General features: G+C 37.5%; 2 protein-coding genes across 28 annotated transcripts; one reads left to right on the forward strand and one right to left on the reverse strand.

The window, feature by feature from the left end:
* Window positions 1-3,594: 3,594 nt before the first annotated feature.
* On the reverse strand, window positions 3,595-13,644 carry LOC141567178 (uncharacterized). Of its 5 annotated transcripts, none has more exons than XR_012489620.1 (3): window positions 12,453-13,644; window positions 8,483-10,117; window positions 3,595-8,388 (listed from the first exon to the last, which is right to left on the reverse strand). XR_012489620.1 is itself a non-coding variant. In XM_074312631.1 (2 exons), the coding sequence occupies exon 1, from the start codon at window positions 13,346-13,348 to the stop codon at window positions 12,476-12,478; it is 873 nt and encodes a 290-aa protein (XP_074168732.1). In that variant the 5' UTR covers window positions 13,349-13,643; the 3' UTR covers window positions 11,475-12,249; window positions 12,453-12,475. The 5 variants fall into 5 exon arrangements, 2 of the variants coding, with proteins under 2 accessions (XP_074168732.1, XP_074168731.1); XR_012489619.1 differs by lacking the exon at window positions 8,483-10,117 and adding an exon at window positions 12,131-12,240 and having other exon boundaries at window positions 3,599-8,388; window positions 12,453-13,640; XR_012489618.1 differs by lacking the exons at window positions 3,595-8,388; window positions 8,483-10,117 and adding exons at window positions 11,475-11,687; window positions 12,131-12,240 and having other exon boundaries at window positions 12,453-13,640.
* Window positions 12,994-115,409, forward strand: LRRFIP2 (LRR binding FLII interacting protein 2). Of its 23 annotated transcripts, none has more exons than XM_019727639.2 (29): window positions 12,994-13,131; window positions 28,603-28,748; window positions 47,618-47,704; window positions 48,934-48,984; window positions 53,772-53,828; window positions 53,921-53,965; window positions 56,565-56,633; window positions 59,394-59,435; window positions 60,888-60,953; window positions 62,574-62,648; window positions 64,050-64,100; window positions 64,182-64,226; window positions 65,081-65,128; window positions 65,583-65,639; window positions 68,035-68,103; window positions 71,003-71,092; window positions 77,236-77,280; window positions 78,720-78,836; window positions 81,724-81,795; window positions 86,344-86,514; window positions 95,032-95,124; window positions 97,627-97,719; window positions 102,690-102,791; window positions 103,066-103,198; window positions 105,510-105,559; window positions 110,295-110,415; window positions 112,895-112,974; window positions 113,556-113,660; window positions 114,094-115,409. In XM_019727639.2, the coding sequence occupies exons 2-29, from the start codon at window positions 28,659-28,661 to the stop codon at window positions 114,202-114,204; spliced, it is 2,235 nt and encodes a 744-aa protein (XP_019583198.2). In that variant the 5' UTR covers window positions 12,994-13,131; window positions 28,603-28,658; the 3' UTR covers window positions 114,205-115,409. The 23 variants fall into 23 exon arrangements, with proteins under 23 accessions (XP_019583198.2, XP_019583200.2, XP_019583205.2 ...); XM_019727641.2 differs by having other exon boundaries at window positions 64,053-64,100; XM_019727646.2 differs by lacking the exon at window positions 97,627-97,719.
* Window positions 115,410-118,982: the final 3,573 nt, after the last annotated feature.

Below are 118,982 nucleotides of genomic sequence, written 5' to 3' on the forward strand. Positions count from 1 at the left end.
AGAATGGCCATCATCAACAAGACAAATAGTAACAAGTGTCGGAGAGGCTGTGGAGAAAAAGGAACCCTCATACACTGTTGGTGGGAATGCAGACTGGTGCAGCCGCTATGGAAGGCAGTGTGGAGGTTCCTCAAAAAATTATGAATAGAATTATCATATGACCCAGCAATACCTCTCCTGGGTATCTACCCAAAAACTCTGAAAACATTTATACATAAAGACACGTCTGCTCCAATGTTCATTGCAGCTTTATTTACGGTGGCCAAGACATGGAAACAACCAAAATATCCTTCGATAGATGAATGGATAAAGAAGTTGTGATATAGATACACAATGGAATACTACTCGGTGGTAAGAAAAGATGAAATAGGACCATTTGTGACAACATGGATGGATCTTGAGATTATAATGCTATGCAAAATAAGTCAGACAGAAAAAGCAGAGAACCGTATGATTTCACTGATATGTGGTATATAAACCAAAAACAACAAAAGAACAAGACAAACAAAAACTCATAGACACAGACAATAGTTAGTGGTTACCAGAGGGTAAGGGGGAGAGGAGTGGTAGATGAGGGTTAAGGGGATCAAATATATGGTGATAGAAGGAGAACTGACTCTGGGTGGTGAACACAAAATGTGATTTTTAGATGATGTAATACAGAATTGTACATCTGAAATCTATGTAACTTTACTAGCAATTGTCACCCCAATAAACTTTAATAATAAAAAAAGTCTTCTGAGATTTTCATTGGGATTGCATTAATCTATACTTAATTTGAGGAAATTGGCTGCACATTTTTCATTACATTTATTTCTACATATTTAATGTTTTTTGATATTATAAATAGTGAAAAATTAAAAATTTTTCATTGTATTTGTTATTATTGTGTTGATGGTATAGAAATAAAATTTTCAATATTGACCCTCACCTAGTAACATAGCTGAATTCACTCATTAATTGTAACAGTTTATAGAGTCTTTTGAATGTTATATGTATACAATCACACCATCTGCAAAAAACGGTAACTTTTTTCTTCCTTTATAATCAATCATATGTCTTTTATTTCTCTTGTCTTATTGTGCTGGCTGAAAACTCTAGTGCAATGTTGAAAAGAAGTGGTGATAGTGGTCACACAATATTTGATCCTTTTCAAGACATTGTTCTTTAACTTTAAAAAAGTGTTCCGAGGATAAGAGTTTTATGTACTCTGGCCAATAAGTAGCTTCATGGCAGGTGGGTCTCACTGTATCCCTACCTTTTTATACTAACATGTACTCCAAGTACCCCTAACTGAAGCCGAATGAGGTGGCTTACTACGTTCATGTGGTGCTGAAGTTAGGATTAAAGTCCATATTTCCTGACAAGCTCCCTGGGAGCACATCTATTGGTTTTTGTCTGCCTGGCATCCCTTCCCCCTTTTTACTTTCCCTTTGTCCTTTCTCCATTCCAACTATGGGATTCCAGTGAGGCTCCCAATCACATTACTCCATCCTCTTAGCCCTTCCAGAAGTCGTGATCTCCAGCTCTTCCCTCAACTCCGGAACTGCTAAAGAATCCTCTTTCCAGGAGACTTCCTTTTTCCCTTAGCCAGAGTCAGATTCTATTGTATGCTAATCAGAGAGTAATTATACTCCCTGTTCTCTTTACTCTGCCACCAACATTGAGCAAAATGGGAACATATTTTTAAGAATTTAATTGTATTCTATTTATATTTTCTAAATAAATTTTCCTTAACTCACTCAAAACTAGTTACTGCATATTAAAACTGTTAACTGTGAATTTCTCTTATTGCATATGCATAATTTGAGTCCACATATTCCAGGTTGATTTATTCTAAGAGATAGCTAACAACCTAGGAAAAAAAGTTTGTTTTTTGTTTTATTTCTGTCCCTTTTGAATCGTCTATTCTAGGAATAGGCAAACTTTTCTGTAAAAGGCCAGAGAGCAAATATTTCAGGCTTTGTGGACCATATGGTTTCTCTCACAAGTACTCAACTGCCGTTGCAGCCTTAGATAGTACATAAACAAATGGGTGTGGCTGTGTTCCAATAAATAGACACTGAAATTTGAATTTCATATACTATTCATGTCATAAAATACTGTTCTTTTGAGTTTTTTAAAAAACTATTTCAAAATGTCAAAATAATTCTTAGTTGGTAGGTCATACAAAAATAGGTGGTGGCTAGATTTGTTCCATAGGCCACGGATTGCCAACTCGTACTCTAGTAGTTCCCTAATTAATTACACATCGTTAAATAGAAGAAACATTGACTTATGAGATTATAAAATAGTAATAGGCATTATTTATGGAATACATAGTAAGTTATTTGTCTCCTAAATTGATGAGCATATATTCAAAGATATAACTATATTAACTGGATACGATTTTCTTATTCCCAGGAATTCCTGCGTAACATAGGAGAACGCAGGAAGATCATACTATATGCTAAACTTCTCTGTAGATGTTTCTTACTATCCAATTTTATAATATACTAATTAAACACTTATTATTAACATAGAATCAAAGAAAATAAGGGGCTTTCAGATATAAATCGCCTCGTCCTTTACAGGATAATAATGATGCCTAACATTTAGAGAGCATGTGATAGTTCACAAAAACTATAGTTCCATATATCCTCTCTTAAGATCCTCACGATAACCCTGGAGGTAGAGAGGCAAGGTATTTATTATCCTAATGTAAAGAAGAGCAACCTGCCCAAGATTACACAAGGGACAAGGGAGTGGGAGGAATACTGTGGTCACACCTCTGAATCATGTCACAGTGGTTTCCATAAACTATAATGATACAATTGTGCAATTCAAAAACTGGGTAATGAGTAAACCCTGCTTCACCAACTGAAGAATGCAAGTGTCACCACTGAGGTGTCGGTTTTGTCAACACAAGCCCTACATGCCTAGATCAGTGGGAAACCGAGACCTGTTCTCTCCTCGCTCCACCTCTTTCCCCCGTGTGTCTAGGAACCACAGTGCTCACAACCACAGCTGATGGCTCTGCCAGGTGTCACCCTAGCTGCTGTGGCACCTGGGAGACTGGTGTCACTACTGACTCCAAAACATTCCAAAGCTCTGCCCTTGGAAAGCAAGGCCCCTGTCAATTTCCATTGCCGCCCACAGGATTTCAGCACAGTGTCCTCATACCTAATGAAGCCCTGGTTGAGATAATTACACCTTAATTCAGACCAAAGCTCCAGGTTTCATCGAGAGCGTCAGCTACCTCTACTTCGGCCATCTGAGAGAAGTGACCTGGATTGAACTTCCTTTCCTCTTATGGTGGCTGTTACCGGTGCACTTCCCCTCAGTGGTTCCACAAAAAAGAAAGGGGAATTCTCCTTTCCTCAGGATTACATATTTAGACCAGTGCAACCCACACCAACTGGCTTAGGAATCCCGATGTTAAAATTCTTGGTATTCACTCAGTCTCTTCCCCAGGGCACAAGTCAGGTGTAGAAATAAGGTGCCCTAAAGCCTTTAAGTATGTCTGTACTTATTGATTTAATTTTTAACTTTCCGTTATGGAAAATTTAAAACACACACACAAAATAGACAATATGGTATTATACCCACCCCCCTCCCTCTTACCTTTCACTCAGCTTTCACACATTAATCCTTGCCTAATCTTGTTTCATCTGTCCTGCCATTTCCCCCCTTCCCTCTGAAGTAGTTTAGAAGAAATCCTGGAGATTACAGAATTTCACCCTTAAATTATAGAGTGTATATGTCTCTCTAATAGACAAAAGACGTTTCAAAAACCTAACCATAGTATCATTATGACACTGACAAATTATTAACCCTTAATTAATAACAATTCCTTAATATAATTTAATATCCAGTCTGTGGTCAAATTTCCCCATTGTCTCAAAAATGTCTCTTTATAATTGGTTTATCAAAGCGGGATCCACATACTATGTTTGGTTGTTAGATCTCTTAAATATCTTAATTTACTAATTTATTTGTTGAAGAAATCTTATCATTTGTCCTATAGAACTTTCCATATTCTGGGTTTAGTTGTTTGCATCTTGGTGTTGTTTAACACTTTCCTCTATTGTTCATTCTCCCTTTTCCTCATAAATCGATAGTTATATTTAGAGGCTTGATAGGATTCAAATTCAAAATACTTTGGGAAGTGGCAAAAATAATTCATTGGTGATTTACTATATTTTTTTATTGCACCACATCAGGATGCATATGATATATGGTTCTTCGACTTTTAGTGATGTTAAAATTGATCCAGGTGTTATTAGCCTGATCCAGCCGTTATAAATCCTACCCATCAATCATTCATTTAATGGTTTTAGTAGCCATTGATGACTGTTATTTAAATCTGTTATTTTATGAGGAATTAAAAATGATGATTTTTTAATTTTATCATTCCTTTTACATTTGTTAGGTGGAAATATTTTATACAAAAGGACTTTTCCTTAACAACTCTGGCTACTCTAAAATATAATTTGTACAAGAAAGGCAGAATAAATGTTTAAATAATTTACCAATTACCATTACCATATTATTTAGCAACTTCTATAGATAACCTATAACTTCTTTTTCTCAGTATCATTATAAACTTGTGAATTTTAACATCATTGATGTGATAAATGAGTCCGAACATATTCTATAGGCAATAGTAAGCCACCGCAGGCAGTTCCCAACTTTCAAACATAGAGCACACTTAAAAATGTACCTAAAAATCAGACAACAAACTTATATGTTTTAGGAGGAATCTTTCCCTGGAGAAAAAGTAAGATCCAAGTCTCTAAACATACCTAGACTTTTAGGTATAACCTTTAGCAGTAAACATTTCCGGGATTCTGTTTTTGTTCTGATCTTTTTCCTTCACTCAGTTTACTGGCTTTCATTTCATGAATGTCTGGTTGTCTTAGGCTAAAGTTACACTGCTTCTAGCACACCTAATGATTTCTATCTTTACACCATTCAAATTACATTTATAAGACCTATGTTCCTGTAACTGGTATTTGTACTTTTATTTACACACTCAAATAATTGACTACTACTCTAATAACTGAACCCTACTACGGGGACCAAGATGGGGATGTGACTCAGCAAGTGGCACTGTGCGAGAGCTCAACGCCCTTGTCAGCTGAGGTACCAAAGCCAGATTTGGGAAAGGAGGGTTAGATGTTCTCACGGAGAAGGCACAAAACTGTTATCAACAGGGACATGATTCTGTCAGCTCACTTGCTAAACTCCACAAGATGGTGAGTTACTTTTAGGAGGGCAGGAGCCATACCTGGATTGTTCATTTACTCCCAGCATCCAGTAATAGTGTTTTGTTTTGTTTTTAAATGAAAGAACAACTGATGTAGCAAGAGGAAAAATCTCTAATGATTCTGAGCAGTGAAAATCATAATTAGATCTACTTTTTAGTTATATCTCTTGCATACTTTGACTGGGGTGTTGGTATCGTAAACTATTTTTCTTTAAAAATTAATTTACCTGAGTACATCAGTAACACATTTCATCTAGAAATATTTTGAAAAGCAAACAATGAAATTAAAGCAAATCATTGAAAATTCCATTTCCTAAGGTTAACATTTGGTGTCTTTTTTAGTATTTCCCTATGTCTGTATAATACCAAGCAATATTGGAATCATCTAGAACATACTGTTTAGCAAACCTTTTTACATTTGAATACATGGTTAACACAATCCCATGTCATTTGCTCTTACAATAGAAATTTTAAGGGCTATACTCCATTATCATACCTATTTTTAAAATAACCAGACTCAAATCCAATTTCCAAACTTGAAATTCTGAGGCACAGGACCACGGGCCAGTGATTCTGATTAGAACTGTGCTGAACAAAGCAGGCTATTCCACAGCATGCACAGCTCCAGGATGCGAGATTAACTTCAACAACTATTCATTTAGTTTGGTTTGATTTCCTGCCAGTCTTATGACCAACTTGAAGCAGGTCCTAGAACAGAGAATGTTATGTTTGGTGTCCAGGGAAGCAGCAAACTAGAGGAGCCATCCCAAATTCCAGAATAATAGATAGAACCAACATTCTCTTTACACCAAAGTTATCCATTTTCTGCAGTAAAATTTGAACTAAAAGGTTAAAAAGGCCATATAAGTTAGGTCAAACATCTTATGGGGAAAGTCACCTGTTAGTGTAGAAAGGAATGCAAATGGTGAAGCTGAAAAGAAGCCGAAAACATACATATGCGCAGATACATTTTGCTTTCAAGATTCCACACTGTGTATATGTCCTAAAGATGAACTTAAGCAAAAGCGTTGCTTGCTTCTGCAGTGGTTTCCCAGGTACCTCAGCTAGCAGCCACCCTGCCCCCAGGGTATTGAGGGCAAATAAAAATGTTTTGGGCAGACTGACAATAGGAAAGAATTGTAGGACAAGAAACTACCTGCAATACCCAGGTGGGAGTATCCTGGAAAGTGATGTGCTGAAATACTGACCCTTCCAGCTTGTTAAGTTCTGTACTCACACACTTATTTTTTGTGACGTGCACTCATCAATGACAAGTGAATATATGACAGTCTAATGATTCAGGGGAAAATGCAGTATTGTGTATGGAATTGGAAGAGATTCAAAGTGAGTGCCATGGCATTACTAACTTCTTTTAAAAGCTTAAGGGAGGAACAACACCTAGGTCTTTGAGTTACTTGGCGGCGTATGTATTGCTTTTTGACCATCAGTATCCATTTCCTCATTGTGGTGACAGTACATATCTTCTTCTGGCCAACCACTCCTCTCGTACAGTCTATGTTCCCTGGGTGAACCAGAGGTGGAGCACATGACTCATACCTGGCCAGTCACAGCACAGAATTTCCCCAGCTACAGTTATTTCTTAAGGGATGGACAGGTTACCTATTTTGGTTCAATTAGTGAATTCAGGGTCTACTAGGAAGGCTGTCCTTTCTGCTGGACTGAAGTATTGCAAGACATGAAGTCTGAGTATAAAGACAGTTTGGAGGAGGAGAGCTGAGCCATTTTTTTTTAAAAAAAGGTCTCTGTCTGACCTTAAAATGGGCACAAGTGGCAAAAGATAAAAAATTCTAACTCTACGCTTATTTTCACAAGATAGCTAGAAGTGTCTAAATTAAAGATTTATAAGAAAATTGATGCTTATGACAATAGAAGAAATGAAAAACTACATTAGAATAGTTTATTATATGAGCATTGCAAAATGTCTTCTAGGAATATGGCATTGTACAGATTATTTTTTAAGAAATGTATATTCTGCTTGGGAAGATAAGACCAACATTAAACATTTACGCTCTTTAGAACACAAGTAAACTGCAGACAGTAACACACACAGATATTCTGAAAGGCAGTATAAAGTAACTGATAACTATCTACAAACAAAGTCAGCCTAGAATGAAAGCATGAGTCAGAGGCTTTATGCTGAACTTTAGGCTGAACTTGAATACTTGCATTTTATTCTCAAGGTATTTGTACTTGTATGTATTCTTAATTTTCAGGTGGATTCATATATTTGTATTTCCTACCTGGATATTTCCTCTGACTTACTGGCTTGTATATTCAATTGCCTCTTTAATATCTCCACCTAGATGTCCAACAGGTATCCCAAACTTACTTTGTCCCAAAAAGTCTTTTCCTCCAAAACTGCTTGACCTAGATAGACTGCCTTCCGAATTTCAGTAGAGGGCAACCCCACCCTTTCAGCTGTTCAGGTCTAAAACCTGACATGTTATCTTTTATCTTTCGGTTTCTCACCTCTCAAATCCGTTCCATAAACAGATCTTATTGGCTCTATCTCAACACTTATTCAGAATCTACTCACTTCTTACTGTCTTCACTGCTAGCTGAATTACTGCAATAGCCTAACTGGTCTACCGATCTCACCCTTGCCTCCCAGTCTATTCACAACACAGCAGCTGAAACAGTCTCCTCATTTTATTAGGAAATATTTCAAACATACAGCAAAGTTGAAAGGATTTTAAGTGATCCTTTTTTATACCCACCCCCTAAATTCTACTAATGACAGATTATGTAGCTTCTCTGGTCAAAAATCTCCAATAGCTGAACTCATTCAAAGAGGAAAAGCCAATTTCTTACCACAGTCTACAAAACCCAGCAAGATCTGGTCCCTACTACCACTCTTCGCTCCTGCGCATTACTCTTCAGCCACACTGACCTCCTTGTTACTCAAAGATGGCCAAGTACATTCTTACTTTAGGGACTTTACACTTGCTGTCCCTTTGCTTGAGATGTTCTTCCCCCAGGTATTTGCATGACTTACCTCTCTCTCTTTGTATCACCTCCTTCAGAGGTCTTCTCTGACTCTTCCAAGTATTAGATTGAACAATATATTAATAACTCTAATGTCATCCAACCAGGTTGACCCACATGATTCTAATGTCATTCTGAGGTTTAAAAAAGAATGATGTAAAAAGATCAGTCATTTCATATGGTTCAAGCTAATCAAATAACAACACCACCCTACCCTTTTATTCTTACCTGGGTTCTTTGTAGCACTTCTCATCATCTTATGTACTATTGGTGTATTGTAAGACCCTCAGAAAATAGGGACTCTGTCCGTTTTGTCCACTGCTGTGTACTCAGCGCACAAACTAGTAGTCGGCCTATAGTGGGCACTCAGGACATATACATTCAAAGAATGAATTCTTCTCACTGAAGCTAGACAATCTTTTGAAACACAAATCTGATCATGTTATTCCCAATAAAAACTCTTCAATTGGTTTGCATTGCTTTGCAAAGAATCCTTTCCAAGCCTGTAAGACCCTGCATGGTGAGCCCGTACTTAATTCTCTAGACTCGTCTCACACCCTCTCCCTCATTTCTTTTCAGTCTCTGGTTCCCTCACGAGGTTTTCAATGTTCTTCCTTGCTTTCCCTCTATTCGACATCAAGTTCACTCTTTGGCAGTTTTAAACTTTGGCTCAGTGCACCTCTTGCTATGAGAAGCCATTTATGATGCCCCAGATTAGGTTGCGTTCCACTTTAATGCTCTCATGCGTCACACACCTACCCTTAGTAATACCCATTAGGCATATAAATTTACTTTTGTGTGATAATTTGTCTCCCTTACCAGACAGTTAAGTTTCATGAGAGAAGGAAAGCTTTCTTTTTACTTCTTATTAGATCCATAGCTTCTAGGAAGTACCTGGCGCATAGGAAGCACTTAATACTCATTTTAAAAACAGATCCTATTGTGTGTTACTAGTGCCTAACTGGGTGCCTGGTACACAGCAGATGAATAAGTTTGCTAAATGAGCCATAATATGAAGGATGTTTGACTACTCATTTATAATGAGTATATAATGCATAAAAGTCATTACTTGATTACTTGTGATTATGCATTGATACGTAATTGATACCTACGCAAAATCCCAAATTCTCCCCTCTCATCAACCTATCCTCACCACTAAAACTAAAGAAAGTAAGTTCCACATCTTTTCTTTCATTTCCTTTGTTTACTCAATGGTGGAGAAAAGCATGAGTTGCGCTGGTTAGGAAAAGCCATACAGAGACAGAATTAGCCATAAATGAGATCTGGCTTCCGAACTAATAGACCATGGCACTCTTATTTGGATAGTTAGATGTTTAAAAACGTTTAAAAAATCAAATGAAGAGCTTTGCATTCATTTTCCTTTTACTTTAATAGCAATCTCTTTGAAAACATTTCAGTGGTCAGAGGATGTATTAAAACACACATACACAAGTTGTATAAATTTATAGCTTTATTAGGGCAGAATGACATGGAATAGTATAAGCAGGAAAAAAACCCAAAAATCTTACAAATGATTCATTTTTAAGTGTGTTGACCCACAGAATTTTTTTAGTAAACTTGTAATTCCACACGAGCACCATGAACACTTACTGACGTTGCCATCTGCTAATTTAGGAAAAGGAAAGGAGCCAAATCAAATACAATAGAAATGAATTGTTACAAAATGGTTAATTTTTTGATATAATGAAACAAAAAGAAACTACACAAACCTAAGGAAGATAGCCAGATGTCAATTTCCTAGTTTTAACGATGTATTATAGGTATGTAAGATGCTACCCAATGGAGGAAGCTGGGTGAAGGGTACACAGGATCTCTCTACTATTTTTGCAACTTCTTGTGAGTCTACAATTATTTTCAAGAAAATATAGTAAATAGCAAGTAAAAATAGTAAGTCTAGATAAGAAGAAATTTTTGGAAAGAGGGTATGTTATATTTAAAACAAATATACACAGTTGAAGACTGTTGCTTTGCCAGGTTTCCATAGGTTTGTAAGGACTTAATTAAAATTTAAAAAATGCTTCCAACACACACACACACACACACACACACACACACACACACACTCTACTATAATAATAAAAATATTAGCCTCTGAAAAGTGGCATCTTCTTTGTAATGTTTGAACTAACGATGTTTTCCAGAGATACGTATAGGGTGAACATAGTATTGTATTTGCAAAGGACAATTTAATTTTGTGAAAAGCACAAAAATAAATGTTTCCTCTTGAGAAAGGAAAATTTTTGTTTTTTGACATCATCAAAGAAAAATGTGAAGGATCTGATACGAAAGGAACAAAAATGTACAAATCCTACTACCTCATTCCTCGAAACTGTATAAACACTTGCAAACTTTTTCTTCATCTGTTCATTTGTCCCTAGAGCCCACTCAGACCTGGGGGCATTCACATGTCAAACTATTCCATAAAGAACAGGGAACATGTATTTTTGGTATAAAGATCACTTACTGTGCAGGGAAACACTGTCTGTGAAATAATTCAGAGTGTCCCATTTAGTCAGGACCCCCTTGCAATGACAAAACATTTAGCATCATACTTTATAACATTCTTGTAAGTGTTCAAAGGACACATGGCAGTAGGAACTCTTAAAACAAGTAGAGTAGTTTTTTGGGTGCCAAATAGATGGCAAATATCCTATAGCGGGAGAAGAAAAAACCAGAGAGCTTCCAAAATTGCCTCATTTACACTCTACCTTAAAGTACATTTGCATAATAAAATTCTAAAAGCAAAACAGAAATAGGCTTGGCTGGACACTTCACTTATATTTTCCTCTTAAATATTCAAGTACAAAAACATGGTGTAAAGGGAATCAGGGCCAGAAAGTTCTGAGTTCAAACTTTGGCTCTTCCAGCTACCAGTTTTGTTACCTTAGGCAAGTTGCAATCTCTCTGAATCTCAATGTCTGTGTAACTAAAATGGGCATAATAATCCCCATATATCAAGGTTGGTTCTAGTACTGAAAGGGATAATATATTTACGTGCCAGCACAATGCTGTGCAAACAGTAGTCACTCAATCAGTGTGAGATCCCTTCCAGTTTTCCCAGAAGACACAACAAAATATTTTTCTGTTAGTTTAGTATAAGCCAAAATAAGTGATTAAAGAGTAAAATAAAAAGAGGGAAATCTCATCCTAATATTATCCAAACAATCTTCAATTAACTGTGCAGTTATATAAACTAATATCTAATAAACATCATTGAGTTTATTGGTGTTATTCAGGTAATGCTTTATTACATGAATAGGCCATCTCTCTTCCAAGTTGGCTTTTTTTTTTTGTCTTTCACTGATTTAGCAAAATATATCATCAATCCTTTATTCAGATCATAACATAGTATGATCTTTTGGGAAGATTCAGTTCCTCTTGATCCCAGGTAAAAGTCATTTTATTCATGCGTCTGAGAAAAATAGTGACACGGAAAGCAAAAAAGTTAAAGGTTAAAGAAACTGTCTTTCAAGACAGATGGTCTAATTCCCTCTGCGATCAGCATCTGTTGCTGTCTCACTATCTCTAAAGCTCCCTAATTCATGCCTTGAACCTCTTCTATCAGTGCCCCCGTGAACCCTAAAGGGAGAACAAGCCTCCTGAAAATGCAGAAGCACAGAAACAGCCTTTAGAAGGCTTAGCGACAGGTTCTTAACGTGGAATCCGTGGGCTTATTCAGGGGATTCCGCAACCTATAAAGTTGCGTCTAAGTGTATTTTGTGCCTTTTTCTCAGGAGGCTGCTCAACTGTCACTTTCGTTGTTCTTCTCTCGCCATCCTATCCTGCCAGGGAGGACGTAACGTCTCTCATCACTCTTGTGTGTTTCTTGCAGAGCCTCACACAATCTGTCATTACCTCGTTTGTTTGCTTAATTCCGTCTACCTCACCACCAGGTAAGCTTCCCAAAGAGCAGGATACTGGTGTTTCTCTAGTGCCTCGGACGGGGTGGATCTCGCGAGATAATTCTGGAATGAATGACAGGTCCGTGTCGATCAGAGATAGCTGACGGACCCCATAACCACCCCTCACCCCACCGCCGGGCATTCTTCTCCAGAAATAATTTTTTAAACCATGCGTTTTCATTTTGAAAATAAGGCTTTTCAAGCATTTCAACCACACCCACTCACCCTCGCACACTCGTTTCCTACAGTCGCAACTGCCACCCCGGGCCACTTACCCAAGCCTGCTAGGCCAGAAAGGTTAGCGACGACCAGGACAGGTGCAGCCTTGAACCGGTACACGCATCAGTTCACATTCCTGGCCTCGGTCCTGGGGGCGGAGGCGCTGGGCAGGCACCGCGGGCCCGGAGGAGCCACCTCTAGGCCGCCCCGGGCCTCCGCCCCACCCGCGGTCGCGCCCCGCAGCGCTCCCTCCGGCGCAGCCCCAGCAGCAGCTCGCAGTGGCGGAGCCGGGTGGCAGGAGCACTGCGCCCGGGGCGACGAGCAGGTCACCGCGGGAGAGCCTGGAGCACCCCGGCAGGCCGGTATCAAGCTGCCGCCGCATCGCGCGCCGCTGAGGCCACAACTGCTTCCGGGTGAGCGGGTCGCCGACCCTGTGGCCCCGCCCCTGCTTCGCCTCCGTACCCAGCCGCTCGGGTTGCGGCTCCTCCCGGGGCCGGTTCCCGCTGTCTCTGCGGCGGCGCCGAGGGGACACCGGCGTGACGGACTGATCGGCCACTGGCGCCTGGAGCCGCTGCGTCCAGCCGGGCCCGCTTGGCCGGCACCAGGGACCGAGTGCGCCGTCCGCGCCCCTCGCCCTTTGCTCCTCGCTCTTCGCCCCGGCGGGTTCCCGGCCGGCGAGCCGCGCTCCGGCCCTTCCCGGGCTGCGCCGCAGCCACAGCCCGTGCCCAGAGACAGGTAAGGGCCGCTCCTCCCGCCGGCCCGGAGGAGAGCGCGGACGGGGGCCCCCTTCCTGGCCTCTGCAGCCCGGGGAGGTCCGCGTCACCGCTGACCCCTGCTGGGGGCCAGGCTTCCCGGGAGCTGGCCGCGTCCCTCGGCGGGCTCCGGGGTCGGGGTCGCCCCCTGCCTGCCGCGCTCTCTGCATCACGCCTGATTCCTGACTTGCACCCTCCATCCGCGCGAGGGGAAGCTGTTACTCCCATTGTAGGAGACATTACATCGGGCTGCTGTCCTGCTTCGGGTGCCCCGGGCGCCTTCTCCTTCCCAGACGCGGCACTCCCTCGTTCTGTCCCCAGGCAGTCACCCCAGGGAACGGTGTCAGGCCGGTGGAGGGCGTAGCATTTTTATGACATTTGTTTCTTCTTCCTCCTTGACCCGAGCTGAAGCGCGGGTGTAACAGACGCTTGCTAGGAGTGTCAGGGTTAATGCTTGACTAATAAGAGGTGTTCTTCACACCCAGATTGCTAAGGTATACAGTCCAGTCAGTCCTGCTTCTCTTGCCTGTGGATATCCAGCACAGGAAACCCACCTCTTTTCTTTCTTACGGGAGAAAAAAGTTCAAGTGTGTGCTCCCACTTTTTTTTTTTTTTACCCGTGGGAGATACAAAGATCAGGCTGCTGAGATATGGCCAGGGAATTATTGTATCCTAAACTTGAGCTCGTTTGTAGCTCATTTTCTTTGAGTTGCCATTTAATGACTCAGCATTTCTGCTGTAAACCGAACTGTAGCGTAGGTTAATTGACTAAAAGATACGTAGGGATAAAAAGTGGCCATTTTTATGTTATCACAATGGGAAGAGAATGTGGATACAGTAACGATATTAGAGGGATGGAGAGCAAGGTATGGACGGATGAGTTCTTCATCAATGTTTAAAATAACATTTGTCCAAGATAACGTTTTATTTTGGGGATAAATCTGTTTTTGGAGAATGTGAAGTGTTACAGATAAGAGTTAGTTGGCAGGGACTTGAGGTTTGCTGTGGTTTGCAAGTCTGCAGAATTAACCCTGTTTTACCAACATCGTGTTCTGTTTAACAAATATAGAGATGATGACCTAGTCTTATGCACAATAAGAATTTTGGTAAGTGTGATTCATTTAGGAAGTTAGGTCACTACTTTGTGAATCACTGATATGGATCTTAAGATTGGAGTAGAGGAAAGCTAGGAGTTTGTTACTGCCTGTTTAATTAGATACCTTCACTCATTTTATACGAGTATTGTATTACACTTGGTTAGGTTTGTTGCTGGATATTTATTATTATGAAGTATAGTAAGGAAATAAAAATTGAACCTCTGTAGAATGTTTGGATTTAGAATTGTTAGTTCCTGAATGGATTGTTGTGATTTTTACCCATATTTTGCCCGAGTGGGACAATAAAGAAATGAAGGGATCTAGAAACAAAATAAACATCAGTAAAAAGGAGAGCTACGCCACCATTGTTAAGGTAGGGAAAAGTTCACTGAAAGAATCTGCAATATACAAAATAGTCTTTTGAGGGAAAGGTTTCACCTATTATGCCAAATCTATCCTTAAAAATGTGGAATGAGACTATGTATACTGAGTTCTTATTTAAGTTCTGGTATAGAAGAAAGTGTGTGTTAAAGTTGTTATTTATTATTGGAATGAATTCGCTTAAAACTAGAAATAACTTTTTATTGCTGAAATGTAACATGATCATTTTGACTTTTAAAATGTTGTTGAGCAAAATAACTTTGAATCCGAGTTCTTGATACTCTTAGCCTTGTTTTCTTTTTCTTGTTTCTGGAATTCAGCTTATTTTACCTTGATTTTCATTTATAAAGGAACTTTAATTAGTTATCAGTTTTAAAGTAATAGTAAGTTTACCCTGTTGGTCTTGCTCACCAAATTCCTTTATCTTTGATTTGACTAAATTTTGGCATCTTATTTCCTTGGATATCCATTCTTATATTTAGAGTGTTCCCTTAATGCTGCTTTTGATTTTTGTCCAGCATTTAATAGTGACATAAGAGTTTCAGTTCCCAGGGAACAGAGAATCCCTTTTGGGAAATCCCTTGTGGAAACCACCATCACTGACTGTCTTGATAGGTAGATATGCAAGAGAAACCTTCTTAGGTCAGAATTCAAGCATCTCCGTAACGAAAGAAAAAAGTGATAGAATATATTTGGCAAAGTAGATTCTTTCTCAAAACAAAAACAAAAACAGATCTCTATTAGAAATGAGAAGTTTCTTTAGAGCAGTTTCTTGCAAAGCTCTTTGTGAATTGTTTACTCTGCTCCTAATGTGAAAAGGAACAGAATTGATGATGGACAGAAAAAAAGAAAAAGAATTCACCCTGCAGTGTGCTGTGACTGCTGATGAGGGTCACTTAAGAGGAAATAAAATTCTTCTGTCCTCACCATAAGATCATTGCGCCTATTCGCTTTTTCCTTTTAGGTAGTTGCTTTCTCTCTGGAGAATCTGAGAGAAGGTCCTTTAACTGGGAAGTCTAACTACCTTGTTCAGTTTGCAAATAAAGAATAGACTTTATGACCATCATTCAAAACTCAACTTTTAAAATTCAGAAGGAAGGAATTGAGTAAAATTTACCCTGTGGGTAAAATAATTTTATCTTTTTCTCCATTTTTCCCTTTAAAATAATAGATAGGACACCTTTGGAAATGATGTTTTTTGTATTGCACATTGCACTTTCACTGTTAATACTTTGGGGCCTACAATAAATTGGGCCAGACAATGGGCTGAACACTGGGTTTATCATATATTATACTTTTTTCATTTGTTCTACTATTTCTTTATTTTGGTGGGGGGATGGAGAGAGAATTCTATTTCTTAGAGAATCTCTGAGATTCGCTGCATGTGTACGCTTTTGTTTTGGTGGTGGGGCCAGCAATAAAGAGTAGAAATGGTTAAGAAGAGGGAAGAAATGGCATACATGGAAGGAGAATGCTCACTTCATGCGTTCAGTTGATGTTTGTGGGACTTTTCAAAATTGACAAAACGTTTTAAAATAAATGTCATAGGGTGAAAAGGAAGTCTCCTTTGCACAATAAACTTTTAGCCTTTTCTCACTCTCCAACCCACTAATCCAAGCAGCCACTGTTAACAGTTTCTTTCATAACCCTCTCCAAATGTTCTATTACATATGTAATCACATGTTTAGGAGAAACGTCCTGTACCTTTCATTCTTAGCGATCTTTCTATGTTAGCACGTATACCCATCTGATTTTTTAAAAAGACTGGATGCCCTGTCTAGTGTAGCTGAACCATGATTTATTAATTTTTCATAATTTATGTTACCATTTCCTATTAATAGACATTTAGGTTGTTTTTAGCTTTCTACAAACACTGCTGTAATGAACAACTCATATGTAAGCCTATGTACTACGTAGTCCATAAGTATGTATATGGAATGTATTTCTAAAGTGTGATTGCAAGGTTGGGACTTAAGTTGTGAAAATCTGAAAGTGTATTTCAATCCTATATTGGGCTTTATTTTATAGTAGAAGTTAATGTCTTTCTTAACCTCATAGAAGGAGGAAGGAGCTCTTAATTACTTTGTATTCTTTATCCTCCTCTCCATTTAAAAAATAGTGCAATAATATTTTTAAGGCAATTTAAAACATTGTAGTGACAGGTGGTTAATTTTATTTGTACTGGTAAGGGTCAAAATACTGTAGCTTGAATACTGGTGCTGTTATAGATAAACCATTTACATTTGGTAATAGTTAAATGAATACCTTTTGTAGTAGGTTGGTAGTTTTAGGATTTTATGACCAATATCAATGAAAAACATTGTATATAGTTAAACTTCTTGCATTGCCAAAGTCTGCTACTATATTATTAGACACAAGAGAAATAAATAACCCACCTCTCTTTTTCCTTATCTTCCTCATCCTAGTCTATTTATAATAAAATAAACCTCTGGAGTTTGAGATCCAAAAATCCTTTTGCAAACCAGAGTGCTATTGATGGGTTGATTTCCCATGGCAGGAGGTAGGTACAGGTTCAGTCTGTAGTCTGCAAAGCATTTGCGAGCTGAATAAGGGAGGTTTATAATTTGAATTTCTGTTATACAGCTCATTCATGACCAGGAGGAGGGTCAGGAATCTTTGCCCTTTTAAAATAAGAAAGGCTAGGGGAAAAAAGTGCTGAGGGGCTAACATGTTATGATGAAGTTGGAACTTGTGAGTGGCAGTTTCCCTGGCTGGTGCCCAAGGTCTATTTTGAGGCCTTGTCAAAGCTCGCCTGACAGAACCTACCACATAACTGTAATCTGTCCTGGCCCTGCTGCACGTCAGGAAGGCCTGTGGTTTAGAAAAAGTGGCAACCGCAGAAGAGGGAGCTTATAAAGGACGTTTGCCTTCAGAAGATTAGGGCTCAGTTTGGGATGAAAATCTGCTTAGCATGCATATCCTAGGATCCAGTTTTTTGTCTTCCTTTTTAAAGGAAAGAGCACGATTAAGGAAAACTATTGAGGGAAGTGTTTTAGAAAAATGTGCACATGAAAGAGCGCAGGATTGTGCCAGTATTGATGCTATGTTCTGGTTTTGAGCATGTTTGCCAAGAATCAGTCACATGTTTCACAACAGGAGAAAAACATTACTGTGAACTGGCATTGGGAGGCCACGCCCCTGGTTGGAATCCTCTAATTCAGAGACCTTCACACTTGTCATTGGGATCGCAAGGACCCTGGGAATGATGGGCTCTGTCGTTTTACAGAATTATTTTGAGTTCATACAGAGAAAATTAGCTTCTTCCCAAATTCGCCTTCCCTTCATATAGAACTGTCACAGTATCGTGTACAATATCATGAAGTTACCTCTTTAAACTCTTGGTGATTACCAGATGCTGTCTCCCTAGTTTCCTATACCATGTGCTTTCCCATGAAAACCTTGGTGTTTTCTATACTTAGTGAACAATGCACTTGAGTTTAAAGTTCTTTAACTGATCTCACTTCTCAGGCTAGACAGCTTAGTGCTCCACCCTTTGGACCAAGGTTCATGTCACCATAAATTGCAGCCTGTGTTCCAGTTAAGGTTGTTTAAAGAATTCAACATGCAGGGGCAGCCCGATGGCCCAGTTGGTTAGAGCGCGAGCTCTCAACAAGGTTGCCAGGTTCAATTCCCGCATGGGATGATGGGCTCCCTGCAACTACAGACTGAAAATGGTGACTGGATTTGGAGCTGAGCTGCGCTCTCCACAACTAGATTGAAGGACAACGACTTGGAGCTGATGGGCCCTGGAGAAACACACTGTTCCCCAATATTCCCCAGTAAAATTAAAAAAAAAACACAACAACATTAAAAGAATTCGACAGGCAGACTTAATTTACAGATGCAAAGCCTGCATTCTTTCTTTTGCTTTAGATTAGGTTGTGACTCCAGGAAATTTAGCTTTTCCCTGCCCTCTGAAATTTGGATTGTTAGCATTTGATGATGATGATGTATTTAGTATTCAAGTGAGGACAAAAAAATAAATTGTCTTTCTTCATTGCTATATCTGGTTTATTCCTGTTATTTCCCTTCCCGGTCTCAACCTTCCACTTCTCCTCCTCCTCCTAAAAAAAAAAAAAAAAAGGTTAGAACAGAGCAGAGGTGAGAGAGTGGTGGAAAAGAAGTTGGAAAGCCTTGGGGTACAAGTGCATATAAGGGTGGTTTTATTTTCTCAGAAGTGGTATATTAAAACACTTCTTAAAGAATCATAGTTCATCTTTTTCCATTGTTTTCACTTTGAGCCCTGTGTATCTTAGTTTTTCCTTCATTATGAACACCACAATTTTAACTGGTTTTGATGTAACACATTTTTACTGCTTTAGGAAACAAATTTAATTTTTAAGTTACTTGTTCTGATTGCTTTGTTATTCTTTCATCATCCCCCACTTTCCTAAGTAGAAACATTTTAACAGCTAGGAGCAATCTTTTGGCTCTGTTCTAAGTTAAATAGAGGACAGTATACTGTATGCAGAGGATTAGGATGTTAAAATGTTTATTTCCCTGTTAAATGGTTTAAATCACTTATAACAACAAACAGTATAATTAGTAAACATACATGTTGCTATTTTTTTCAAAAAGTATTTCAGTTAAGTGACTCAGGAATTATAGGATAAAATGAGAAAAAAATTCAGTTTGAGATTAGATATTTCTTCCCCTGTTATGGATATGTTATATCTAAGGGGACAGTCAAGGGAATGAGAGGGTCACTGTTCCCCCGTCTTACCAAGCTCACCCTTTGCTATCCATCCAAAGTTTCTCTTTTTAATTGTGGTAAAATATACATAACATAAAATTGACCACTTTTACCATTTGTAAGTGTACAATTCAGTGACATTAGGTACATTTGCACTGTTGTGCAACCATCACCACCATCAAGCTCCAGAATTTTTCATTATCCCAAACTGAAATCTGTGCCCATTAAACAATAACTCCCCATTCCCCACTCTTCTTTCTGTCTCTGAATTTGACTCCCCTAGGTACCTCATGGAAGTGGAATCATATAGTATTTCTCTTTTGTGTCTGGATTATTTCATTTCACACAATGTCTTCAAGGTTCACCCATTGTAGCATGTATGAGAATTTCACTCCTTTCAAGTCTGAATAATATAGCACCATGTATATATCACATTTTGTTTGTCCATATGTGTTGATGGACACTTGATCTGCTTTCACCTTTTGGCTATTGTGAAGAATGCTGCTTTGCACACAAGCATATAACTATTCAAGTTTCTGCTTTCATTTCTTTTGAGTATATAAGTGGAATTATTGGATTATACAGCAATTTGTTTAATTTTTTGAGGAATTGCCATACCATTTTCCACAACAGTTGCACCATTTTACAGTCCTATCAGCAGTGGACAAGGGTTCCAGTTTCTCTACATTTTTGACATACTTGTTATTTTCTGTTTTTCTGTTTTTTGTTTTTAAAATAATAGCCATTTTTGAGAGCTGGAGGTGGTATCTTATTATAGCTTTGATCTTCATTTCCTTAATGATTAGTGATGTTGAGCATCTTTTCATGTGCTTTGCTTATTGGCCATTAGTACATCTATTTGGAGAAATATCTATTCAAGTCTTTTGTCTTTGAATTGAGTTATTTGTTTTATTGGGTTGTTAAGTTTTATGGGTTCTCTATATGTTCTGGATATTAATCACTTATCAGATACATGATTTGCAAGTATTTTCTCCCATTCTGTGGGTTGCTTTTTTACTGCTGATAGTGTCCTTTGATGCACAAAACTGTTTGATGAAGTTCGTTTTATCTTTTTCTTCTGTTGTCTGGGCTTTTGGTGTCAGATCCAAGAAATTATTACTAAATCCAAGGAAGTTTTCTGCATGTGTTTTCTAAGAGTCTTATAGTTGTGGTACTCACGTTTATTTTTTTGATTCACTATGAATTAATTTTTGTATGTGGTGTAAGGTAAGGGTCCAACTTTATTCTTTTGTATGTGGATATCTAGTTTTCCCAGCACCATTTGTTGAAAAGACTGTCCATTTTCCATTGACTGATCTTGGCACCCTTGTTGAAAATCACTTGACTCTATATGCCGGGGTTTATTTCTGTGCCCTCTGTCATATTCTTTATGTCTTTATGCCAGTAACACACTCTTTTGGTTACTGTAGCTTTCTAGTAAGTTGTGAAATCAGGAAATGTGATGCCTCCAACTTTGTTCTTTTTCAAGATTTTGTCTGTTTGGGGTCCCTTGAGATTCCATATGAATTTTAATTTTAGGATGGGTTTTTCTATTTCTGCAAAAAATGGCATTGGGATTTGATAGAGATTGCATTGAATCTGTAGATTTATTTGGGTAGTATTGACCTTTTAATAATATTAAGTCTTCTAATCTATGAACAGGGGGTTGGGGTGGCTTTTCATTTATTTGTGTCTCCTTTAATTTCTTTCAACATGTTTTATACTTTTCAGTGTACAGGTCTTTTGCTTCCTTGGCTAAATTTATTCCTAAGTATTTTATTCTTTTTGATGCTATTGTAAATGGAATTGTTTTCTTAAATTTCTTTTTTGATTGTTCATCATTAGTGTATAGAAATGTAACTGATTTTTTTTTTGAGTTTATTGTGTATCCCCTACACTTTGCTAAATTCATTCATCCTACGTTTTAAAAGCTGTTGTGTTCATTCTTTTTAATGTTGTATAACATATTACACAGATTTATCAGCTTAAAACAACACACGTTTATTATCCCTGAGTTTCTGTGGAGCAGAAGTCTGAACATGACTGAGCTGGTCCTCTACATAGGGTCTCATGAAGCTGCAATTGGGGCCTTAGCTGGGCTGAATTCTCATCTGGAGATATAACTGATAAATTTCTGCTTCCAAGCTCACTTAAGTTTTTGGCAGAATTAATTTCTTTGTGATTTTAGGACTGAGACTTCTTGCTCACTGGAAGTTACTTGGTCATCCAGAGGCTGTCCACAAGCTCCTAAAGGCTGCTTTCAGCTCTCAGAGGCAACCTGAAGTTTCTGGCCCGTGGTATTTGCAGATATGGCCACTTCGTCAAGCCATCAAAGAGAGTCTAGAGCAAGTCTGCTGGCTAGACAGTCTTATATAATGTAACATAATCATGGGAATGACATGTGTCATAGTCTTTTGGTTAGAAGCAAATTAGAAGTCCTACCCACATTCTTGGGCAGGTGTTTACACAAAGGTGTGAACAGCAGGAGGGGGGATAATGGGTGGGAGCCACCTTAGAATCTGTCTGTCATGGCTGGTTACAAAGTAGCACATAGTTTATAAACTCATTTATGTTTAAAAAGTAAACTCATTTATGTAAAAGTATCTTCAGATGGTGGAAATGACTGGTGGTTTTTATTGTAATTTTGTATTTCTTCATTATTTTCTTCCATTTCCCCTCTGTACAACATTACAATTTTACAATTTTAAATCACTAGTTGGTATTTTTATTATAACTAAATAAATCTTGTTTATTCCTCAGCCAAGTATTGTTTCGTAAGTTTCAGTTTCAGAGGGGAAGAGTTACTTTGTTTTTATTTTATTTACTTATTTAGCTTAGTTTTCTATTCACCTTATTTTTCCCAAGTGCTCCAACAGATTTTTCAAGCGTCTATCCTATTTATCTAATTTATTTTGAGCAAAATAGTTTATTTGTGAAGTATAGAGAAATATAAAACAAAAATACAGTTTCAGTAGGAATAAAATTAGCACCTGTGGTCTCATTACTTGGGTCAAGAAATGAATCATAACAATTATCCTAGGAGTACCCTGTATGCATTTTTTAGTGGTATTCCTTCCTCTCCAGGTAGTCACAATCCCATTTTACATGTTAATCATTCTTTTGGGACCATCCACCTGCCCCCCCCAACCCTGCAGTCCAGCCCACCTTCCGTATGTGTATTTCTGATCCATATGTTCTTTAATTTTGAAAAACTGAATAGCTCTGCTCTACCACCTTTTTGTGTCTTTCGGTCAGAGTAGACTAACCTACTTTAACAAACAACCCCCAATTTTCAGTGGTTTAACACCAAATTTATTTCTCACATCTCCGTCTGCTGTATGTTGGAAATAATGGCAAAGGAGTAGTTTGTTCCTGAGTCACCCAGGGGTTCAGTCACCTTTCAGTTAGTGATTCTGCTGTCCCCTGGGGCCTCAGTGACTTTCACTGAGTTCTCTGCATCTGGATGGAAGATTTGAGGGCAAAGAGAGGGAGTGTAGTATATTGTATGGAAAGTTTGAGGGACAGTCTTGGGCATGGCGTACATCACTTTTGCTTGCATTCCCTTGGCCAGAACTCAATCAAATGGCTGCTCATAATGGCGAGGATGTCCAGGAAATGTAACATAGCTGAAAAGGGAAATGGCTTGGTGAGCAATAAGCCAATCTCTGCCATAGTTTGTATCCCTAAGCTGCATATTGTTTCGTTTTGAAAAACTGAATAACAAGTGTAAACATAGGAAATGTCCGTGTTGCCACTATTAAGTGCAGGCTCCCAGGAGAAGATAAGCTGGGCAGAGTCTTCCTCAAGCCCCTTTTGGTAAGTCATTGGGAAAGTTTGTTAGTCCTGGCGAACCATAAGACTCACCACAATCAGGGCATCTGGCAGAGCTGGAGTCTTTACAAGGCACTGAATACCTAGAGGAAGTATGGCTGGAGGAAGTTTGCTTCTAAGCTCATTATGCTCTAGCTCTCAGGAATAGGTAAAAGCAAAACACTTCTGTGGTGTGAAGTCTTCAGCCATTCTAGGCACCAGGGGAAGGGACAGCAGGAACTTCGTCAACATGGGGTCCAGACAAACGAAATTCAGATAGAAAGCTGGACAAGGCTCACCTCAGATGAACAAGTGTCTAAGGCTGTGGAGATTTTGGTGACGACAGTCCTCCAATGTGTCTCTTGAATCACGTTGCTTCTATCTGTAGCTTTCTCCCTGGGATGTCCATCGTCCTGCTGGGGCTCAATCCCCTTCGCTCCTCTTCTATGTTGGATTTTTTTCCTGGATGCTAAGCTTTCTCTCTTGATTTTCTCTTTCATTTGATGAAGTATATCTTCTAGTAGCTGATTGACAAAGAGGATAAAAGAAGTAAAATATTTAAGACCATGCATATCTGAAAATGTCTTTAATTATCAAGTATGAGAATGGGATGGTTTGATTGGGTACTGCTGAAAGGTTGTCTATAGTTTTCCTTCAGAAGTTTGAAGGAATTACTCTATTGCATTCTTGTTTCCGGAATTACTTTTGGAAATCTGAAGCCATTCTAATTGTTAATCCTTTATACATGAACTGATTTCCCCACCCTGGGAAGTTTGTAAAGTCATCCTGGTCCCCACTGTTTGAAATTCATTCTGATAATTCGTTATAACATACCTTGGTGTGGACTCAGGACTTGCGTGAGCATTGTTTTGAGCAATACGTTTTTCATGTACTTAGAATTTCATTATGTCTCTTAAGGGTGATGGTTAATGTTAAACCTGATAGAAAATTACGGTTTCACTGCAGATGACCAACATACATTTTTATAACCCTACTGTTTTTTGAAAGCCTCAAAACATTGTGGAATGAAATTAAGAAAATAAGATTTTTTAATTGCAATTCCCAGTTCCTGTGTCATTTGTTCCCTTAGTCATCTACCCTTCCCAATCAGTTACTTTTTATCTAACACTTTATTATAAAAATGTTCAAACATACAGAAAAATTGAAAGTGTCCTACTGTGAGCATTTATGTACCTGCTGCCACTTGGATTCTCCTGTGAATGGTGTATGATACGTGATTACCTATCTATCCCCTTTATCCACTCCTCTATCCATTATTTCACTTTTTTGAGGGATACATTTCAAAATAAGCAGCAGATATCAGTATACTTCAACCCTAAACATTTCAGTCTGTCATCATTGATTAGAGTTCAATATTAGTTTAGAAAACTTGTTCTTTTGAGGTACAAATTGCGTAGAAAGGTATGCATAGATCTTCAGTGCACCATTTAATGACCGCTGTCTTTTGTCTCCTTCTAAGTCAAGTGTTCTAATTAGGGGACTGACACCCATTATAAGGCCATATTCCCAAAACTTGTATGTTCATTTAGACTTTCAAACATAGACTTTGAAGAACACAAAGTACCTTAAAAATTTCTTCTTTGTTTTTATTGTGTAGATGTGTTGTATAGTATAATGATTATAGTTAAAGGCATTTTTATTTTTTCAGATTGTTCCATGCTTCAGCAAAAATTCTTAGCGTGCTGATGATACCACATAATGCATGCTAGAGGAAATAACTTGAGGATATTTTTCTTTAATTAAATGAATAAAATTGTAAAGAAAGGCAAGGATTGCCCTTTTGTCAACTCATTAGCTAAATATGTAAAAGAGGTAGTTAATTCAAGACACTAAACATTTATGGAGTGCTTTATAAATATATTAGGTGGTTGTATTGAGCTTAACCCCTTTCAGCCTCACATCAACCATGTTAAATAGTTGGGACAGTTGTTTCTACTCTACAGATGCAGAAACCACGGCTTAGGCAGTGAGCAGGGCAATTGGTTGTGCAGCTAGTCCTCTCACTTGAAATTTTGTGCAGTGGCAACAGCTGCAGTCACACTGAGTCTTCAGTTCAGGTGTCATTCCAGATACTGCGATTTGCTTATGAATAACTACCCAGTGTTTCATTGTGCAGACCGATGTTAACTGAAATGACAGCTCTGATGCAAAGCCTTACCACGCCAGTGGTTTGGTTCTCCACAATGAACTACTTGGATATAAAGATACTGTAACCATCTGTACTCAGACAGAACTAAGTGTGCTGTATTTATTATACAACATGACACATTGTTTTGTCACAAAAGGGAACAGTATCGTGATTGAAGTGCCGCTTAATGTGGCAAAATCCCTGTTTTTCAGAAACGTGTTCCATGAGAAGCTCATTGGGAAGAGAAAGCCTTATTGATGTACCTGTCTGTTTTGGAAGGTTTATATTCCACACCATCCTGAAGGTGCTTCCCCCTCTTTCCCTTAGATGGACAGATACTTAAAGACAAAACCATCTGGAGAAAGTCAGCTTGACAATATCTCGGTAAAGGACTTTCCAAAAATGCAGGCAGTTCTGTTCTTCTCAGTGGACGTGGAGCTTTAGCCCTTGGTTTGGCGATACCACTAAGGAAAAACTGGAAGAGAGGATATGGCCCCCGAAGAAAAGTGTTCTTGAGGAAATCTCCTTGGGATAGAAACTTACTGAAAGTCCTTTTAGGATCAGACACTGGAAATAACCTACACCCTTATTTTTGTCATTTTGTTAAAAAGCAGTTTTCCATTGACTATGCCAGGGATCTTATTTCTTTTAAGGTTTCCCCCTATCGCTGATAGCATGTTTCGGAGTTATTAGAAGATAGATTGCAGAGAAGCTGAAAACCTTGAAGGATGCCTGCCTACAGAGTACAAATAATACAATTCTTTCAAAAGTGCTAGATTGATTTTTTGAAATAGGTAATGGTTGATCTGCCTCTTGTACAGTTGAAAAAGGTGACAGGACCTGGCCAGTCACATAAACACCTACGTACCCTCTGTACATAGGACAAGAATTACCAAGGAAGACAGACAGGAAGTTGTTTCCATTTCCTATGTAACCATTGCCTCTGTCCCTTTTCATGTCATTTTTCTCTCAGGACTGATTAGCCTGGAGCTTGTTGACACAGTTTTGAAGCACTTTTTAAGAAGAGATAATTCTTTGTGTAAATCTGTGTGCTGGGAATATCCTAGCAGGTGTAAGGTCTAAGGTATTGTTAGTTGAGAAAGAAGCAAAATGGATTATGAGAAAAGAGGAGAAAGAAATACATTCACAAGTACCACCAGCCATGGCTTCAGATAGTGTGTCTCAGCTGTATAGCATATTGTACCTAATTCAGGTACGATCCGATTTGGGGCCAGTTTATTCTTTGAGTCTTGGATCTGAATGCTTTTATATTTTTAAAATGCATCTTTCCCCAATGCTGTTGAAATTTTAGAGAATCAAGAAGAAAAAACTGCATCCATAATCCTATCCTTCTAATGAAACCACTGTTAGTTACATATATAATACTTCCAGCCAAATCTTTCTTTTTCTTCTGTGATTATTTTTATGTGTCTAGAATTAGAAAATGCCTGTTTTTGTCTCCTGCTTCTGTGAAATGTCTTTCAGTGTGTCCTTAGAAAGCTGGCTGAAGGACAAATATTGGGTGGTAAATACTGCAGTGCATTAGCTAAATTGTCACTCCTGTCTGAAAAGGAACTTTGTGCTGCATGCTGCTTTTTTCTCAGTTGGTGGTTAATATTTGTGTACTATTACTATTAAGTGACGAATGGTCTTTAAAATTATGCTGAGGTTGAGGAGGATGGAAGACTTCTGAGAAAATCCTCTGTGCTTTTCAGAAATATCCTGACCTGTGGCTTGTATTTTTCAGCTGCTGCTTTCAGACGTTCCCTTATTTTTTAGTTCGTTTCCATTTAAGTGAGTCTTTTCTGACGTATAGCCAGATGTATTTTCTATGGCAGAGTAATCAGCTATCATCAGTCTTCATTCTGATTGACAAACATAGCAAGCTAGCTCTGTGGGTATAAGAAATGGTATCAGGTAAGATGAGAACAGCCTGAATTTTCATTGGAGAAACTTTTTTGGAAGAGTGGATTGATGGAGTGGTTCGGTTTTATTTTGCCTGAATCAAGTAAATTCTAGTACCATTATAGTCACTTATAGTTTTAATATGGTTCATCCTATCAAGACAGAATTATTTGAGAATTTCTTCGTGACTCACAGTGTAATGAAATTTCACCAGTTTATTTTGTTGAAGGTAGGAATTTTTTTTTTTAAGTTGGTGGGTGTTTAGCTAAATGAACTGGCTTCTTAGGAATGTTTATAGGACAGAGGAGGGTCATGCAAATTGGGATGCATTCTTTCATGAGAATCTTTAATTTCAAATATGTACCATCTGTTGGAAAGGTTAGATGGCCTGTATCATGCTTGTTATTTAATCCTGAAAGATTAATGTGTTCCGCTCTTTTATAAACATAGGCCTATTTCATAATAATAACAATAACAGTTTCATAGATATAGTCTTAATATTGCCTATGTCAGTTTTGTTCATCACTGTCTATTCAGAACCTCCTATAGTACCTGGCAATAGCAGGCACGCAGATATTTGTTGCATGGACAGTGTTGGTTATTGTTAAATGCAGATTGTTGTTTTCATTGTTATTGCTATTGTTAATTTCATTTGTTATATTATGTGGTGATGGTTTACTTGAAATTTTTTATTTAAAAAAAATTTTTTTTTTAAATGGGGAATATTGGGGAACAGTGTGTTTTTCTAGAGCCCATCAGCTCCAAGTCGTTGTCCTTCAATCTAGTTGTAGAGGGCACAGCTCAGCTTCAAGTCCAGTTGCCATTTTCAATCTTTAGTTGCAGGGGCCACAGCCCACCATCCCATGCGGGAATTGAACCGGCAACCTTGTTGTTGAGAGCTCGCGCTCTAACCAACTGATCCATCCAGCCGCCCCTGGAATTGTTTCTTAAATTACTCTAAAAAGCCAAGTTGCTTTTATAACTTTAAGGTTCTATGTTAAAATTTCTTGAATATGTTCTCTCAAAGCTTTAGCCTGAATGACTTTTCTGAAATGTTTTTTTGTTCTAGAATGACAATAGACTTCAGAAACAGTTATAATTTTAAACAAGTAGAATCACTGTTGACTGCAGTTTTCTGGGGCTAATATTATATCATCCTCATAGGTTGCCATGGGTAGCATGGTAAAAAGTTGGGAGGTTCAGTAATTAGTATAAATTTAAATATTCTAAATTTTATTGGAATAATTTGATAATGAGAAAAAGTATTTGATTACTAATTAATTTCTATGTTAATACATAAATATAATTTCTCTTTGTTAAAAGTAAATGTATAATCAATGAGCATTAAAAGTGCACAAAGAGAAATATCTTAAATTATTCTGTTTCTGTTTATTTCAGGGCTGAAAACAGAGTGAAATCGCCTTTCAGAATTAAAAGACGATCAAGAAGACAAGATGGGGACTCCTGGTTCTGGAAGGAAAAGAACACCTGTGAAAGACCGATTTTCTGCAGAAGATGAAGCTTTGAGTAACATTGCCAGAGAGGTGTGTCTGGAAAACCCCCTCTCAACACTGACATGCACAAATGAATATGTTGTAAAAATGCTGGGGTGACAGAGATAGTTTCAGAATGCTTACTGTGAATAAAATGTTTTATCTGGCCTCTGAAATACTATATTAGAATAAAATATAGTTACTATTTCTTTACTTGGATATATAGTCGACTCATCTAAAACTAATTTTTCATTCAATTTTTGTGGATTATTTGAGTTCCAGGTACTTGTCCTAATGTACTGAAATTTATAATTGATCTTCAGCATTGAAACTTAAGTAATTAGAACCTTGAAGATATGATAACTATATTATAGAAATGCCCATTGGGCTACGTACAGTTAATATATTCCAGGAGGCACTGTATAAATGTTGACAATCCTTATTTGGTATCTGCTAGATTCAGTGTCTTAGCTGTTTTTTTAAATCTTTCAGTGGAATTTTTATGTTTAATGTTTAGCTACCCTGTTTCCCTGAAAATAAGACCCAGCCGGACAATCAGCTCTAATGCATCTTTTGGAATAAAAATTAATATAAGACCAGGTCTTATATATTATGTTATATTATACAAGACCCAGTTTTATATTATAGTAAAATAAGACCGGGTCTTATATTATGTTCTATTATGTAAGACCTAGTCTTATATTATCGTAAAATATAGTAATTTTACTATAATTTTAGAGCAAAATATAGTAATGCTCCAAAAGAAGCATTAGAGCTAATTGTCCGGCTATGTCTTATTTTCGGGGAAACATGGTAGTAACTGGGCTTCTGGAGCATTTTTTTTTTTTTTTTTGGTTTGTTGACAACTCAGAAAAAAGAAAAAAAGGGGAAGGGTTGTCACCTATTGAATCACTGGCAACATTTCCTGTTGCATATTGGAAATTTAAGATAACTCCCAGCTGTGATTTCTTAGTGAGATGCCAACTTTGTTTCAGACTCTAACTCCATCTGCAGCTGTAGACCTGACCATAAACTAATCTGATATAAGAACTGCTTAGAGTATCATATTATTAAATTGTATTCTTTTGGTGAGAATTATTCCCTCATCACTTCCTCTTTGTTACTCTTAGTAAATAACTAATTTAGGACTAGGGCTGTTTCCTTTTGACATATTACACAGTATTTTTTTGACCCAGCTTTTTGTTATATTTTTTTCTGTGGTAAGCTACTCAGCTTTTGAATTAGAAGTTAAATTCCATAGGAGGATATTTGAAGCCAAGAAAAGTTATCTAAAAACTGACGACAAAATTTCAACAAAATGTATATTACGTTAACAAAATTACTTTGAAAAAATCAGGAGCTATTTTTAGATAAAAAGGTAAAAGGTTTCTAAAAATTAGGTAAATGATACTTCACAACAATCTTAAGTATTTGCATGAATGAAGTATTTTGGAAGTCACATGGTTTTAGTTGAAAATTGAAACTACTCAAAATGTTTACTTCCAAAATTGGAGGGATATGTCCCGATTTCCGTAAGGGGAGAAAATACCAGTATCTTCTAGGCTCAGTTTGTACTGTCATTAAGTATTTGAACTCTTATTGGGTATGACCCTTCATTTATAAAATTGAATAACATTCTAACATCTAACACTTGAGTGCTTACTATGTAACAAACACTATTCTAAGTATTTAAAATGCATTAATTAATTTAATCTTCACAAAATTCTGAGATTAGTTTTATTATTATCTTCCTTTTACAGATGAAGAAACAATTGCACAAAAAAGTTAAGTAACTTCCCTAAGGTCACATAGCTAGGAAATAGAGGAGCTTGGATTCAAACACATGAACTCTGGCTCCAAAGTCTGAGCATTTAACCACATACTCTGCTATATTATTTCTGAATCTTCTCCAACTCCTTCATTAATAGCTTGTTTTTCTTTAACTTCATGATTTTGAAAGCACTTTCACATTTGGGTTCTCACAATGCCTTATGAGATAGATAGGATAGGTATTATTCTTAGCCTTAATATTTACAGACGTGGAAACAGATGAAGCGGAGAGATAAATGTCAAAAGGTCTCAGAATGGGCTCAAATTCAGCAATGTAAAGCCATTGTTCATTTTACTATACCATACTTTCAGAAGATGTGGGCTTTGGAGATGTATAAGTGTGCCTTTAATTCTTAACTCTGTTGCTTTCTGGTTGAATAGTTTTGTTAGACTTCAGTTTCCACATCTATGACATGGGAATAATACTGTGTTCCTGTCTCACTGGGTTGTTGTCATGATTAAAGGAAATGATGCCTGTAAACCTTTAGCACAGTGTGAGGCTTGCAATAGGCTATTTTGTTGCTTATTAATAAGTTGAAATAGAAAGTGAGAATAAGATAAAATGGTCTCCTTTTATAAAAATAAATTTATTGAGATAGGGATTCTAAAACATGGTTGATCCTCTAGAATCTCCCAAGGAGCTTTTTCAGTGTACAGATTCCCAGTCTGTACCCCATACTTCTAAATCTGAATCTTTGAGGTTCATCTCAGAAATCTATAATTAAATACACACACACACACACACACACACTCCACACTCCTTAGGGGATTCTGATGGCCCATCAGGTTTGGGAACCATGTACCAAAATACACAGAAGATCCTATCCTGGAGGGTCATTTTTAAAAAATTGAGGTATAATTGACATATAACATTAGTTTCTGTTATATAACATAATGATTCTATGTTGGTATATATTGTAAAATGATCACCACAATAAGCCCAGTTAATATCCAACACTGCACATAATTACAATTTTTTTTTCTTGTAATGAGAATTTTAAGATCTCTCCAAGCAATGTTCAAATATACAATACAGTCACTGTGCTGTGCATGACATTCCCAGGACTTGTTTATTTTATAACAGGGAGTTTGTACCTTTGGACCACCGTCACCCATTTTGTTGACCCCTCCACCCCCCACCACTCTGGCAACCACCATCTGTTCTCTATGAGTTCTGGGGTTTTTTTGTTTTGGTTTTTTTTAAATATGATTTCACAGTTGTTTTCCTCCCAGGACATTGCTATTTTGCTATGAAATAACAGTTTACCAGTTTAATCCAGTTACTATTATTATAAAAGGATGTAAAAAGTCAGTAATTCTAGTTTTCGTTTCTGTCTTCAGAGCTCTGACTATGAACACACCAACTTTAGTAACCTGGTCAAAAGGCTCAGCTTTCCTCTGAAATGTGAAAGGGCCAGCTTGTACTATTAAGATTGAAGACTTTATTTACACAATAAGTTCCTAATGTGGGATGCAGTGCTTTTAAAACTTTAGAGGACATATGGTTAGAAGTTTTAAGAATTCTTTCATATGTTCCTTGTGAATCTTTCTCTTTAAAGTTTTCATAACCAGTTGTTTTTTTTCCTTTAATTAATTGTTTAATTGAGGTATACTTGACATACAACATTACATTAGTATCAGGTCTACTACATAATGATTCAATATTTGTGTATATTGTGAAATGATCACCAAAATAAGTCGAGTTAACATCTGTCACCATACATAGTTACAGAATTTTTTTTTCTTGTGATGAGGGCTTTTAAGATCTACTCTCTTAGCAACTTTCAAATATGCCGTACATTATTATTAACTGTAGTCACCCTGCTGTACATTACATCCCTATTTTATAACTGGAGATTTATACCTTGTGACGCCCTTCGTCTATATGACCTACCCTCCACCCCTGCCTCTGGCAGCCTCTTCTCTGTATCTGTGAGCTTGGGTTGGTTTTGTTTTTGTTTTTGTTTTTAGATTCCACGTGTAAGTGAGATCATATGGTATTTGTATTTCTCTAACTTATTTCACTTATCTTAATGTCATTAAGGCCTTCCATGTTGTCGCAAATGGCAAGATTCCATTCTTTTTATGGCTGCATAATATTCTGCGTGTGTGTACACACACACACCGCATTTTCTTTCTTCATGCCTTCATTGATAGACACTTAGGTTGTTTCCATATCTTGGCTATTGTAAATAATGCTGCAATGAACATGGGGGTGCATTTATCTCCTCGAGGTAGTGTTTTTATTTTCTTTGAATAAATACACAGAAATGGAAATGCTGGATTATATGGTAGTTCTATTTTTACTTCTTTGAGGAACCTCTGTACTATTTTCCATAGTAGCTGCACCAATTGATATTTCCACAAACAATGCACAAGGGTTCCCTTTTCTCCACATATTTGCCAACACTTATTTCTTGTCCTTTTGATTACAGCCATTCTAACAGGTGTGAGGTGATAGCTCATTGTGGTTTGGATTTGCATTTTCCTGATGATTAGTGATGTTGACACCTTTTCATGTATCTTTTGGCCATCAGTATGTCTTTGGGAAAATGTCTATTCAGATCCTCTACCCATTTTTAAAAATCAGGTTGTTTTTTGAGTTGTATGAATTCTTTATATATTTTGGATATTAACCCCGTTTCAGATACATGATTGGCAAATATTTTCTCCCTTTTTGTAGGTTCCCTTTTTATTTTGTTGATGGTTTCCTTTGCAGTGTGGAGGCTTTTTAGTTTGATGTAGTCCACTTGTTTATTTTTGCTTTTGTTGCCTTTTCTTTTGGTGTCAAATCCAAAAAATCATCACCAAGTTTGATGTTAAGGAGGTTACTGCTTATATTTTCTTTTATGAGTTTTATGGTTTTGGGTCTCATGTTCAAGTCTTTAATCCATTTTGAGTTAATTTCTGTGTATTGTGTAAGATAGTGGTTGCGTTATTTTCTTTTGCATGTGGCTGTCCAATTTTCCCAGCACCATTTATTGAAGAGACCGTCCTTTCCTTGTTGTATATTCTTGGCTTTTTTGTTGTAAATTAGTTAACTATATATGCATGGGTTTATTTCTGGGCTGTCTATTGTGTGCCACTGATTTATATCTGTATTTATGCCAGTACCGTACTGTTTTAATTACTATAGCTTTGTAATATAGTTTGAAATCAGGGAATGTGGTGTCCCCAACTTTGTTCTTCTTTCTCAAGATTGCTTTGGGTATTTGGGTTCTTTTGTGGTTCCAAACAGATTTTAGAATGGTTTGTTTTATTTCTGTGAAAAATGCCATTGGAATTCTCGTAGAGATTGCATAGAATCTGTAGATTGCTTTGGGTAGTATGGCCATTTAAACAACGTTAATTCTCTTAATCCATGATCATGGAATATCTTTCCATTTACTTGTGTCTTCTTTCATCAGTGTCATAATTTTAAGTGTACAGGTCTTTCACCTTCTTGGTTAATTTTATTCTAGGTATTTTATTCTTTTTGATGCAATTGTAAATGGAATTGTTTTCTTATTTCTCTTTCTGATAGTTTGTTATTAGTGTGTAGAAACTCACTTAATTGTCCATTCATACATTGGATGGTTGGCATTCACAGAAAGTCCCTAATTCATATTTTCTCCAGTAGGATCATCCCTTTTGCACACACACACACAAAATTACCTTACATTAGAAACAAACAAAAACTGATACCCTTTTTACAATTTAAAAGGACAAATAGCTTAATCTTTTTCTGTTTTAGTTAAATCTTGAGTTTAATTTATCTTTCCTTATTTCAGATTGCCTTTTGAAGTAATCAGGGAATGCCATAAATAAAGAGAAATAACCCTTTTCTCCTGCTTACTATCTGTTCAAGTTTCCACGCTCCTCAATTGGCCCCAAATCAGGCAATGAAGAGGAGGGAATGAGGAGGAAAAGAAACAAAAGGCATGAATATATTCCTCAAACTCTATAATTTGCATGTGAAAATATGGAACTGTGTGCATTTTACAAAACTGATACAATACACATAACATAAATTTACTATTAATCATTTCTAAGCATACAATTCTGTGGCCTTATGTACACTCACATTGCTGTGCAGCCATCTTCACCATGATCTCTAGAATGCTTTTCATTTTGTACAACCTGAGTGCATTTTAAAAAGATGTTGAAAGGTTTGAAGACTGCTCCATAAAAGCAGGAATGTGGATGGATTTAGAAGTCACGTGACGTCTGTATTAGGCGAGTTGCTGCTTTGCTGGGGAAGCATGGGCTGTCCTAGGCATCAGAAGAGCTCAGCGGAGAAGGTGTGGGAAGGGATCGCCAGCAAACTCTCTAGAGCATGAGCAGACCAATCTGGATCTTTCTTGTTCGCTTAGCTGTGATTGTTCCACACGTTTGGGGCAAATGTAATTAGACAGTTGGCTTTCAGTGAAAATTACCCGAAAGCACAAAGTGTATCAAACTGGGAGCCTTAGTCAGCCAGCCTAAAAGTTGGACAGTAAAGAAGGCCAATAGGAAAAATATTGACTCATTTGAAATATGGTGTTGGAGGAGAGCTTGCTGGGTACCCTGGACTGCCAGAAAGATAAACAAGTGGATTCCAGAGCAAATTAAGCCTGAAACATCACTGGAGGCAAAAAATAACAAAACTTGAAGCCATTTTACTTCAGGTACATAATGAGAAGGACATGTTCTTTGGAAAAGAAATTAATGCTGGGGAAAAGAAAAGGCAGCAGGAAAAGGAGACCAAATATGAGATGGATTGGCTCCATATGAGAAGCCATAGACATGAGATTACAGGAGCTGAGCAGGGCTGTTGAGGACAGGACATCAAGGACGTCACTCATTCATAGGGTCGCCAGGAGTCAGAGCCAACTCAACAGTAGCTAGCCTTTCAAAAGGAGAAAGATGAAGGTAGGATGAAAGCCATCCTATGCGGCCTTACCATAGCTAGTTCGGTGAAGGTTATGGTGTGTGTTTTATGAAGAGAAATTGAAGCCTCTTAAAGGGTTTGCAAAACAGTCTTTTTAAGGCATCACCAAAGCCTGGAATAGTACTGTTTTTTTTTTGTTTGTTTTAGAGCTGAAATTATGAAGAAAACATCTCTTCAAATGGAAGTCATCAGAGTGATGCTTATTTTTTTGACTTAATGATCTGAGAGTCCTTCCAGCTCTAAAATGCTGTGATTTCTTTCAACGTCTAGGACTTGAAGAAAATTCATGCTCATCATGCACAGTTCTCTTAAACTTAAAGAATCACTAACAGGCATAGAAACTGATCATCTTTTATAGAAGTTGGACTCTAGCAAACAGAGTGTTCAGAGACTTTATGTTGAGAGCAGAATTTACATGTATACATATTCGGTACTCAAGCCTACTTGTAACAAGAAGGAAGAAAGGAAACTATGGCTGTTGAACATTTGTGGCTGTTAGAACTTTTGGATTTCATTTTTTTTAAATAGCTTTATTGAGATATGATTCATATAACATAATTCACCCATTTGAAGTGTATATAACTCAGTGGTTTGGGTATATTACATTATTAATTTTTTAGATTGTTAAAATACATATAACAAAATTTGCCATTTTGACCATTTTTAAGTCTACAATTTTGTGGCATTCATTACATTCACTATGTTGTGTAACCATCACCACTATCTATTTCTAAAATCTTTTCATCACCACACACAGAAATTCTGTAACCATTACGCAGTAACTTCCCACTTCCCCCCTCCCAGCCCCTGGTAACGTCTAATCTACTTTATACCTCTTGAATATGTCTATTCTAGATATTTCATATAAGTGGGACTATACAGTATTTGCCCTTTTGTGTTTAGCTTATTTCACTCATTTCTTCAAGATTCGTTGACATTATGGCATGTAGCAGAACTTCACTGCTTCCCTCCTTTGTAAATATCTGCATTCCTTTATATGACTGACTAATATTTCATTGTATGTATAAACTATATCTTGTTTACCCATTTATTTGTTAATGGATATACTTTATTGGATTTCATTTTGCTGCCTAAGGAGTAATAGCTATTCTAAGCATCTGTTAGTGAGAACCAAAAATTTGTGGGTTTTGATTCTGGATTAGCAACCTGAGAAGACGTATACAAAGGGAAGAAGTGTGTTCAGTTTGGAAGTATAGTCCAGTGTTCTTGTGTTATGGAATGATAACCATAATTGCTCGATAGATCTTCTCATAGTTATTTCGCCATTTTATTTGAGTAATTTATTCATTTTTAGGCCGTGGCAAATTAAGGATAAACTTTTGGCAAGGACAGCAGCTTTTAAAAATGCAAAGAATTACCATAATCAGAAATAATTATGAGCATGAATGTCATCTTTTATTTAAGAAACTTTTTTTTTAAAAAAAGAACAAATTTTGAATGTCATTCATTCAGCAAATATCTGTTGAGCATCTTCTTGCAGATGCTGTGTTAGGTATGGAGGATATGGAATGGACAAGACCAACACTGTCATTCCTCTTACGGAGCCCAGCTTCTAGAAAAGAAAACAGTTACATAATGGACTAGTTCCTCAATTTTCAGCTACTTTTTTTTCCCCCTCAAAATTAATGTTTACATTTAGTATGGTAATTTCGTGTCTGAAATTGAAAGCTGTGATTGTCAATGTATGTCACACCCAGTGGCATTCTTAGACTTGAAGAAACACAGTAATATATTTATTTACAACTATGTTAAGTGCTTTGAGTGAGCAGTAAATGGTTTCCTTCGTATGTGTGACGGGGATTTGACAGGCGTTGGGAAGGCTTCCCTGAGGAAGCGCCCTTTCATCTTGAGTTTTGAAGGATGGATGGAATTCTTTGGGAGAAAGGGAGTTGTCAGCTATTGTGGAGAGCTTTCCAGTCAGAGGGATGCATGTGTGACAAGCTTTTAGGGCTGAAAGAGTATTGAGAATCAAGGATTAAGAATAACAGCAGCTACATTACTGAGGTCTTGTTATATACCGGGCGCTGTTCTGAGTGCTTCAAATGAATTTCATCCTCATGACAACTCTGTGAGATGGCCTACTATTCTCATTTTATCGATGATGAATCCGAGGCATGGAGAAGTGAAGCGACTTGCCCAACAGTTACCTGAAAGGGGCAGAGCTGATATTTGCACTTAGGCTCCTCCGCTCGTAGTTGTTGTGCCTCCCATGAGATCGCCGTGACGGTAACCTGCACAGCAAAGAGGAGAACAGCCAGACAGTATAGGCCAGTGGTTCTGAACGAGGGTGATTGTGTCCCCCCGGGGTTATTTGGCAGTGTGTGGAGGTGTTTTTGCCTGTCACAGCTGGGGGAGGGGTGTGCTGCCGGCGTTGTGGGTAGAGGCCAGGGATACTGCTAAAACATCCCACGGTGCATGGGACAGCCCTGCACCACGGAGAATTATCCGGCCCAAATGTCAATAGGGCCGAGGTTGAGAACCTTGATATAAATTCTTATAGAATGTATTTAGGATTTGGTCTGTGTCCTAAGAGCAACGGAAAAATTGAAATGTTTTGTGTAGGGATATGACATGATCAGATTTGTGCCTTAAAGGATGACTTTACTGCGGATGGATATTATGTCAGAAAGAGGCATCAGTGGATGCAGGGAGACGAGTCATAAGTTTTGCAGAGGTGGCCTGGCCTAGAGTGATGACAGTGGGGATGGTGAGAGGTGGTTGGAATGGAGAGGTGAGCAGTAGATGCTCAGTGTGTGGCTCTGGGTGGGTAGCAGGGCGGGGAAGTTTGGGCGTGTGCATCAGGGTGGATAGTGGGGAACAGTAGAGTGGGGAGGAGGTTTGCGGAGGGAAGATCATGAATTTATGCTGGCCCGTGTTAAGTTAAGGTGCTTGTGAGGCATCTAAGTGGAGATTTTGAAGAGGCAGTTTTGGGGAGGGATATAGATCAAGAGCTCAAAGGAGCGGTCTGGGCTTCAGATAACAAACACTTGAAACTTGTGAGCATGTAGAAGGTTATCGAAATTAAGAGTGTGGGGAGCGGCTGAATAGCTCAGTTGGTTAGAGCGTGGTGCTCTTAACAAGGTTGCTGGTTCATCCCCACATGGGCCACTGTGAGCTGCGCCCTCCACAACTAGACTGAAACAACTACTTGACTTGGAGCTGATGGGTCCTGGAAAAACACACTTTAATAAATAAAGGTTAAAAAAAAAAAGAAATTAAGAGTGTGGATGAGATTGTCTAGGGAGAAAGTATAGAGTTGAAGATAGTCAGCCCTCAGGGTAAGCCCTAAAGAACTCCAAGGTTTCAAAGTCAAGTCTCTAGTCTGCCTTAATTCAGTACCGTTAAGTGTTCTCAGTGGTGGTGCACAAATTTCTAAAAGATTATGAAATGCGACTTCTTTTTTCATAGTTATAAAAAGTGAGTGTTTTTCTTTCCATTTTTACCCTGTTAAAAAAATCAAAATTCTCTCCTTTTGTACTTACTGCTTTTATTAGACAAATCCTTTGGAAGAGTAAATCTAAGTTGTTGTTTTTAGTCATATAGGATTCCTTCTCTTGGCATTTGTACTGATTAAGGGAGAATTATTGAAGACTTAGTTGTGTATTAATGTGACTGAAAAATATTTGGTGTACTGTTCACTGACATAATTTTCGTCATTCCTGTCACTGACAGGAATATTGGGGAAAACATTCAAATAGCACAATGTCATTAACTTAAATGTGAAGACAAAACTGGCAACACCTTTTTTCCCCCAAAAAAGGACTGTGATTCACATTTTCTTTTTTGGTTAGCTGTGTCATTGCAAATCCAAAGCTTCACTTTTCCTGTGCTATCTATCCATTTATTAGGTTGTATTCAGACCTCAGTAATAAAGTCCGTCATCTTAAATTCCCTCTCTTATAATGTTTTACTGTCAAAAGGTCTCCAAATAAAAGAAAGATATAGTTTGCGATCGGAAGAAAATGAGTTGAACTCCCTGGATTTTGTCTAATACATACTGGTGTGGATGCCCAGAAAAATTCAAATATTCGGTATTTAACTTCATAAATATCTGGTATTTAAGCTTCATAAAAGGTGGTTAAACATAATTACATTGTAAGGTCTAAGAAAAATGGTATGTACCTAAGATTTTCTACTAAAGGGAAGTTGCTAGGAAATTGAGTAATGATTTTTATTTGTTAATATGGAAACCATAGCAACACAAATATTATGTCTCTTAATTTGTCTTTCAGGGTTCTTTTAGCATGAGTGTCATGGAAGAATAAACAAAATTAAACACAGTCAACTCTGAAACTCTGAATCTTAGCAACCTGAATTAGTCATTTTCCTTGACTATTTCACTTTGTAGAATTTTCTATTTCAAATTTATTGAAATTAAAGCATAGTCTGTAAAGGTTCAGATTATACCCTATGTCTCTTACTGATGCTAGTTGCTTGGGTTTTATATTATGGATATACATGCAGGCTGGAAATTCCAGACTTGGCTCAGTTTAGCACATTTCTGTCAAATTATGAAAATTTAATTTGCCTCCCTTTAAAACTGTCACATGATCACAGTAGGATAAAAGTTTTAAAACTAGAGGTTTTCCTTTTTTAAAAGGCATTTGAGTGTGCATTTTCATGTACTATTTTTCTTTTGAAAAATACTAAATGCTGAAAGGTTTTGATAATAATGTAGGTATCCATAAGTCCACCACCTAACATTAATTGGTGTCAACATTTTGTGATAATTGTCTCAGATATTTCCTTTTAAAAAGATAGGCAGGAGGGAGAAGGAAGACATAAACCATATTTAATGTCAACAGGGCCAGCTTTCCCCCACCAACAGGGAACCACTGTCATAAAATAATAAGATAGGCTTCCTGTCCATGTTCTAAAAGTTCTAATGTCTGTATTGTTTTATGAGTTTTTGTGTGTTACTTCCTAAGCGCTCTATAGGCACAGGTGTGTGAACCATCTAGAACCTTGTGGGAAACTGCCAGAATAATGGCTCAGTATGGCCAGAGAGAGGGTGGGGAAAGGGAGCAGATGATGCTGGAGAGGAAGTAGGGGCCAATCATGAAGGGATTTGTGTGCTGTGCAGTTTAAATTAGATTTTGGAAGTTGTGGTGAGCCATCGAAGGGTAAAACGCTTTCAGATTTGAATTATACTATGATAGGAAGTATAAAAAGCTAGTTAGGAAGTTGCCGTAGTCATCTTGGAGTGAGATGAGGAGAGCGTGAATTAAGGCAGTGAGAGTGGGAATGGAGAGGGAAGTTTGGATAGAAGAAATAGTAAAGGGACGATCTTGATGCGAGCAAGCCAGGTAGTTGAGATTTTAGTGACTGAATGTGGACGTCATGTAAGACTAGGGAGGAGCATATGATACTTCATTTCAGTTTTTGGGTAATGGGACAGCAGATGGGAAGGAAAAAGAGAAAGAGGAAGTTTATGGGAAAGATAACTTCAATTTGTGGTATATTGAGTCTGAGGTTCCAGTGGGACTGTTGGATTAGGACTGGGGGAGAAAAATCTGGATTGGCCATGAAGATTTGCAGGCTATCAATATCACCTAGGGAGGGAGCATAGAATGAAAAGAGTGAGATCAAGCCTGGAAGCTTTGGTTATATTAAAATATAAGGAGCTAGTAGAGAAAAACAAGCCCACGAATGATTCTGAGGGAGAGAGCTCAGAGAGTCAAGAGAAAAACCAGTAAGATTCGCGAGTGGTTAGTGATGTTGGAAATCCAGAAAGGACAAGTGAGATAAGAATAGAAAAAGTTACTGGGCTTGGTAGTTAGAGGTTATTAGTGACTTTTGCATGAACAATTTTGTTTTCTTTCTTTTCTCCCTTTTTTCCTTCCTTCTGTCCTCCCTTCCTTCCTTCCTTCCTTCCTTTCTTTCTTTTTTTTTTTTTCATGAGCAATTTCAGTAAAGAGATTTGGGCAGAAGCCAGGCTGTCGTCATTGGAATATAGTGGGAAGTGAGAAGGGAAGTGTGAGAAAAGTTGGCTATAAAGAGAAGACAGGGCAGAATTGAACCAGGAAGGATTTGTCTGTTTGTTTTTAAAAGATGGGAGAGACTTTGAACCTACTTATGATGAGAAGAACAAACCAATAGAGGGAGAGAGTGAAGACAGAAGAGAGGTCAGATAGTTGGGCAAAGTCCCTGGGGAGGATGGAGCTTACATCAGAGTGTGGAGCACGTGTGTGTATGGATGTATCAGGAGGGACGTATGTATAACATAATTCTCTTGCCTTTCAATCTTTGAATGATGCATTCAAACTAAAAAAAAAACCAAAAAAAAACATAACCTTTGTTTTCCCCCCAAACCGTAGTCCCAAATGAAATTTGACTTGTGCGTTATATTCCAAGGAAACAGTAAGCATGTCCTGTGCATTGGATAGACCCTGCCTTACTTGTAGACCCACTAGACAGATGGAAGATTGATAGTAAGATTGGCCTCAGTTGAGTTTCTGATTTGGAATGCCACTGGGAGCTGCAGCAAATTTATGTTAGCCTGTTCTCCTGTGTTTATTTAACCAAAGCAGTAACAGAATCCAAATTTAAAATTCAGAAAGTATAAGGATACTTTTGTGTTTTGGGCATCATGAAATATATCATGGCTAATCATATTTAGGATGTTTCCTCTCGCTTGTTCCTTAATGTTTCAGACAGATTAATTCAACAGTCTGGAATAGAAAGGATGGGAGGAGAGTTGAAATGAAGAAAGTGAAGTTAGAAATAGGTAACAAAGTATTCTAGGTGAAAGTGGTAAGAGGCTGCTCCAAGAGGGGGAGTCTGTGGGAATGGAAATTAAATGTTGGATTCAAGAGATATTGTAAAGGAAGATTTGGTTAGGAAGTAGGAGGCCCTGAGACCTTGGGTTTTAAACAAGTGTGACAAGGGTTTCATTTCTGGAGCCTATTCACTGGGGGAAGATGAGGTTGCTTTTATTCACTCTAAGTTTGTAACAAGAGACCCACTAGACAGAAAAGTAGGTTTTGATTTTGGTTAGAGCCTCAAGCTAGCTTTGAGTCATTCTCCTTGGCTAATAGTTGAAAATGTGGAGTTAAAAGATGGAAGGAAAGGCTGTGTACAGTAAAGGAATATCTGCATTTGGGGTAGTCTTGGTCAAGGAAATAAGAACAAGAATGAAGGGTACAGTTTCACAGAAAAGAGAAGAGAGAATCTATGTTAAGTTGAAAATCTTAGGCTAATTTGTCCAAAGTAAACTTTCATTATTTGTCTAAGGATATGCTCTTATACTTGGGGTTTAAAGATATGTTGTGGCGACATGATTAGGAGTGTTAAATTGAGTCAGATTCTTAGGATGTGGACCTCAGCTCCAGTGCTTGCTGCCCAGGGCATGTTGGGCAAGTTACTGGACCTTTCTATACCTCAAGGGGTTACTTTGTGGATTAGAGGAAAATAAGCACCTAGCTTTGCTACGTAAGTGCTCAAATGATGGTAATTATATTAGTGCGAGGTCTCATCTTCCCCATTCTTTTGAAAGGTTGAGTTTTGATTGTAAAAGATTATTCATTCTGATAACATTATTTAATTTTATAAATATTAACATCAGAGGTAAGGTTCCCCCTTAACAGAATTAGTAGTTTGAACTGGATCCTGATATAGTGCCATATGTTTGATCATTGTTTCCCAAGTTTGTGCCATGGAGCATCGTCCTTGAAGAATCACTTAGAGTTTATTTAGTAGTATGGTCACGTTAAGTCTGAGAAATGCTTTTTTATTTTATCTTTTTTTTGGAGATTCATAATATACATTACTAAAAACTGATTTAAAAAAAAGTTTAACCTGACATTTTCCAAACTTACTAGATCATAGAATTCCTTTTCTTGTTTTACATGTTGAATTTTATATATTGGAATTTCACATATTTTACTATTAGTTCATGTTAGGCATTACATTTTTTATGTACTCTGTGTCATCTATTAAAATTTTTTTCAATTGGGATAAAATTCACATAACAATAAAATTCATTATTTCAAAGTATACAATTTCAGTGGTGTTTAGTATATTTACAAGGATTTGCAACCATCGCCACTTTTTAATTGCAGAGCATTTCGTCTGCACAAAAAGAAACTCCATAACAATTAGCAGTCACTTTCCATCTCCCTGTTGCCCCAACCTCTGGATTTGCCTACTTGACTTCACAGGTAACTTTTGAACCTGAATTTCTGGTTCCTGGATTTTCATATTAACTTTAAGAGTGTGGGTCATATCAGCCTAAAGACCTTACAAGTACTTAAATGATTTAGGCTCCTGAATACTTCTGATTTCATGGCTTATGCTAACTTCAAATTAACTTTTTTTTTTTTGTGGTAAAATACACATAACAAAATTTACCATTTTAATCATCTTTAAGTGTACAGTTCAGTGACATTAAGTACATTTGTATTGTTGTGCAGCCATCATCTCTATCCATCTCTAGAACTTTATCATCGTCTTATACTGAAACTCCAGCTATTTAATGACAACTCCCCGTTTCCTTCTCCCCCCAGCTCCTGGCAACCACTGTTGTACTTTGTATTCCCATGGCATTTGACTGTTTTTAGGTACTTTATATAAGCAGAATCATACAATATTGGTCCTTTTGTGTCTCTGGCTTATTTCACTTAATGTCTTTCAAGTTCTTACATGTTGTAACACGTCAAAATTTCCTTTTTTGTAAAGCTGAATAATATCCCTTTGTGTGTATGTGCTGATGTACAAAACATCCAAACCTGTAGAGAATTTTTGTAAGAGTTTATTTGAGCCAAAATTGATGACATATGCCAGGGAGCAAGATCTCAAATGCTCTGGAGAATAACAGTTTTGCAGTTTCTTTTATGCGTTTGAAATTAAGGAGGGAAGGAAGGAAGATTACATGGAAGTGGGAGAAAGCAAAGTGAGGGTTGGATTACAGGTTAGTTAACAAGATTAAGTGCCCTCTTGAGGGTGGTCACGCCTTTGAGAGAGATTCTGGCATTTCAACGGTGTGTTAACCTACATGCACAAGAACAATGGACAGGGTTTGCTTAAAAACCTTTCACTAAAGAAGTTATAGGCCTGGAGCATGACTACCCACCATGACCTGCCCAGTTAGGAATTCATGATTTATTACAGCACCGCTTTTTTGTCCACATACATAACACATTTTGTTTATCCATTCAGCCACTGATTGACATTTGGATTGTTTCCACCTTTTGACTATTGTGAATAATGCTGCTTATGAACATGGGTGTACAGATATCTATTCAAGTCTGTGCTTTAGTGTATGTACCCGGAGGTGGAATTATTGGATCAAATGGTAATTCTCTGTTTAATTTTTTAACCAACTTTTTTTTGAACTTAGTTAAATCTTTGTGGTCCTTTAGTATTATGTCCCATTCATTTCATATGTGTGAGCTGGGTGTTACATCCGTAGCGGCGATTGTATTCTGAGGGGAATATGCAAGTGTTACTACCTAGCAGCATGCTTTTTGTAGCTATAATTTGTTTAAAACTACATGAGTGTAAGTATAGAGCACGTGTTTTGTCTATTTGATTGGAATCACATCAGCTCCTCACTGCTCCTAGCAGTGTTTCCTCAGGGCTCTGGTAGCAGTGTAGCCAAAGAACCAGACGAAGTCGTTTTAAATCCTGTTTATCTCTTTTAAGCTTGTTTTAGTGGCCTTCATGACCATCTCCAAGGAAAGGAACCTCTGCGTGTGGATAAAGTGGGCTAAGTCACAAAGGGAAGAGTGTTTGTGTGACTCTGACGGCCATGTTCTTTCTGTTACATAGCGGTCAGGTTCCCGTCCCTTTGGTTGTGGAAGAAGTTTTATTTGAGAATAGATTTCAATTATCTGTGATTTCTGTTTAGTGAGGGAAGTCCCATTTTAGTATTGATTGTGCAGAATTGGCCACAGATACTACAAGGATGAAATTGGCATTTTTTGATAAATTTCAAAGACAGGCTACAAGTACAAAGCTAATATACATGGAAATGAAAATTACTACACATTGCTATGGCTTTCTTAAAGTAAAAGAGAAGTTTGAAAAATTTTCCCAGAACAATGATACTTTGCCATTAAAAAATGTATTTGCTATCTGCTGAAGGTTAATAGTCTCGTAGTCCTTTTTTGTAAAATACACTCTAGTAAGAAAGTGGTACCCACTCATAGAGGGATAAAGAAGGTAGAGAGGAGGGTTTTTTGGTTCTGTTTTTTTAAAGAAGGTGGGGTATAGGATTTTTAAAGATGGAGTTCAGTGTAAAATTCATATGAGAAGACTAGTTACTCTGTTCATGTCAGTGTGTAGAGGTTGACATTGGTAGATTGCAGTTACTGGGCAGGGTTTTTGCTACTGAAAGGCCAGTTAAGCAGACTGGGAAATTGCCAAAAGTGGGGTGGTTGAATACGTGTTAACTATTAAACTGTCTCCTCTCCTTCGAAGTTTGCTGTGACCTTGCCAGGCAAAACTAATTGCTCCCTCCAGCGTGCTTCCTTCCCTGTAAGCATTGTGTTTCTGTCTCCCTCAACTAGATTGTGAACTTCTTTAAGAGCTGTCGTATCTTATTCTGTATTTTCAGCATCTAGCATAATTGCTTACACGCAATAGACCCTTTTAAACATTGGCTGAGTCACTTCTTAGTATGAGATTTGGGCACAAATATAACAACATGAGAAGAAGCAGCTAGTGCAGTTTTCTGAGGAGAATATCAAAATCAGAGCAGGATGTGGCCAAGAACAGAGGAAAGCACTGCAAGAGAGAAACCAGAGAGAAGATTTTTGTTTCATGTGGTACATCAAGCTATTTCCTTGTCTCATTTCCTTGGTACTTTGGCCCATGACCCGAAACTCTTGTTTATTTAGCAGACATTGAAGCATAAAAGTTGTGGGGTGACAGGAGCATGTAATTTTAATGCAATGTAATAAAGCCACAATAGAGGCATGTGCATAGAGTATTACTCTATGAAAGTGGGGGAAATCTTCATAGAAGGTGGTATTGTAGCTGAATGAGAGAAGGGAGAATACCTCCTGCCAGGCAAACAGTCTCTGAAGGAGGCTCAATAGAGCACGTAGAGTCCAGGAATGGCGGCAGTTGGAAGCAACTGGTACGCGTGGGGCAAGTACTGGAAAATAAGGCGGAGATCTGACTGGGAGAAACCTTGTTTCTGTTTTCACTTTTCTTCTCTCCTCTATTCTCTTTGTGCTAGTCCACAGAATTTTCGCTTTAACCAAAGTAATGGGGAGCCACTGGGGAATTTTACGGAGCAGAATGCCATGATCAGAAATGTGTTTTGAAAGGCAGATTGGCAGTCTTGTAACCATGTAGAAGATGAACTGTAGGGCAGATTCTGGAGGCAAGTCGATGGATTTGGAGGCAGTTGTAGTATTCAAGCAAGAGAGGAAGAGTTCCTATTGTATAATTCCATTTGTATGAAATGTTCAGAACAGGCAAATGCATAGAGACAGGAATAGATTAGTGGTTACCAAGAGCTGGGAGGAGGGGGAATGAGGAGTGACTACTAATGGGTGTGGGATTTCTTTTTGGGGTGATATGAATATCCTGGAATTAGACAGTAGTGATAGTTGTGCAACCGTGTGAATATACTAAAAACCCACTGAACTGTGTATTTTTAAGTGGTGAATTTGGTGGTATATGAATTATATCACTTTTGAGAGAGAGAGAGAGAGAGAGAGAGAGAGAGAGAGAGAGAGAGAGAGAGTTCCTGAAACAAACAGAAACAGTGAAAATGAAAAAGGCCAAGGTGTACTTGAGAGAAACTCAGGGGTAGAGAATTGACAGCACTTGGAGACTGAATATTGGCAATGTCCTAAATGAAACAGAGGCTGGTTCTGAAGTTTCTAATTTGTATGATTGAATTGATAGGGAAAGAAATTCTGGAAAAAGCAAGTTCGGAGAGACATACAATGAATTGTGTGAAATGTTTTGAATGTGAAGTCAAGGCAAGCAGTTAAAGGTAAAGGTCCAAATTTCAGGAGAGACTCTGGGATTAGAGAATGAAATGAGTGTATAGGAGTTGACTAAAGAAGTCAGTTAAACTGCTGACAGGTGATATCTTGTCAGCAATGGAAGGTAATATCCCATTTGCTCCTTACCCTCCAAGCTAGTGTAGGGGTGGTGGTGGTGGCTGTTTTAAATAAAGCTGAATCTTCATATTACTTTTCAGGCAGAGGCAAGGCTGGCAGCAAAACGAGCTGCCCGGGCAGAAGCAAGAGATATACGCATGAGAGAACTGGAACGACAACAAAAAGAGGTAATTTGGGGGGAATAACCCTAACTTCATGCTAGTCTCAAAAAAATCAATACTTGGCTAGCTTACTTCTGAAGTAAATCTGGTTCCATTTGAAACATTGGGAATAGTATAACCTGATATGTGTGTTTTAATAATCCATTCTACATCAGCAAGTCAAATGCAATATTTGTTTTAAATAATAACAGCAAACACATATAGCTCTTTCTGTGTACATTATGTTATAGTGTTATAAGTGCTTTACTTATATTAGCTAACATAGTCTTGACAGAGTTGACAAAGTTATTTACTGTCGTCCTAACTGCCCTAGAATTTCAATTAGTGTGATATCTACATAGTATAACACTGTGAAATCATTCAGCCTACATTTTTCAAGCATAGTTAATAATGGCAGAAAATATTCATGCAAGAAAATGAAAAAGAAACTGAAAGACTGGTAGGATTCCAATTTTGTATTACAAAACCTAGTACCCATGTATAGGGTCAAAAACTACTAAAAAGAAGTGGTTATTCTCAATACTTTGGTTTGTTTACGGTGGGATTATGATTGATTTTATTTTCTTCTTATGCTTTTCTGTAGTTCATAAAATTCAGTATGCTTTTCTCATCAGAAAGAAGAGCAAAAACAAAAAAAATTTAAAGAGGTATATAGAAAATAGGCTGCTTGAAAATAAAACAACTACTCTTTTTTAAACCTTTCTTTCTGACGTTACACTGGCTCTGAAAATTCCAATAAAAAATATTTCTGATGGTGTATTAGTACAAAGGGAAAAAAACCTGCAGGATTACACACTTTATTTTGATATTGGTGGTGGATCTTCTGCTAATGAATTAAAGAGAAGTGTGTAGATTCCATATCGTCACAGCTCAAAAACAGAACCAGAAACAGCTGATATGTTGGTAATTTTTTTTTTTTTAACTTCTTGTATAGTTTCAAGTATTGAATGCAGTTCTTGGTTTGGAATGAAAATGTTGCAATGCATTGTCTTTTATACTCCTAAAATTATAGTAAATTATAAGGAGACAATTATTAACTATAAGTTCTGTTGTGGTCCTCTAAAGTACTATATCTTATTGAACATATTTAGCTAGGTAATTTTCTGTATTTTGAATGTGTAAGTTTCTTTGAATCAACGATCATTGCTCTTCAAGGCAAATGTATATGATTAAGACTTTTCAAAGAATGCAGTGATTTGGAAACTGTTCAGTTTATGAAACTTTTGCATTTGTAGCATTCTCATCATTCCTTTGATCGGAAATGGGGACAGATTCACAAGTGGCTGGTAGGCCAGGATTGCCTGTACTGCATGTTGTGATCATTGCTGAAATAATGCAATCTGGAAGTAAAACATTGACTAACAGTTTGCAATGTAGGAGTGTTTGGCATGTTTGATCCTAAAAGGTTAGAGAGTGTCTGCTGTCTATAGTGGACCAGATGTGTACTTGGAGTCCAACCATTTCTGTGGTAGTCTACAGCCTCAAACTCATTTCAGGAATGCTCCTGACCAAGAAAGATTGAGTAAATGAATGTGTTTTCTTCCTACGGGTTTGTTCTTCTCTCCCTTGAATTTGTCCCTCCCTTTTTCCTTCCCTCCTTCCCTCTCCCTTCATCCTTTCTCTCTCTCTCTCTTTTTAATAAACTGTGTCAGCAGGGTCTTTATTGAGAGATGATCCGAGTCATTCGACAGCAACTCTGAAAATTAGTCTTATTTTTTCACTTCACTCAGTTGCTCTGTAAGTCTTCTGCCACCACTCCCAAATTGGTTAGCTACAAGAGCAAATTGTGAAGAATATTAGTTAATGTGAATCAGTCCTAAATTTGAACTTTTTCTCAGTGTTGATAAGTTCCCCAACGGTCTCCTATTGTAGGGGTTCTTAATTTGGTATGTGAACAGGTTTGGGGGATGGGGCATGAAGCCTGTGTGTGTGTGTGTATATGTGTGCTTGTATGTGTATATATATATATATATATATATATATATATATATATATATATATATAATATGAAGTGCCCACAGGTATTTTTATCATCAAATACTCAAAGGAGTCTGTGATCCCTAAAGGGTTAAGAACCACTGTCTAATTGCTAATAAACAAGCAACTTTCATAAGCAGATCCCTTCTATGGCAACATTTTAAGGTAAAACCAGAATTAAAATATTTATGACTGTATTGACCTACAAAATTTAAACTTTACCATATTGTCATTGTGATATTTTAGAAAGAGAAAAAATGTGTTTGGTTACCTAAAATTAAGGGACTCCTTATGTCTGTGTTTGTTACTTTGGAGTGGAATTTGTCTCTTCTTGTTACTAAAGCTAGCCTAATTAGTTTTACTTGAAGTATCTTCAGCATGTAACTGGATTAATATTACTAATGATACATTAAGAATGTATTGTATGAATAAAACAAATCACTTTTGCTTGCAAATTTTCCAATGAAATATTAGTTTTCTTCTTTTAATTATGGATTATAGTTCTAAAATTAAATTGCCTAAGATTTTAATATCTTACAACAGACCGACACAGTAAATAAAGAGAAAAGCCTATATTAAAAGTCTAACATTTGATTCCTGTATTCAAAGGCCATGAAGATAAACATACTTTCATCTCTGAAATGTGTGTGGTTCAGGCAATGAGTGTGATAGATTTTCACGGGAGAGGGAGCATCTTGGGTTAGAGGCTTAAAATGTAGGTGGTGACTAACCCAAGTCTTGACTGATATCTAGGACTTGGACATGCAGAGAAGGTGGGGTTTAGTTTCAGATGGGATTAATGATCACTTCTAACCCCTTCTGACATTTGCTTTTACTCCTTTCAAACTGATATTTCATCTCACTTTTTTATCTTATTTTTGCTTCTCTGCTGCTTTCTGTCTGTGAGCCTGTGGTAGAAGTTGGCATGTGATGGTCACAATATAAAATATATATTATTCATAAATTTATAATAAAATAAATAACGCATATACAAACAATAGGATTGCCAATTATTAGAAGAAAGAATCTTCTCATATTAAAAATTTCTCCTAATTTTAATACTTTTTTGTGTGGGGTTGGGCTGTTGAGATGTGACTAGGGAAAGCAAGGGTACCAGGTCAGGCATGAAGCTGACTGAGTGCTCTGTATGCCAGCTCTGTGCTATGCGCCTGACATGTTTTCATTTCACCTTATAAAATAGGCACCACCAACTCCATTTTATAGATACGTTGATAAAGACTTACTTAGTCATTGGCAGAGCCAGAATTTGAAGCTATGAGAGAGTACCACCTCTGCTCATGGATTGGAAGGTGAAAGGGCCAACAAGAAAAGGGCCACCTCAGTCTTCTGGGCCTTCAAACAAATAGTCTTAGTTTAGCCAACGATTCTGTTTGTAAACTGGACATCTTAATCAGTAGCATGTTGATGACCCGAAAGAGTACATGTAATTTCTGCAGTTTCCTCATTTGAAACCAAGGGAATGGCTCCAGCCTCTACTGAAGTATTATTATTTGACCAAGAAGATGTCCAGGTATTCATGGGGCTTTTAAAAAATAAAACCACTTTATTCTCACTTCAAGTGAACTTTTAAAAACAGAGTATGTTTCATTTCCATTAATTTAAATGTATCAAAACATAATTTTTCCGAAAGCCCTTAACAAATATACATCCATCTTTTAAGGCATTGTCCTGTTTGTTTAGCCTTGGATTCTTTATCCTAATGAGTTCTCCCAGGACAATGAACATGTATTGTTTCCTGACTGTGGAAGAGAGCGATACTCTGCCTTGAAATTGGCACCTGAAAAACACAGTTTGCTGGATTTTTTTCTATTGGACCCTGGTACTGTTAATTCAAGAAAAGCCAATTGGCAATTTAGATACTACTCCAGAAATACTTGGGAAATGAAGCTCTTTGTTCTTCCAGACAAGGAGAAATCTCTGAGAAAACGAGAATACCTTGCTATTTTATTCATATTCTTTCTATGTATTCAGTGTAGATTTAGCTAGTGTAGGATGGAATCTCTATGGTTTACTTGTCTGGTGAGTCAAAAGATCTGAATGCTGGTCTCAGCTTCATAACTTTGTAGAGTCTTACTTAATCTTTTTGTGTTGCAATTTTATTTACTGTGCAGACTGAAGGAGCTCTCAGGACCCTTCTGGCTCTTAAACATGATTCTAGGGTTGGTGCAAGGGTCTTTTCTTTTATACGAGGTTTCCTTCTATTTCCCTCATATTTACCTCTATGCAAAAGTATTCAAGGTAGGGGGAGTAATTAAAAACTACCTAAATGCCTACCTTTTTAGATAAGAGTGCTGCTGTGTGGCAGACTCTTAGTAAAATATGTGTTTTGAGTCTTTTTGGTGTAATAAGAAGTTTCTTTGAGCTTGTTACTGTTTGTACAGTAGTCCATTAGCCATATGTGGGTACTTAGATTTAGATTTAAATGGATTCAAATTAAAAATTCAGCTCCTCAGTTGTACTTCTAGCATTTCAAGAGTTTAGTCTGTGTCCATGTTATAATAGGCATAATGAAAAGAAATATGAATTCATTTGTCTTTGCTGCATCTTTAATGGGATGTGCTCTTGAGAGGTAGGTTTTTAAGACGTGCCTTGTGTGGTAGTTGGAATGAAAAGAAAGGATAGACTAAAAGGTAGATTGAGCATTAAATCATGTATGTCACTCAAGTACCACAAATAATACTGGGAGGGGGCATGTAAAGTTAACCTGCCTTTGTAGCACAAGTCGCTTTCAACTAACTGAGCTAACTAGCCTAGAACTGGTTACCACTTAAGAAACTGTACCTACTGTGCTAGGTTAATGCACATGCCCCCAAAACTTTTGTGGTATCACCTGGTAGTCGAAGAAAGGGAAGAAATTTGCTTGGCTTCTTGCATATTGCATGTGTCTATTATATAACAATAATGTAAACCAGTGATGAATTCCTAATGATTAGAACACCTTATTGGATGTTGACTCATTGAATCATACCGGTACTTATAAGTAGACTTCTGAGCAGATTTGATCAAATGCATCTATGTACACAGCAGATGACAAACAGGAGTTTTGGGAATTATACTCAAAGGTCATGACCAAATAAGGCATTAAATGTGGTGTTTCAGTTGAAATGAATCATCAGGCATAACCACATCTATTTGTTCCACCTGTGTAATGATCATACTGTATGGCCATGGGGTGTTTGAGGTATTGATTCATTATTGTCATCAGTTGTGACCCCAGTTGGACCAATTGTGTGTAGATTCTTAGTCAGTGCAAATCACTTTAACACTTTGGACTTTGAGATTCTGAAAGATCAGAAGTTTCTTACTGTTTCAGTTGATTAGGTTCTAGAGACTAGTCATTTGATTTCACATGACTTAGGACTCAATGCTCTAGTGCTAATAGCTAAACGTGGAAAAGTTTAGAATTGCATTTAATTTAGTCATCTGTTAGGTTGTGGTCAGTTTTGTTTGCAGCCTTCATAAGGCATAACTCTTGAGATTACCAACTTTAAAATATTTATCCAATTTCTTCTAATTATCAGTAGTTTTTTCATATCAACAACACACAGTCGGGCTATTTCATTTAATTGTTCTTTTCCAGATAATGTAGTGAAAGAAAAAAAGAAATTCTTCGCAATGAACAGAAAATTATAACTGAAATCTTTTTAAAGCAATACACTGTCTCCTTAACACATCTGTGGTAAACATTTCTTCTTGCCTTGCATAAACTACCATTCACACACACACACACACACACACACACACACACAGATAAAAATCTACTTTGAGTGCCGAACTCAATTTCTGTGATGTATACTTGCTTATTTTTGTCTTGGTATACTGAGCTCTCTTTGTCATATATAGATTGCATTCTACAAATGGTCAGACATGCATATACTTGTTAAAATAAAAAACATTGCCAAGATTATTTCTACTTTTCTTTTCAACTGAAGCATGTGGCTGCCCCAAACCTGAGTTGTTCACACCTGCTTGCTGTGAGGAAGATTTGGCCGTGCTCTTAACTGACTGTTCTTCGGTTCTGATAGCCAGTCCTCTGTTCAGTGATTAACTCTCCATGTACTTTCTTCTTTCCCAGGAAGACTCGGATAGGGCTAAGTATTCCCACCGGTCCAGTCATCATCGTCTTTACCTGGTTTGTGATAACCTATAATAAACTTGCCTCTAATTCTTTTCCTCATTAACTTAAAGTAGTCACTCACAAATTTCTGTTTTTATTTTTATCAGGGAGTTGAGGATGCATTGCCCATGAGAAGTCTTGGCAGTCACAGGGTTAGTATTTTAAGTTGTTCACACCACAATAGCAAAGCTTATATGTATGTCTGAGCTTTCTGCAGCACCATTGCCTAAGCAATCTGACAGTGTTCATATATTCCTTTGCCTTTTTAAAAAAAAATAGAAAATATTGGCAAAGTCCTTTCATTGAAAAATGAAGCTTTCTCTCAAATTATTGCTGTAAGTAAATCAATTCTAAAATCATGAATATTTTCATCTATTATCATATGTGAATGTATTCTTTTTCTAGGACTTTTGATTTTGGAAAATGATCACAAAATAATAAGCTTGATTTTATAGACTAACATCAGCATGGCTCTTTCAGATTTTTTCCTTTTGTATTTTTTAAAATAACAAGTGGGATATATTTTGAGGCTTGAATGACTAATTATAGTTTTATCACATGGAAAAATTGAGCTACTGATTTGAAAAATTCCCTGCTTTTCATACTTATAGGCATAATCATGCTTCAACCTTTTGATTACGTTTTCTAGGTATGTCTCAGATTTTTAGCATACATTGTTGTAAATCAAGATAAATGAGAAGTTGCTCCTTAAAGGTTTGCATATTGTGTCAAGACACTAATCTCTCTCTGCTTAAAGAATTGTACTTTAAACTTTAAAGCAGTGCTTTTAATTTGCACATTGATAATAATATTGTGTATATACTCACATTCAGATTTTTCATCGATAAAATGATCTTTCATGTTAAGGTCTATATGTGTTAATTTCTCCACAAGTCTAGTTTTCTTTCCGTTTTGTATAATGTATTAAAATGCACTATAATGAATTGAGTATGTTCTGTTATACTAGTTACTGATGTGTCTGTATTCTTAAATAGTTCTTTACTCTGGTTATATTTCTTATTGGTAAATATAATCTGTCTTTTTAGAGTAAGTTAATAAACTAGTTTTTGAATCATAAATATTTTGGTTAATTACAAAAGTTTAGATTTATAAGAATATTGAGAAGCCTTTATAGAAACCTAATCAGCACCTTCAGAATGGTTTTACTGGAGAAAAACTTTAAGACAGTAGATTTGTCATGCTTCTCTCTGGAGATATATTTTTTTCTCTTTAAATACTTTGAAAAGAATCATACAGGGAGTTAGTCAACAAAAGCTTTGGAAGTTGAGTATCTTTGAGGGCTTTGAAAATAATCCCCTTTCCCCCCTCCCTTTTAAAAATGTATGGCTTTTTCCTTTGCTTCCCTTTATAATGTTCATAGTATGAAGTTTCACACCGTTATCATCATAAGCCAGTTGTTTGTAAATTTGTATGTGGCCTGAGGGGAACTTGATTATAGTATATCAGTTTAACCTATGGTAACACCATCCACGTTCTACCTAATTCAAGAATCTTTAAAACAAATCTGCAAACAACCAAAAAGGAAATTTTGTAAGTAAACTAGTGAACAATTGTTACACAGAGTGTCTATAAAGCAATGAGCTGATTTTCTTTTTATGGAAATTATATCATTAAGTACATTTAAGTTATGAGTAGAACTCTAACAGTATTTTATTTCATTGTGATAATTATGAAAATTTGTTACTATGGGAAAAAGAGTAAAGCTCCCAATATTTTTAAAAAAATCAGTGTGTAAATTTAAATATTAATAAAAACTTTACACTCTAGAGGATACTCTAGTACTTTTTGTATGGCACATTTTGTATCTAGCACATTTTAAATATTTAGACTTTCCTGGAAATAAGTCTGAAAGTTCACTAATGACATTGTTTAAAAGAAATATAATTGAGATTAGTTTTTCTTTTAACTAGATAATATTGGGAGTTCTAAGTTTTCATCAGATTCTTTACTTTTAAAAATAACTTTATCATCTACATTAAACTGAATATGTAGACATCTTTTGTTTTCTGTAAAAGTAAATGCGGTGGCCTAAAACACTGACCCAGATTTTATTGGGGTTTGCTGTGTAATTTGGGGGTTTTGGTATTTCTCTGCCAATTTATCTTTTAAAGTTTTATTTTTACTTTTGAGCTGTGCACTTAAGTCTAGTACTTTTGGGCCTCATATTTGATGTATGAATGTTAGCAGTACCTGGATGTGAAACAGATTTATTTATGATTTTATGCTGCATTCTTGGGACTTTGATCTTTCCTTTTGTCTAGTTAACTTTCAGGCACTACCTTCTTGCAAGGTAGCCTACTAGAAGCTGTTTGGGCTGGAAATGGCATCAATGCTTTAGACATTCTGCACAAAAATAAAAAGAGCAAAAATAGTTTAAGACTGAATAGTAAGTTTGGGGGAGGGAGGATTAAATCAAAGCCCTAAGTTTAGAATTGAAACAATTTGTTGTTTTAAAAAACAATCTACATAAAAAAATCTTACAAACGCTTGGTCACCGCTTTATATGCTGAAATACAAGAAGACTATAAGATAGACACCCAAAATTAGAAAATGAGGTGATCTTGAATCAGTGGATGCATTGCTATTTCTCACTGGTGGAGATTTTTACTGTAGTATATACTAGTTCCTGTTTTTATGTTAAAGGCCTATGTATAATTTTAGTGAATTCAGTTTTAATATGCTTGATATTTGTTTTGTCATTTACTGCTGCACTGTTTAATTCTGTTGAAGAACCCATCGAAGGACATAACTGGGACACATTGGAGCAGAGCCAGTACTCCCAAAAGGAAAGACATCATGGTGTGTAGTCCAGAAAAATGTGCAGTGTTAGTATTATGCATTCATTGTTGACTCTCAGAGTCCTGGGGGCTTAAGTCATGGATACATTCTAATAGAAATGGACACTTACCGAACTTTGTTTTTACAACCTGTTTGCTGTACTTTTGATTTTATTTCCAAATGAAAACCTTCAGGTGAATTTCTCTGAGAGTTAAAAAAATAATGTTTTAGCTGGAGCCCTTCATATTTTCAATTCTCCCTCCTTTGATGAATTATTATGTTTTTAAACAACATAAATACCAACTGTCACTTATTGGGGGGAGTTCTTTTTGTTTATCCAATTGTTCTAGTAGCAGTTGGGGTTATCCAAGTTATGGATTTCCCTACCAGGTAGATCAATAATCTTTTTAAACCACCTTAACTCCGCATTATATTTTGGAAAGGGAAAATTGGAATAGGTTCATTTCCTATGGCTTTGTAAAATGCCACTGGTGCTACAGAGAGGATGATAAGATATGACTGTTCTCCTCGATGAACTTGTCCGGTTGGGAGGATGGAATAGTTTATATGCTAGAATGTGGGGCCTGAGTAGTGCATGTTTTGGTTGTGGTATTTTTTTAAAAACAAAAAAGATAATTTTGTTAACTGATAGAAGAAGTGAATGAAATTTTTTTAGAGAAGGAACTTTATTTTCAGGAAAATGTCACTCATCGTACAGTGACATTTACCATTGCACATCATTTACCAAATGCATACCTTTAGACATTTTAGAAAATTTTGTATAAACAAGATTTATCTTTTTACACACATAGTAACACTCTGTATTGCTTGCCCTTTCTGTTAGTTTCAGGATAATATAAGAAAAGCATGCAAATGCAGACATTTTGCTCCAATACTTTTTGGTATTTATTACAATATCATTTTCACGGAATTGATACCAGTGGTAAAATTGTACCAGTTAGGCTTATACTATCGAAATATATATTGGGGGGTTTCTTCAATATCTTTTGTAAATGGTCATCTCATTGGGCATTAACAGAAGGCCTTTGTTCTGCTTGAACTCTTATTTTAATATTTTATTAGAAGTAGATTATATAATTTGGTTTTCTAGTGTATTTTAAGCTTTTTAAAATTGCAGCCTCTACACCAGGAAATACATTTTACACTGTGATCCAGTATACACGTGGAGATATGTGCCTGTGTTTATGTTTCCTAAGTATATAAAATACATTATTGAAACGAAGTTTCATGAAATAATATTTACTCTTACTGTGCCTGATACACTCTAATATTTTCTTTTCTATTTCATTTTTTGTTTTTAATGCTGGTTGAAATCATAAATTAATTTTATGAACTACTAATGAGTTTCAATGCAACCTGCACTTAAGAAACCATTACCTTAGGTGAGGTTTTGAATAGTGCTCCCCAAAATCCTAACTGGGTGTAAGAGTTGCAAAAGATATATTTACCAAACTACCTGAGGAACTTATTTATTGCTTTTATTTGTTTTATATATTGTTCTTCTGGGTAGGATTCCTTTCAAAATATAAGCTAGAATGCTTAGAAAACAAAGTTAGGAAACGGCAAGTCTAAGTAGTTACTATTTAATTCACTTTTTTGGATTTGAAATGTAGTGGTCCATGTATTACCTTATTATCTTATTTTCTTAAAGACCCTACATGAAATGTGATTTGCTGGTCTTATCATAAATTTTATATATTTTTCTTTTATATTTCATGACACACTTATGTATACTGTGCCTTCCGCACTGTGCTCTGACCAACTTTCTAGTTTTGTTCAGCTCTTTTAATAGGGAAGGTTCTTGAGGAGGGTTTTCAGGTGTGTGTCCACGAGCAACTCCAAGGGAATTCCTCCCATTTTGATGCTGCAGTTGTTTCTTGTAAGCTTGATTAGTTATGCGCTCTCACCTCATTGCCTGTTTCTGCCTTGCCTTTGCCATGTTCAAATGATGGGAAATGATGGTAGCAGTCAAAATAATAAAAAGTGAAACATCTTTGACTTCTTATTAATTCCTGCATTTAAAGACTTCCTTAGGGTGTTTTGTGCTAGTTTACTGAGACTGAATGTCGTGGGGGGCATCCGGCGGGGTCTCCGCCCCCGCTCCCCACAAGAGAACGCAGGGTATGGTGAGGCCAAAAAGCAACACCCGCGGAGCCATAGGTAGGGGAGTCATACCACTATATTCTTGCTGGCGGCACTATAGTCTCACTGGAGGCTGGATCCACACTGTCCGCAACCAGCCATCCTAACTGCAATCCGCGCTTGCCAGCCCAGCCACCATCTTCTTGCTAGCCCCCATTTTTCCTGCTAGCATAGCCACAGCAGTTATATTAGTGGCCAATGGCTCACTGGTTACAGCTGACCACCAGCTAGCCACAGCTGATGGCCATCCAATCACAGTTGATGGCCATTTACTACCTGAGCCAGCACCTGTCTATGTGAGGCCGAGAGCCTGGAAACTACTTTCTATGGCTCTGTCCCATCACTGAATCATCTCACCATCACTGATTATTAATTCTGTATTTGAAAGAGAACATGCAGTTTTACATATAGTTTAGCAATAACTTATGAGTATACTAGGGAAGAGTGGGGGGGAGAATATTCTTTAATTCACATAGACTAATAGCCTTTTTGTGTTTAATAATTTTGGGCTTTTAAAATAGTGCTAGATTTTTAATAACTTTGCAAATGTTACTTTTTCCTTCTTTATATTTCTGATTTTGGAAATACAACCAACCGTCATCTTTTTCTGAAATCCAGTATGATCCTCTCAAGGACAGATCGTCAAGACTTTCATCATTAGTACGTAGTGCATGACTGTGTTAAATGTAGTTTTACTTTATAAACAACTGATGATGCTAATCACAGGTTATGACTAACTTTCATAGGTTGGTTATGATGTTTGGGGGAAAACATGACTAACAAAGTAAAAACTGTTGGTTTGCAGTTGTGACATAATTAACATTTGAATAATTATTTCTTCTAGAGTTTTAGGATCAGATATAAATTATTTGCTTCTGTATTCAGGACTAAGATTGGTAGTAATATCTTTTCTTGAAATGATGAACCACCCCGCTGACACATTGCCCTGGAAGGCATGTTTCTAGCAGGTTTTTGATACATGCTGAACTATAGTAGCACCAGCTGTGTTTCATGTTAGGTATCACAGGTGTGAAGTTTCTAAACAGAAAACAGCCAGCAGTGACAGATGAAACACCAGTGTGTCCACTCATTTTTGCTTGGTTTGGTTTGTTTTTTATGGTATGTCATTTTTGTCAAGGAAGTTACGCTATAGCATGTTTTTCTTAGGTTTATATTATGTCAACAGTTGCCTGAGCTTCTTGACTATATAGATGTCTCTTACAATGTTCAGGGTAATATATGAAAGTAAAGATATGTATATTCAGGAAAAGGAAAAATGAGTTTATAATCATTGATTTGGGATCTAGCTGTGTGTACGCATATGTCAGTAGATCCGCCCAAAGCTGACTCCATAGGTAGGACACTTGTAGCTGCACCTCCTTATTTCAGGGGAGCAGTACATACCTAGATTGGATTTCTTGTCTACCAGTTGGTCAGTTTAGTAGTATTCTGCCCTTTATCCCATCATACACACTTGGCTCTGTACTCCTGGGAGAAGTTATGTATGGAGACAGTACGATCTTCAAAGGACGCACATGTAAGGTTATTGTCTAATACGCTGCTGCTACACGGGGCACCTTACCATCTTTGCTCTTTTCCTCCTGAGCAGGGCATGGTGTGGGACCGCTAACAGGCTATGCATGCCGTCTGGGGCAGTGCAATATCCTGTTCTTTGTTATCTCATCCTTGCTTTTGTTGACCCAAAGGGTTGCTTTTAGGCCTTTAGATAAGGAAGACTGTAGAAAGAGGTGGATTTTCTTGTCCACCCATACCTTTATAAAGAAGATAAAGGGACTCAAATGAGGTGTGGGGTGAAGTTCCCCACAAATGTCCTGCTGAGCTGAGTTCTGATTAAGTTTTTTTTTTCTTTTTAGCTGGCTAGACACTGAGCTGGAAGGCACAGGAGTAGGCGAGGAGAAATACAGATGTGTAGAGAAGCATCATGTCTTAGCTGGTGAAGTGCAATGAATCATTTACTGACAGATGGGATATAGGTTGCATGTAGACTGCTCTGTGTCTCATGGATCTTTTATGTATAATTTTATTAAATTATTCTTACACTTCACTATACAATCATTAATCTTCAAATTAACTTCAAATATTTACTTCCAGAATCATTCTTACAGTCACTCTTATGGAATGAAGAAGAGATCATCTGGTTCTCGTAAAGACCCACTGGTTAGTTTTGTTGTGTCTCATAGCACAGTATCTTGTGCTGCTGTCAAATTCACTGATTACTGTTAGGGAACTTAAGAATTATGACTGCTTTGGTGTGCTCCTAAGGCATTATTGAAATTTGATAATATACCAAAACATGATTTATCAGAATGTATTTTACAATAATTTTGTTTTCATTTATAAGGTTCAATATTAATATATACTCACCCAGGGGCTAGAGTTAGGAAAGTGTCATAAGAAGTTCATTAACAATGTATTTTCATTTATGAACTGTCCTTTTGTATATACATACCTCAAGAATAGGTTTAGTGAGATAATTATCTTTATTTTAGAAATTAAAATCGAGTTAGTTGTGGTATTATAGGTAGTACCAAACTCACAAATAGTTTTCATTCTGATGGTTTGTTAATAGGTCGCATTTTGGGAACTTGGAATGAATTATCTGGTAGAAACATTAAGGTATGCAGTGGCAGCGTTCCCGTGCTGTCTTGCAGAAAACTCTTTAACTTATAATGTAATTACACTGCGGAATTAATACCTAGTGCTTTTCAATCTAGCCACCTTGCTAAACAACATTTCTATGGGGGAAAATGTGTGCAGAACGCTCATTTGGGGTACCAGGGACACCTCTTTCCTGTTAGTCTACCACCATACTGGCAGAAGAAGTGCAGTCCCGAGCTCCCTGCTAATTCAGGGTTCTCATGGTAGGTCTCTGACCATTGCTGGGGTGGAAAGGGTTAGGAGACTTTGGCTGGTAGAGGAGAAGGGAGGAGAGAATATAATGGAGAAGACGTTAGTGAGAAGCCCTGGAGGGTCTACTCTTGGGAGCTCTGGGGAGAGGTGAGCCATGGTGCCTCCCTGAGGGAGTTGTGCAGAAAGGCAGGGTCAGGAGTGGCAGGGGTGGGCTAGGAGCAGGGTGTCCCTGCTACAGTGTCAGCAGTGGGGAAGGAGTCTTTCAGTCAGGGATTGCCTAAATTTCCTTAGCCTTGAATAAAAAAGATGGCTGGAGACGTTAGGAAGGAAATCCCCTCCTTTCCCTCCGCCCAAGTAATCACAGTATATAAAAGTATTGTTTTGTGAGTGTATTGAAAATGAACTGCCGTAGATGTTTTAGACCAAACCATATTTAGTGTGTTCTCACTTTCTCTCTCTTTGGTAATTTTATTTGATCAGTGTATTTTGACAAATAATGGGGCTTGGAGAAGTTTGGAAAAAATGACTGTTTAATAATATCTGTGGCATTGCCAAATGGATTATAAAAGTATAAAAGTGGTAATTATTCAGTTGTCCTGGATTTTTCAAGGACGTTCCTAAGTATGACATTAGAATAAATCACTTATTATTTCTAGCCCATTTTGCCTGAGGGTTTATACTTTGTTTTTAAAGTAAAAAAAAAATAATAATAAATGAAAAATTAGTAATTGGTTTGAAAACAGTTAACCTTAAAAATTAATCTTTTTTGAGAAACTGAAATTATTATTTTGACTTCTGGTCAATATGATTCAATACTTCAAAGTCTTTGTTTTGTTCAGAAAGGGGTTTGACACATTTTGTCTTTGTGTTCTGTTAGTTTAACAACATTTAACCTAAGAAAAATGTGTTTAATTTTGCTTTTTACAGAGTGGCCTCTACTTTGACCAGAGAAACTATAGCAGTCTTATTCATAGCAAACCCACCTCTGCCTACTATACTCGGGTTTGTCTCAAGCTTTTTGGCTTCGTGTGTTTTATCCAACTTTAACAGATTTCTAATCTCCTTTTTTGCATTTTGAGTAGTTAGAACTAATCTTGACTGGCGGTATACACTATACTACTAGTTTGCGGTAATTGAATTCATACAGTCTGCATATGTGTAAGTTTAAACAGTGAGAATTATTGAATCACCATGTTTGTAAATGAGTACTATTTTTTCAAGTTTTTCTAATGATAAATATTTAATATACAAAAATTCAAAACATTGAATTAACATCTAATTCAATGAATCATTAACATCTAATGATAAATATTTAATATACAAATATTCAAAACATTGCATGGTAACCACCCAGCACCTACCACTCAGATTCTACAATTAACATTTTACTGTATTTCCTTTATAATATGATTATGTCTGTCGGTCCCTCTATCCATCCATCAATCCATCTTTTTTGGGGGGATGCATATCAGAATAAGTTGTGGGCATTGGTACATGTCATGTGGATGCCCTTTTAATAAAAACTTACATGTGAAAATTCAAACTATAAGTAGGCTGAGAATAATGTAATTACTTGTTCAGTGTTCGAACCCTTGTTTTTTCCTGAGGCATTTGGCACATCTTACATCTCAAACACATTAAATAGATGGCACACAGTACATTTAAAATAATTCAGTTGTCAAAACCTGCACACACAATTTAGGTGCTCCTATAGTCCATGTCTGATTAGGCTTGATTAAAAGGAACTGTGTCTTTAAATGATGTCAGGAAAAGAAAGATTTCATTCCTTTCTTAAAAATGCCATGCCTTGGTGGTGCATGGGTTCACTGACCAGTACAATTTATTTGATTAAACTAAGGCACTTTGTCCATGGCTTGTTTGGAAATACAGGTTGTTTTTCCCTAATCTTTTCCAAATCTTGGAAAAGAGTGTTTAGAGCAGTAACTCAGAGCTCGTTTACCTGGTTCCCCACTAATCAGGCTAATGCCCTTTGGAGTCTCTCGTGGGATCATTGAAAATATCACGGGAGCTGCTGGTGACGGGACGTGGCCATGGTTTGCCAGACTCTCCGCACCATGGTCCTCTTTTCCTGACTGTGTTCTGTGGTTGCTATCTCGTCTCTTGACGTTAATGTTCAAAGACCAATAGGACTTAAACACAGAACTGTTCCAAGTGGTTTTCTTTCTTATCACTGAAAATTGGTATTTAAAAAAAAAATTCTAATGATTAAGTTTTTCTTCACTTTATATGTTACTTAAGTACCTTAAGCACTCAGGAATTACTAATGAATTATGGAGTATAAAATAAACATAAGTCTTCTGGTCTCATGATGGTGAGACCAATTCACATTCATACTCTTTCTGTGGCTTAATTATTTTGTTTTGTTTTGTTTTTGTTTCTTAGCAGTCTTCTTCCCTGTACAGTGACCCTCTGGCAACATCTAAGAGTAACAGGGTTAGTACTTTCTGAGGAGTCTGTTGCCTTCTAAGCTACCCATTGCTTTCCTTTGTGTTAAATCATGCGCTTTTTTCATAGGCCTCCCTTACAGCAAGTTCTGGTCTGCTGAGAAGTACCAGTCTGGTTTGTAGTTTCTTCTTCCAACGTGTGTACTCCTGGTGGGGTCCCTGTCGTGGTGCTGGCTCTGGCTTGACAACTTTCCTCCAAATGATCTAGGATACGTGGCTTTAACCCTATGTATACTGCAGGATGTGCTGCTTGTGCTTAAAATACAAAACTTAAGGGGAGTGAAAAGAAGTGAATTCTCTTCCTGGTGGTAGATATGGCTGGCTGTTGGTCTGTTGGTAGGCCCTTGCTTAGAGCGGGTGTCCTATAGAGAAGATTGATGTGCATGGGTCCCGCTATACTTGCATACTTTTGTGAGATGGCTGCCCGTGCTTGGGATGTTATATTTTTCTTTGGGAGAGCTGTGGCCTTGGCCACATTAATAGTAATAAAGCAAGCTGACTAGAAAGCAAAACAATAGCTCTTTGCAATGTGCAAGTTAAGAGTTGGTTGCTTTCAAGCTGTTTGTGTGTTGTGGTCTGTTTGAGTGGACTGGGCTCTGAGGCTTTGTAACTTAATTTTACCCTGACAGTGGGCAAAATGCTGTGTACTTCACTTACCTGTTCTGCTATATTTTTTCTTTTGAGAAAAAATTAATAAATGTTAGTTTCCTGGTTTCATAATGTGATGAGTAAAGGAAGTACTATAACCAACATGCTTTTTAAATGAAGTGTGAGCTTGAAGTTTTAATGAAACTGATGTAGGAATGTATGCATATAAATGAGTGTTGCCACCTTTAGAGTCTTCACCTTGGCAGGATGTACACTTACACCATTCTTCAAAACTTTTGGAACTGACTACTGCAAAGAAGTTATGATACTCAAAATGACTGTGATGCTGAGTAGATAAATGGTATTTCCTTTGTTCTTTAGGTATCATTGTATGATGGTGGATTATATAACCCTTATGGTTCTCGAACTGTAAGTCTGACCAGGTGGAGGTGGTGAGGAGGGTGATGTGTAGGTTGGCACAGTTTACATAGAAAGAAAAAGTCATTTAATCTGACCTATAATTACTTTCCAAGCTGTGATCCATCAGCTAGCCAGTTGTGACTCACCCAAACTGTGAGAAAGTGCATGCTGGAAATCGTGGCTTAAAGTACGAGGGGATTTAAATAGAGAAACCTCTGGTTCATTAGTTCCTCAGCAAGAGGGTGAGAGAGAGTAGACCTTCTCAGGGCATCTGCCCCTCTCCCTCCTGCCCTGGGCTGCTGGATTTTGAGAGTGGGAGTGTGGTGGAATCCTAGGCCAGGAGTAACACCTCCCTTCACCCTGGGGGGCCAGGGGCGAATTAGGTCCATGGCCACTTACATATTCCCAGCCGGACAAGGAGCTGATCATTATTGTAAAACCTTTCTTCTTGGAACCTTTATAGCCATCTGAATACAGTTATTACTCATCAAGAGCAAGTTCAGGCCGAAGCAGTCCTGTGGTGAGCAGCCTAGTGTCTTTGCATGCTTTATGGACACTTTTGGTTGTTTCATTAATCTGTACTCACAGTTTAGAATATTGAGAATATGGTGTGTTTTACTCTCTTGTGCATGGATTACTGTTTTCCTTAAGTACACAAACTCAAGTACTAATTTGTCCTAAATTGGTGGTTTCTGTATGAATGGGAGTTAGCATGTAATTTCCTAAATGAGCCTAGAACTAGTGTCATTAGAATTTTTAAAAACTATATTGTCATTGATGTGGAACTTCTTGTCTCTTCAGCCGTCATAATTCAGTGTATGAGTTGGCTACCCTCTGTTTTTCCTTGCCGTCTTTGTTTCCTTCTTCCATTTCACTTGCTTGGAAGAAGAAATAAAACCAGTCAACTTCTAAAAGTTGTTACATAAAAGACAAAACTGGGATAATTCTAATCACTTAATCGTTCTGGAGTATTAATTTTTTTAATTTATAAAAGTAATATTAGCTTAAGGAAAGTCCAAAGTAAAAGTCTTCTGACCTTTTCCATCTGTTTCCATTTCTCAAATGCAACCTCTGTACTTAATACATTTTTTCAGATACTTTTATGTACATATGAACAGTATGTATATGGATTCATACATACTGCTCCTCACTTGTTTTCTTTATTTAAAGTATCTTTTTGTATTAATGCATAAGGATTTATTTCATTCTTTTTTTGACATTTAAGAGATTTTTAAAAAAGTAAACCATGTCCCTACTTTTTCCACTGACTGCCTCTTGGAGTTAGTTTTATGTCTGCACATTCTTTTTTTTTTTTTTTGTACACTCTTTCTAATGGCAATATATTATTCTATTAGTGTATGGACTGTACATTTCAAAAAATACTCCCTTAATGGTGGACATTTAGCGTCTCAAATTTTTGTTACTACAGACACTTGTAAAATGAACATTCTTATACAAGTAAATTTTTGTGTACTTTTATGAGTAGATCTGCAAGGTAAATTTCTAATCATGAAATGTGGGGGTGTCAATATGCATTTAAATTATTGTGTATATTGCTATATTGTACACCAAAAAGACTACTAATTTACATTCCAATAGCAAATTATGACTTTAAGAGCTACCTTATTATTCTTGACAATGTCAAAATTGGAGAAATTATTAAAGTGTCTTAATGGTCAACACAGGTTACTTTGTGCTGTGGACTAGGTGAGCTGTATGGTCTTTCTTTTACATACATGTTTGGCTCAGTCCTCCTGCAGTTTCCAAGTGGCACTTCTCAAGAATTCCACTCCTATAGTTAGTAAAAAATTACTCAGGGATGTTTAAAGAAATAAAAACTTTTTCACATAAGGAGGAAGTTTACTTTTAACCCACCCACTAATAAAATTCTACTTGGCAGATCTTCAGCCTGGTAGCATTTTTAATATCCCAAGTGTGATGGCCTCTTGCAAACAAAATTATTATAATATATTTTCAGTCAAGTACAGAATCTTGTACTTGTGTGCTGGCTAGAAGCTATTTCATTTGCAAGTTGAATTCAGAGTTATTATCTTAGTGATTCCAGAATGGTTTCTTAGTGATGTCAGAATGGAGATAACCTATACATACTGAAGATGAGTCTGCTACTGCTGGTGAAAAAGGAAGAAAACTGTAGGGTTATGTTAGAAATTCTCAACTAGTTGCATAAGAATGAATAAAGGAAAATAAGAATCATCATTTCAGTAGACTTGATGGTAGGAAATTCTGTCTTTGACTTATATTATTTCACTTTAAAATATTTTATTTTTTTCTCCCAAACTGAAACAGTAAATATACTTACCATGTTTCCCCGAAAATATGACCTAGCCAGACAATCAGCTCTAATGCGTCTTTTGGAGCAAAAATTAATATAAGACCTGGTATCATATCATATCATATCATATATCATATCACATCACATCAGACCCAGTCTTATAGTAAAATAAGACCGGGTCTTATATTAATTTTTGCTCCAAAAGATGCATTAGAGCTGATTGCCGGCTAGGTCTTATTTTTGGGGAAACACGGTATTTACCCGCTAATGGGATCCCAAAGGGCCTAGAGGTTTAAAAATCTTGAAATCCCTAGCTGGTTTTGGCTGGTTTACTCATGAAACCCCCCCGCCCCCCACCTTCTTTAATTTAACTTAAAATAAAAGATATAGTTCTATTTTATTCTTTGTGCTTTTTGGAAATATCTTTTGATTTTTGATGATAGTTCTTTATACCTTGAAACATTTTTTGTATTTAATGGTGCACAATAGATGGTGCCCATTATAACGTTCATACAGAGTATTTATTTGCATGTTTCCTGAAAGCTTACCTAATGTGCTCATAGTCACATAAGATCTATCGTGAAATTGCATCTTTTTCATTATCTGCTTTTAATATCTTTAGTTTATCGATGATGACACTGCAAGTGTTGCGTCTTCTGGTCATTCCAGCCGTGGGCGAAGAGAGAGTGTGGTGAGCGTTGTTTACATGCAGACACATACAATAAGTTCTAAAATTGCACATGAAATCTGTTGGAAAGTGAAATTTGCATTTGGCAAAATGAGTATATTCCTCAAATTTAACTTTTATGAATAATTTGCCTTAAAAAATGTGTTCCTGAGAATATATATTCTCTGTGGGCTATGTAAGCTTCATTAAATACTTGCCTTTTCACACCTCTTATGTGTTAGTCATTGTGTATTTGAAAGATTTTCACTTTTTATCCTTTGTTGGCTGTTTTATCCACACGTATTTATGTGTACAGTTCACTGAAAAACAGTTTCTCAAGCAAAATTAATGCTTCCACATTGTGTAAAACTCATAACTTTGGATTACAAGTCATGTTGCTATCAGTAGCTTTCTTTTCTGTGAATTTAAGTTTAACCATTGTTTATACAATGGTTTTAAGACCTGTGAACTTTTAAAGAGTTTTTGATGGCAAAATTTAAGAATTCTAATCTTAGAATTCAACTGGAGTAATAATTATAGATGCAACAAGTAGCTATGTTAAAGTACAAATTATATAACATCAGGTTGTTCTTTTGATGAAGCTGGATTTTGCAGAGAGCTGATGACATTTTTGCTGTATTTAAGAATTGATTTGAAAATTACATCGGCAAGGATGGTGTGTCAGCTTAGAGCTAGAAAAGAGAGCCCAATAACTAAGAGGCTACAATTCCTTTAAGAAAAATAGAAGGCCGTTTAATATAAGTCATGTTTTCTGAAAGACTGAAAGCCTGAAGTTTCAGAGAGAAGGGGAATACCAAGTGTTGTGAGATTTGTTGCCCAAACCTACTAATCTAAGGCAGTTGTGGTCCATTGGCTAGTGAATGCTCATACTTAACAGCTGAAGGAGAACGAACAAACCACTACACATGAAAGCACCTTACTTAGAAAGCGATGGAATGGAAAGGCAGAGACTTTAAAGTAATGGTGCCTGGGCTTGAACCACTTCTACACCTATTAGTGTGTTAATGGCATTTTTTTTTTTTTACAATGAGGATGTTACTGACTATCTTTGTAGGCGGGCTTAATATAGGGATTAAATGAATTACTATATAGAAAATAACTATCAAAATTCTGAGCCACCAGGTACCAATAAAATATAAGGTACGTGTAAATCTAAATTGTAGTACTGTTACTGTGAATAAAAATACTACTGTATTAGCCTTAGTGAAAATTTATAGTTGGAAGCCTTATTTGTCTCTGTGGGTGTGCTTCCATATTCTTTTTTAAGCAAGATAATCAGACAGAGCTGAGGTGAGGAATAGCTGATGAGCGAGGTAAAGAATAGTTATTATTTATTAATTCAACAAATGTTTATGGGGTGCTTATTATATGCGAGGCACTGTGTTAAGTGCTGAAAATAACATGGTAAACCAGACAGAACAGATTTCTGACTTATGTCCTAAGGAAAGAAATAGAAAATAAACTAGTAAAGAAAGAAAAGAAAAGAACCCTGGGATTGTGAAGAGAAAAAGCAGTTGATAAGATAGGCAACATTGAGGAGTGTGTGTGTGTGTGTGTGTGTGTGTGTGTGTGTGTGTGTGTATGTGTATGTGTGTGTGTGTGTGTCTCCCTTTGGATGGAGTGGTCAGAAAACGGTTCTCCAAGGAAAGTAATTTTCGAGCTGAGACTTGAAATGTCAAGGAACCAGCTGCTTGAAGAGCTGGGAGAAAGCTTTCTAGGCCAGCACTAAAGTCTAAGATGGGAAAAGACTGGGTGTGTTTGGGAAACCAGAAAGAGGCCAGTGTAGTTTTTCATTATTTTGTCCTGCAGTTTCCTGGTCTTGAGGAATGTGAAAAAGAGGATACTGTGGAAATTGGGTAAAAAGTGCAGTGGATATCCTACAAATAACTCTGCATTCAGCACATATGCACTTACAGAGTTGACAGCTATAATGAATGATAAATTTTGGGAAATGTAGTAGAAGCTTTAGGTAGATATTATTCTAGAAACCCTGCTGGTGAGAGGGATGCATGTCTTAAACGTGGGAGACTGCTGGCCCTCAGGCAGTAAACGATCCCTATAGAACTCTAGTTAGGATGAATCAAAGCTTATTTGACAGAGCTGTGATTTCATTCTGGAAGGAACCCCTTCACATTTCTGTTTTACTGTTTGGTTGTTTGTTTTTTACATTTGTGTTAGACATTTATTTTATCACATACCACAAGAGCTGATACATGTCAGTTTTTACTTTCTTTGCTAAACCAAGTATAATCTGAGCTGATCTCCATCAGACAGGAAATTCTTTCTAGATCCTTTGGTTGGGTGGTGCAAGCCCTGGAAGGCAGGGGCCCTGCTCTTTGCTCCACAGCAGTCACTCACATGCAGGGTTCTCAGAGGGCCTCTGCAGGGTAGCATTTCGGCCCCCCAGCCACGTTTGGGAATGGGAAGGGCCTTTTTGCCCACACAGGTAGCCCTTAGACCTAAAGGCCAATGCCCTGGGCATTCTGCATCCGTGGGACATGACACTGTTCTCACTGGAGACACCAGTATGTCCATCTCCTCCCAAAAGCCCCAGAAATTTCTACCTTCTTCCTCGGGCTGCTTCCGCCTTGTCCCCTTTTCCATGTTTTCTTGAATTCTCTCCATACCCCAGAGTCCAGTAAAATTCCCTTTAGGTCTGTAGACTTTCAAAACCTACAGGATGGCAACTGCTTTATGAGGCAAGTGGACCCAAAATCCAGGGAAGGGAGAGTGTGTCTCTTTTATTGTTGAAGTAGCTGTAGTGCAGTAGGTTCTTCATTTCATTTCATGATACTTTATGACACACCAAAAGAAATTTTTCCCCCTTATATGCCAATGTTCTTATCTTTTCCTTCTCTCTTTTCTTAACTTTTAAAGTCTCTCGTTTTTTTCTGACTGAAAGGTTTCTGCCGCTGATTATTTCAGTCGCTCCAGTCGTAGGAGGAGCGTGGTCTCTGAGGTGGATGATGTCAGTGTCCCAGATTTGACCAGCGTGAGTTATTGCATGGGACGGTGCTGTTGTCTCAGGCTTGTGACTAACAGCTAATACATTAGCGATTTTAAAATTAGGAACTTAATTTACTGCCTAGGAAATATTTATTTAAACACATGAGCATAAAATATAGTTATGTTTTGTTTTAGAATGTATATATTGATATACAGTCTAATTTTTAAATAAACTTTTTTTCTGTGGAAATTTTCCCTCAGAGGACTCATCAACAGCTGTAACAGTTGCAATATTTTGCAAATTTTATTTAATTTATTTCGTCCCCTTGCCATCCCTTTTCCTCCTGAATTATTTTAAAGCAAATCCTGTATATCACGTCATTTCCCAATAAATAGTTCAGTGTGTATCTCTAATTGAGAATTTTTCCATACTCACTATACCATTATCTTACCGAATGAAATTAAAAATAATTTCTTAAAACCATCTAGTATCTAGCCCATATTTAGGTATTCGTGATCGGTCTTAAAAATTTTGTTCCCCTTTTATTTTGGTGAGTTTGTAAAGTTCAAGGTAGAATTTGAAGATTGAACAACAAAATATATTACTTAGTAAAGCGTCACTAATTTATAGTAACTGGGAAGAATCCGAATAGATCTTAAACATTTGGATTATGGCGTTCTTTGAAGAAATGCCTGCCTATTCCTTTCACATTCATCAGCGACTGAATTTAGGAAACACTGTCCAGTAGATGCCTAGAGGCATTTGTCCGAATGAAGGAACCCCACCAACAGATCTCTACCTGCCTGATTTCTCTCACAGCTTGATTTTATCTCTGTGACATCTCCTCTTTGTTGCTGGCATTCGTGTTTTGCTCGTGGACCAACACTGTATGATTACCAAGCAGGCCAGTGGATGAGAGGCAGCATTTCTTACCAGGAAATTTAGAGTTTTTACTGAAGAGATAATTATTTATGTTTGTCACGTCACTGATTGTATTTAAATAGCTATTTCTGAATGATTTTAATCCTATAAAGTAATTTTAAGTGTGGTCCATAAGTATTCTGGATTGGTGGCTCAAACCTGGCTATGCAACAGCCCCATCTAACCCTTCCTTGGTCAGACCAAGGAATCTCTCTGCACACAAAGTTAGCAGGTAGGCTCGCACGTCTTTCCCCTGAAATATTGCTTCTTTTGTAATTTGCGTAGTACCCTGTTTTTTATAGACATAAACAATTTTAATTTATTGTGTATAACTTTTCTCTTAAAAACTTTGAATTCTATTAGCCTCTAATTTGTGATGTCCGAATTAGTGATTATGTCCTCCTTACATGAATTTCTTGGCAATTTATTTTAGTAACTGCACAAAAGTAAAAAGGTTGACAATTTTTAAAAAATCTCTCCCGGCTTCTACTAATTAAAAATAACTTTTCTTTTCCCAGGTAGTTATTTTGAATAAGTTACATGTTTTTAAATCAAATCATACATATTTAAGGTATATAACATGATGATTTGCTATACATACACACAATGTACATAGCATATATATATATATATATATATATATATCAAATCATCATGCTGTATATCTTATTATATAAACAAGATTATCTAGAGCAAGTTGGCAAATCTGGTCAGCCCTCTGTTACTTTATAGCTTGTGAGTCAGTGGTTTTCACATATATATATATATATATGTATAATATATGTATATATATGTGTGTATATATATGTATACACACACACACACACTTTTTTTTTCATCCACCACAACTGAAATGCTGTTTCCATTCAAAAATTTTCAATATACTGGGGATGTCAAAAAAATGTATACAAGCAGACCCTTTGGTCAACATTGCTCACGCAGTAGTTTGCCATAATCAGAAGTGTCTGGAAGCTGATGGTAACCACTTTGAGCACCTCTTATAATTGTAGAAATCAAACGTGACTTGTATTCATCTTTTGTTATCGGTATATATTGAGTATCACAATTTTAATACAGTTTTTCTTTCTTAAGATGTGTATACAACTTTTTTGGTACCCTCTGTATTTTGGTCTTTATATTTTTCAATGATTATCTAAGAAACCTATATAATATCCTTAATTTTGCCTTTTGGCAATGCTTAAAATATATGCTGGTCCCTTTTCTACATCAAAATTTTTTCTCTAATATTATTTCTTTTAAAGGGTATACTATAATTCAGCTCATTATGGACAAATTAGAAAGTGAACTTGATCTTGGTAAGATTTCTTCCCTCACTAACACTTTTTTAAAAGATAAGCTGGAAATTTGTACTTTTATGTGAAATATCCAGATTTTAAAATGCTCACCATAAGTTCAAAAATTTATACGATACTTTCTGGCTTCCCCATTGTGGATCAAATATATGTATGTAGTCTGCTAGTTTATAACTTCTGAGCTTGGAGGCACTGTAAAAGGGTGCCAGCCTTGATTTGGCAACATTCATTATATGGTATTTATTCTTGCTGTAACCTCTTGTCTTTTCTTCTGCACTGTTTTCCTTTCTGCCCCATGGATCAGGCTAGAGTAAAGGAAATGAATATATTAACTTCACTTTTACTGATTGCTAATAATTAGACCATTTCTGAATGGAATCCTCAACAAATTTTGCTTTGGGAGATTATTAAAATTAATTGTTCCCTTCCCTTTTGTCTTTGGAGAATCAGATCTTCTTTTTTCTGGTTGTTTTTTTCCAAACAATTTTTGAATAGCATTATCATGTCAGTATGTAGTAAATTAGAAGTTAATAAGGGATTATAATTTAATGACTACATTAAACAAACTATACTATAAACACTTTAAAATTACCTGTCAAACTAAGTATCTATTTGCTGAAACAATTTTAAAGGCCCTCTTAATAAGAGAATAATAAATATCTTTCTTTTAAGAAGAAACAGAAGTTTCAAAGATTGACAAAGTATGTATTCTAAGAAATACTTCTGGCATGTGATAATTTCAACAAATGATCAAGGAGTTTAGATTTCAAGAGAAACAATCTGTAATGTCAAGAGCAAAGCATTTTCAGATGTCCCAGACATAAATAAGGCAAAGGTATTTATCACTGATATATGGGAAAGATTATATTTAAGAGTTTGTTTACCAGTTGGTAATTTGAAATTCTTTAAGAAAATATTACTTTTGAACTTTAAACATTCAAATGGGAATATAAAGTTTGCTATCATGTACTCTTTTTTGAACATTAATACTAATACAAAATATTACAAGCTTGTTAGCTAACTTTCTATTTACAACTATTAAGGAAAAATACCCTTTTTTTGATTGGCAAATTACCTGTTTAATTATTTAGGAGTACAATGGCATAATATTACTTAGAATTTTTGGAGAATAGTAAACTATAGTCAAAAGTAATGAGCAAGTTCTGATGGGCCTCACTAGGGGAAAATAAAAGCTTTGCTTACTGTTTTTGTTTGTTTGTTTGTTTTAATTTCAATCTACCATTCATTATCCACTTTCTTTCTTTCTTTTTTTAGCAATTTGATGATTTATTTTCATTATTTTTCTCTATTGAAGTTTGTTTTATAGAATTGTGATCATATAGTACATACCGCCTTTATTTTCTGATTTTTCACTTACTAATCTTATAGTCATTTTTCATATCAGTGCATGTTCATCTTTTCCATGTTATTTACATGTGATTTTTTAAATCAGCTATATTTACCATGTTTTACATTAGGTCTTCAGACCTTATTCATCTTACAGTTGAAGGTTTGTACCCGTTTCAACTTGTCCCTATTTTATACCTTAATATATATTAAACATGATTACATTTTATTATATTTAAAAAGTCATTTCAGGATCTGGCAGACTCTTTGGGTCATCATTACGAACATTAGCTTATAGTTGCAATGTATCAATGTAGACCCCCTGGCTTTTAGAGCACTGGGGCTTTTAGAATACCAGGTTTCAACTAGTTTTTTGTCTCAGTGGAAAATAGCACATAATGTAACACAAAGGCTCAGAAGTGAGAACTGAAGAGTCTCTGGCCAAGTCACTGCAGCCAAAATAACTGGACTGCGGCATGGCTGCTCTAGGCATTTTTTTTGCTGGCGTAACAATCCCTGAGGCTTGGCACATGGACAGTTTGGGTTGCGACAATCGGGATCTGTCAGAAGAGAGAGAAAGCAGTAGAGTCAACATTGCCATGGACTAGTTCAGTGATGCAACCTCTGAAATGTAAGATTATTCCAAGCTGACTGTCTATCAAAAAATGGGTAGGTTCGGGGGTCATTTTTGTGGGAGGGGGACATGAGACAGAATTTCAAATAGACCTAGAAGAATGTTTCTGAATGCTGTTTTTCTCTTTAACTCATTAGTAGAAGAGAGTTGGAAGATACTCTGAGGAAAATAAGGCAGTTTATTCAGATGTAGTATTTCTTTAACTCTGAAGAATAACACATTAAATATGAGGTAATGTATTTTAGTAGTATAGATGCAATGGAAGATTATTCCTTTTTATGGCAAAAATTGCCAATATAGAAACTACTTTCATTGCCTGATTGTTACAAAACATTTCATATATGGTTTAAGAAAATCAGTGTGAACTAAAATCAATACCTTTTTTAGAGCATTACAGCAAGATGTAGCAAAAAGAGTTCAAAGTCTAATATAGTATACTTATGTTACCGATATAGTGGCTCATAGTGTAAGTTATTTACGAGAACATGAATGTGATAAATATGAATAATGAAAAAGAACAGAAAAACTTTCAAATATGAGGAAGTTAGAGTGATCTGAATAGAGCCAGAGATAATGACGTTTTGTGTTTTAATAATTAACTGAGGAAGGTTTTCAAATCTCTAGAGGGTTGGTCTAGTAATTGGAGTCTGGGTATATTTTCATTTAGTTAAATCTCTGTGTGACTTTTTTCCCTAATGGTAATTGGGACAGTATATACAGATGAATAATATGAATACTAGGGCATAAATTCATAAAACTGAGATATGGTTCCAGCTCTGACATTTAGTAGTCGTTCAACCTTCAGCAAAATCTCTCACCTTCAAATTTCTCTTTCCTTAGCTAAAGTCAGGGTTTTGGACTAGACCTTTAAGGAACCTCTGTTTTTGAAACATTGTTTAACTAAAAGAACCTTAAGGCCTATCAGCAGAAGCTAGGATAACTCAGTTATGGTATGTCCAGATAATAGGAGATATATGCAGCTGTTAAAATAGAGGTCAGTCTATAGGTACAGATGGGGTATGAGTCATTTATTCCTTAATCCAACAAATTTTGAGTCCTATATACCAGGTGCTTTTGATGTTAGGAATACAGAAAAGAACACAGACATAGGGTTTAAATTAAAGAGAGAGATCAGACAGTAAGTCAGTTAAATATATCATGGGGTCCGGGAGTGACAGTTGGCCATGAAGAAAAATGAAGTACTTTTTCTAATCACTGACACTTGATAAGGGAAAAAAGATATAGAATATATTTGAGACACTATTAGAATTCTTTAAAGACTTGGGAGTTGGTTGCCCTTGCAGTAAACATTGAAGGTCAGGATATGATGTGGTAGGGAGAGAAGCTTATTTCTCATAATCTTGTGCTGTTTCATGTTTTTTGTTTTTTCTTCTTTGATACGTGTGCATGTATTACTTAAAAAAAAAAAAAAACCCAACAAAACAAAAAAGACAAACAACGGAATCCTTAATGATGTGGGGGAAAATTGATGATATATTTAACATACCAATCTGAATTTTTTGTGGCTAAGTATACTAGTCTTATCTACATGTCCTGTGTCTTAAAAATGTTTAGATAACAAAATTTTTTTGGCTTTAGGTTTTATCAGACTTTTCTTTTTGAAGTGTACAAGTCTTTTTTAAGTGCTAACATTTGCAATGCTAAAACTTAAGTTTATGTATAGTTTGTTTTCCTTAATATGTTCAAATACCAAGAAAAGAAAATCTCTCTAAAAGCTCGAAACTTTTGTTAAAGGACAGCTTGGTTATTACTTCATGTCTTCCTTAGGGTAAGAATTAAAATTCTTGACATTTTGTCTTACGTATTTTAACTTTTATTCAGCTTTAGTATGTTTACTTCTAGGTTCAAAACATCAATTGAATTTGGAGAACTGAAATGAGGTCACTCTTTCCCCCTAAAAAAATCAACATGCCTAAGCATCTTTCCTGATTTTTATCTCTGTTCTTTTCTAGTTGGATGAAAAATCTGACAAACAGTATGCCGAAATTTATACAAGAGTGAGTATATAAAGTCCTAAGGGAATTAAATTCTCAAGGTCAATTAAGCTTACTTTCCACTACTATTTCATTCTTTGTTTTACTGCAATTGAACTGATGGAGATATTCTTCCTCTCCTCATCCATTTCCTGTCCTTGACCCCCCAAATTCTTCGGAGGTTGAATCATGTGAAGCACTGGGAAGAGAGGAGACACTGCATTTTATTTCCCTGAATGTCACCTCTTAAGCTTTTGGCTGTTGTTTTGATTTTCATTTCTTTAGAATTTGATCCTGAGAAGAAGCCATAAACATTGTAAATGAAGTGTCTTTAAGAATAGTGGTGACAAACTCTTATATTTTTCCCCTTAAGATATATATGTGTGTGTGTGTGTGTGTGTGTGTGTGTGTGTGTGTGTGTGTGTGTTTTGGTTTTTTTTTTTAAGCAAAATAACTCCTTTCTGGGAGTTGCTTTGTGTCAAAGTCTCTAACTTTCTTCTAGAATTGTTTTTGGAAACTCCTCTTAGAGAGATTATCAGGATTAATTTTATGCTATACCCAAAAAAGATATACCAGTTCTGTCCAATAGAAATATAGTGCAAGCCACAAATGTAAGCTACATAACATAATTTAAAATTTTCTAGTAGCCACATTAAAACAGTAGAAAGAAACAAGTAAAATTAATTTAAAGAATATATTTTATTTAACCCAAATATCCAAAATATTTCAGCATAATCAATATGAAAATTTATTGAGATATTTTACATTCTTTTTTTCTGCACTAAACCTTCGAAATCTGGTGTGTATTTTACACATAAAAAAAAAAAATCTCAACTTGGACTAATTACATGACAAGTACTCAGTGCCAGGAGCTATTATTGGACAGCTCAGATCTATGCCATTTATTAATCCAATAGCACAAGCTCCCATTTAAATCAATTACAGGAAGAGCTGTCTAAATTCATAGTGATACAGGGTGTTGTTGCTCTCAGCTGCAAATAGTATCTCTAACTTTATCAACAAAGTATTAGAAAAAGAAAAGATCCTAAAGAAGCAGCTTCAGGAACTAAATAGGGGGTCTGCTAATTAGCATATCAATTACAAAGTTCTAAAACTTTTTAAATTAATCTGATGTACTCACCCCAGTGTTGTTTACAGTACAGCAAAGATAAACTTAGAAAACAAATAACTCTCACACAAAACTACTTCCTTCTTCATTCTTACGAATTCTAGGTTCCAATAAAGCGTTTGAGTGAACGAAGTCATGCTTCTAGTGCCTGAGCCCTTCTCTGGGTACCCCCTCCCCAAAGCCAATCTGAATTGCCTGCAGGTTGCACTTGGTAACTTCTCATCTACACTGTATTATTAGATCTCCTTCACCGCCCTGCCCCATTGTTAGTTTCCATAGCGAACATATTTTTAAAGAAACAAGACTTAGGAGTGTTATGTTTTTTTTCCTCTAGCCTTCATCTCGAAATTCTGCCTCAGCAACAACACCTCTAAGTGGAAACTCATCTAGACGAGGAAGCGGAGACACCAGCAGCTTAGTAGATCCAGACACCTCATTAAGTGAATTGCGGGTAAACTGAAATTTTTGGTGTGCTTTTTAAAAAACAATGTTTTGGCTTCTTGGTAGTGTAGTAGTCTCCTGGAACTATTTAACATTTAATGTGACGCAGTAGAAAGAAAAGGAGTATGAATTCTTTAAAAAAAAAAATTGTGATTACAGTTCAAGAATGTGACTTCGGTCTGAAAGGAAGGCGATTAGTTAATTCTGTTTTCTATTCTCTTTCCTGAACTTTTGATGATATTGGAATGAGTTCTGCTAATTTAAAAATGGCAAAAAAACAAAACGAAACGAAAAAAAGCCTTTTGAATGTGTATAAAAGTAATTCTCTCAGAAATAATTGGTCATATTTTAAATGGAAAATATGTGGATGAACAAGGAAACAGACTGGGAATTATTAGTCTTGTGAGCCATTATGGTATTATTTGGCTGCTTGAGTACAGTTATCTCTCAATTTTTCATGGTAAGACAAATAAAATAATATTTGGGATAACAGAAATACCTGAGTAATGAAAAGTTTATTTTACCATTAGTTGTGTCTCCATTCTTATCAACCCTTTTATTTGAAAGATGGGGATTTTAAAAATGTATTTATTTAAATGTCTGTTTGCTGAACCTACTATTTGTGAGCAATGGGAGAAGGGCAGTAATAAAAATTTCATTCATTCATTCATTCATTCATTCATTCATTCATTCAACATTTACTGAACCTTTGGTCCTAGAGATTTAGGCAGTAAAACACACTTTGGACTTCAGGAGTTCATTGTTTCATAGGGAAGATCAGCTGATACAAACTAGTAAAACCAAGTGGTATGATATAATGGTAGTAGCAAGACCAGGGCTGTTAAGGGAGTTCAGAGAAGCATCATCTAAATTGGACTAGGAGACGAGATAACCAAAGGCTTTTCAAAGGAGAAAAACTGTGAGCTAAGGTTTGAAGGAAGAACAAAACTTAACCAGGAAGAGAAGTTGAAGGGGGAAGGCTTTCTTCCCCCTGAGAGAAATTCATTCAGAGAACCAGAAAGTTATCTGTATAGTGCACTTGCCAGAGGATGGGATGAGAAGTGAGTAGTGGTGGGTGACAGGGACGGCTGGAGAAGTAGTGATTGGCCCAATCGCCAAGCATCTTGTTTGGCAACCTAAAATGAATTCAGTTTTACCCTGACTCAATTGTGGGGTGTGAAATAGGGGAAGACATACTTTCTGAGTTGCATTCCTAAAGGACCACAGTTTGGAGGAAGCACTGGAGGCGAGGACAGTAACTCTGTGATTGACCAATGAGGATGAGATGAGCAAGTCAAAACTGTGATGGGAGAAGAAAATGTAAAAAACGTGCCCTGAAGAGAATACTGGAGGATAGGAAGTTGGTTTGTCAGTAGCGGAGAGAGATAGAGGGTTAAGAGAAGGTTTTTGTTTTCTTCTAAAGGCAGGATTATTATTTTCATTGGTTGGATTGAGCCAGTAGAGAGAGAATATGAAGGCTGAGGAACGAGAGGGGCAACAGACAGAGCAAAATCCCCGAGTGAGTGAGAGGATGAGCTAAGATGGATGGGGTGGCCTGATTTGGAGGTTCCCTCTCACTGGCTGAGTAGAGGAGGAGGTCGGAGCAGGTGGTGACAGAGCACGAGTGTAGGCAGGGTGGAGCCGGAGTCTGACTTGTGCAATGGGGAGCCAGTGAAAGTGGGTTGGGGGTTAGGACAGGGTGGAGAGGTTTGGAACAGTGGCAGTGGTGGCAGAGGAGAGCTGCCCCAGGTCAGCATGGCCATGACTTGGACGGTGTCAGTATTTACTCTTACTAAGTACCAGGCATAAGTGCTGGGAGTACAAAGTTGGGTAACAAAACTCGTACCTCTAGGTGCTGTTTTCTAGGGGGGACAAAAGGCAGGAGGACATAGCCTCAGACTTAGCTTGTGCTTGCCCTGTATTTCTTCTCTGAGAGAATGACTTCCTTTAGCGAAAGGAGATTTTTGTATCCTGGCATCTGGCTCCTCGTAGGTCCTCAACAAATGTCTGTTGAATGAATCAATGAGTAAAAGACAGACAAACCTACCAAAGAGGGAATGAAGGGGGCAAGGGAAATGTAATACAGAAATTGTGTACAATCGGCTTTGGATGATTGATCTGCCTGTTATTGCAGAATTGTATTTAGGGCCTTGTGGCAGTTATTTCCCACATAAATCAAACATCCAGAATAGACCTTATGTAGCAGGGAAACAATATTTTACATTTAAAATTTGACCGGCTTTACTTTTTAAACAAGGATTATGGTAACATTTGGAACAAATGCTTTTCTCATTATTTAAATGGTGTTCTCAGGGTAGTCTCTCGTTTGACTTTGTGTTTAAAATGTTTGGGTTTAACTTCCCTCCCTTTACATCCTTTCTCGCAAATTAATTGTGGTCAGTAACCAAATTATTGAAAGACAACTTTGTCCATATCCATTTATTATATTTTTTAAAACTTCTGCATGAGTCAGTAAAATTTGCTGCCTATAATTATTTTACTACATATTTTACTAGTTCTAGGTGAAGCCTTGTGCTCAATTATTTAAATGATTTATAAAATTTTAAAAGTTGTGTGTTAAAAATGTTATAATTTATGTAGCTTTTTTTCATATACAGTCCCGCCCCCATTTGCTAATGCTGTTTCAACAGGAGTTAATGCCAAGAAAATATTTAACACGTTAGTTTGATTACTCCAGACCTTCCCCAGTCCCGCTATCAGCTGATCGGTTTGCCCCTTTTAGTGGTTGGGAGTGGCAGTTACATATGTGTACTTTGATTTTTCTGCCTTTGGTCTAGAATATACAAAAGCAAGGTCACATTTTCATCTGACTCTTTTGACACTGAAGCTATGTTTATGTGTGGTTTTATGCAATGGTTCATTCCTATGTCCCGCAGGATATCTATGACCTTAAGGACCAGATACAGGATGTAGAAGGGAGATACATGCAGGGGCTTAAAGAACTCAAGGTATCAGGGCCCATTCCTCAGCCCAAGCATGCTGTCTGTACGCAGAAGTGCTGGTAATGGTGGCTTCACGAGTTCTGTTAACCCCACTGCACATAGCTTCACTAACAGTGTTTGTCTTTCAAGCATGTGCTTAACCTGCAATGCATAGGGAAGGCGAACTTTCGATCTCTGCTTATGTTTAAATGTTTAGTATATCGCTTTTGGAATATTTGGTAAAATATTTTATACCTTACAGTTTTTAAACCTTGTAAAATACTTGAATGTCTCTTGTGTCTTAGCCATATAAAATTGAATTGGGCAAACACCTAAAAAAGTATTCTAAGGATACTTTTTAATTGAGAATCAGACCTTAAAATTCTTCCAAGGTAAATAAGAGAGTATTGCCTATTTCTGTCACCAAATTCAATCAATATTAAAGACAGGAGGAAGAAGCATCTAAGAGAGCTTTATTACAAATATTCCCTCTGGAAGAAGGACCCTGAAGCCTGTGTTTTCTTTTTCTTTTTTTTTTTAACCTTTCGTTAAAAAGGGTTACACAGATTCAGTGCCTTAAAGAATTTGGCGATACATTTAAATGGGCCTTATCTTTTCTGAGCAAGGATGACTACCAGTTTTAATACAGGTCTCCATGTGAGGTAGACATTTTGGTTACAAATGGCACTTGGCTATCACACTCTTCTCCATGTTTTTATTACGAAATTCAAGCCTAATATGAGGAAACTAAAAGTTCCTCTGGACACACACATGTCCCTATTTGAAATAGAAATACTATCAGGCCTCTGAAAACGCATAAGCAAAACATTCAGAAAGGTGACTCAGGCTGTACCCAATGAAGCTAATGGGCATCCCTTTCATCAGCCTCCTTGGTGCGATTTGAAGTCGCCCAGCTCCCAGCCAAACCTCCAGGCAGGTGATTGTTGTCCATGAGAAACTTACAGGTGAGACTCAGGACCAAAAAAGGTAGGAAGTCCTATGGAGAGTGCCTGTGAGGGAAGCCTGGAAGCTTCTGAGTGGCAGTGTGAGATTGTCAGGAAACATCACGAGAATTACAGAGTTAGGATGCTATGTGCTCGTTTAGTCTTACTGCTCTAATCTTCAGAACTTAATCCCCCTTTTAAGGTTTTAGAGATGTGACTTTGGGAAATATCTTTGATCAAGGGACTGAATCCAATACATTAAATACACTCATATTAAAGTCTCATGTATCAGGAAAGCAAGCGATTCAGGGGCATTCTTACTTGCTTTTTATTTTATTTATTTTATTTTTATTCTCACCTTTTAGATCTACCATTTATTACATTCTTTGAAGGATACAAAAGAACAGATTAAATCTATTTGAGACTTTGAACAGATAAGATCCTTTTTCTTAATTCATGGTCAGTGTATAACTGAACCTGACTTCGGGTTAATATTTATCCTTGAAATGATTTTTAAATGGGAGAAAAATCATTTTTTAAAAAAAGATCTGATTGATTATAAAGCATGGTGGTGTGATGTATCTGTATCCTATTTAAAAAGGATGCTGGGTCATTGTTTATGACATTATTTTTGATTAAGTATGTCTGCCTTTTGGTGATTTTCCCCACTCTTGTTAAAACACAGATTGCTGGACCCACAGATTGTGGGTCTGGGATGGGGTTGAAAATTTGCATTTTTACCTGGTTCCCAATAATGCTGTTGCTGTTAGTTCAGACCCCACACTTTGAAAACCACTGCCCTAGACGGACTTAAGTACAACTAATTCCTAATGGGTATCACTATATAAGCTAGATTAAAATCACTAAAACTGCCTTGATACTTAAATTTAAAACAGTCGTCTGTGGTCTGTTGTTTAAAGGGCGAGTGCATTACATAAACTTTATGTCAAGTTTATTGTGTTATATATTATGTCTTTGCAGCTACTGCTTGCACTAGGTTTGATTCTCGTGTTCATGCAGTTATGCTCCATTTTATATGGGACTGAGTTGTGAGGAGGATTTTTTTAATGCTATTAGCTTCTAAGATGGATCGAATTCATTCTACATTTTGCATTGTGTTACGATACTACTATTTAAAATCATTATACAATTGACTTTGCTTATATTCTTTCTTTGGGTTGTATTTGTTCCCAATTCTAGTATAAACGTTGCTTGTTAATACAATCCTAGTTTGTGAAACATTATGAAGTGTATGCAAATGTGTGTATCTTTATTGACATAATTTGCGTACCATAAAATTTACAGTGTACAAAATTCAATGATTTTTAGCATAGCTACACAGTAGTATAACCGTCACCACAACCCAATTTTAGAACATTTCCATTATCCCCAAAAGAAACCCCATAAAATTAGCAGTCATTCCCCATTCGTCTCTCACTCCCACACTCAGCCCTGGATAACCGCTAATCTACTTTCTGTCTCTGTGGATTTGCCTATTCTGGACATTTCATATAAATGGAATCGTACAGTATGTTGTCGTTTGTGACTGAGCTTTCACTTAACATAATGGTTTCAACATTCATCCATGTTGTGACGTGTACCTCTTTCTCTCTCTCTCTCTCTCTCTCTCTCTCTCTCTCTCTCTCTCTCTGTCTCTCTGTCTCTCTCTCTCTCTCTCTCTCTCTCTCTCTCTCTCTGTATTTTATGTCTAGGTAATATTCCATCAGAAGGATTTACCACATTTTGTTTATCCATTTGTCAGTTGATAGACATTTGGGTTGTTTCCAATTTTTGGCTATTATGAATAATGCTGCTATGAACACTTGTGTACAAGTCTGTGTATAGACATAACTTTTCATTGGGTCATATGGTAATTCTGTGTTTAACATTTTGAGGAGTTACCTGTTTTCCAATGTAGCTGCACTATATTACATTCTTACCAGCAATGTATGAGGGTTCTAGTTTTTCCACATCCTCACCGACACTTTGTTTCTTTTCCCTTTTTTTTATAGATTATAGCTATCCTAGTAGGTCTGAAGTGGTATCTCACTGTGGTTTCGATGTGCACTTCCCTAATTACTAATGATGAGCATATTTTCCTGTGTGTATTGGCCGTTTGTATATTCTCTTTAGAGAAATATTTATTCAAGTCCTTGTCAGTTTTAAATTGAATTATGTGTCTTTTTTATTATTGAGTTGTAGGAGTTCTTTATATGTTCTGGATACAAGCTCCTTATGAGATAGAAGATTTACAAATATTTTCTCCCATTCTCTGAGTTGTCGTTTCAATTTCTTGATGGTATTGCTTGTAGCACAAAATTTTTTTATTTTGATGAAGTCTGTTTTTCCTTTTGTTGATAGTGCTTTCGGTTTTGTATGTAAGAAACCATTTCCTACTCCAAGCACATGAAGATTTACTGCTATGTTTTCTTTGAAGACTTTTATAGTTTTAAATCTTACATTTGGGTCTCTGGTCCATTTTGAATTAATTTTTGTGTATGGTGTGAGAAAAGGATCCAACTTCATCCTTTTGCATGTGTATATTCAGTTGTCCCAACACCATTTGTTGAAAAAAAATTGTTCTTTTCCCACTGAGTTGTCTGGGGCACCCTTGTCAAAAATCAAGTGATCATAAATGTAACTGCTCTGGCCTCTCATTTCTATATCAGTGATCTTGGTTTGATAAATATTTGTATTAATATTTTAAAAATTTATTTCCAGCATTGATGACTTTTTTCTACCGTGTTTCCCCGAAAATAAGACCTAACCGGGAAATAAGCCATAGCATGATTTTTCAGGATGCTTGTAATATAAAATAAGCCCTAATGCGTCTTTTGGAGCAAAAGTTAATGTAAGACCCGGTCTTATTTTCAGGGAACTATGGTATGTGAAATGTCTTTCCTTTTAGCTTTAAAAAAAGTTAGTCGTTAAAAAAAAAAAAAAAAAAAAAAAAAAGTCGTTAGTAGTAAGCTATCAAACTAGATATTGTTACTAAAAAACAGACTTGTAAGCTCTTTTAGGCAGAAAACATAGAAGTAGATAAAATTTCAGGCATTTTGTGGTAGCTCTTTTTTAAATAATCATTTTGTATTGCTTATTTAAAAATGACTAAATTTGAATAATTGCTAGAAAAACATGTTTATACATTTACATTAGACCAGGAAAGTACTGAAAACAAACATCCAGGAAGTAGCAAAATTCAAATGAGTAGGAAGTTTATTTGTGTAAAGTGAGGCTGTATTCTGTTGTCTCGTTGCATTCTGAATACCAAACAAATTATTAAAAACTACAGGAGTAACATTTCTGAAAATGTTGATGATGCATCATTTTATGACTCTTAAAAATACATGTCGTCTGCTCACCTTTTCATCGTTCAGAGGCTACCATGCTGCTTGATTTTGTTCCCTTGGATAGCAGACAGCACATAAAGTTCTTATAATGCATTATTGGCTTATTACCATCTTTCTGTCTTATGTGCATGTTACTAAACAAGGAGTTCCCCAAACTGCTTGTATTTTGCAAAAGTGCATCTTCATGTGTTTGTGCCAGTGCTGTAGTTTCCTATTACATGTTGTATATAGGCAATGAACATATCTTAGATATCAGGCTGATGACTTTGACTTTCATTTAGGAATCTTTGTCTGAAGTGGAAGAAAAATACAAGAAAGCCATGGTTTCCAATGCACAGTTAGACAATGAGAAGAACAATTTGATCTACCAGGTAGACACCCTCAAGGATGTTATTGAAGAACAGGAGGAGCAGATGGCGGAATTTTATAGAGAAAATGCAGAAAAATCAAAGGTAAATTGTTCACCTTGTATCACGCCTTTCTCTTGGGTCAGAAAATTAAAGCTTCCCATTTAAAAAGTACTGGACTTAATGGAAGAATGCAGCATACCTGGATGTTTTAGTTAAAACCAATTGGTAGGAAGTTGGCAAAACATAAGATTAAACAGGTCCTAAAATATTTTTCTTTTAAAATTTTTATCGTTTATTAAGGAAAAGTTGTGACCTCTTAGTTTCTGAAAATAGAATACAATTCAAGTTTTATCTTTATTTTGTATCTCTTAATTGGAACACTTAATAAGTGAATTACTTATTTCTTCCTGTTTTAACTGGCTGGAACTCCACAAAGCTCCAAAGACTTTCAGTGTGATGATTAATTTTTCTTTTTTTTTTTTCTTTTTTACACTCCCTTCCACCCCCATTTCTCAAGAGAAAGTGTTTTCTAAATGATTGGAGAGAAGTTTTTAATCAGTAATTTAGAAACAGCAGTTTGGAGATGTGGGTCAGAAATCAACAGATGTTTTCTTTAGAGGTTTGTAAACTATATTATTAAAATGTGCAGATGGAAAATTAAAGCCGCTGCCCAAGGTCCAGATTTGCTCTTTGACAACTGCAAAAAACAAATTGGGTTCTCTTAAAAGCTTATTGGATTCGGACTTCTTAAAAAAGGTTTATTGGGGAATATTGGGGAACAGTGTTTTTCTCCAGGGTCCATCAGCTCCAAGTCGTTGTCCTTCAATCTAGTTGTGGAGGGCGCAGCTCAGCTCCAAGTCCAGTCACCATTTTCAATCTGTAGTTGCAGGGGGCACAGCCCACCATGCCATGTGGGAATTGAACAGGCAACCTTGTTATTAAGAGCTCGCACTCTAACCAACTGAGCCATTGGGCCGCCCTCTTTTTAAAGGGTTGATATCAGTCCAAACAGAGGATAAATGATTATTACTGCCGAAAAATGAGTTGCCACTACATTGCAAAAATAAAGAACCCAGAAAATAATTTAGGAACTGTGCATTGGTGAATTGTTAGAAACAATAACAATCTGAGTTTGTACATAATAATGGGGAGAGGAACTGTTAATACAACCTCTAAGGGACCAGCGTTAATACTGTAGACTCTATAGGGCTTTCTTTCTTTGAGGACTGAAAATGCTCATTCCAGTCTGTTTTAGTAATATTTAAAAAGTGTTAGGAAGTGTTTGCCAAGAGTTTGTGGGAAGGAGGGAGTGCATAGGTGGAGTGCAGAGGATTTTTAGGGCAGTGATACTATTTTGTACAATACTGTAATGGTGGACTCGTAATACATTTATCAAAGCCCATAGAATGTACAGCACTAAGAATGAACCCTAATGTAAACTATGGACTTTGGGTGATAATGATGTGACAGTATAGGTACACTGATTGTAACCAATGTACCACTCTGGCTCTGGGCTGGGGTGTTGAGTGGGGATGGCTGTTCCTATGTGGGGGCAGGGGTTATTTTCAAACTCTGTGCTTGCCACTTACCTTTGCTGTGAACCTAAAACTACTCTAAAAATAGCCTTTTCAAAAAGAAAGTTAGGATAAGAAGACTTGTATGTAGATAGGTGAAAAAGAAGCTTCCGGGTGTTTTCATTTTGGATGACAGTAGCCAGTTGAAGAGTATGATTTAATGGCAATAAGTGGTGGCCTCTTTGAGTCTTTCCTCGGGCAAATTTTGGCTATTCTGAGCCATCATACTTTACCTAGAGTCCTTGGACTCCTTTTTTGCTTTCCCACACATTTTTCATATCGATTTCTGGTCCTTCTAGCAGATTAGAAGAAAGTCTCATGCTACGTATTTAATGATCAGAACTAAAATGAGTTCTTACCTTTCCATCTTCTAAAATGTCCTTGAGCATTTTTAAAATAAAATAAAAAAATAAAAAACCCGCATAACTATTTTAACCATTTTTTTCTTCTATCATTTTCTAAGGTACAGAGATGTCTTAGTATATATAGAGTTGTGTTATTTTTATTTTCGTTTTTTTAAATCTTGTGCTTTTGAAATTTGAAAAATCTGTAAGCTTCAAATACCCTGTCAATCTGTTTAAGGTACTCTGATGCCGAAGACTTTGTGATGGTGTCTCTCAGTAACATACCTTCACCCTGAGCTCTTCTTCTAGATACGAGTACGTACTGCCTCATGCAGTAGAATGCTCATGGTCACAGCCATACAAAGAGGTCAGGCACTCTGTATGTTTCATTATAGCAGCAGATGGTGAAGGTAGAGAAGGATCATTCAATTAAAATAATGATGATACTAATGCAGTTTTTCAAAATGTCTTTAGTGCTTCCTGTTGGGATTATAATTGTATCTTCTATACCTACCTTAGGGACAAAAATGCCTGATTAGTAGTGTCTCAAGTATATTCTTCTTTTCTTAATAGCTATTCATTTTATTAGCAAATTCTGCTCTTTTTTAAGATTATGTGATTAAAAAAAGTTTTATTACAGATTTTAAACATATGAAAAAATAGAAGAGTATAATGAGCTTCCTAAACCCATCACCTACTCCCAACAAACATCAACCCATGGCCAATTTTGCACTTCCTCCACTCATTTGAAGCAAGTCCTCACCATCTCATATTTTAATGTGAATTTAGGTATAACTCTATAAACAACATGGAATCTTATCTCTCTAAAATGTAACCATAAGACCATTTCACATCTGAAAAATGAAGAATAATTCCTTTATACTACAGCTCCAATCATTGTTAAATTTTTAATTGTCTCATATGTTACAAAAGATTTTTTTAAAAACAAACAGACAAACAAAATATTTTTCTTTTTTATACTTAATAAAAACGGGGATCCAGGTAAGTTCCACACATTGGAATTAGTTTTCATGTCTTTTAACTCTGTTTATTTATAGGTTTCCTTTCATCTCTTTTTTTTTTCTTTCTTTCAATTTATGTGTTGACGAAACTGGATATCTAAGCAAAATAAGTCAGGCAGAAAAAGTCAAGAACCATATGACTTTACTTATATGTGGGATGTAAAACTGAAAACAACGAAGGAACAAGACAAAGAAACAAAAACTCATAGACACAGACAACAGTTTAGTGGTTACCAGAGGGTAAAGGTAGAGGGAGGTGGTAGAAGAGGAGAAAGGGGATCAAATATATGGTGATGGAAGGAGAACTGACTCTGGGTAGTGAACACCCAATGTGATATATAAATGATATATTATAGAATTGTACACTTGAAACCTATGTAATTTTACTAACCCATTTTACCCCAATACTTAATAAAAAAAGAAAGAAAGAAGAAACTGGATTGCCTGTCTTACCAGTTTCTGGCAGTCTTAGGGATTTTGCTGTTTTATTCCCATGGACTCTTTAACGTATTCTTTTTTCCTTTATATTTCCTTTAAATAGGTAGTTAGGTTTAGAGGCTAAATCAAATATAGATTTAGTATTTTTGGCAAATCTACGTCATAAGTTATTTTCTTTCAGGAGGCCCAGATGTATGGCTGTCTCTCACTGACGTTGTAGCTGGATGCTTAGATCTGTTAGTTGATTAGGGGTTGCAAAGTGGGATAGTCTAATTTTGTTATTACTGCTCTATTTTCTTTTCTTTTATTATTTTAAAACAGCTTTATTGAGATAATTTACATATCATGCGATTCATCTGTTTAAAGTGTATAATTCGGTGGGATTTTTTGTATATTCACTGATATGTGTAACCATCACCACAGCCAATTTTAGACTATTTTCACCATGTCAAGAAGCAACCCTACACCCTTTAGCTGTCATTTCTCTGTCTCCTGCCACCTGCAGCCCTAAGTAACCACTAATCTACAGTACTTTCTGTCTGTATAGATTTTCCTAATTTAGACTTTCATTTCAGCGAAATGGTATAAAATGTGGGCTTTTGTGATTGGCTTCTTTCTCTTATATTTTCAAGGTTCATCCATGTTGTACTATGAAGCAGTAGTATTTCATTCCTTTTTATGGCCTAATAATATTCCATTTAATGCATTCACCACATTTTGTTTATTCATTTGTGCATTGATGGGCATTGGTTTTTATTCTTTTCTCCAGAAAGGCATAAAGTTTAACATCTAAAAAAAACAAGATGGAACAGCCAACAGCCACTGAATATGGGATAGTTCCTCATTTATAAATTTTACTGCATGGAGGCACATTTTAATCAGCATTTCAAATAATCAAAAGACTACAGTTTTTCTAGGAATGTCAGGGTTTCACTCTTCAAGGAAAAGATTACTGAAAACATTAAGTGACTTCCAATTAGAAACAAACGAATACCTCAGAAACATATAAAAAAGTTGGTAACTACTACTTAAATATGAAATTTCACAAAATTATTTTTGTGGCTAATTCAATTTACTCAGAAAAACTGGCAAAAAAAAAAAAAAAGCCACACATGAATATGTCTTCATTTAAGTACATACTGTCAAGCTAGTTTAAAAAGAGAAAGGTTGAATTAGGGTTTCCAGAGTTTTAGGAGTCCATCGTCACTGTAGGTAGCAATTAGGTTCTGATGAGGAAGATGTGTGGTACCAATCACATCCTTCTCATGCACTTTTTCTACTTTTTGTCTATGTTGACTAATGCTAAGATAAACGTCTGTGTATAAGTTTTTGTGTGGACATACATTGTTGTTTCTAGGAGTAGAATTGCTGGGTCATATGGCAACTCTATGTTTAACCATTTTGGAATGCCAGACCTTTTCTGGCTGCACCATTTCATATTCCCACTGGCAGTGTATGCAAGTTCTGATTTCTCCACAGCTTCATCAACACTTGTTATATTCTGACTTTTCCTCTAGTCTGTTATAGCAGGTGTGGTTTTGATTTGCATTTTTCTGATGACTAATGATTTTGAGTACATGTTTTCATATGCTTATTGACTATTTGAATATCTTTCTTGGAGAAATATCTATTTAAGTCCTTTGCCAATTTTTAAATTGGATTGTCTTTTTATTACTGAGTTATAAGAGTTTATATAGTTTAGATATAAGTCTCTTATCAGACAGATGATTTGCAAATATCTTTTCCCATTCCATAGTTTGTCTTTCCACTTTCTTGTGCTTTATTTATTAGCACAAGACCATCTTTAAAGATAAATGTCCCCTCATCTCTTATTACTCAGATGAGACACTTTACATAAGAAAGGGGAGATAAAGGCTTGATTCTTTATTTACAAGTTTTCAAAATAAAGAATTGGTTGTTTAGGATCTTACCATAGTCATCCATTATTTGGTTTTTAAAAAATACCATTATGAAGTCAAGAATTCAAGCAGTTGATGATTTCAATCCATTACAGCTTTTTTTCTTACTGATTTTATTGTCCAACCTTTAAGTAATGTGAACCTTTTAGGTTGGTTCCCAAGTAATTTTGACATGAGTCTAGTTGTTTTTGATATCTTCTTAGCTCTTTAGCGCAGGAAGATGTTCCATGCTCATCTGGTACATTTCCTCATCCAGACCTGGAATCAGCCATTTGTCCAAGGAACCCTGGTTCTTTTTTGGTGGAGCAGTGTGGGTGCTAGGGGTGGTCTGGCCACCAAGTTCATCACTTTATAGGCCTTTTTAGTGGATGTATCAGGGAAACATGTATGTGGAATATTTAAAAAATAATTTAAAAACAAAAGTTTTTAAAGTCAAAATGTCATGAGTTTATGCTCATGATAGTTCTAGCTTTTTACTTAACCTCATCTGTCTTATATATGTATATATCCTTTTTCCCACACTACCATTCCCAGTTCTCAAAGTCACTGGAGATGATAGTAATTATGTTATGTTCTATTCTCGTTGCTTTATACCACAGTATCCAGAATAGCAATACCAATGTTACCACCAACAATATAATTACTGAAAATAGTTGAACATTTTTTGTTGTGTTCTGTTTGGTTGTTATTTTGCTGCTAGGCTATGTATAGTCCAACCATTGTTTTTAAAAGTAACAAAAGTTTTTAAAGTCAAAATGTCTTAAGAGTTTATGCTGATGATAGTTCTAGTTCATGTTCATGACTCTAGAGTTTTTACTTTTGTTTTACAATTATGGAAAATATTTACATATGTCTGAAGTCTAATCAACAACAAAAATATATATTCAAAGAACTCAATCTTTCTTTTACCACTGTCTCTTCATTCCTATTTCCTCCTTCCTTAAGGGAATTTTTAAATTAACTGGTTTATTCTTCCAATTTTTAGCCTAAGAAGTATAGATGGATAGATGGATATAGATATGTAGATATAGATATAGTATAGATATATCTTGCCATTCAAAAAATATATGCAAATATCTGTATTTGTATTCTTCCTTTCTTAGAAAATGGTAGCATACTGTAAATACTCTTACGCACCTTGATTTAATCACCATATGATTGTAGTATGTAGAGATCTGCCTCATTCTTTTTTATCACTGTATATTTATTCCATCGTGTGGATGTACTATAGATTATTCCACCAGTTCCCTATTAGTGGACAATTTGAGTTGTTTGCAGTCTTTTGCTGTTAAAAGTAGTCCTGCAGAAATGACGTACTACATATGCATAGGTCTTTTTGCGTTTTCATATCTTTGGGAGTTATTAAAGTGGGTTTGCTGAGCCAAAAGGTGTAGCAATTCTGCTAGATACTGCTGAATTCCCTTTGTAGGGGTTATATAATTTTGTATTCCTACCAAAATACATGGTAGGACCTGTTTTCTTCCCCATAGTACTTTCCCAAAAATGTTGTCAAGTTTTTGGACTTTTACTAGTGTTTTAATGAGAAATACAGTTTTAATTTATATTTCTTTTAGTATGATCATCTTTTCATAGTTATAGATATTTCTCGTTTTCTTTTTCTCTTCTGTGAACTGTCCTTTTCTTTAGCAACTTTTTCTATATGGAGTGTTGTTTTTTTCCTTTCTAATTTTAGAGGATCTCTGTAATGGAGAGATGGTAATTTTTTGTCTGATATAAGTTGTGAATTTTTTTTTTTCAGTTTGTCATTTGTCTTTTTACTTTGTTTACAGTGTCTTTTGCCATTCAAAAGTTTTTATTTTTATTTAGTCTAATTTATTACCCCCTTCTCTTTCTTGCTTGTAGATTTTTGAGTCACTTTTAGTAATGTTTTCCCCCCATTCCTTGGTTATAAGAATTCACTCACCTTTTCTCTAGTACTATTAACAGTTTCCTTCCACCCACCCTCCCTCTCTCCACTTCCCTTTCTCTCTCTTTTCTTTCTGAACACTTCTGATCCATTTGGAAATTGTCCTGGTATATGGTATGAAGTTTGGTTCCAATTTTATTTTTCTGTATGGATATCCAGGTATCCCATCATCACTAATTTAAAAGTATTTTTTCTTATTGATTTGAGATGCCCTTTTTGTTATGTCATTGTTTAATATATTTGTATATGAATTGGGTCTATCTTTGGATGTTCTGTTCTGCTCCCTTGGTCTGTATTCATGAGTCATTACAACATTGTTTTCATCATATAGGCCTAATATGTTTTAATATCTAGTAAGGCTTTCTTCTTTTTGAGTATGTTTTCCGTCTCTTTTTTTTTCTTATGTTTTTCTATAAACTTTATAACCAACTTGTCTTACCCTGATGAGAAAAAAAACAACCTGATGGTATTTTTATTTGGTCTGCAGTAACGGTATGGATTAATTTTGGGGAGAACTGACGCTCTTGTGGTATTAAATCTTTTTATCCAAGAAGATTACCATCTTGGTAATGGATTTGTATACCTTCCCATTTGTTGTCTCCTACTTCTCTGTCTTCCAGGAATATTTTACATAATTTTCCTCATACAGATTTTGGATATATCTTATAAGTTTACATGTGTGTTTTTTTTATTTTTTGATATTGTGTTTATATTTTCTCTCGATTTTGTTTATATCTATGAAAATTGCTGAATTTTGTATGTTAATTTTATAATCTGTAACTTTGCTAAGTCATCTCATTGTTCCTAGTAATTTTGCCTTTGATAAATTTGGGTTTTCTAGATACATATAATTTTTTTAAAGTGTTTAAAAAAATTTTTATTGGGGGTATATTGGGGAACAGTGTGCTTCTCCAGGGCCCATCAGCTCCAAGTCATTGTCCTTCAATCTAATTGTGGAGGGCGCAGCTCAGCTCCAAGTCCAGTTGCCATTTTCAATCTTTAGTTGAACTGGCAACCTTGTTGAGAGCTCGCTCTCTAACCAACTAAACCATCTGGCCGCCCCTTTGGAAGCTCAGCAGCAGCTCATTGTCTTCAATCTAGTTGTGGAGGGCACATCTCAGTGACCCATGTGGGAATCGAACCGGCAACTCTGTTGTTCAGAGCTCGTGCTCTAACCAACTGAGCCATCCGGCCACCCGATACATATAATCTTATGAGATGAAAAATTTGAATTTTTTGAACCCTTCCATAAACTACTGAATTTTTCTAAATTGCTATGCATTGACAGTTCAGGTGTGTTTCTGGCGGTCACACTCTGCCTTTTTATTATGAGACTGTATTCCCGTTTGTTGTGTGCCATTGTGTGTGTAAACCCTCTCATTTGTTTAATAACAGGAGCTAGAAAGGCAGAAACATATGTGTAGTGTGCTGCAGCATAAAATGAATGAACTTAAAGAAGGCCTTCGACAAAGAGATGAGCTTATTGAGGTATGTACATGAACTGGGGGAATACTTAGCTTTGGAAAAAAATGCATTAAGGGATAAGAGCGGGTATGTATTGGGAGCAAAAGGAGTTAAAATACCACGAAGAGTTTACTTGTCTCTTTATATTTGACTGTACCCTAAAGTTTTACAAACATGAAACATAAAGGCAGTCTTAATTAATACCATGTATTGTATAAGCATTTCCCCTTTTAAGTACAGAAGCTTTTGTATTATCTTTTATTCCTAAACACATTCTTTCCTAAAGATATGTTAAGAAATGGGCAAAAATTACAAAGTACCATTATTCTTTGCAATGTAATGAACGCTGTCTCTGGGACATGATTCTTGCGGAATAAGAAGCTTGAGCTTCACTCAGGTAGATACAATTCTGAGGTGGCTAAATGAAAATGAGAAATTGTCAAGACACCTTATAGAGAAACAGGTGAAGGTTGGCTGGTGCTGAGTTGAGATTCCTTCTGGTGGAGGGACTCTGAGTTGCCAATGTTGGCAGCGTTTTAGGAATGGGAAGCAGTGGGGGCCACCAAGAAATCTTTAAAAGCATTTATCATTCTTCTGTGCCTGCCACCTTGCATGCCATTTCTGTTTTTCTTTTCTTTTCTTTTTTAAATTTTTACAAAAAAATTTTTTTAATTGGGGAATATTGGAGAACAGTGTGTTTCTCCAGAGCCCATGAGCTCCAAATCGTTGTCCTTCAATCTAGTTGTGGAGGGCGCAGCTCACTGGCCCATGTGGGAATCAAACCAGCAACCCTGTTGTTAAGAGCTCACGCTCTAACCAACTGAGCCATTCGGCCACCCCTCTGTTTTTCTTTAAATGTGGTTTTTCCTCTTGAGGTTCTCATTTTTTATTATAAGTATGGAGTTAAGTTTGTTGAGAAGGGATCCTACCCACTGTTTTGGTGTGTTTATCAAAGGCGTCTAATGTTAATTTTGTGTTGATGACATGAGAGTTATCAGGAAGGCCATCTCTTAGTGATCCCCAGGGCACTCACTCATCCACATCCCTGGGAGCTCAGAACCCACACTCACCCCTCACCTCTCTTTGGCTCTTCTTCTCTTCTCCCATGGACCTGCCTCACTTAACTCTCACTCTCTGTAAATGACTTAAAAAACCATTTAATAGAGGAAAATAAATTACTTTTTCTTTTTGTGGATTTATGTTACTTGTCTTCATTTTTGAGAGTAATTGAATTGAAACTAGCCTGGTGAAAGCAGGTAGAATTTGTGAATTCTAAATGCAGATACATAACCTTTTGAAATACCAAATTACATGTGAAGTTAGTTGTCTTAGTTTTTCCATTTATGGCAAGAAGCATATTATCCAAATTCTGTTTTCCTCCTGGCATTTTAAAATAATGGGAATCCTCTCCCTTTTTGTTCTTTTGTGTTTTTGTGTGTCGATGTCCCAGCCACTTGTTATTTCTTTTTCTTATTAAGATACATACTTTTCCCCTTCTGTGATTTCAGCAGAATAATAAAACTGCTTTGGGAGGTGCTTTTCAAATTCAGTAGCTTCAGTTAGAATTGGTTAAATGTTTTAGTTTTTAATTTGATGATTGCATTTAAGAGGAATTATAATGCTTGATTTCTATAATTTGTCATTGTAGTTTCTTTTAAAGCCCAGGGGGCTGAAAATACAAACTTTGAAAACATTAAATTAGTTTTAGATATTTTTTATGACTACAATTAACATCTCTTAGATGTTAATATCCATGTTTATGTATAAAAAACTTGAATATGATAAAATAATGCTTTTTGGTCTTTAGAAATGCATGGTAAAGTAGATAAGTGATGTTTGACTAGGGAAAGTAGGAAATCTGTTAAACATAAGAGGATATAAATTGAGCATCATTGCGCAATCAGTAGAGTTGTTTGAGAATTACTAAATACTAAATTCTAGTTTTTCTAAACACTGATGTGTGAGTATTCATTTGTAACTCATGATGTTCCTGCTATCATAGATTCTGCTAAAGAAATTCAAAACGGTGAAGCTGAGAGATATGTCACGTTTGTATTTTTTTAGATCTACTTAAAAAAAAACAAAAAACTAAAATTCAAAATCTATTGCTTGTTTTCTATGATAAGGATCCTTTGTTCATCAGCAAATCTCCATTTCCCTCCCTAGAAATGTACGTTTTTCCATGTTTGGAAAACAGGCAGTTATCACAGGAAGAGTATACATGTGGAGCTGTATGTACACAGAAACCCGAGCTGGCTTGCTGCCACATAACTGTGGTTGGAGCAGTTCCTCCCAGTCTCCTTGCCTACTGTCACAGCACCACGCCAGTGAGACTCATATCGCAAAGACACTGGGTGCCATCTCTCCTTGTAGCAAGCAGCTCTTGCTTTTCCTGTTCATCACAGACGTTCCTTTTCTGTTCATTTTCGCTATCAGCTTTATTTTTGTTCTGTTTCCCTCCCTCAAACTCCCTCCCTTTTTTTCTTTCTGCTCTTTTATTATTTCTCTTCCCTTCTTCCTCTGCAGGACAATCAACGTATGCAGCAGAAAATAGACACCATGTCAAAAGAGGTGTTTGACCTCCAGGAGACACTTCTTTGGAAAGATAAAAGCATTAGGGTATGGGGAGAAATTGGGCTTTGGTCCTCAGCTCATTCATTGATGAGGAATAGACCAACATAATTTAACTTAGAGATTCCTAAAGATCTGTCCTTTTGATTGTTGTTAAGCATTTATACAGTGTGAAATATGAATAAGCAGAAGACAGAAACTTCTGTGGGAAAATGTGATATTATGTATAGAAAGTCTTTCCAGCCAACTCTGGGCTTGTGAAACCTACAAGTAGGAACTTAGTAAGGAAGTTGTCCTTTATTTCCCTGTGATTCTTATCCAGAAGCAGCCACAGGCATTTAATTCAAGCTCTGTGGCTAACTTGGTATCCTTACATTGCAATAATTTGGATAAGAAGCAAGAGGATAGGGAGTAGGGGTGGAGGAAAGGTTATAAGCATTCCATAAATCCTTGGTGAGTAAAATAGGAAGAGATTAAAATCAATTTAATTACGGAAGTGGATAGGAATGTAAGATTTACCAGAGCTGCCAAACTGTGACGTCATCTCTAATTATAACCCCATAACTCCCCAGAGCGGGCCCAGAGAAGGAAAAAGCCCTCAGTGCTTTTTCGCTAAGCCTTTCAGGTAGTTTCCAAGTACACAGGAGGGTGAAAAATTCCCACCAGTTCATCCCTGTGGCCTTCGAGTGACAGCCCCATCTCATGGCACAAGCTCTCGCTTCTGCAGTGGGGGTGCCGTGCAGCCATAGCTGCCAGAGGCTTACCTTGTCAGGGAAGGACTAAGGTGGAGGAACAGACAGAAGGAAACCCTAGGCCTAAGGACATAGTGAGAAAGGTATGGTGGGTAGGAAAATATGGCCAAGATCCCCAAGAGCACCTGTGATAGACATGCCTGCCTGTGTGTGAAATCCTCTGAGTCATACCCTCCGTTGTTAGGGGTGTTCTAGTACCCACTTCTTTTCACACCTCTAGGGACCCTATCTTCTCATTAATAAACACATGGGAAACAAAATCACTTCATAAGAGTTTGGTAGACCCAAAATTACAAAGCAGTAAAGCTACCTTTTAGAGTTTCTAATACTTAAATGCTGAGTTTGTAAAATTCTACTCAAAGCTAGAAGAGCCTTATGGAGTATAAATTAACAATTATGTTTAGAGTTTTAAAATTGTGAACTACTGATTTCATTTAAATTTTCACCTGGGGAATTGAATTGTAAAAAAAATATATGGCACAAAGTAGGTAATTTGATAGTTTAGTTAAAATCTGGTCATTATCTAGAATGTGTTTTTTTAGGACCTTACATAATATTTTTAGCACATATGTGCAGGTCCATGATTTTTGTTTTGTATAATTATCTTAGTATTTTAAACTGACTACTTTGGACCAGCCATAGAAAAATCCCAAATCTCTCAGTCCAATAAAATACTTATGTAAAATAAAACATTTTTTTTCTTACCTGAAAGCTGTGCTGATAGTTAGTCTATAAATCAACTTTTTAATTTTCTTGAAATGATTGAATAAATAAGTGGGTACCTTCTTTCTATGTGGTATATAACAATGTGTTCCTTTGGCTTTTTAAAAAAATTAAACTTAAAAAAATATTTTGAGGTAATTGTAAATTCACATGCAACTATAAGAAACAATACAAAGAGATCCTATATGTCCTTTATTTAGTTTTCCTCAAGCGTAACATCTTGCAAAACTATAATACAATATCACAATTAGGATGTAACCTTGATTCCGTCAAGATACAGAACATTTTCATCACCGTAGGAGATCTCTCTTTCATGTTGCCCTTTTATAGCTGTGTCTAGCACCTTCCCTGTCCTATTCCAAGCTCCGGCAACCACTCAGCTGTTCTCCATTTCTGTAATTTTGCCATGTTAATGTTATATAAATACGTATTTAAAATAAAACGTTTGTACAGCATAAGTCCCTAAGGATTGATTCAAACAAGTTGTTGCGTGTGTCAGTAGTTTGTCCATCCTTTGACTTTTAAAAAAATTTTTTAAAAATTGTGATAAAATACAAATAACATAAAATTTACCATTTTTAAGTGTAGAATTTGGTGGTACCCTGTTTCCCCGAAAATAAGACCTAGCCGGACAATCAGTTCTAATGCATCTTTTGGAGCAAAAATTAATATGAGACCTGGTTTTATTTTACTATAATATAAGACTGGATCTTATATAATATAATATAATATAATATAATATAATATAATACTCTGTCTTATAGTAAAATAAGACCCGGTATTATACTATATTATATTATATTGTATTACATTACATTATATTATTTTACTGTAAGACTGGGTCTTATATAACATAATATAATATAATATAATACCCTGTCTTATAGTAAAATAAGACCGGGTCTTATATTAATTTTTGCTCTAAAAGACGCATTAGAGCTGATGGTCCGGCTAGGTCTTATTTTCGGGGAAACATGGTACATACAGAGGACTTACATATCCATGTAGCCCAGCATAAGACTCACACTCATTCCAACTACAAATATTTGTGCCCCTGTACGATTATACGGAGAATTAACCTGTTACCTCAAAGTTCAGCCTGTTATATATATATCTTTCAGGCTTCTTGACCCTAGAATTTGAGGGTCAAGGATTATTTAGATCTCCACAAGCATGTACTTTTTAACCTTAAAAAAAAAACCTGTAGGAGCTATAATTGAATGCAAACACTAGAGTAGTGGTTATATGGTCAGGTAATACAGAGGATTTCAGATCCAGCGTGAATATATTTGGTACAATTATAAGGTATTTCAGTAGTCTTCAAACTTTGTGGTGAGATGAGAGAACTTACAGGATGTATTTTATTTTCCCATCCATAATTATGGGGAGATGAAATTAAAAAGTCCAAAAGTAAAGATAAAACCCACTACTGTGAGATGTGGAAGAGGAGCAAATGGCATACATGAGCATTTGCTAGAATTCCTAGTTTCAGATTGGTCTGTTCCTAAGAGAGCTTTTATATTCGGTGGTGTTGTTTATGTAGAGCATGTTGTGACCGTGATCACTGACCAAGTCACACGTGGTGATGCATGGCATAACTGCACGCAGATACCAGTAACCAAAAATATCTAACCCAGCAGATGGGAAAGTCACTGGCAACAGATGGGAAAGTATCGCTTGTGCTTTGTTGTCCTAATGTTACATTTATTAGTAATGTAATGGAGTAATGGAGTGTTAACATCAGCTCAAAGGGTTAGAGTAATGCCTTATGATATTAGAAACTCAAATTATTAATTCACAGGGAGACCCGAGACTTGTCATATGGTGTGAATTGTTGAAAGGAAGTTAGATATTGGCGTTGCAGTTTGGGTAAGTAAGGAATAGGACTTCCCTATGGACTACTTTTCCAGCAACATCTGGGATGACAGTCACATAATTGTGACGTTCAGAGGGCTGAGATATAGAAAAAGTATGCAAGGTCTTTAGAACCAAAAAGAACTGGATTCATTTTCTGCCTTTACCACTCACTGTGACTTTGGCAAAAAAATATAACGTCTCAGAGCCTCAATTTTCTGATCTGTGAAATGGGGATAAGTGCAGGGTGTATAAGGGAGAAATTATATATATATAAATATATAAGGGCTTGACTACATGTATGTATAACAGTGCCTGCCATATGGTTGGAGCTACACAAACAGTAGTGGCTATCATCCCTTATTTACTTATTCCCAGTTTGGTTGCACAATAGGATTAGAATGGTTTAAAAAATTGTCCAACTACTCAGCGATCAGTAACTAAGCAGTTGGCCCACTTCTAAATCCAACAAATTGAGAGGGGAGTTACGTGTTGTAGTTTAACTTTTTGGATTAATAGGAATGCTGGCAGAAAACATTAACTATATGAACAAATGTGTAGAGAAAGGCTTTTTCAGGTAGCCTGGCTGTCAGGTCCCTGCACAGACTGCATAACTTGGGTATGCTTTGAAGTCTGGGTTATTTTATCACATAGAGTAGATCTGCTTAGCCACTGATAACCAAAATGCGTTCCTGCTTCTGCAAGGTCCTCAGCTCTGACAGTTAGGAGGCTCAGGCAATGGCAGGGAAAGCACAGGGAAACATCGCTGGCTTCTCCTGAGCCTTTCCTCCAGGCGTTATAAAGGGAGCCTTCCCTTCCATTTACACCGAGGACTCCTTTAAGCCTGTACCCACAGGGCAAGTGCTTGCTGTTACCCCTCCTGTTTTTCAGGATGAGGAAACCGAGGCATAGATAAGTTAATATGTGCCAGGACTCAAAAGGAGATTCAAACCCATATTCTACTCTCCTCCATAGGTGGGCTGTATTTATTTCATCCGTGTGTCATTTTTGTTTTTCACATTTTGAAGGTAAATCAGAAGACCAAATTACTCTTAATTGTATTTAACTAAATTAACAGGTCCTTGAGAAGCCTTTAGAAATTGGGTCTTTTTAATTAAGCAGTATTTGAGGAATATTTTGCTGCACTACTTGGAGAAAATCACAACAGCTTATATTTAATTAAAAATACCTTGTGTATAGTGGTCATTTTTCTTCCAGAACTTATTTTCTTTTTCAAAAAAAGTCAAGTATATTCTTAAATAAACTATTTTAGTTAAACATGAGATGTGGGATTTGTTTGGTTGGGTCACTGAATGAAAATATAATAAGGAGGTCAGTAAGGTCAACTTTATTTTAATATAACTGCTATCTTCATCTTCCCTTTCCTGTTTTTTCTTTTTTTTCATTGACTGGAAAAGAAAGATTTGTTTTCCTGCCTGATGTGATATAAGCATGTTATGTCGAACTTATGCACGATTAACCATTTTCTATTAAAACTCTCTTCTGGAGATGTGTATCCACATAACTTTGTATTTCCTCCCTTATCTAACTGCTTGTTTCCAAGCTTTTAATGCTGCGTTGTCTTTTATGCCTTTATCTTTGTATATTTGAATTAGATGCTGCTCTGCTCCCTTTCACTTGCTCTTTTTTCTGTGCCATTCTTTCCTTTGCTCCCTTGTCTAAAACCAGGCCCTAGAAAAACAGAAAGAATACATTGCCTGCCTTAGGAATGAGCGGGATACGCTCAGAGAGGAGCTGGCCGACCTGAAGGAGACGGTGAAGACAGGAGAGGTATGTTAGCCTCCGCAAGAAGCTCCTGTGCCCCCATGCTCCATTCTTCCATTCCTCCTCGTACCTTTCCTAGCCTGAAGACAAGCCACAGTGGTCATTCTGCAGTCCAGATTTGGTAGGGTTAAGTCAGTTCTTCTGCAGAGCTGTATTCCATGTAACTAGTTCTAACCAGGATTTACCTGTGGCAAACGTGCATTGTCGCAGGTCACCTCAGAGTGTGTACTGCTGCTGGAGGGCCCTCTTTTGTGACGGTGAATGTTTTCCTTCCCCACAGAAACACGGCTTAGTGATAATCCCTGATGGCATGCCCAATGGTGATGTGAATCATGAACCAGTGGTTGGAGCCATCACTGTGGTGTCTCAGGAAGCTGCTCAGGTCTTGGAGTCAGCGGGAGAAGGTCCACTAGGTAAGAAGACAATGACTGTTGTGTTGACTTGGGTCAGTGTTATCCTGTTAGACTTCCCGCTTCTTCATATCCCATCTTGGAAAACACACAAGGGCTGTCTGAGCCACATCTAGATCCTTTTTTTTTTTTAATTTTATTTTATTAAATTTATTGGGGTGACAATTGTTAGTAAAATTACATAGATTTCAGGTGCACAATTCTGTATTACATCATCTATAAATCCCATTGTGTGTTCACCACCCAGAGTCAGTTCTCCTTCCTGGCAACCACTAAACTGTTGTCTGTGTCTATGAGTTTCTGTTTCTCATTTGTTTGTCTTGTTCTTTTGTTGTTTTTGGTTTATATACCACATATCAGTGAAATCACATGGTTCTCTGCTTTTTCTGTCTGACTTGTTTCGCTCATCATTACTCTCTCAAGATCCATCCATGTTGTCACAAATGTTCCTATATCATCTTTTCTTACTGCCGAATAGTATTCCATTGTGTATATATACACCACAACTTCTTTATCCATTCATCTATCGAAGGACATTTTGGTTGTTTCCATGTCAAACAAAGCTGCAATGAACATTGGAGCACACGTGTCTTTATCTCTAAATGTTTTCAGATTTTTTGGGTAGATACCCAGGAGAGGGATTGCTGGGTCATATGGCAATTCTATTCGTAATTCTTTGAGGAACCTCCACACTGCCTTCCATAACGGCTGCACCAGTCTGCATTCCCACCAACAGTGTATGAGGGTTCCTTTTTCTCCACAGCCTCTCCAACATTTGTTATTATTTGTCTTGTTGATGATAGATCCTTAACAGGAAGAAATCTGGGCACATTGTCTTCAGACATCCTTGACCTTGGAAACCAGCATTTGGGTCATTGTAAGGCCCCTGGGTGGAAGTGCTGTGGGTGTACACACATTGCTTTTTCACTTAAACACAAACCTTCTGTGAAGATATAATCCAGCGTACCCTCCCCAGGGAGCCAGTCGGCTGGTAGGCGACTTTCCCCAGAATGTTTTCTTCCTGGAGCATCTGGTTTTACGTTCTGCTACTTATCCCAGTAGCTCTTTGCCACCTCATTTCTTAAGGCAAGAAGCAGATTTCAAAGAAGACAGATATCAGAGGAGTGTTATTTCTAGAGCAGGGCTTCTGAGTCTCTTAAAGACTAAGCCTCTTAAATTTAACTCTTTGAGACTCTAATGACACTTCTCTCAGGAAACCACACAGACACCCATCCATTGCCGTTACTAAGAATCCTACTCTAGAGGAAGCACATGGCACAGATAGGTCCTGTATCATCAGCTCACTTTTATTTATTAAAAAACTATCTTTTTTTTCTTTTTCATCCTGTTTTCATATGTATGTAAGTTTCCTCGGGGAGTACGATATGGTGTAAAAGTAGGGAAGCCAAAAAACTTCTAGAAAGTTAGTAAGCACAGTCTCTAACATACAGAATTCCAGAAATGTAATTGTAGGGCACTTTGGTAGAGCAGAGGATGCTAGTTAGGTAAGTGAGAACTGCCTAGAGAATGGACTAGGATATGGCCACGGCAGGCAGCTCAGAGTGTTTCCTCTGCTTGTTTGAAAGGTACTGAAGAAATCAGAACTTAAAGTTAGCCGTGATGCTGGGTGGTTGTGGGGGGTGCTGGCCAGGTGTCAGCTGCTGCTTTTACTCATGTACGGGTATCCACTCAGCCCCAGGGGACTATTTTCATGGGTGCTTGGGAACAAGCAGCCGTCACCCCAGCCCAGGGGCCAGCCCTCGTGATCCTGCTACCAAACCTCAGATAAGCTCTGAACGGCCCCCAGTTTGGAGTTGTCCCTCTTCCCTCGCCCACTAGCTTTTGTGGGCCTTCGCCTCTTCCAGCACCGCATTCCCGTTTTCTTTGTTCCAGCTTCCCCTCTCAGTCCCACTCTTAACCCCTGTCCCATATTTTGTTTTCTCCTGCTAAGGGTGTAGGGAAGCCTGTGGGAGCACCCTTGGCATTTGAGTTGTCCGTCTACTAATGAAAGCTTGCAAAGTTTTGAAACAAGGAAATGATCTTTGTACTTCAGTGTGTCTTCAAATGGAAAATCACTGCTCGTGGGAGCAGATCTGTTTAGTGCCCTGATAAGTATCAGTTGTGTGGAAATATGTGTTGAATAATTAAGTACTTTTTCTTAATACCATGAAAGCCTTTCATGTCTTTTGATATTCGGAGCCGTTTGTTGTTTATCAGATAATGTTAATTGTTTTTGAATTTGAAGAATTATTTTAAGTTGTTTATATACTACATGGTTATAAATTTAGTTTGCAGCTTTTTTTATTTGTTTTAGATGTAAGGCTACGAAAACTTGCTGGAGAAAAGGAAGAGCTACTGTCACAGGTAAGGCTTTCTGCTTGGAAAGTAATGTTAATTAACTTACTAAATCCCATGGTAAACTGTTATTAGCAAACTAATGTTCACTAGAAAGAAATGTGCTATTTCAAATATCAGTACTCAGATAAGATTAGAAGGATAAAAAGATAATTCATATTTTGCCTCTTTGTTTCCTATTCTTTAAAAAAAAATGTACAGGACACGTAGTTTGAGGGTCAAATAGTTCTACAAAGCTTGTTATGAAGACGGAAGTGCCCTGCCCTGCCCCTTCACCCTTGCCCCTGACTATTCCTGCTTGGTTCTTTTAGCTGATTCCTCTGGTGTGCATTGTCCTTACGTGTTTGTTTATAACATGGTCATGTTGTTTCTTGATCTGTTTTAGACATTCTCTGATGACCTCTTCCTGTGGAAGAAGAGCATTTAGCTTCCTTTCATCCCCGTCCCTACCACAGACATTACTTCCCATCCCCACATCCTCCTAATACAGGACCAGTCATTCCAGTCTGTTTATGTTGCGCGGACTCTGTAAACACTGCTCGCAGTGGAGCCCTGTGGTGTGCTAGGCTTGCCTTTCATCTTTCAAAACTCTTTATTTCCCCTAAAAGTTAATATTGTGGTTTTTGTTTTCATTTGCTTGCTTTTGTGTTTGTTACTAATTTAGCTGCAGACTTTCCAACAGTAGTTTAAGTCCACTCTTCATGTTTTCCAATGCAGCAAGTCTTCTCTGTTCCATCCTTTGGATTCTTGGAGCCTCTGACTCATCCCGTTCTAAACTCCCTCAGTACAGACACACGTCCACCCTGGGTTTCCTCTGCCTGTGGTTTAGCCTGGCTTCCCTTTTTGTAGTGTCTTATGCCTTCCTGCTTTTTTATTCATTCTCTTATTTTGGTACATTCTCCAGTAACTTCCTGAGAAAAGGGTATGTGGGCTGTAAAGTTTTCTTAACTTTGGAGGTCTGAAAATGTCTTCATATTACCCTCTTACTTGATTTAACAGTTTGGATATAGAATTTTGTGTTACAATTGTTTTCCTTCATCTTCTTTTTTAAAGAAATTGCTTCATTGTATTTTGGCTTCCCGTATGGCTGTTGAGAATTTCAAGGACATTTTGATTTTGGATTTCTCTCTCTGGAACCTTGTATCATACTCTTTCTCCCTAGAGTTCTGAAATTTCATGGTGTTACGGTTTGCAGTTTTCACACATTGTATGGGCCCCTGTCAATTCTAGGAATCCCTGTCCTTCAATTGTGGGAACATTTCTTGAATGATTGTCTCTCTTCCCATATTCTGTATCTCTTTCGGAAACTCCTATGTAGTCATTCAAATGTTGACTGAGATTCCACTATTTAACAGGCACCATGCTACGCATTTGGGATATTTCAGTGAACAAATCAATTTTTTAAAAAAGTCCCTGCCCTAGTAGACCTTACAGTCTAGGGGGAGGAGACCAGACAATAAACAACTAACATAATTAATAAGTCAGTTGTAGCGTACGTTAGAGGTTTGTATGAATGCGCTTATTGTGTTTCTCTAGCCTCATTTAGCTGCACTGGTTCAGGCTTTAACCAGGAGAGTGTAATACGGCAGAGGAGATAAGGGTGTGTGCATGAGTGATGGTGGACCTAGAGACTAAACCAGGTAAGGAGGTTAGAGAGGATATCTGGGAAGACATCAAGGCACAGTGGAAAGAAGATGGGAGCAATGGGTTACAGGTGCCAGTGGGATTGAAGGATTTTTGGAGTTAGGGTCCAGAGAGAATAAGCTGGAAAGACCAGGAATAGTGATTAGAAGAGAAAATATGTGGATCAGAATTATGAAGAAATTGTAGTGATCTAATGATGAGATACAGTACATGACTGTGGATTGAGTGGCTGAGGGCAGGGACGGATAGACGGCGAGATCCTTGGAGAGGAGGCGTTTCAGGAACTGAGCCATCAGTTGTAGGAGAAATCCTCTACTCAGATGTTTTTTGAAATTGCCAAGAATTAAGACAGAAATAGTCTTGAGGGAGTGCGAGTCAGGAGCTAAAATGGTGAAGGAAGAGTGGGATGATGGGGGTGGTTAGTATACATAACTTGAAGAGATGAGATTAGGAATGGGGAATTTTAGGGAGGACAGAGGAGGAATAGTTTGGCAACAGCAAGGAAAGCAAGAGGACACCTATTCCATTTTCAGGCTCAGTGGTAGGAGGCTCGTGGGAGAAAGAAACAGCTAGCACCTTGGAAGGCTGCAGAGGAGGCAGGGTTCTGTGAGAGCACTAAGGTACAGAGAGTGCTCAGAGAAGAGCCCGAGGATGAGGGGCTTTTGCCGATGATGGAATGGTAATCCAGATGGCACAGGGGAGGGGTTTCAGGAACGGTTAGGAGGAAAGACAGTTGTACAAAGCCTTTCGGGAAGGAGCACAGGAGAAGGAGGATGGCCCTTTTTGAAAAGGACATAAACAGGAATGACAGAGATAATGAGATTAGTCCTGATTCACTCAAGGCAGATAGTAATGGCGACCCCCTGTGTGTTCAAAGCGCAGAGGTGTCTGGGAAGCGTAGGTTCAGTCCTAGTGCTGAGTCTTCCCCTTGACCCCTGTTGATGGAGTTGAGGACACAGATGGAGGAGCCCCCGAGAACTCTGAGCGTGCAGACTCGCCCTTGAACCTTGCTGAAGGATGAAGGACCCTCAGGGGGCGTGCTCTTGGCCCCAGAGGCAGCTCCTTGTGTGTGGCTGGTGTGCGGTGGGGTAGACTTGGTGTGCACTGTGCTTGTTGCTCTGATGGTACGAGTTGTAGGCATCGGGGAGGGAGGGGGACATGAGACCGCTGCCACTGATGCTCTCACTTAAACTGTTTATCTCTCGTTCTTCCAGCTCTTTTGCTCTACTTTTGAAAGGTTTTCTTAACGTTATCTTCTAATACTCGTATTGATTTTTCTATTTCTGCAGTCATTCCAAAGATGCAGATATTTTCACATATCTTGGAGGATAATGATAGGCTGATGGTTTGGTTCCTGGTGTTTTCTTCTGTCTATGGTTTGTTGCCTTCCAGACGTTCTTTTATGTACGTTTATTTGGTCTTCAGTGTAAGCGTGAGGTACTAAAAAGCGGATAGGCAGCTCTGAGCGCATGGTGGGGGGGGCTTGTCCAAGTTTCTGTAAAGATTGATGTGGCTGGGTGTTTTGATGGGAACCTCAATGTGGGAATGTTGGTCTTTTATTTTAGGCGAGTCAGGGAGTTCTAAAAATATCCTTCCATCTTCTGCCTGAGGGTACAAGCCTAGCTGTCTGCACTCTGGGACCTGCGGGTAGACTAGAGACCTCAGCGTTCAGTACATTCCTGTTCACCTAATTCCTTGTTTTCCACATGTGGCATTCCTGTCTCCACTGGGCCTTGTTATTTCCCAACCCAGAATCCCTGTTAATTTTATTTAGATTCTTTATTTTGCTGCAGAATAAGCTGCACATACTTGAAGTGCATAGACGTGCATAACTCTGTTAGTTTTCCAGGGCTGCCATAACAGAGTTCCATAAACAGGGGGCTTAGAACAACAGAAATGTGCCGTCTCGCAGGTCTGGAGGCTGGAGGCCCAAGATCAAGGCCCTAGCAGTGTTGGTTTCTCCTGAGGCCTGTAAGGGGACTGTGTTCCATGCTGCTGGTGGTTTGCGGGCATTCCTTGGCATTCCTTGGCTTGTAGAGCGCATTCTCTGTGTCTTCACATCATCCTACCTCAGTGTGTCTCTCTTCACCTGGCATTCTTTTTACAAGGACACCAGTCATACTGGATGGGGGTCCACCCTATTCCAGTATGACCTCATCTCAACTTAACTAATTGCATCTGCAATGACTCTTTTTCCAAATGTGGTCACACTCTGAGGTACTAGGGTTAGAACTTTGACATATGAATTTGGGGGGCGAGGCACAGTTCAACTCATAACACCTGTGAAATGATCACCACAGTCATGGTGGTAAAAATATTTGTAACTCCCCAAAGTCTCTGTCCCTTTGTAACCCTTCCTGTGCTTCTCTCTCTCTCTCCCTCTCTAAGCAACCAGTGGTCTGCTTTCTGTCACTGTAGATGAGTGCATTTTCTGGAATTTTCTATAATTGGAATACATCTTTCACACAGAATACCTATTTTGAGATTCAGCCATGTTGTTGCATGTGTCATTAGTGCTTTCCCTTTTCATACTGTGCAGTAATTCCATTGTATAGATGTGCCACCATTTGTTTATCCTCCTGTTGATGGATATTTGGATAGTTTTTAGTTTTGGCTATTGTGAATAAGCTACTATGAACATCTTTTATTTTGGGTAAAATAAGGTAGACTACGTAGCCAAACTCAGAAATGTATTTCCAGTTATTTCTGTATGCAGAAAATTTTCCAAATAAGAATATTTAACCTAACTCTAAAAACAAAACAAAACCCAGAACATCTAACTGCCCATAGTATTTCCATTTTTAATAAAAGTAACATAAAATACTGAAAAGTGAGGTTCTAAAAAACCTACACATATCATAGAATAGAGCTATTTTTATCGGGACACCTGGTCCTGAGCTCACTCCCTTAGCGATTTGCTCCCAGCTTGTCTGTAGCACCTTTAACAGGGTGTCGACCCTAGTGCGCAGTCCAGACAACAGCGTCTGAGTGAGTGATCTGTGTGGCTGATGAGGGTCTGCCTGGTTCTAGGATGAGGCCGTTGGGCCCAGCTTCCTTTGAGAGGCTGCATCTTGCTGATGAGCCATTGTTTCTACTCCAGATTAGAAAACTGAAGCTGCAGTTAGAGGAAGAACGGCAGACATTCTCGAGGAATGACGGCACAGCGGGTGACCTGGCAGGGCTGCAGAACGGCTCAGATTTACAGTTCATCGAAATGCAGAGTAGGTACTGGGAGGGGACAGGCCAGTCCCCGTCTGTGTGTAGGCTGTGTCCCAGGAGCGAGATTGTAAGCGGGCTGCTAGCGTCTTGTAATTCACATTTCTCAAGAAAAGCTGTGTTACAAAGATTGGTTAGTCCTGTTCGTCCAGAAGAGCAGTACTGGTCAGGAATGGAACCGAATAGAAGCTTCTGCTAACCTGTGTGCTTCAGAGGATAATGAGAGCACTCTTCCCGCTTCTAGGCAAAGTGATTTTTAGAACATTTTGCAAATAGTGACATCCTGACACTGTCCTCTTCCATACCCGTGTCAACTTTAAGCTCCCATACAGCACATTTCTTAATTACAATGTTTTTGGGGAATTTATCTTGGAACAATTGGAGGAATATAGTTGGAACTAACTCATACTAATGTTGAGTAGTTTCAGAATTTTCTCAGAAGTTTTCTTGTTAACTCAAATTAATTTTTATTTGATGGAATTTAAAACAGGGCCATGAAATAAGCCTATTCAGTTTACCTAAATTATTCCAGTTTCTCTCCCTTTCTAATTTTGACCCCTCATTATTTTATAATGCCTACTGCGTTCACAATAATTCCCATGGTAAGGAGAGTTCAGAAGCCATTCATATTTAGTCAGATACTGTATAATCATGGATGGGGAGACTTTTATTTTTCCAATTTGAATAGTGGCTTTTCTGATAACTTATTTTAAAACATTGATTATTCTATGTCCCTTTTCATCTAAATATCCTAAGTTAGGCTAAACAGAAAAGACTTCTGGGATTAACGCTTATGAATGCTATTAATACCAGTTTTTGAGGTTAGTGTCATTTCTTTTATTGGATATCAGGGCCCTTGTGATACTTCCTGGTGAATATTTTGTTCTGGAAATATCATTTTGGCCTGGAGGGTAGATGAAGACAGGCATGGCAAGAGGCAGGCTGACGAGTTAGGAGGCCGTAGATGAGCTGAACCAGTACAGTGGCTGTCGAGTCCTAGAGAGGGAGCAGGGGATAGACTTGAAAGAGACTGGCCTAATGCAGCAAAATCAGAAGGAATCATTGAGGAGGAATGGGCATGCATTTGTGTGTGACCGCTTCCTAGTACAGGCAGGCGTTACAGAGCTGGCATTCGCGGAAAGTAGGGAGAAGCGCCCCTGGAGCTGTACACGCAGGTGCACTGGGTGGGACCACGGATGGCTGGCCTGGCTGGTAAAGACAAAAGCGGGCAGCTCCCGTGCACACCACCGTGGCTGGTAGGCATGGTGTTTTGGATGGAGCTTCAAAACATGCATGAAATGGCTGAGACGAAGGACTTAACAGGTTTGAAAACAGGAAGGAATGAGTGGTTTGGAGAGTGAGAAAGAAGCAGCACATTTCCCTAAGTTGCTGGGATAAAGAATTAAAACATAAGCTCCTGAAGCTTCTGTTTAGAGCCTAGGAGTAGGGGTTGCTCTCTTTGACTCCCAGAGGTGACATTTGGGGAGAGGGTTTTATAACCCTATCACTTTTAGAGTGACAGTAACTGTCCAGTTAGAACAGTCTCTTGCATTGAAGATTATATAGGTAGTTATAAGTTTAATTATGTGGAACAGCAGAGAAGTTCTTAAGTTGAGTAGGTTATATTTGGTTTATCTCCTGTCAGCCTTATCATTCCCACCCTGTAATCATTTCAGAGAATGATTTTTGTTAGATTTGGCTGGCTGAGGGGAATTTATTTCTCCCCCGTCATTTCTAAACTTCTCATATTAAATGATTTGCTTCTTAGGTCAAATGTGTAGCTACTGATTTATGGCTCTTCCCATACCACATTATGACATGTTATTGAAAAGCATTTATTTCAGCAAATATTTATTAACGTACACTATGCAACGCACTTGGCTGGATACAGAGGTAGATTCAAGAGAGCAAAGACAGGGCCCCTCTCCTTACATACATATATAGCGTTAAGAAAGCACAATAAATGTTACAAAAGAGCAAATAAAATGCAACGAGGGAAGGAGAAGTTATAGTTATCTAAGGAGACTCATGAAGGTGAACAGTAAGCATAGCTTTGGAGGGTGGTTGAGACTTACATGAGCAGGGAGAAAGGGGCACGTGAGCTATGAAAGAGCAGCACTGGGAGCGGGAAGGTACGGGGCTGGGGTCAGGGAAACCAGAGGGCCCGGTCCCATGGGCGCGGAGGCTTCCTGGGCCACGGCAGCAGGTCAGGCTGGCAGGGGCCACTCTACCTACACACACCATGGGCTGAAGAGTGAATTTTCTTCTAACTCCTGATCCAAGTGCTGCTGCAACACAGGTGCTAGGACTTCTCATTGTAGCCACAGTTCCAGAGCACGGGCTGCTGAGATGCTGTGGTTGCCCTGTGTGCATGTGTCGTGTCTTTAGACTGCACCATCCTCTCCTGTGCTCCAGAGGGCGTCATTGCCTGATGGATCACACCTTCACCTCTGAGAGGTGATTCGTTATTCTGTTCCGTTCTAGGAGATGCCAACAGACAAATTAGTGAATACAAGTTTAAGCTTTCAAAAGCAGAACAGGATGTAACCACCATGGAGCAAACTGTGAGTACTCCTGTATGGTACCAAGTGATTTAAATTCCCGTAAAACACATCTGCTTCCTGCATCCAAGTGGCTAACCCCATGAGTGCCTGGGCTTCTTTGTGCTGCCTTTACAGTTGGATTAAAGCGGAAAAGCCAGTGAAAATACCTGGCAGGTCACTCAGCCTTCTGTTTTCTGCAAAAATGTAGAAAACTATAGCTACAATTCTATTTTTTGTGGGTATTTCATGAGAATTCAAGATTGTAGTTCATAACAGGATGCCTTATTGTCCATTTCGTCTAAAAACTTTTCCATTCAGCGAGTCTGCTCTTGCGATGTTACTTTGGCACTTAAACAATATGGTCATCATGAAAGTTAACATGGGAAATTGGCCCTCTAACGACTACAGCTGTAATCCTTTGGGGGCATTTCTGGATTTATAAATAGCAGTAGGGTTCTGAGAGGACCTATGACTCACCCTAGGGGGACTTGTTAGTGTTAGATGACTTGGAATTTTAATGACATTGTACTTCCATCTTGGCTGCAAAAAAAGTGGTGGCTCCCAGCGTCCAATAGCAGAGGCCTGTGTTCGCATATTTACAGATTAGCCGGCTTGAGGGACAGGTGCTGAGATACAAAACTGCTGCTGAGAATGCTGAGAAAGTGGAAGACGAACTGAAAGCAGAAAAGAGGAAGCTACAACGAGAGGTACTTGTTTTTATATGCTTCCTGGAATACATTCCTAAAAAGACAAAAATCCTTTGGAAAGAAATGATTTGCCTCATAAGGAATTGAATCCTCGGTCCAATCTTAAGGAAACAGCACTGGAGTCACTTACTCTTCTCTGCTGTTTTTAACCTGTACGTTGATTTCCATTTGCTTTGATGTTTGGGTCAGTTAGAGAGTAAGGAAAAGGACAGTGTGTAGTTCTGTTTGAGCTCAGGCCCATTTCTCCCCCTTCTGTGTGTCCTGCCTGCGATGATGCTCAGCATCACTGGCTGACTGACAGAAAAGGAGGCTGTGGGTTCTGTACAAGGCCATCACCGTGAGCACTGCTTCCATTTCCCAGCAAGCTGAGAATAAAGTAGCACTGGGTTTTGTTTCTGACCATGTGAAATGACCGAGTTCTTCCTGTCTCCAGTTACGAACAGCACAGGACAAGATTGAGGAGATGGAGATGACCAACAGCCACCTAGCCAAGCGACTGGAGAAGATGAAGGCCAATAGGACAGCACTTCTGGCCCAGCAATAGGGAGGCCCCGCCCCCTCCTACCTGGGTGCTGCTCCCGGCGACTGACTTTTTGTCCATTGATGCAAACCCCTTTCAGTACTGTTTTGAGTTTTGTCATTAATATCGCCACCTTTGTGTTTTATAATTTATGAGAGAATGAAACAGGTTTGAATCTTCATGGATGAACACTTTGGGTTTTGTTGGTAGTTTGATTCTAGACTAAGAACTGGTCTGTGCTGTTTTTATTATTTCTGTAATTTTAGAATCAAGTTGACTCACCGTGTTTCCCCCACTGTCTCAGTGACGGGGGCTCGGAGGCCGTGGCCCAGGTCCTGGAGGACAGCGATTCTGGGAGCGCTCGCTGAGATGCTTGCTGGAGCCCTCGGAAAACACAAGTGCCTTCTCCACAGTGCAGCTCATGCAGTGATCCCTGGGGGTCAAAAGACACTTACCCTGGATACCAGATAGCATTTATATTTTAGTGAAGAAACAATTCACAGGCGGGGAATAATACGTTTCACTCAAATTTATATGTTTGGAGGAAAAAGCCTTTTTTTGTAAAATATTTAAATTTATATAAGAAAATGTTAGAAAAAGATACGGGGAGTGTATATAAAACTTGCTTTATGCATGTGGCAGGGGAATCCCAAGGCCTGATGCTCTTAAAGTAAGAGTAGGGTCCTTAGTCTCCAACATGAACTGTGCTGTGTCTTGTAAAGTATTTCATCTGCTGCTTCTTTGTGGAATGAAACCTCAGACAAGCCCAATGGGGGGGGGGAGGGGGGAGGTGCAGGGCAGGCAGGTGGGACGTCTGCCTCAAGAGTCTATTAAACACACCTGTTTGCTGACAATTGGCTATTGATACGTTCATTTTGTTAGAGGAGCCTTTACAACAAATCATGGCAACTATCCCCTTTTAGCTTGCCCCTCTTCTTTTCTCTGCTTCCTAAGGAAAAATAATCTGGAATATAGAATTTTTGCTTTCAAGAACTTGCATTACCTTTAAAGGTACCCAGTTCAAGAGTTTTTACATCGACTGTAACCATTTTACATCGAGTATGATTCTCTTTTGCTCTCAGAATCAAAGTGGTTTTATGGAAATGATTATTGTATTTTCAGTGTGTTTACACAGAACAAGTATTGGGGAAAGTCTAATGAATTAAGGCTACATAAGAATAAAATTAGACCTGAAACTAGATAATAAAGTTAACTCAATGTGAATAAAACCTCCATCTAATAATTATTCCCTTCTTCAGAGTAATTAGCCCTTTGTTTTTAAAATATGGAAACCAATCTCATGAACTAAGATGATTTCCTATAAATTATCTTTCTAGTGGTAACAACAGTTATGTATGTGAGGGGTGGGAGAGCATGTTCTGAAATGCAGATTTAACCTAGAACCCCGCAGCTGGAACCAACACATGGTGTGGGCCAGCTCTTGAGGCCTTGGAAACCCCTCTTCCGCTTCACCCATGGTCACTCAGCCCTCCCAGGCCGTGGACTCTCACTTCTGAGATGCCCTGGTCTATTTTTTAGAAGTTCTCTCTCTGTGTCTCTGTCTCTCTCAACATTCAGTATTATATTAATTTCAAGTGTACAACATAGTGGTTAGACATTTATATAATTTAAGAAGTGATCCCCTGACTTATCTAGTACCCACCTGGCACTATTATACATAGTTATTACCATATTATTGACTAGATTTCCTATGCTGTACTTTACATCCCTGTGACTATTTTGTAACTACCAATTTGTACTTCTTAATCCCTTCACCTTTTTCACCGTCCCCCAACCCCCTCCCATCTGTCACCCCAACAAATCTAGCACCCATCTGATAGCATAGTTATTACAGTATTACTGACTATATTCCTTATGCTATACCCTGCATCCCCATAACTATTTTGTAACAACCAATTTGTATTTCTTAATCCATTCCCCTTCTTTCACCCACACCCCCAAGCCCCCCCCCCATATCTGGCAACCATCAAAATGTTTTTTGTATCTGAGTTTGTTTCTGTTTTGTTTGTTTACTTTGTTCTTTAGATTCCACATATAGCGAAATCACATTGCATCTGTCTGACTTACTCCACTCAGTACAATACCCTCCAGGTACATCCATGCTGCAGCAGATGGCAAGAACCCATTCCCTTCCATGGTTGAGCAATATTCCATTGTATGTACCTCCTCTTCTTTATCCATTCAACCATTGACAGACACCCAGGCTGCCTCCACATCTCAACCATTGTAAACAATGCTGCAATCAACATAATGGATGAACACATCCCCTCGAAGTAGCATTTTGGGTTTCTTCGGATAAATACCCTGAAGTGGGATTACTGAGTCTTTCATTGTCTCTTCTTATTGCCTTTGTTTGTTTGTTTTTTATAAGTAGGGTGCAGCTCACAGTGGCCCATGTGGGGATCCAACTGGCAACCTTGGTGTTATTAGCACCACGCTCTAACCGAGGTAACCGGCCACCCCCTTATTGCCTTTGTTTTGAAGTCTGTTTTGTCTGGTGTAAGGATTGCTAACCCAGTTTTTCTTTTTAATTTTAATTTTCATAAAATATCTTTTTCCATCCCTTTACTTTCTGTGTGTATCTTTCAATCTGAAGTGAGTCTCTTATAGGCAGCATAGGTAAGGGTTTTGTTTTCTTACCCATTCAGCCCTTCTGTGTGTTTTGAATGGAATATTTAATCCATTTACATTGAAAGTAATTGTTGATAGATATATAGTTATTACCATTTTTTCATAATTTAGATTTTTTTTTTCCACTTGAAGTCCCTATAACATTCCTTGTAATACTGGTTTGATGGTAATTAACTCCTTTATATTTTTCTTGTCTACGAAGCTCTATATTTGTCCTTCAATTCTAAATGATAGCCTTGCTGGGTAGTCTTGCTTATAGGTCCTTGCTTTTCATCACGTTGAAACTTCCTGCCAATCCCTTTTGGCCTGTGAAGTTTCTGTTGAGAAATCAGCTGACAATCTTATGGGAGCTCCTTTATAAGTTACTAGTTGCTTTTCTCTTGCTGCTTTTAGGATTCTCTCTTGGTCTTTAACTAATTTCCCATTTTAATTATAATGTGTCTTGGTGTGGGCCTGTTTGGGTTCATCCTGTTTGGGTTCATCCTGTTTGGGACTCTCTGCACTTCCTGGACTTGTATGTCTATTTCCTTCTCTAGGTTAGGAAAGCTTTTTGTCATTAGTTCTTCATATAGTTCACAATCCCTTGCTTTCTCTCTCCTCCTTCTGTGAATACCCCTATGATGTGAATGTTGTTATGCTTGATGCTGTCCCAGAGGTCTCTTAAACTATCTTCATTTGTTTGGATTCTTTTTTCTTTTTGCTGTTCTGATTGGGTGTTTTCTGCTACCTTGTCTTTCAAATCGCTGATTCGATGCTCTGCTTCATGTAGTCTGCTCGTGATTCCTCCTAGGGCATTCTTCATTTCAGTTATTGTATTCTTCACTTCTGACTGGTTCTTTTTAATGGTTTCTATGTCTTTTTTTATGCTTGCTATCTCTTTGTTGAAGTTCTAAGTTCCTTGAGCATCCTTATAACCATGTTTTTGAACTCTGTCTCTGGTAGGTTGCTTGCCTCCATTTCATTTAGTTCTTTTTCTGGATTTTTCTCCCGTTCTTACATTTGGGACACATTTCTGTTTCCTCATTTTGGCTGCCTGTGTTTGTTTCCATGTATTAGGTAGATCTGCTATGTTTCCCAGTCTTGGTTGGGTGGCCTTTTGTAGTAGTTATCCTATGGTGCCCAGTAGCACAGTCTCCCGGGTCACCTGTTCTGGGTGCTCCAGGAGTGTCCCTTGTATGGGCTGTCTCTGCCCTCCTTGTTATAGTTGAGCCTTGATTGCTATTGGCCCATTGGTGGATGGCATTGGCCCTCTGGCTGATTGGCTGTGGGGTTTGGCCACATCCACAGCTTACGAGCTGCTGTGCAGCAGGGGCTTGCCCCACAAAGCAGGATTCACCTCAGTGGGCACTGGTGCCTGTTTAGATTGCTCTGTGGGTGTGCCACTTGTGGGGCTGATTGGGTGGTGCTCTGCTGTGGTCTGAAGCCAACCTCCAAGTATGTTGGTTCTGGGGCTTCTTGGGAGGGGCTCCAGTGCAGGTGCAGGTCACCCACTGCCTGTGACTGGCCAGGGACTACGTTGTAAAAGCTACAAAATGATCCACAGTTGTTGTGCTAAACCTAGAGGCGCATGGGAGAAGCCGCACTGTGAACTGAGAACAGCTGCCACCAGTACCAGGCCTGGGGTTACTTGATAAATGCTCAGACACCTGGAGGCCTGCTGCCACCTGCCAGCTTCCTTAGGTTCATCCGCTGATAAACTTGTGTGGTACATGAGTTGAATGAGGGCAGGGTCTCAGGGAGTCACTAGAACAGGGGTGTCCAAACTTTTTTCAATGTTTTTCACCAAGGGCCATATGCGGTAAAATACACAAACAGCCGGGCCACTCACTCGAGGTGAAGTACGTATTGCCTCACCTGGTTTATTTAAGTAAACTAAGTATATTTTTGGAATTTGCTGCGGGCCAATTAAAAATGGACGCAGGCCGCAGTTTGGACACCCCTGACCTAGAGTGTGAAGGGTTGTCGTCACCATGTTAATGTAGACTGGTTTGGTGCCAGTGCTAAGCCTGGAGTGACTCAGCACAAGTCTCAGAGCACACGGAGCTCAGTCACTGCTGCCTGGGGCCCATGGTCTCTGCTCGCTTTCCTAGAAGGAGTGCAATGGAGGTGGGGCTGGCTGCTTGCAGAGAAAGTGCCTCCGCCTGTGAGGG

The sequence above is a fragment of the Rhinolophus sinicus genome, linkage group LG10, assembly GCF_036562045.2.
Source record: "Rhinolophus sinicus isolate RSC01 linkage group LG10, ASM3656204v1, whole genome shotgun sequence".
Lineage (NCBI taxonomy): Eukaryota > Metazoa > Chordata > Mammalia > Chiroptera > Rhinolophidae > Rhinolophus > Rhinolophus sinicus.

Bases quoted from the DNA above. Each gene is read 5' to 3' on its own strand.
- LRRFIP2 (XM_019727639.2), top strand. From the start codon at position 28,659: ATGGGGACTCCTGGTTCTGGAAGGAAAAGAACACCTGTGAAAGACCGA. The intron at 86,515-95,031 runs GTAAATTGTTCA...GTTTAATAACAG, and splicing joins AAAATGCAGAAAAATCAAAG to GAGCTAGAAAGGCAGAAACA. The intron at 103,199-105,509 runs GTAAGAAGACAA...TATTTGTTTTAG, and splicing joins AGCGGGAGAAGGTCCACTAG to ATGTAAGGCTACGAAAACTT.
- LOC141567178 (XM_074312631.1), bottom strand. From the start codon at position 13,348: ATGGAGGGTGCAAGTCAGGAATCAGGCGTGATGCAGAGAGCGCGGCAG.